Source organism: Peromyscus eremicus, chromosome 9 (assembly GCF_949786415.1).
Source record: "Peromyscus eremicus chromosome 9, PerEre_H2_v1, whole genome shotgun sequence".
Classification (NCBI taxonomy): domain Eukaryota; kingdom Metazoa; phylum Chordata; class Mammalia; order Rodentia; family Cricetidae; genus Peromyscus; species Peromyscus eremicus.
In genome coordinates, this window is record NC_081425.1 from 95491993 (window position 1) to 95636171 (window position 144179).

The 144179-nt window shown below is 42.8% G+C and overlaps 1 long non-coding RNA gene across 1 annotated transcript; it reads left to right on the top strand.

Moving 5' to 3' along the window:
• The first annotated feature begins 63151 nt into the window (after nt 1-63151).
• On the top strand, nt 63152-67361 carry LOC131920154 (uncharacterized). Its single transcript, XR_009381519.1, has 3 exons — nt 63152-63280; nt 63736-63975; nt 66889-67361. It is a non-coding gene; the product is annotated as an uncharacterized LOC131920154 (long non-coding RNA).
• Nucleotides 67362-144179: the final 76818 nt, after the last annotated feature.

Here is a 144179-nt window from a genome sequence, read left to right on the forward strand (position 1 = left end):
GGGAATGTAAGCCTTGATTCTGTTTATTGCTTTTGGTCACTACATTGAGAAAATTCTAGAAGACAGAATTTATAGTATATAATTTTACATCTTCCCTAGTGCTGGGAAATGCTGATTTGTGTGCTCTTCTCTGTTCCATAGGGAGCCTCACACTTTTCCACTACTGGAGACTAGTGAGATGCGTTGGTGGGTAATAGCATTGCCACCAAGCCTAACTGTTTGAGTTGGACCCCTGGGACCCATATGGTAGAAGGAGAGAACTGACTTCTACAAGTTTTCTGACTGCTTCAAATTATCCTCTGACCTCTACATTGTGGGTGTTCCTTCCCCGAAATAAATAATGTAATAATCACACACACAAAAAATCTCCATTATTGGGCTGTAACTCAGTGGTAGAGCACTTGCCTAGCATGTACAGGGTTCTGGGTTCAAATCTCAGGATTGCAAGAGGGGAAAAAAGAAGACAAAAGTCTGTGTGAAAGGTATGTGAATGAGAATATGTAGATATGTGGGTTGTGGCGTAGTAAACAACTCAGTGGATATAGAAGACTGAACAAAAGGGAAAAGTGTATTTTCAAGTCCCTTGGATCAATCAGTCCCTTATAAATAAGTTACATTTGTTTTGTTTTTGATGAGTTGCTGATATTATTATTTCATGGTAAACAGAATGTATGTGTTATTTATAACCTTTACAGTGGCAAATGGAAGATGAAAAAGGAGAAGACATACATATAATCTTGAACTCATTTATTTTTTTTTTGTTTTTAAACACTGACACAAAATTGTATCTCTTTAAGGGGATGCCATGAAACAGCAGTACATACGTGCAATGAGTAATGATCAGATTAAGATAGTTGGCATATACATCACTTTGAATTTTTATCATTTCTTTGTATCTCTCTTAGTATTTTGAAATAAACAATTTTTGTCAATCATAGCTGTATTTACTTAAAAATCTACCTAAAAATGCATTCTCTTTTTAGGGTCGGTTGTATAGGACTATCCTTTAAATTAAACTGCCACCATCTTTGTGAGTTCTGCTGTGCCTACTTACAAAAGATCACCCTATTGGGCTTATTGATGGTTGACTTTTCCTCCATGAAGGAGGTGCAGGGAGGGCCGTGGGACCCTCACCATAGTGTACAGCCACTGCTCTCAACAGATTACATGCAGTTCTGGCCTAATTGCACTTGGTCTTGGATCTCCCAGAGGAGTTAGAAGATATGAATATATTCCAAGAGAACAAAAACAAAGAGTAAAATGATATGAAAATAGAATTCAGTTAAGGGATAGAATTGCTGAAGAAAGCATAAACTTAAATGAAAAAGTCAATAAACCAAATAAAAACTCACCTATAGAATAGATGGTGTGGAAATCAGAATGTCAGGGCTGGAAGACAAAGTAAAGGAATTGAATCACTCATTAAAAAGTCAATGTGCTGAGGTCTTTGAGGATGAGAACATGAGCGATCAGGTTGGGGCGGGGAAGAGGGGGAGAGTGCTGAGGGGGCTGCTTAGGGGTACATTTTGGAGTCAGGTGGAAGCCTGGCAAAGGGGAATCCCCTAGGAGTCTATGAAGAGGACCCCAGCTTAGACTCCTAGCAATAATGGATAAGTAGCCTGAACTGGCCGTCTCCTGTGACCAGATTGGTGCTTGGCCCAATTATCATCAGAGAGGCATCATCCAGCAACTTGATGGAGGCAGATGCAGAGACTCACAGCCAGCATTAGGCGGAGTTCAGGAATTCTGCCACTACTGAGGAGGAGAAAGGAGTGTAGGAGACAGAGGAGTCAAGGACACTACTGGGAAGACTCACATAATCAACTAACCTGGGCTCATAGGGGCTCACAGAGGCTGAACTGACAACCAGGGAGCCTGCATGAGACTGACCTAGGCATTCTGCCTGTATGTTACAGTTGTGTAGCTTGGTCCTCTCATGGGACTCCTAACAGTGGGAACAGGGGCTGCCTCCAACTCTTTTGCTGACTTTTGGGACCCTACTCCTCATGCTGGGTCAACTTGCCCAGCCTTACATGGGGAGGTGCTTAGTCTTCCTACAACTTGATATGTCACATTTTGTTGATATCCATGGGAGGCCTGCCTGCCCTTTCCTGGATGGAGTCAGAAGAGGAGAGGATTGGGGGGTCTGGTGGGGGTAATGGGAAGAGGGACTGGGAGGGGAGGCTGTGGCTGGGATTTAAAAAAAAATAGATGAATTTAAAAAAAAAGAAAAGAAAAATAAAAAAAAGTCAATGAAACTTAAAAAAAAAGTTATTAGCAGAACATGGTAGAGCTTTGGTATACCATGAAAAGACCTAACCTTTGAATTATGGGCACAAAGGAAAGATAAAAATGTCATATCAACGGTGTAAAGAATATTTTCAACAAACTCATAGAAGAAAATTTCCCAAACCTAGAGAGATCCCCATCAGAGTAAAAGAGGCCTATAGAACACAAAACAGGACTAGAAAAGAAACTCCCCATGACATGTTACAGTTAAAACACTGAGAACACAGAATGAAGAAAGTCTACCGAAGACAGCAAGAGAGGAAGGTCAGGTCACTTCCAAAGTAACAACAGACCATTTGATAGAAACCTTTAAAGCTTGAAGTGCCTGGAAAGATGTAGTCTAAGTTCTGAAAAACCACAACTGCCAATCCCAACTATTACACCAAGCAAAACTACTAAAATAAAAAGAGAAGTGGAAACTTTCCACAATAATGGCAGATCATAGGAAGTTATGAACAGTAAGCCAGCTGCAGGATACTGGAAGGGATAATTTAGATTGATCAATGGGCCACAAGGGATAAATAAACCTGCCAAGCATGGAGAGGGAACGGGGAAAAGAGGAGGTGGCAAAAGGCGTAATCAAGTAAAAGATTTATGAAGAAGCTATATGGAAATTTATGATCTTCCAATACTTCCATTTTGTTTTGTTTTGTCTTTGTTTGTTTGTTTGTTTTTTGAGACAAAATTTCTCTGTGTAACAGCCTAGCAGTTTGGGAACTCGCTTTGTAGATCAGGCTGGCCTTGAACTCACAGCAGTTCACCTGCCTCTGACTCCTAAGTCTGGGGTTAAAGGCATGCACCACCATGCTGGCTCATTCCATTTTTTTTTTTTTTAATTAGAGAGGATGGTATTATAGGTGACAGGAGGAGAGTAGATGGGACTTCCCAGGATTAAAGGCTGAAGTTGAAATAGGGGGATTGGGGAGGAGAGAGGGAAGCAAGTGGGTTAACCAAAAGTAAGGCTATATTAAGGTGTTTCCACCAGTTTGTAAACTTGTTACAAAATACAATACATAAAAAGTAGTTTATAAGCTGGAGAGATGGCTCAGAGGTTAAGAGCACTGACTGCTCTTCCAGAGGTCCTGAGTTCAATTCCCAGCAACCACATGGTGGCTCACAACCATCTATAATGAGATCTGGTGCCCTCTTCTGGCCTGCAGTCATACATTCTATATACATAATAAAAAAGTAGTTATATATTATAAAACATAATATATAAAAATATAATGTATTAAAAGGTAGAAGCACAAAAAAAAGTAGAAGTACCTAGAATGGGTGGTGCTCCCATTTTATTATTAAGTGAAAATATCAGTGCCAGGCATGGCATACCATCCTACGAGTTACTGGTCAGTGAGGCCTTAGAGATACTGAAACAACATGGTCTATTGCCATTGCCCTTGGTTGCCCACCATAACTTTAGGGTAAGACCCTATTGCTGAAGTCACCACTCACTCTTGGTATAAGATATAGAGAAATCAATATTGACTGACCAGGAATCTCTCACTGATGGCTACTTTCACAGTGCCAGGAAGATGCTATCGAGGCTACTGGGGGAGAAAAGACATCAGTATCTTATGCTGCAGTACTGACCTGCTTGGCAGTGTATGCCCATTGGTGAAATAGCAGTATGGGGGGTAAACAACCACTTTCTGATTGACTATTAGGCCTGCTCCCCAGGAGGGATTTTATGCCTGGTCCTTTAAACCTGGTCATGGGTGAAGAGATCATATGCCCTGCAAGAGGAAATCTACAGTTGTTGTTTTGTTAAATAGTCATGCTCTGAAGTTGCCTTTTAAATAGGTAGGTATAATATCCATAGATTTACATTGTTCTCAACTTTGATCAGAAAAGTTTCATTTTGCAGGGGATTGTGGTTAATGCAGCCTGACAACTGATTGAAGTGTCCACTCTAAGCAGCTTCGAATGCTCAGCTGTGGATGAATCACCTGTGTTAGCCTCTCCCTATCCAAGGCTTGGGGCGCATCACAGAAGTGGGTGGACAGACAATACAAACTGGTAGACAAAAGGAGTGTTGTGAAATGCTAAAGCTGCTGGACAGATATGGCTGTTGTACCTCATAGCAGCTGTGGTTATCTGTGAAATACCTGCATAAGATCCAGACAGTAAAAATTCCAGCATGGATAGGAGGGGGGACTCTGAGACTCCACCCCTAGCAGAGGAGCTATTGGCAGGTGATAGCTGCTGAGGAAGGAAGATTCACTCTCCTTTGGGGATACAGCCACTGGTAGGTAGCCTGGCTAGCTCAGTCGGTAGAGCATGGAACTCTTAATCCCAGGGTTATGGATTTGAGCCCCATGTTGGGTGCCAGATATAACTGTATTTAACAACGCAATTCCATATAATTTTATCTGGTAATCAAGAGAGGTTTATTTCTGAGATAACTTACAGCCAATAGCGGTTGGTTACAGGATCCAGGAGAGATGAGGTACCATCCAATGGAGAACTCTGACTTGGTCTCCCATCCAAATTCCAGGACCATGAGGTATCCAGAAGGGGCCAAACAAGTACGCACCTCGAGTTTAAGAGGCTCCCTCTAAGCCTCGCCCCAGGGGCAGGTCTTTACCTGCTGTCACTCTAAGGGCAGTGTTTCAAGGTCAAAGCTGGAACAGCTACCCACTACAGCCCATGCTCCAGTGGATGGCCCCACATCTGTGGGCATATAGGCAGCATTAATGGGACTCAGGCTTATTAACAATAATAAAAAGGAAGACTTGAAGATGGGAGGGAGATGGGATAGCGAGTAGTAGGTAGAGTTGGAAGGAGATGGTGGTGGATGGAAGTGAAAAGATAAAGAAATGGAGAGCTGTTGAAAAACAACAGCCATCTACATCTGACCACATGCTCTCTCTCTCTCTCTCTCTCTCTCTCTCTCTCTCTCTCTCTCTCTCTCTCTCTCTCTCTGTTGTGTATATGTTTGTATGTGTATGCACATGTGTGATTTGCTTAGACTGGGAAGCCAGCAAACATCAGAGCTCTTCTTGTTCCCACACTTCTAGTATTGGAACTACTGGTGAGCACCACAGTGCCTGACTTTTAGATATAGGTGCTGGGAATCAAACTCACGCTTGTGTGGAAAGCACTTTATTGACTAACACAGTTCCCCAACCCCTCTATGTCATTTCTGTTATTTTTTGACAAAGGATCTCCCTGTGCAGCCCATGTTTGCCTTAAATTTGTTGGTGCTGATTTTGGACTTGTATTTCTTCTGCCCCAACCTCCAGAATGCTGCCATTACAGCTGCGTGGCTACCACACTCTAATCTCCATTTTTTTTTGTTGTTGTTATTGTTGCTTTCTCAGTGCCCAGCACCAAGGGAACTGCCACCACAAGGAAGCCAGGGAGTTGGAAGAGGAGAACTCTGTCCTTTTGATATATGTGATGGGGGCAGGACTTTACTGCCCTACTGTCTTGGAGTGATTTTCAAAATATGAAAGTTACATTTATCTGGGCAGACAAAACACGAGATAAAGCAAAAAAAATTTTTTCAATATGCTCACACAACCATCAAATGAGTAGCCGCTTGTCAAAAGTGCCATTTATAGTTCCTAATTGCTTTTGATTTATAGCCTGGCATTCGTCTATAGCTTTGTAAAAATATTTCGATAGTCATTAAGCTTTGATTTAAAGTGATATTATTTCCACCTGCATGGAGGCTATTTCCTTCTTGGGAGGCTTGTTAGCAATTACATATGTAAATCTATGCACACTTTCTTTTGATACATTCTCTTGGGAAAAATTACACCACAAAATTATTAATGTACATGGAAACAACAGTTAAAATTCCCAGAGGATAAATGAGGCAGAGAATATCTTTACATATTTTAAGACATCCACCAATATCACTGGAAGGTGGCAGGGATGGGGAAAGAATATTAAAATAATAATTTTCTCTATTAAGCTTTTAAAGAAACGTGACCAGTGAGTATCTTTACATTATGCCAGAAAAATAATAAGGAGATGTGTTATAGATTCCCCAACAGTATGCTGGAGACAAGACTCTGTTCTGTCTGCTATGATGCTTATTTCCTTGTGTGCAGTGGGATGCATAATTCTTTGTTTTGAATAAAATATTTACCCTTCATTTTAATCCCTTCTCCTCTTTCCTCCTGCTCCTTCCTCCTCCCTCTTCTTCCTCTTCTTCTGTTTTTTTGAGACAAGGTTTCTCTGTATAAGCCTGGCTGTCTTGGAACTTTCTCTGTAGACCAGGATGGCCTTGAACGCTGAGATCTGCTTGCTTCTCCTAAGTGCTGGGATTAAGGCATGTGCCACCACGAAGTTCCCCATTTTCTTCCACTATTTTAACTCTTCTCATCACCAGACATCATGAGTGACAACCACAATCTAATCCTGCCTTCCTCCTTTTACTCCTCCTCTTTTTTTTTTCTTGGCATAGGCTCTTGAATGTAGCCCAGGCTGGGTTCTCCATCCTCCTATCTTACCCTCCTGAGTTCTGAGATTATAGGTGTGGGCCATTGTATCTGGATTATAGTCAAACTTCAAAACACCAATCGTTGTTAGGATGCAATTTATAAAATTTAGTCAATTCATCAAGTATCTTTGACAGGAACTACTTGGTGAGGCACCCAGACTGGAGCTGATACAGGAGAAAGGGCTCAGGAAGGAGTTGAACAGACGATCTTAGAGTTTACAGAGGAGAGAAAATCCACAATAATTACTCTTTCTGGAGAGATCAAGGAAGACTTGCTGGGATGGGAAGCTCTGCAGATAGGGTTTCAACAGCAGAGAGGATCCTAATGTAGAACCAGACAGTTCAAACAACCTGTAAGTGGAGTTGCATAGGTAAGAAAGCAAGGCATTAAAACAATTAATGAAAAAACAAAACTTGATGCATGCTACTGCGTGTTTTGTATTTGTTAGGGTTTTTAGTCGGTAATGATGCTTGTCCAACTATGTTAGCTTAAGAAGCATTGGTCTAAGCTAAACACCATTGGCATAGAATTTAGTTCAGTTTGACTGAAGGTTCCCAGGATAGTTAATAGGTAGCAGAGGTGAGAGAAGGATCTGGGTCCTGTTTTTTCTACAGTATTATTTTTATTGCATTAAATGCAATCACGTCCTTTATTTTTCTAAGCTGTTTACATGTTGTAATTGCCTTAATTATTCTCGCCCCTTTATCTGTTTGGATAGCATGGAAACTGCAACTCTAATTCTGTACAAGCTCACATCACTTGGAAGGCTACTGTTCCAGAGAGAAATGGGAGATACCAGCAGCTTCCTTTTATGTTCTTGATATTTCCAAATGTCTCCAGTGGTGCACATTTGCTTGAAGGAGGAGGTTTAAAACAGAGCAGAGTATCTTCTTCAGCAGGAGTTTATGACAGCTCTCAGAATCTTAGTCTCTTGGCATTTCCTAGGGAGCTTTGCAAATCAGTCACAGTGACCAGACATGAAAGGACCTTTCACATTCTGAATGCTTGTGTTTTCTCAAGTGTGTTGCATAGAGCGGCGGCATGGAAGATGATTATAAATAGATAAAGACTGAACCCTTTATTTTAATAGTAGGAGATGCCTAGGATGCTTCATGCCTATAATTCTGGCACTTGAGAGGTAAGGCAAGAAAACCAGGGGTTGAAGGCCAGCTTGGCTACACGAGACCATGTCTCAAAAAGTAAAGAACAAATCTGTTCCTTAAGCCCTTTAGAAAACAGGCAGAAGAGCATTTCATTGATTAAGAAGACTTGGTTTTTCAAGACAAGGTTTCTCTGTGTAGCCCTGGATGTCCTGGAACTCACTATGCAGATCAGGATAGCCTCAAACTCAGAGGCTGCTTCTGCCTTCTGAATGCTGGGACTAAAGACCTACACTAAGACCCCTGCGAGACCACTTGCTCTAATAGAAGACCCCTTAGTTGGGTAACAGTGCTCACAAGGTGACTAACTGCCATCTTTAACTCCAGTTTCTAGGATCTGATGCTATCTTTTGGCCTCTGAGGGCACTGCATACATGGGTTGCACAGACCTCCATGCAGACAAAACACCTATATACATAAAAGCAAATCTTTAAAAATTATGAGAATTGGGCTGGTGAGATGGCTCAGCAGTTAAGAGCACTGACTGTTCTCTCAGAGGACCTGGGTTCAGGTCCCAGCACCCATGTGGCGGCTCACAACTGTCTGTGACTCCCGTTCCAGGGGATACATGCAAGCAAAACCTCAAGCATATAAAATAAGAATAAATAAATCATAAAAATTATGGAAATTGTTTATGTGTTTTATGTATTTATTTACTTATGTTTTTATTTTTGTGTGTATGTGTGCAGTCCACTGCCTGCATGTGGAGGTCAGAGAACAACTAGCGGCAGTTAGTGCAGGAGAAAAGCTCCCTCTTTTCCCCCAGGATACTCTTGAGGAAGGAGAAGTGAGAAATATGTATAGAGGAGAGAGACACTTAGAAACGCAGGATAGCTCGGGAGGGCCTGGGTCAAAACTCACTAGCCCCTTCTGTCTCTATTAAAGGGCTTTTAAAGGAATTCTAAGGAGTGGAGCAAAAGATGTCCCCCCAGCACAGCCAAATACAGGCCATCCTAGACACCTGGTAACCATGCATGTGGTCAAGCCATCCCCTAATGCAGCCCTGCTGTGTAAAGCAAGCTCAGATCTTACCAAGAAGCTTTTGTTAGTTCTCTTCTTTTCATCATGTGGGGCCTGGGGATTAAACTCAGGTCATTAGTCTTGGTAGCAATCCTATCTACACACTGTGCTGTCTCACCTGCCCCGAGAAAAATTTTAAGTAGCATGCACACAAAAAATATTTATTTTAATGTAAATAGTAAGCTACATGATATAATATGATTAGCACAATAAACATGTTATTGGTTAGAATAGAGCTATGTGAAAATACAAGTTGATATAGAGAAAAGCCTTAAATAAGTAATAGTGAAAGTGGTAATAGAAGTTGACAACATCTGTAACAGTGACATACAGCATTGTGCATATGTAACTGTGGCGTGAGCAGTTCCAGTGCACACAACCTGAGGGCACCACAAAGAGCCTGTAGGTGCTTTATAACTTAGTGAATTTGTCATGCCCAACTCTCCTACCTGTCCATGCTGAGACTGTAATCCTGGCCCTCCAGAGATAGAAAGCATGACCCAATCATTTTCTCAGAAGTCTTCAAGACTCTACTCTCAGTCTTGTGTGGCATCAGTGTGGCCGTTATCCTGTTGACCTCCTCATGAAAAGTCCCTTTTATGCTTGATCTCAGGTCATTGGGTAGAAGCTGGGGTTTCCTCCTGGTCTCTCATGCTCCTCTGAGTAGGCAGGACTGTTGCCTCTCTATTCAGCCTTGTCTACCATAGCTGATATTCTTGATCCAGCCTGAGTTGAGGTTCAGAGGGACTGAGCTGTTCAACTGCACCTCCTAGTAGTAGGGTGATTCCTAAAAGAGGTAAAGCTGCTCCTCTCTTACTCTGGTAGATGATTAGACCTACACCACACCTCCTCTGAGTATACACACAAACTTCATGCCTCACTACATCTTCAATCCAAGTTCTTTTCTCTTCTGAAAGGACCAAGGTGGATTTTTTTTCTAAGCTAATTTAACTCTCCTGGGTGCTGGGAGAGATGCTGGGTATCTTTGTCCTTCCCAGCTGCACTTTGCTGCTTCTTCCTTCTCTCCTCATGTTTTGGGGGACCAGATGAACCTGTAGGGCTGTGGCTCAGGAAAACATCCCACATTACTCAGCTTTCTGAAGATGTGAGCAAAATACCCAAGAGAACAACTCAGCGGGGAGGAATAATTTGGCTGATGTTTTCAGAAGTTCTATCCATAGTCATTTGGTTTTGTCGATTCTAGACACTTGGTGAAGCAGAACATGATGATGGCCAGGGCATGTTGGATACAAAGCAACTTTTTCCCCTAAATATTTTTGATGCATTGTTGGTTTAATCCATGGATGCAGAACCCATGGATACTGAAGGCTAATTGTACACTAACGGCACTTTCTTGTTGAAGGTCACTTTTGATCCTATTCTGCAAAGGCAGGTCATATCGTGGTGGCTACAGAAGCCCTTGATTCACCAGTCTGTGAGAAAAAGCCTTTTGCTCATACTGTATGGTGAGTGCCCTGGGGACATGGATGCCACACACATGGCATCTGTATCAGATACTTATTATTTCTTCTGTCTGTATCCCCACACTAGAGTGTAGGCTTTCTGAAGGCAATGCTCTGGCTTGGCTTATGGGTTGAAGCCTGGACAGTGTCTTACTCATTATGTTGACATACCCCCTTTTGGCAAGACAATGAATGGACGGACCTCGTGGACAGAGTGAGCATCAGAAGCTTTGGTGAGGCTGGGCTGTGGGGATCGTGTCCCTTAGCCTAAGTTGTAAATATAGATATTTAGGGCAGCTCAGCCTAAGTTGTAAATATAGATATTTAGGGCAGCCTATATATTCTCTTATAAAAAGGCCTCTTGCCAAGCATGCCAGCTTTGGAACTGCAGGGCAGAGTGGATTTTAATATGGCTGGACAGCAACACAAGCCTCACAATTGCTCATTTTTCAAGGGCAGTTGCAAAACTCAGCAGCTGCACTGGCTAGAATTCCATTTTATTGTAAGGGAAGATGCCTGTGACCGCTGTTGACAAGATACAGCAATCCCAGTATAGGCTTCCCTAGGAACCTTAGCTCATGAGCTCAAACCAACTGTTCTAACTGCTCAGCCAGAATGGTCAGGAGTCTTTACCCACTAGCTGCTTCAGGAACCAGACACACTCAGTCTGTGCTGTTGCTTCAGTGCAAGGAGAATGTGCTCACTTGGGGTGTTTTATTTATTTGTAATGTTTTTTGAGGGTCTATAATTTGGAATAATTTATTTTATTTTGGGATGAAAATCTGTGCAGGTATCAGTATTATCTACCACCAAATCATCTTAGATACATCATTTATCTGTTATTTTTATGCATCTAGAATTTTAAAAATGAGACCCAAGGATCCATGAGAAATTGGACTTTGGCATCTAGCCAAGGGTCCAAGAAACTCAAATGGAAACAAGTATAAATTCCTAAGTAAATAGGTGATAAATTTGCAGAAATTCATGGGCTTCATTCCTGAGCCTGCAATCAGGTCTTTAAACATGACAGAGGGCCTGAATACATGAATCTAACTCATCTCAGGGATCAGCACCATGTTCAGAAGCTGGAAGGATCGATGCTGTTTGAAATGAGATGTTATAAATCAAGCGTGATCCAATATTAATGCAATCTTGGCTTGGGCTAGAGAGGTCATTTGTGAGCAATGACAGCAAGAAGCCACAAGCAGAACACCTTTCTTGCTGTGCAAAGCAGCAGCTTTGTGTTCAGACTTGGGACCTGGCACTCAAGAAGCAAGTCTGCAAATGACCATGTCCCTGTCTACACTGTAGGACCAGGAAGAGGCTTTCAAGCAGGTAGGGCAATGGCAACATGGTACTGTCAGGTCCTGACTGAACAGTTAAGTCCATCAGCAGTGCTCTGTGTGGTAATTTGAATGTTATTGGCTCCCATAAGCTCATAGGAAGTGGTATTATTAGGAGGTGTGACTTTGTTGGAGTAGGTATGGTCTTGTTGGAGGAAGTGTGTCACTGAGGGGGGGCACTTTGCTGTCTCCTTTGCTTAAGCTTCCCTTAATGTACTTTCAGACCATTTTCTGTGGCCTGCAAGATGTAGGACTAAGTAGCTACTTCTCCAGCACCATGTCTGCCTGCACACCACCATGTCCCACCATGATGATGAGGAGCTAAACCTCTGAAACTGTAAGCCACCCAATTAAATGTTTTTCTTAATAAGAATGGCCATAGTCATGTTGTCACTTCACAGCTATAGAAACCCTAACTAAGTTACTCTGTCTTGGAAAGGAGCTAGCAGGGTGTCCACGAGCCTTGATTCTCTTACTCAAAGTTCAAGCAGGCTGAGTGTAGTAAATCATAAACTTGTTGGAAAGATTATATGCAGTACTCCTGTTCAAGTCCACAGCCCCAACACACAGCCAGCTTTGGAACACATCAGCCATTCTTTTCTTATTTGTGAATGAACATAATGTGGTCTGATCTGGCCAGTTGCTCAAAGTTGTATCTTTCCCTTTCCACTTGGCTTTTCCATTTAAAGGCTGTTGTGATTCTCGGCGTATTTTATGAAGAGTGAGACCCACAGGCTCCAGCACAAGCATGAATAAGGAATAAATCTTCTTGAAAAAACACATTCTAGAACATATATTGAGAGCTAATTTAACCACAAAGCATATTACCTTCTAGTACTAGTAAAGATCAAATTCAGCTATAGATAATAGAGAAGCTTCATTCAACTGTGGTTTAAAATGATTAAGTTTGGGTGTCTCATAATAGAGGAATGTGGCATGCCATCAGCTTGGTGATTATCAGCAACTCAAGCTGCTTCCACCTTGTGGCTCTGCTGTCCCATGGCTTGAGGGGGCTTCTTGGGCTCCAGTCTTTATGTTCACATTCCAGCAAGCAGAAATGAGGAAAAGACAGAAGGGCAGGCATCTTCCCAGAGGCTTGACGTCATACTTGGTCTTATATTCATGTCCCTGAACTTTGTCATGTGACTGCACTGAGAATTAGGTACAGCTGGAAAATATAGTATTTTAGATGGTTCAGTTACAAATGAGGATTAGCAACAACAACAACAACATCAACAAGAACAACAGCAGCAGCAACAACAACAACCAGAGACAAAATCCCTCCTTTCTTTGGAACCCACAGCTTTGCACTTGTGAGGCGAGTTCTTGCTCACTATGTTACATGCCCTGCCCTACAACAGGGGGCTCTTTGAGTAAGGAGAAGAGGAAGTAGCTACTGGTCTGTCATCTATCTCTCCCTTTATTCTGTAGCAGATACCGTCAGCTCCTTGGAGCCACACATCTCAGGAGTGTTGACAGACAGTGGCAAAGGATGGGTGCCTCTGTTTTACAACAGTCAAAGGGTGTTACTACTTTTCTTTTATAGATTAGAAGCTCGAAGTTTAGAGACATGAAGCATCTACTCTGACATCACACAGTAAGTGCTAGAGACAGGACTGGAGGGTGTCTCAGTCTGACTGACAGCAAAGCCAATTCTCCCCCCACCACCTCCACTCCTCCATCAACAAGCTGTTAATGTGGGCAGGTGGGAAGGATTGTCAGGGACGTCCCTTACTGGCCACACAGCTGTGAGGCCATCCAGTGTCTACATGTATGTGCCATGTGGATCGCTTTTATACAAGGAATGATGCTGATTTTCTGTGCAATGATATGATCTGGCTCCTGACAGGTCAGTCCCAATTCAGCCCATGGGCCAGGATCAGGAGTTAGACTTTCACCCATGCGAGCTTCTGTAGGATGCTGAGTACCAAAACAATAAGGGAGTTTTCAAATGCTATGACAGAGCAGTTGGTTTTTGTCCTGATGAAAAATGATTATTCTTCCAGGCCCTGGTCTTGATACCCACTGTATCTCTGCTTGCCCTCCAGTATATTTTTTTGTGAGACTCATCCCTTTTACTGTTTCCATAGAGAAGTGATGAAGAAAAGATGTCAGTTTTTATTCCACTAAAATCCAGGATTGAGTTATCAACAAAGAAACCAGAAAAATTCAAAACACATTCCCATTTCATAGCTGGTAAAACAGAGTTATAGACAGAAGTGCATGCTTCTGGATGATTCTTGAGCAAAGCAGTGCCTGGGCTTTGCAGCAAAACAGTAGGAAGACCCTGGGGAGGGCTTCTAAGGATGGGGAAGTGTGGTTGCTTGTTTGCTTGACAGTTCCCTTTGTCCAGAATGCTCAATTAATCTATGTGTTAGAAATGTATGAAGTCAAGAGGCTGGCTGCAGAGTGCCAGAGAACAGCATCACAGGTAAGGACAAGGTACATTTGAAGAAAAATGGCTTTTGGGTTATAGACTTGGGTTGTTCAATAGCTAAGTCTGTTGTATCCTGGAGTGTGACTCTAGATTGCTTTTTAAGCATCAGCCTCAAATAAGGGCACTTAGCCCTGTTTTGTAGAGGAGATTTCAGAAGGGATATGTATAGGTACATGTGTAAACATTTAAGTACACGTGTACCCCATTCATAAGGCACTTAAGATACTAAGTGTCAGAGTAGTGAATGCCATAGAATAGAGCACAATGATTCAGTTGAAGACACTCATTGGTTCTGTTAGGCATTTTCTATCAGCTGTCAATTGCCATGTAACAAAGAACCTCAAACTGAATCCTTAATACCAGGATTGTGCAATCTGGGCAGGGCAAACTAAGGGTGGCTCCTACTGCTCCTGGTTATGAGGACCTGGCTCACTTACGTGTTTGTGTGTGCCAGGAGCTTGGCTAGCTCAGACACTGAATGACATAATTCACACAGCAGCATTTCTTTTGTGATGACAGGAACTCAAAAGGCTGGTCAGGTGCCTTTCCCTGTGCACATGATCTCTTTCACAGAAAGGGCAACCTTATATAGGAAGAGCTTATACAGAAAGAGTTCACAAAGAACAAAATAAGATCCTGCCAGGTTCTTGAGTGTCTAGACCTGGTATCATATCTGCTGCCCTCTTCTGGCCAGAGAAAGTCATATCTAGCTTAGGTTCTAGAAGGACAAAGCTGTTGCCCCTTGGTGGGAGAAGAGTTTATGGTCATCATTTATCTGTGACAACCATGATCTGAAGTTAACTACTCCTCAAAGATGTGTCTTGAGCACCATCAATGAATGTAGGACATTGTAGGAAGATGTGGTACTGCACTCGCCGGCACAGAATCAGGGTCACTGACAGTTCAGAAGCAGATCTAGGGCACAGGGATGAAGTGGAACACTCCTGAAACACTTTTGCAGGTGTGATACTTCTGTGAAACACTTGAAGATACTGTGATAACATGACAATTGTTGAGGCTGACATGATGGACAGAGATCCTGGGAAGCAGTTTAAGAAGCAGCAGCTTGAGATACACAGATAATATACATATACTCCAACCGTGGACCTTTTCTGTACTTTCATACCTGCACACAGCAATGCACACCCCTCTCTCCATCTACCTCCTAGAGAGATCAGAGCTTTCTTTTTTTCATCATTTATTCTCCCAGAGTGTCGTGTATGCAGTCTCCTTTGGTGCTTCCTATGGCCATGGCTGTTAGGCACCCATGAGATCGAAAGTGTGGAGAATGAATGTATAGATTTGTATAAGCATGCTGTGTGCAGAGTTGCAAAGGAGGAGTGTGTGAGCTCATGTGACTGTGCAGGCGTGTGCTATGAGCATGTGAATGAAGGTAAGTGTGTGAGGACAGACACATAAAGCCTGCTGGGCAAAGGGAAAATGGCAATGGCCTCCTAATCAGAGTGGCATGGTGAAGATCCACCAGCTCTGGGAGTCCTCCTCACTCCAGAGCTTTAGCTCCTTCTACTGCTGTGGCTGGTGGTGCACCACACTCCTTTTGAGTCGCTGCAATAAAGAACAGAGTGTGGCCAAGTCAGAGCTGACCAAACCTGAAGAACCAGGGACCATGTTGCAGGGGATTGAGACACTGACAGATCAGGGATGGGGTCCTGATGAACTAAGCAGGAGGAAGGATCTCAGCCTTCACCCTCTTCCTCCTGGCAACAAGCAGTGGACATCTCTGAACATACACACTTGTGGTGCTCTGGGAATTGTCATTTTCCTTCTGGTACTTTCAAGAGTGTGTTCTTCCCAGGTTCAGATACCAACAACACCCTTCTGTTTTCTAAGCAACTAACTTACCCTCACAGATCTTAGAGCCCGAGTGAGTGCTAGTGTGATGGTTTGAAAGAAAATGGCCCCCAAAGGGAGTGGCACGATTATAAAATGTGGCTTTGTTGGAGTTGGTATGGCCTTGTTGAAGGAAGTGTGTCACTGTGGAGGTGGGCTTTGAGGTCTTATATATGCTCAAGCTGCACTCAGTGTTCAGACCACTTCCTGTTGCCTGTGAGTCAAGATATAAGAACTCTCAGCTCCTTCTCCAGCACCAAGTCTGCCTGCATGCTGCTTTGCTTCCTGCCATGATGATAATGGACTAAACCTCTGAATTGTAAGCGAGCTACCCCAATTAAATGTTTTCCTTTATAAGAGTTGCTGTGGTCGTGGTGTCTCTTCACAGCAATAGGAATCATAGGACAACAAGCGTCTGTATTTACTGCTATTTCCTGTTCCCTTCTTCTTTTCTTCCTCCCTTTCTGTCTTTGCCAACACTTTCATGAACAAGATGAGATTCTTGTCTCAGCTGCCTGCAAAATTAATTTTCTCTTCCCTCTACTTTTAAGGTCTATCTATATGGATTTGTTTTAAATTGGTGCTGATTAGTTGTCCTTCACCGAAGGAAATAGTGAAAAAAGGAATTCATGGGACACTTTTCCAATATGCACCTTGTTTATGGTGGGAGGTTAGGGAGGAGAGGTAATCTTTTAAATAGTTGGCTAATGGTAATATATATAATATATATATATAATATATATATTATATATATATAAAGTGTAATTGTGCCAACCATTCTTCCAAAGGCTATGTGCAGGTCAATCACATCTTATGGATGAGAAAAGCAGTCAAGGACTATGGGTGCTTTGCATGTTTACACCCATTGGAAGTAGTGGATCAAGGCTGAAACCCAGACTTTGCCATTGTGTGATATAAGTATGTCAGATGTCAGCATCCAGATGATAGTATGATTCTACTTTCACCGTCTCTTAGGTTCCGGCTTTTTGTGTGCATCAGCTCCTGAGGTGTTGGGCATCAACTTCAGTTCTATTTAGGAGCCTCTTGGATGTTGTCTGCCCGTCAGTGCTGCTGGGACAGTGGGAATGAAAGCCACCCACTTTTTAGTGCACATCTTGATGGTCTAATTTGCTACAGAAACATTTACATGGCAGAGTGAAGCCAAACTACTACTGGCAAAGTGTGGGTGTGCTCCTTTCTTTATGGTACCGTGATCATTCTGTGGGGTGGTAGCACAGTCATTGCTATCAGCAACCTGACTCTCAGACCCAGGTCGTATAAATGAGAAAACTCATCACTTTGGTGGGGATGATTTGCCTGGGAAACCACAGCCAGGAGAAAGAAAGAAGTGCAGTTGGATTGAAGAGAGCTGCAACCACAGTAGGGCACACACACTTCCTCTCTGATCCCTCAAAGTTCTCTTACATTTGATGCTGTAACTGTTTATAACCTTAGTACTTAGTTTTTGTCACTAAAATCACTACCATTGCCACTACTACCCAAGTGATCTGTAAGGTATGAAGAATCCATGATTTTCTAAATAATCTTTTATTTAAGGAGAAAAGTGTTAGAAAATGTTTACAAGTTGACATAAAAAGGACAAGCAAGAATATGTTGATTCAGCCAAATATTTTCCAAAAGGAAGATATGTGATTTTTCAGATGATTTATAAACTAAAAAATGGCTAGAAATGGCTAAGTTTCAATGCTGGAACAAAACATGAACACTAAAATAAGCTCAAGAAAAGTAAGAGGATCTTAAGTTTATGAAATAGAAAAAAATAACATAAGGGTTCAATCGAGCTAAAAAAGCAACCCTTAAAAGACTCAATAGAAAGTCCCCATCCCCCTGTCTCTCTCTGTATGTATGTTAGGAAGGGGCTAAAATTAAAGTCTAAAAACCAATTCCAAACACATAAGAATGTATTATACCACTGTGCTCTTGGAGGTCAGTTTCGCCTTCTGAAGATGCGTGGTGAGACTTGATTCCCCAGTGCCGAGGAGGGAGGTTCTTTAGGAGAAGTGACTAGTTCCTTAGGAGGGGTTAATGCTGTCTGTCAGTTCTACTTCACTGTGATGACTGGTTTGAATTGATAGCATAGCACAATCTAGAATCATCTAAGAAAATTCTCAGTGAAGAATTGTCTAGATTGGTCTGGCCTGTGGTTATGCCTGTGACAGATCTTAACTGGGCTAATTAGGGTGGGAAGAGCCACTTTGAATGTGAGCAGCATCGTTTCATCGGCTGGGCCCGGGACTGTATGAGTGGAGAGAGCCTTCCGGTTACTAGTATGCATGTGTTCTTTCTCTCTCTGTCATCACTGTGGACTCCTGCCGTTTCATTTAATCTCTTTGTGAGTTCTGTCCTTTCTAATTTTAAAGTTTATCATAAATATACTTCCACTGGAGACTAGAAAGTGGGACTATTATGGTTCAGACCTTTGTTTCCCCTAAAGGTCCTGTTCTGAAGGTGTGCATCCCACACAGCAGTGCTGAGAGGTGGGTGACTGGATCATGAAGACTCTTACCTCATGAATGGATTCATATATTTATAGACTTATATCGTACTGGAGGGTCTTAGTCACAAGCACTAACTCTTTCTTTTTCTGTTTCCTGGTGCCAGGATCTGGGCAGTTTTCCTGACTGCTTCTGCCACGTGACTGTCTTTCCTCTGCAACCTCAGCAACCTGGCAAGTATGTAGCACATACATCTTTTCTCCTCCAAGTTGATTCTTTCAGGCATTTTGTCAGACTGACAGAAAGCCGACTAACACAGGAGCACATTATAATCACTAAAGATAACCCTTAATGGAATGTCATATCCAGAATAATGCAACCTCAAAAGACCCAATCTCTAAAGTCCACAATGCAGAAAGATAGAAAACTTTAATGTTGATGTCTTAAAATCCACAATCTTGAAAGTCACAATTCCCATTTAAAAAAAGACACATGGCAGGTAGAAAACTGGATTTTAGGGAAGAGATCAGTTATTCTATATCATAACATGGAAGCTGATGGTGAGGTCTGGGAGGGAAGAGGGAGAGCAGCATGGCTAGAAATCTGGCCAAAGAAATGCTATCACCCAGGTGGAAGAAAAATTTTTTAGGAGGTATGGAGCCTCTGAGCTGTGTGGGCATGCAAGACCTTACAGAACTGCCAAAGCATACAAGGCTTGTTGAAAGAGGCTGTTTGGAATCTGCATTATTTATGAGGCTTTGTCACAGGCTTGTCCTGAGAAGTGTGGCTCAGGCAGCAATGGCATTTCCTAGGAAGGCAGCTCAGAATCTGCACCTTACTCATCCCTCTGGATGGTCTATGTGCACTGTAAAGTGAGTGTCTCAGGACTTAAGAAGATTAGTCATGGAATTATGTTCAGGAATAGTACCCCAGCCATAATACTGAGGAGAGACTATAGGGATCAGCAGTGGGGCTAGAAAAACTGAAGAAGCCATTGAATGGTCCTACTTAAGAGACCACAGCCATGGTCCCAGTGTGAGTGGGTGCCATGGTCCCAGTGTGAACGGGTTCCATGGTCCCAGTGTGAGTGGGTACCATGGTCCCAGTGTGAGTGGGTGCCATGGTCCCAGTGTGAATGGGTTCCATGGTCCCAGTGTGAGTGTGTACCATGGTCCCAGTGTGAGTGTGATAAACCAGGTTGATTCCATCTTAAGATCATTAGCTATCTTGTTACAAGGTCAAAATAAGTTTGTTTCTGTTTTCTGTGAAACTTAAGTTTCTATGTCTTAAAATTTGACCTGATCATACTTTGAAACTTCCTGGAATTTGACTTGGTCCATACCTGGGTGAATCTTGACTTACACCTACCCTCATAAGATAAGGTATACTGCCAAGTAATTTTCAGATGTTCTGCCAAGTTCCTACATAACCAAAATTCCTCTGGAAATCCCTCAACCCTTGGAAACCCCTAGTTTTGCAGTTTTTGAGCAATATAAACCATATTTTCTTGTGTGTTCAATAATGTCCTCTCAAATCCCTTATTTAGGGAGAGACAGTTGCCTGACCAGCTATATTGTACACATATAATAAAGATGGCTATAAATTTGGCTACACCTTCACTTCTGGAATCCAGAGTGCACTCAGGAGGTGCACACCCTGAGGATGAAGCTGCATCTTCACTCCTGGAATCCAGAGTGCACTCAGGAGGTGCACACCCTGAGGATGAAGCTGCATCTTCACTCCTGGAATCCAGAGTGCACTCAGGAGGTGCACACCTTGAGGATGTTCCAAGGCTCTGGGGATTGCTTTCAGTCTGGTGGATTATTGGAGTGAACTGCTACACTGAAAAGAAACCAGCAAGCATCTGTCTGAGGAACCTTCCATCAATAAGTCATAGAAAGTGTCTCCTTCTATTACATCTGGTACTGGTTCTGGTGGGATCTCATCTTGGGACAGCAAGGTATCTGAAGAGGTACATGAACTCCGTCCAGGGAACTAGCGAAACACTGCACTGTCGATCTTGTTTTTTGGTGCCTGGTTCTTGGTACCATGTGTTTTGCTCATTTCTTGCTCAGGGCACTAGTGAGAAGATGCACTGCCCATCTGGTTCTTGGATACTGAGGGCTGAGACAGAAATCAGTCAGGCCCAGTTAAATGTATGACTGAAGGTGGCCACCTCAAGTTTTGTTTTTTGACTGGTCTCTTCTGACTGTGTGACTGTTCTGTGTTCTATGCTTATTGGTTTTATTTTTGTTGTCTCTTTCCCTTTAAATCCTCAGCTTGCATTCCCCCTCAGCCCCATCTTGGTCTGTTCCAAGGTCGGATGCTAGGCATTAGCTGGGATGAGGCATAGGCAGTGGTCAGCCCAGGGCAAGTGAGCCCTCAAAGGTGTGTGTGTGGGACACCATGGGGGAAGATCAGCCTGTGAGGTGGCCACTTTGGCCACTTGCCATGGCTGCTTTAATAACCAGGGCTTGGAATTTCTATCTCTGAGCCTTCTCTATTCCAAGGTTGCTCTGGGCCCTCCTGCTGGCCGCTGGCTTGAATTTTTAGTTATGGATAATACTGAAATATTGCTTTATGCTGTTCTACTTATTGAAAGGCTGGCTCTGGAGTTGGATATGGCTTCTCCCACTCTAAACTCAAGGATATTTGTTTAAAAAACCTCTGTTCTATGTTAGGCGAGTCACCTAATCGTGTTACCTACCCTCTGTCAGGAGAATGTCTCCTAACTGAAAGTCTTAATTTGAATCAAAAGATACGGTTGGATTATCCAACAAAGATTTTCAAAAGTATGGGCAGAAAGCAAACCCCAGGGAATGGCCCAACTCCAAGTTCCTGTAATTGTTCAGCTAACCAGTTTAGTTACCTCTGTCCATACTCAACAATATTTAATAAAATACCAAAACTGCACCTCCATGTGTTTTTATACAAGAATGTACCTCATGCTGGCAGCTGAACTTTGAAATGTAAGAGTCACCCAGGTGGTACTGGTTTTAAAGGCATGAAGGGCTCATGGAGAACAGCTGAGACTTGGCACTGTATGGCAGGACTGGAGTTCCTGAAGGGAGCCCAGGAGAGGCTAGTGATTAAAATGCTGCCCCGTTGCAACAAGGGACCCTAGCAGTTTTTGAGATGCCAGTGCTGTATGATACCAGCGGTGACAATGAGGTGGAGCCAACTAGAGACCAGGGGACTGTTGTGGGGCTTTTACCAGAGAAACTGCTGGGACATGGGTTTAAGCCAATAGAAAGTCTTTATTAGCCGACTGGCGACTGCACTGGGTGTTCATACTGAGCCTTTCTCAGGGTGAGCTTTTAAGCACAAAAAACATATCCTGGGTTGACATACTTCAGTTAAGAAGAACACTTAGCCAGAATTAGAACTACAGAAGCCAAAAAGCAAGGTTATTACTTTCAGAGACTTTCCCAGAACTATGATCTTTGATGGATTAGGCTTTTGTTTTAGTTTTGGCAGGCAGTGCTATCTATGTGTTGAATTTTATGTCCTGAATGGTAGTTCCACCATGGAGTTAGTTGTGCTAAGTTCTCAGGGCTTACTAAGGTCTGGGGTCCTGTAACCTAGACAGGCTATATATGTTACAGAGGACAGAGCCAGAGAGGTGACCCAGGCCCCTTGGAGGAACCACAAAGGATCATGAATGAATTTCAGATAGTGAGCATTGAATTGTTTACCCTGTTGGTATTTTGTCTTCTCTTGACCAGATTATGATTGTGACATGTTTTTTTTTTTTTTTTTTCCTGTCTTGATAGATGTAACGGGGCCCCTAGACCTTAGCAGGCCCACAAACCTTAACACAATTGATTCCATGATGGAAGTACCATTCAGACTATAAAACTCAGCGCATAGCCAGCTAAAATGAAAACAAAAAGCTGAACAAAAAGCTATGAGCCCCAAACACTGAACACTAGAAGCTGGGAATTAACAAGTAGATACCATGGTCCTAGTGTGAGGGGTACCATGATCCAAGTGTGAGAAGCTGGCCACCACCCAGGGCCAGGCCTTTGGCAATATGCAATCTTGCTGTCAAGTAGAACTTGAACTTTAAGAACTGTCACCATTTGCCTTTTGATTTACTCAGAAAATTCACTTCCTTGAGTTTCCTAAGGATCAAATGAAACTATATATAAAGAGCCTAACACATAAAATGCCATAAAGCACTCACCAAATGCAGAGATTTTATTGTTGCTGTCAGAATCAACGAAGGTTTTTCTTTTCTTTTCTTTGTGTGGTTTATACATGAGGAGCCTCTTGAATCAGCATTTTCAGTGGTTATTAGGCAATAGATGCAGTAATTAAGAGAATACATGTTTTCAAGATCCACCCTGGATGGATTCACATGACTGCCTATGCAACTCAGTCTAGTCAAGCCAATTCAATCCATTGTGAAACCCTTTTATGGTATAACATGTCATAAAGTGTCCACAATTTGATTTAGTTTTTATTATTGCATGAACAGTTGGGCTGCTGACACCTCATTTTCTAGAACAGTAGGTGAAGACTGAGAAACATTTGGTTTTTTGCCTGAGATCATACCGTTAGTGGCATTTGATACTAGTGGCATTTGAGTCAGAGTAGGTGTGATTTCAAAGCTTGCATGTGATTCAGAACTCCACCCCACTAATTCTTCAACATGTTGCACTGACAAGTTATCTTTGTATCTGGCTTCAGTTTTCAAGCCTGTGATGCTGTGTGACTTCTTTCCAAAAGACTAGGGAAAGGATGAATGTAAACTGCTGACAGCTGGCGTTGTCTACTTTATTCTCTGTGTCTGGATTAGTATTAGAGTAGCTGAGTAGTGTTTAATGCATGTTTGCCAAAAGAATATGCAAATGTGCTATAAAGCATAATACCCCTGGTGTGTTTGGGGCATAGTTTCATTTAATATGGGGATAATAATTTTTCATGTTAGTTTGCAATTGTGGTTAATTTGTGGGTTGATTTTTGTTGTTGCTAGTAGGAATTAGTATTTTATTATAAAGCTTTTAACATTGGGTAAAATTGACTCCAGAATGAGAAAGCAATTATATTCATGGAGACAGTGCTTGTTAAACTGTTTATCTATAGATAAATACGAGGTGATATTTAATCATTACTGCTGTTTATCTACAGATAAATATGAGGCGATATTCGATCATTATTGCTGGTGAAGGGGATCAGAACATGCTACCCTAAACGTTGCCACTTTGGGGATACAAGCAGTTTTGAGCTAAAAGCTGACGAGAATCAACAGATGCAGAAAGGCTTTTGAGCATCCCTTTATCTACTAAGAGTAAAAACTTGTGAGAGATAAATACTGCTGTAAATCCCCTCTCTAGGGGAGAGTTTTATGGCTGTGAAGGCTATTATGGGTTGCCAACTTGACTACACCTGAAATTAACTATAACCCAAGCGGCCAAGTACACCTGTGAGGAATTTTCTTAATTATACCATTTGAAGTTTGACTACCAACCTTTAATCTGGGCCACAGTGTCTGGTGGCAGCGTATATAAACAATATGGAAGAAGAAAGGTTTTGTTCTTTGCCTGCTTGCCCTCATTCTTACTACTAAGTCCATTCCTTCACTGGCATTAGAATGTACTTCTGTAGGATTCCAGAGTATACTGAAGACCAGCGGAGACATCCAGCCTCGTGGACTGAACAGCTACTGGATTCTTGGACCTTCTGTTAGTAGACAGCCATTGTTGGACTAGCTGGACCACAGCTTGTAAGCCATTCTAATAAATCCCATATACATAACACAAACATAATATATTATATAAAATACATAATATAACATGTATCATATGTTATATATGAGATATATTAGAATATATAACACATAAGAAATATCTATATATGTGTTATATACCATGTGTCATATTATATAATAATTATATAATATAATATATATTATGAACACACACATATATTCACTCTATAAGTTCTGTTCTTTAGAGAACCCTGGCTAATACAATGGCTATACAGAAGATGAAAATTCAGCACCAAAACAGGCTTGCATAAGTAAGTTTACTTAATAATCTTTCTCTTCAACAACTCTCCCATTTTACTTACCTTCCCCACCCAGTCTACCACTTCTAGACATGCTGCCTTTGCTTCATTATTTCCCACAAATTTATTGTCTTTTGTTGAAATGGTATATAAACTTCCAGTTCTGCTTGCTCACTTTGAGTTTTCACTTTATTTCTGTGAGGCTCCTCATATGGGAATGAAAGACCATTTTCTCCTATTAATCTGCCTATTGTCATTTTAATTTGTGGGCCCTATATAAACATAAAAGGGTACAGAGTAGAGGAAACTTTTAAAGCAACATAGGTGTCCCTTACCATAATTGTTGGCATCATGAAACTGAATGAATTAAGATGAGAAAAATGCAGAAGATATTTAAAGGTATGTTTAATAGAACACAGTTCCTTTTATAATCTCATTTTAATTTATATTATTCATTATCAATTTGGATTGTCCTGATATCTAATTGCCTTCCTGAATTTCTTTTTTTTTTTGAAACAGAATCTTACTGTGTAGTTCCATCTAACTTTGAACTCACAATCCACCTGCCTCAGCCCCTTTCCTGATAAGCGTGTAACCACCATGTATAACTTGCCTCCTGTTTTCTGGTTTGAGTTATTCTCTCTCCCTCTTACCATGGTAACAGAGATCCTTTTGCTTTTGCTTTCTGTAAGTCCCTAAAGTGCCAGCTCTGGGGCGCTCAAGAGTATTTCTTCTTATCCTCATCTCCTTCCACCTTCTTTTGTTCTTCTAGTGAACAAAGAACCAGGGCTGGTGATCCTGCTTCATAGCAGTGTGCTTCTGCACCACAGAGCTTTTCTTATTGAAGGCTTTGTGATGCTTTAATCCAATGTGTCAATCAACCTTTCATTGCTTTGAAATATGTGAAAGAAACTATCTCTATCACCATTAATACTGATTGTCAACTTGATAGACTCTGGAATCAGGCTGAAGAGAAATCTCTGGCCATGTCTGTGAGGGAGCTTTTGAAACTGAGTTAACTGAGGTGGAAAGACCCACCCAAACTGTGCACAGCAACATTTCATGGATTGTAGTTCTGGACTAAATAGAAAAAGGAGAAAGCTAGCTAAGTACCAGCATGCACCGCTCTCTGCTTCCTGACTGTAGATGCCATGTGACCAGCTGCCCCAAGCTCCTGCTGCCATGGCTTCTCCACGATGGGTTATACTCATGAACTGTGATCCTAAATAAAGCCTTCCTTCTTTAGGTGGCTCTTGTCAAGTGTTTTGCCTGGCAGTGAGAAAGTGACTTTATACAAATTTAAAGAGGTAAAATTTATTTTGACTCATGGACCCAGAGGCTTCAGCCCATGGCTGTTGGTCTTATGGAAAGGCAGAATTATCTAGGCAGAAGGACATGACAGGGCCGAGCTGCTTATTTCATGGAGGCCAGAAAGCAGAGAGATAGAGGTAGTGACTGGGTAACAAGGCACACCCCACTATCTACTTCTTGTATCTAGGCCCCCTCTCATAATAACCAACTCATCTATGAACATTTGAGCAGTGCAATCAAGGAAGTGGCTAGCCCATTGCTTTTTTTATAGCCCATTGAAAGTCGCAGATTCAGCAGTTGCTATGGTGTAGGGATTATGCATGGTTATGTCAGCCCCAGTTTGCTCTCTGGTCTCCAGGGATTAGCATCTCTCCCAAATGTAAATGCCTGAGTTTTCCCTTTTTGTTGTTTTACTTTCTAGGGTTTCATTTACCTACGATCAACCACTGACATTAAATAGAAAATTCCAGGGACAAATAATTCATGGGCTCCAAATTGCATGATGTACTGAGAAGTGTGACAAAAATCCTAGGCCATCTGACCCCTTGCCAGCTGGGTTATGAATCATCATACGTTCCAAATGTTTCATATTTCAAGAGTTCTCTGCTTGCTAGTCACTTAGTGCCCATGTCTGTTGTCCCACTGATTGTTGTGATACCAGGTGCTTATATTCATGTGACCCTTCTTTTACTTAATAACGGCACCAAACCCAACAGTGGAGATGGCAACAATTTCATTAAGTTTATTGTTATAGTTATTGTGTTTTATTATTGGTTTATTAATTTCCTTTTGTGCTTAATTCATAAATTAAACTTTACTATAGGTCTGTATGTATAGAAAACACAGTATATATAGGGGTCATTATTATTTATGGTTTCAGATGACCACTGGAAATCTTCATTGTGTTACATATGAATAAAGGGGGACTGGTGTAAGTTGATTCCATCTCATGATCCCTAAAGTCCCATTACATATCCTCTTTGTGTCTCTCCCCATGTCTCCTCTTCAACAGAGTTGGTTTTATGCTTTATGCTGTGAGTGATGCTGTTATAGACAAATCTGTACAGACCTGGGTTTCCTTAGTCACTCATGAGGACAATTTAGGAATACCATGCATTCACCTCCAATCAAATGCACATTGAAGTGAATTCATAGATTATACAGGGGGCTTTGCAAGGAGTCTATTCAACTGTGCATGTGAAAAGTTATTCCTCTATTCTCTTTTGATTCCTCAGCTCCAGTCCAGATGTCTTATGCCTTGGAAACATCGATGATTGCTGTACTTTCTACTCCATCTCTTCTATCATTGACTTCTCTCTTCTCTCCTCTATTTCCAGCCCTTTCTTAGCCACACATACACAGTCTCCTCCTCACATCTGGGTCCTCCTTTCCAGGTCTCCTTTTCCCTATTTCAGTTTCTCCTTTCCTCTTGCATCATTTGCAACCCCACTTTTAATACTGATTCAGCAAAATCAAAGGTCCTTCTTGGTACTCACTGTTTTTGGAAGTCAGAGTTTTCAAATGCCTACCAAAAGACCATTTTCCCTTATCAGAATAATATCTTCCACATCTTTCTCCCTTACTGCCACATACTAGATTCACATATTATTGAATGACTTAATGAGTGTCACAACATTTTATGTGGACAATTTAAACCCCCTAAGTCTATACTTTGGCTTTACTTGCTTTGCCTTTATCCTGAACTGACAAATCTGTAGTGTAAATTGACCATTTGCCACAGTTAGCATCACGGTGTACCCTGGAATCTGACCGGGGAAGAACTTGTCAGAAGCATTCACTCTGATGCTTGAACCCCCCATTTCACCATCCTCATTTGTCTCTCCCTCTGTTACAGACAAGTCACTATTTCCCTCCAAATGGCTTTAGGCAGAGCATGTGAAAATATGGAAAGGACCACTGTGGTGGGAATAATGCTGTTCACTCTGGGCACGTAGTAGAAAAGTGCTTCCTTCCTGCCAGAGGTCATGTGGGGCCATTTGACCTGGACCAATGAGAAGCCAGTAGGAAGTGATGTATAACACCATCTGCAAGAGCTTGAGCAGTTGTGCATGACCTCCATGTCTGATTTTCCCTTTTTGAGAAGTATGTGTGGAGAGGAATTCATTTTCAGCCTGCACCCTGGGGAAACTCCAACTCTCCATGCTGCTCCTCTCCCACCCTCCATTAGACAAGTAGAGTGAGTGAGAAATGCATGCTTGCACTCTGCACTGAGCCAGGGGAATAGCACTCTTGTTATTCTGACTGATATAGTCACTAAAATTGGCTTTACCAGGGTGAATACCTTTCAACTCATCTGCTGAGTAATTTGATGGAATCACATTTTCAAATCTTCTGAGGCATATACAAATATGTTGGAGAGAGCATTTTCCAACACGTTCCCAGCTGACCTGAAAGCTTTTGTTTACAAAGAATAAATTTGCTTTTCGCTTTTTTTATTTTTTTCCTTCTTATGTGGTCTTTTCTCAGGAAGCAGTGACTCTGGAAGCCCAGGGAGTGTGGTCTCTGGACACAGGATGAGATTTGGAGAAAGACCCAGTCCTGCCCCCTCCTTCACACAGATGTGATTTCTATTTCTGTCTGTTCAACATCCCTTCAGATGAGAAGTCTCAACTCTCCTCTGCATATTCACCCAGGCTTCTCTGTAAATGTGATTGGAGGTTCTGCACCTGAGTACTGAACTATAACATCTTCCTTGTGAATAATGCCTTTCACCCATGTTTTGGGTAGTTACTTGTGTTGAGGTATGTGGTCAAAGACTTACCATCTATGGTGCCCACCAAGGCTTCCATTTGGAGAGCAGCAGAGCCCAATGCTGAAGTTGATAGAAGTGATGATAAACTCTGAAACCCTGTGCATTACCTACTTAGTAATGCCAGAGGCCAGAGGAGAAATAGCAGTTAATCTACCTGGTAATCTGGTTGTTAGTCTTTAAAACAAGATAGGAAGGAAGTCACAAATAACACCACTTCCACTGCCTAGGTATAAACTATAAGCACACTTGCAGACACCAGCAAGCAACTGTATTATTTATTTCTTTAAAAATATCCTGGAGAGATTAAGCTTACTGAAATAGAATTGCCATATTGAAAAGTTTAAAAACATATTATCATTATTATTTTAAAATAGGATCTTGCTTTGTAGCCCAGGCTGTTTCACAACTGAGATCCCCCTGCCTCATCTTCCTCAGTGCTGGGATTACAAATGTATGCCACCACAGCTGGCTTGAGACATCTTTTTAAAGTGGGTTTTAAAATGTTTTATAAACACCATTCATTCATTTAAATGAATATGTTAAATACCTGTTATGTAGTGAGTACTTTGGAAGAACTTGGAAAATAATGAGTGAATGAGTTGATTTAGCCTCATTAAGATATTTACTTAATCTGGGGGACCACACACAGACAAGTAAATCAGATGCCGTGACTGTGAGTTTGAGCAGCGTGTTTGCACAACATTCTGCTGGAAAGAACTGTAAGCACTTAACCCAGACTGATGCATCGGAGGTGGTGTTTCCTCACCTGAATTTTAAACAGAGCAATTAGGACTTATGTAAACAGGAAGGAGGGGGTGTGGAAAGGTCTAGAAGTAAGTGACAATGTGGTGGATTGTAAAACCAGGGCAGAGTGAACATTTGAGATAAAGAGTTATGGGAGGTCTGGTAGGAAGGGGCTATGAAAGGTCTGAGGGCTCTATTGGACACCCAAATAAAAACAGGGGGCATAAACTTATGCATCCATATTTAGATACACATACAACATACGTGCATGCACATATATTGAGTTCCAAAGAGAGTTTTCGTCTGTATAAATATGCATTTATACAATCATCATATAGAACCAGGATAAGATCATTTAAATAATGGGTGCAGATAAAAGCAAATAAAAGGAGAGTTTATTAAAGAGTGAGGAAGTGATTCCTTATATTCAGACTAACTCTTTGTTACTATATGTATATATGTATATAATATATTACTACATATTCATGTATCCCTCAAAAGTTCACGTTTTTAGAAACTTAATTCTTGAATTCATATGTTAATAGTGTTTAAATGTGGGGCCTTTGAGGGGAATTTAGGGTTATGTAGGGCAGTGAGGATAGGGCACCATGACTGCATCGGTGCTTTATAAGAAGACAAGGGAGATCTGAGCTAGTGCAGTTGCTCTTCCGACCTGGTGAGGCCCTCAGGCCAGATGCTAGGATGCAGCATGAGGCCCTTATCTGGGGCTGAGCAGCTCCTGGCCATTCTCTTGGATTTCTTAGTCTCCAGAATCACAAACAAAATAAACGTCTGTTCTTTATAAATTATCCAGTATATAGCATTCAGGTATAGCAACAGAAAACAACCATAGCACCATTCTACTGAAAACAATGTGAAATACTAGGTAAATTGCATAGTAAAACAGATCATTGTCAATTTGGTAGCATTGAAGCCTTTAAATGATGGTTCACCATGAGGAAGGAGGCTTGAAGTTAGAAAGATAGTTTATCATCATTTGGTCCTGATGCTTTGCACCTATGGTGGTATTACGTGTGAGTGCATGGTGGAAGAAGCCTGCTTACCTCACAGTAGCCAGGAAGCAGAAAGAAAGAATAGGAAGAGAAAGCCAGAGTTTCCCTGCTACCTTTAGGGAGCATGCCCATAATGTTTTCAGATCCTCCACTGATCTCATCTCTTAAGGGTTTCATTACTTCCCAATAATTGCATGATTGGGCAATATTCCAGATACAAACTGCACCCATAGGAATCTCCTCAGAGGACAGAGAAATGGGAAACCCTAGAAGGAGACACAGGATTTAAAAATATCTGTTTTTAAAAATGGGATAATTAAAAGCATTTGTAGGTTTTTTTAATTTTATAAATTTTATTATAAAAAACTTGCAAACATATACATATACCACACATCAAAATTAACTGGACTAAAAGTCAATACATCTCAATGAACTTCTATGTAGTTAGAATAGGCCCTTGGGACAGGAACAGCGGAGCTTCACAATGAATTTTATGCTTTCAGTGTTAAATACATTTTATGCACTTATCCACCACCAAATCTCAAAAGTCCATGCTAGAATTAGAACTAGAAAAACAATTAGCTATATATTATCTTCTATAATGCATGTATGTTAATAACAATCAAGAATAGAAAGGGAGAAACTGGCAACTCGGGATAGAGAAGGCTGTCCTTGAGTTAGCAAGAGGGTGAAAGATTAAGCAGAAGCAAGAGCTTGAGAGATAGGTGAGGACAATGTATCCATAGTAACAGGTGGAGTAGATTGTAAACACAGTGCTAGGATACTATGGGAATGTTATTATTATTATTTTTTTATGTTTTGTCAGAGAACAGAAACAAGCTGATAGAAGGTTTGCCAAGGTAAGAGGAGTTATAAAATGGCCTCATGGAATAATGGGGTAGAGAAATGTGGTAGGTTCACTTTAGCTAAGAATCTGAATTCAGGTCAGTTTGTGTGTTTGTCTCCAGCACTGGTTAGCTGTGTGGGTGCAAGTACAGAGTACATACAGAACCAGATTCCGTTCAGGATTGTTTCTGCTAGGCGAATAGTAGAGTGAGAATAGTAGAGTGAGAATGAACATAATTTCTACTAAGACCCTCACAAAGATGGACTGTGTGAAGGAGGAAGGAAAGGAATACAAATTTAAGTTGAAAAGTAAGGGAACTCATTTTGGGGCTAGGCATGGTGACCATGGGATGGGTCAGTGGACTGAAATTCTTTGCAGGATAAGGGATTCTGAGGCGTGAGGTACTGTGGCTTTCCTGGGTAGACGACAGCTCTTAGCATTGTTTGAGTATTTCCGGTGCTAATGCATCTGATAACAGGGATGGTGTTTGCCATGGCCTGCTAGAGTTCCCTACAAGACCTTCTTCTCCACATCTCCCCAAATCTCCAGTTCTCTTTTCCAATGCTTGCTCATCAGTCCTCTGTGCCCTGCTAGGTCACCTGCTTCCCTTGAACAGCCTAGACAAGCTTGAGTTTTTACATTAGATGCTTGCTCTTTCATGAACAATCTTCTGCCACACATCAGCCTGGCTCAATCTTGTCTCCTCAGGTGTTTGCTCAGGTACCTTCTGTGCCTGGCCACCATTATTAAATAAGATAACGGTCCCAATACTTCCTAACCCCCTTCATGACCTTATTTTTCCCTGAAGCACTTATCATACATTAATTACATGAAATATAAGCAGACCATATGCTCTAATTTATAGACTAGGAATGTAAAATAAAATCTTTTGTACACTGCTTAGAAGAAATATATCTCAGATCCCAAGATATTAAAAAGATAGGAAGACATTAAAGTAATCATATGACATTAACTGTAGGTGACATACAAATGAATATAATTTCTACTAAGACCCTCTTGTTAACATTGACTTTCGTTAAGTAGGTATATGAATAATTTTAATCCATTAACAAAATTCAGCATTTTGAAAACCATTTTAAGAACTCTTGAATGATGAGCAATGCCTGTCATGTAATGATCTATTTAAAGAGTGAGGATGTAGGCCATGTGAGCCTTTTGAAGTTTATACCTGGTCCCTGGGCAGAGCCCTTCCTTCCTCTCTACTTGTCTGATATGAGGCAAGCCACCTTGCTCTGTTACATGCTCGCTGCCATGAGACTCTGCCTCACCCCACTCAAGCCGAGAAACAGTGGAGTCAAGTGACCAAGGACTGAAATCCTTGGAACTTGGAGCTGGAAGAAGCCCTTCTCCTGTAAACTGCTACAAAAATTCTGAATGTAAGAGTAGGATTAGAGAGTGACAAGTGGTTGTTGCAGTTGACACAGATGAGCTCACTGGCGTCATGGTGGCTTGTCCAGTGCCGTGGGTCTTCTGGCTCTGGTGCGCAGGGACAAGATAGGAAATTAGTTTAGGACTGGCACCAGAGAGCAAGGAGGATCTTTATCCCATTGCCAGGCCCAGTGGTAGGAAGCATGGCTGTGAGAATCCCCAGCCTTAACAGTCACAGGAGAAGTGTGTTTTCAAGGAATAAAAGTTTTAATAAAGCTTTTATAAGTAAAAGGATTTTCAGGAAAATAAAAGGATATTGAGATAGAGGTATTTTTATTTTGTTTTTCCCCTGACAACACCTTATAGGTGTGAGTCTATAGGCCACAGAGAACAGCTTTCTGGAGCTGGGGCAAAATTAGGGCTCAGTAGAGCTTTGAGAAGGGAGAAACCTGGGCGTGAGGAATGAGGGAGATTTGGGGTTGCTAGAGGCACCTCTTCATTCTGTAATATTCACACAGCTTCCCAGGGGGATTACTTTGAGGTCACCATTGTTCTTAATTCCTGTTGGGGAGAAAAAAAATGAGACATAGGAGGTTTAGGAACTTCCCCCATTATGGGGAATATTCTAGAACTCAGGTTAAAGCACCAACCCACTTTGACAGCCCAGGCTCGTGCCTGGAGTACAGTGGGCTCAAGAAAGTGTGCTGTACCAGTGTTTATGATTGCCTCTCTGTGTCACCAAAATGAAATCTTATAGAAAAGAGAAGAAAGTTTATTTACTGAGCAAAGAATAGGACTCCAATATTTATTAATTACATATAACTGAAAATTTCGCCTCTCTCCGTCTCTGTCCGTCTCTCCATCTTTCTGTCTCTCTCTCCCCCTTCCTCTCCCTTCCCCCCCGTGTGTGTATGTGTGTGTGTGTGTGTGTGTGTGTGTGTGTGTGTGTGTGTCTGTGTGTCTGTGTGCTTGCCTTATTCTTTTGGAAGCATTTCAGCTAGACGAGCTGGTCAGCAAGCTCCTGGTATCCACCTGTGTCTGCTCCAACAGCGCTGGGATTACCGGTGCTAGCCTTACTTCATGCATTCTTTACATGGGTGCTGGGAAATCTGAATTCAGGAATTCATGCTTGTACAATAAGCATGTTACCACTGAATCATCTCTCCCAGTCCCTTCATGGCCTTAAAAAATTGCTCCCTGAACAAGTTTATGATGTGAGTATTCTTAATTCTGTTCACATGGATGAGGATGCAGACATTCAGAGAAGAGGACATGTGACTTAAAACCTACACTGTTTTTATCATACCAACTGATAACATTGTGGGTACTATTACCCTGGGATAGCTGTATTCACTATGTAGCATGTAGAGGCCAGGTGAATGTTAAGGGTATTTACTATGAGAAGGTGCATTAGTTCCAAAACAGAATCCTGGGACAGGATTGAGAATACATTCATTGCTTTCAAGATGGCGACATTGAATGGTGACTTGTTTTACTTTTTATACACTAAAAGAAACCATTTGTTTTTGTGGCTTCATTTCACATGGTTCTGTTTACATTGCTGTTCACAGGTTGCTATGTCTGGAAAGGCCATCTCTTAATGCTTCCCTTCCCACTAAGCAATTAGTTCAATGCTTTATGTTTGCAAAGTAATGGCATATGCCAGTTACTTTGAGTCAATCTGTTTGTTCTCCCTAAAACTCTTCTTACTCTCCACTTAGAGACCCAGAAGACTTTGTTGCAGTCCCTTCTTACACCATGCACTTTCACTTCTTCAGCATTGACATGCGTGGGCAAAGTCTTTATCATACTAGTGAATTATACGAGGACACACTTATTTGCTTTGAATTTTAAAACCATCCAAGGAGACAGGAAAGTGAGTGGTTATTTAGTATAGTCCTGATGTAGTTACTACTTCAGCATTCTGTCTTTGCTGGCTGCACCTTCACCTAGCTCTCAGCACAACTCCACAGAGGGCTGTTTGGCTTCTTGAACTATCTGCCCATCAAACCAGAAGCCAGGAGCCAGAGCCCAGGCCCAGTGCTGTCCAGAAGATGTCTCTGTTTAGTAATTCTCTAGCAGATGATTCATTCTGCCACGGGTAGCGGCTCCAATAGAGTGTTTACTTCAGATAGCGAAACAGCACCGACCCTTAACTCTGTGGAACTGAAAGCTGAATCTTTGGGCTGCTTCACTCTAGATGATATTATATTCACAAGTCACTGGTTCCATTACTGATGTAGGAAGTGATATTGCTCAGCATCGGGACACCAGGTCTATTGAGAGGCCAGCCCTGACTACAACTGTCAGGCTCCCTAGCGGCAGCCTGTTCCTACTGGAACATTTTGCTTATTGCTTAGCAAAGCTTAGTGAAAGCTAAGCAACCTCCAGGTTAGGATTAGGGTTGGGGGGGCTAAGGTTAGGGTTGGGGGCTTATGGTTATGGTTGGGGGGTTAGGGTTGTTAGGGTTAGGCTTGGGGAGTTAGTGTTAGTGTGAAGACAAGCCTTACTTTGAGCGCTGATTGGAGAAGCCTTTCTTTGCAGTGAATTATAGTGAATGCAGATTCTCATGGCTGCTCAAGTGTTAAGAGTGAATGGTGATATTAGTTGAGTATAGTTCTAAATAAGACATTAATACCACCCTTTCTAAGGCTCTCAAGACATCTCTAAAGTGGAGCGAAAGAATGTAAGAGCTGGAGGGTAGAGAGAAGGTCCATGAAATGCTGTCTTTTGGGCATTACAAGGATGTTGTAACCATGAACTCACAGCAGCTGTGGTTACCAGCACTGGGCCTGTTTGTCTGAGTCTGTCTGCAGTCACTCCTAGATGGGAAAGGGACTCACGAGGCTCTATATCTCCTTGTTGAACTATTGGATACTGGAAGAGCCAGGGAGTTGGAAAGTTATTGTCTTCACTTGTGTACCCTAGTAAGTCTACTAGACTGCAATGCATAGTACCAAACCCACAGACACACAGACAGCCCTGGTTAAACTAAGTGAATCCTAATACAATACAAGAAGACATGACTGTTGGAAAGGGATTAGTAGGGAGGTACAAGATTTCATACGGGTGGGAGGGAGGTAAGAGATGGTGGGGGTTGCAGTAATCAGAATGCATTATATATGTGTATTAAATTGTCAAAAAACAAATTTAATTTATAGGTGATCAACTGAGGTAAAAATTCACCTGTTATCAATTATATGCACTTAGATTGTACAGTACCACCCAAGGATGCTTTTCTTTTCTGACAAACACATACACCCATGAGACATTGCTTCAATGAGCACACACAACACTGTTTTCTACCCTAAAGATTTCTGCATGCCATGTTGCAGCCCAGCAGCTGTCTCCACCTCCCCAGTGAACTGGACTGCTGTCTTCACAGGTTAATTAGCATTTTCTAGACGGTTATATAAAGGGGACCCTGCAGTGTTCACTCCTCTGTATCTGGCTTATTTCATGTAGGAGAATGATGTTAGGATGGCTTATGTACTTTGTGATACATATTATATGTATTCCTTCTTCTCGTGTCTTATTCCTTTGTTCCTCCTCTACTTCTCTTTTGGGGTCATTTAAATGTGTTATTTAGAATTCTGTTTGTATCTATCTCCTGGTGTTTATGCACTGTATCTGTGTTATTTTTTGGTAATATCCCTAGGTGCTAGATTCTACCTTTGAGCACTTTATCATCTTACTGCCTCTCACTTCCAAACCTGCCCTTTCTTTCCCTCCTTCCTTCCTTCCTTCCTTCCTTCCTTCCTTCCTTCCTTCCTTCCTTCCTTCCTTCCTTCCTTCCTTCCTTCCTTCCTTCCTTCCTTCCTTCCTTTATTATCTATTTATTTATTGCTGTGATTTCTGTTATCCTTATTGGAGTTGGAACCAGTAAGCAGTCCTTTGGCTGGCTCATGTAGACTTGGCCAATAGAGGGCACTAGAGGGTTGCAGTCTGTGGCAAAGGCAAAGATTGCTTTTTCTGGCTCTTTTGAGTTCTTCCCTCTGTGTGGCTGCCAGCATAACAGCATGCAAAAGGTTCAGAGGCCCTCAGCCCCACAGAATGTTTCTGCCCAGGGCTTTCCCTGCTGCCTAGCTCAGGCCCTCTGGTGGCCTGGCAGGCCACATCCTGTGCACCAGCTGTAGCTAGCTTGCATACTTTGCTGAATTTCTTAGCCCTAGGGCGGCTTTCTCCACAGACCACCGCGCCAGCCAGTTTCCACACATGCCAGCCAGTTTCTTTGCTTCTGGAAGGCTATGTGTTCCTGCGGTGGCCATAGTGCCTCTAAGGAGGTCTTAATCTCAGCCTCAGAGGGAGAAGGGTTCTTCTGAGTTCTTACCAATTACTTGTGTGATCTCTCTCTGCTCTAGAGCTAATCGCCATCTCCTACGTTTGCTGTACCTTAAAGCCCACCTCTGGGCATTTACAAAGTTAAACACATTTTACTGATTAGTCACTTTTTTCTATTACATTTTCTCTGTTTAGATAACTAGTATCTACCGTTTGTCTAGACCTTGACTGACACAGTATCCTTACACTTTCTCTGTTTAGATAACTAGTATCTACCGTTTGTCTAGACCTTGACTGACACAGTATCCTTACATTTTCTCTGTTTAGATAACTAGTATCTACCGTTTGTCTAGACCTTGACTGACACAATATCCTTAGCTGTTTACAAGAAAATGTAGTATTCAGCAGAGTGTACAACCACCCCTCTTTATATTATTCTTGTCACATGTGTTGGGAAGAAGGTAACACTGTATCTACTTCATTGAAGGAGCACTTTCCATTGACTTACATATTTACTGAGTCTCTTCATTCCTCAGTTTTCCCTAGCCCCACTTCTTTTAAGCTAGGAGGTTGCTTAGCATTTGTCAGCGTGCAGGTGTGTTTCTGCCCCATGCCCCTAGATCTTTATTTGCTGTCTGTACTTGTCTTGACGCTGCCTTCATCCTAGAGGAATATTTTCGGTAGGTATAGAACTCGGTTGCTGTGGCCTGTGGTTTTGGACAAGAGGTTTAAAGTCATTTGAGGGTTGATGAGATGGCTCAGCAGGTAGAGGACCTTTCACCAATCATGACGACCTGTGTTCATTTCACGGGAACCATAGGGTGGAAGGAGAAAACTGACTCCCACAAGTTGTCTTCTGACTTCCATGCATGTGCACACACATGCACACAAAATAAATAAATAAATGAATAAATAATCTTTTTTTAGCAGTTTTATTATACACCACCCAAGTACATTTTTCTTATCATCTTTGATAGGGGTTTTCTCCCAAGGATTGTGTGCATTCATAGCTGTGTTTGAGTAAGAATTCTATATAAATACAATATGTATCTTATTGTCCTAATAAGGAAATGAAGGAAGAAATGTTTTATGATACACAGACCATTTAGGTGATTCAATCAAGTTACTCCTTTGGCCAAATATTTATGTTTATGACTATTAAAATATTGAAGTCAGTGCATATGCTAGCCACCACCCCAGTCTAACATTCAGTCATTTGACACACATCTGTTTGCAAGGGAAAATGTGACATAGCGTTAGGGTCACAGGAGCTGAAGTTATGGGTTTCCTGGCTCTTGCTTAAAGTCTCAGCTAACACTCCACTGTCTCATCAAAGCCAGTACCTTCGATGGCTGATGTTTGAATGTTTGCTATTTTGGGTTTATTATGGCTGATAACTGAATGCATTTGCCATTTCTGAGGACGCCATGGCCAACTCAATGTCCTGCTTATTTGTAAACATCACTAAAATGGCTTCTTTGTAGTCCTCTTTCTCCAAGGCATCTAACTCTGATTGGAAGTGCTAATTGTGTCTTGGCCATGGCTATCAGCTACACAGACAATTACATCTGTGTTTGAGTTGAAACATCTCCATTGTGGCCTGATGCTTGTCTGTCCTCCTAAGTACCAAACTTGGAATTAAGATTTTTATATGTCACCATCTTTATATTAAATCCAGTAGTAACAATAGTTGTAATGACTTCTGTAACATGTAAACCAGCATCCAACATGTAATCCCCATATCAAATCTTCATTTCTCTGTTTCTACAGAGACTGGAAAAAAAAAAAAAAACTTCAGGGAAAGCCACATACATGGTAAACCATTGGTCCTCCCAGGTGAATCCCAGAGACAGGCCAGGTACCACCACCTCCTGTCACCCTAGCCTCCAGTCTGAGGTGGTCTCCTTGAAAGTCTGGTCATCCAGTGGCTTCCATGTTATACTTGCTTGCTTAGTTTTGTTTGTATTTGTAATGCTTAGAGTTTGCTGAACTTCTTGAATGTGTAGATTTTTGTCTTCCAGGCTACTCTAGTCCCCAGTCCCCTCAGAAGTGGGACAGAAATGGGAAAAATGCTCATTGGATGATGCCAGTCACCAGGACTTAAATATTTTCATGCTGCCCCTTTGATCCTGTTTCTGAAGGTAAATTAGACTGCGCTTGTCTCACAAACTCATTGGCTCTTTTGATCTCCTTTCTTGATCTTTTATGTCATTGCTTTCCAAATCAGATACTTTTCTTCTTTATGGTAATTGACTCTTTTATTTGACTTATTTTGATAATAAGCTCATCCAAAAGATTAGCTGTTTTCACATACATATTAGTTTTGATTCTAACATTTCTATTTGGTTCTTTTTGTGTTTTCTGTTCTTTGGTGACACATTCCTTCACTGGAGACCATTTCCTTCACTTCATTGAGTATAGTTATAATAGCTGGGCTCAAGTCCCAGTCTCAGTCCCGTTTCCAGCCCTTCCTTTCAAAGTGAAATATTCATGGCTGGTCCTGCTACTTGTGGCCCCAAAGTATCAGTGACTGGGCAGAGCTCCACAGAAAGGCAGGTCCCTCCCTCTCTTTTCATTTCCATGTCTTTTGGAATGCCCTTTCAACCTCCACTAGATTTGAAGGCATTAGCTCCTTTTTCCCTCTGAACAAAGAAATGACAGGTTTTCTCTCAGTAGTCACCAGATGCTGAGGACACTCTTACAGCTCACCCCTGAACCAAAGCCACAAAGGTAGAGAGCGCACTTGGTATCAAACCCACCTCACAAGTTCTAGCTTCCTTGTGAGTTCTCGGACTTTCAAACCTCTCTACAGAGCTTTCAGTTAATGTTTTAATATTATGGGCAAGGTTTATAGTGGTCGTTTTCTAGAGGTTCAGTCTGAAAGGAGATTGTGCCTCCTGTCTCAGAGGAAAACTCTCTTATCCACTACTTGTCATTATCTGGCTAGAAGGCATGGCTCTCAGTCCATAAAAGCAGTTAGACAGGAACCTGAGCATCCTTCTTCTGTAATTTTTTTCTACATGACACTCCCAACCTCAGGCTTGTTTTGCAGTTCAGGGTCATGTGACACACCATAAACATTAATCCAGATGGACCACTGTGGAGTCATCTCTTGTCTCTGTGTATGTGGCCCTATCAAATCATTTGGCTCTCTGCTAGTCCTAACTGCACTGGTATGGCTACTTAACTTCCAGATGCTGAGACAGACAAGCTGCCATTTCCTCTCCAGGGTCTCCAGCTCCCTAGTGGTACCACAGAGAGGGACACCTGGGCCCTTCCTCTCTCCAGACTTCTTGATATCTTTCTTCCCATGTCTTTCTCTGAGTGGCACTTCCTTGGTTTAGGCTTGAACAAATTCTTCCTTCAAGTCTCTTAGTGACAGACTATTGTTTTCCTGCAATGTCTGAAGTTTTCTTAAGAAGTTATGGTTCTGGAGCATCATAGCCAGAAAGATATACGAGCTGCTTCTGTTTCTACTAGGTCAAATGTTTCCCCTGAGGTTATGAGTTCAGAGCTGGCCAATAGCTTGCATAAAGCAGAAGGAGAGAGGCCAGGCAAAGAGAAAACATGAGCAGAGAAAAAAAACCCCATAGTTTGATATCATAGACTATGATTCAGAGAAGAAAATATTTTATTCATCTCTAGGTTCCTAGTATGTATCCTAGTGTCTGGCATATGGTGATTTTCTAATAAATGTTTATTACATGAATGAGCTAGTTTCCCGTATAACATGGGGAAACCTCATGACATATAACCTCTGTCCTCTGAGCTAGAAAATAGGGATAATAATGCTGATGTGTTGTCTAAGGATTAAATGGCGGTATGCCCACTTTGTGCAGAGGTTTCTAATTGGAGTGTTTTATTGCTGGTGTTATGAATGTTTGCTGAGCTGAGCTACAGCCTGGCATCTTTGTCTAGACCCCTGTGAATCCTCAGGGTCAGTCAACCGGAAACATGTATTCGTCCCCGCCCTCCACCCCCACATCCAGAGAAAATGTACCAATTCAATGTATTTCTGATGCTCTCCGAATTATTTACCCTCCTGATGACAGCTTTTATGTCAGTTTGCTTGATGGTCACTGGATGCTGTGAATCGATTTTAGATTAGATTTCACTCTGTATAGAATGACTAGCAAGCCCTGGGCAAGTGATGGTAATATTGTACCTCCCCTTTAAAACATGCTTTGGCTATTTTCATATTTTACTTAGAATTGAAAGTGAGTTCTAGTTACACATGGTAAGTACTTTTTGAGTGTTCCTAGCAGGTTTTGTTTTTTGTTTTTGTTTGTTTGTTTTTGTAGAATGCCTGATGTAAAGTGAATGAGCTTATGTCTCTGTTGAAACTTTTACAAATGGTGTCTTAGTCAATGTTCTATTGCTGTGAAGAGACAACATGACCACAGCAGCTCTTATAAAAGAAAACATTTAAATGGGTGGGACTCATTGTGGCATGTAGGCAGACGTGGTTCTGGAGAAGGAGCTGAGAGTGCTATATCCAGTCAGCAGGCAGCAGGAAGAGCCAGCCGCTGGGCCTGGCGTCAGCATTTGGAACCTTAAAGCCCACCCCCAGTGACACATTTCCTCCATCAAGACCACACCTACTTCAACAAGGCCACACCTCCCTATGAGCCTATGGGACCACTTTCATTCAAACAACCACATTCTACTTCCTGTCTCCCGTGGGCTTGTATCCACATCATAATACAAAAAGCATTCAGCTCAACTTCAGCAGTCCCCATCCATCACATTCTCAACTCTGTCTAAAAGTCCAAATTTAGTCTCTTTTGAGATTCATGGGGATCTCTTTATTGTAACTTCCTGTAAAATCAAAATGAAAAGCAGACCACATACTTCCAATATACAATGGCACAGAATATCCATTACCATTCCAAAGGGGAGGAAAGGGAGCCTAGTGAGGAAATACTGGACCAATGTAAGACCAAAAACAAGCTGGTCAAATTCCAAACTCTACATCTCCATGTCTGATGTCAAAGTGCTCTTCAGATCTCCAACTACTTTCAGCTTTGTTGACCACAACACATTTATCTCTCTTGGGCTGGTTCCACTCCCTGTTAGCAGCTTTCCTCAGCAGGTATCCCACAGTTCTGGTGTCTCCAACATCTTGGGGTCTCCAAGGCAATCCAGGCTTCATCTTCACAGCTTCATACAATGGCCTCTCTAGGCCTTCATGCAGGGACACCCCTGACACATGTCTGGGCTCAGTGGCTTTCCTTAGTTGGAGAGGCAAATTCCATAGCCCCTTTCTTTTTTTTGGCTTTTTGAGACAGGGTTTCTCTGTGTAGCTTTGCGCCTTTCCTGGAACTCACTTGGTAGCCCAGGCTGGCCTCAAACTCACAGAGATCCGCCTGGCTCTGCCTCCTGAGTGCTGGGATTAAAGGCGTGCACCACCACCGCCCAGCTCCATAGCCCCTTCCTTGTATCTTTGACTCTAAAACCAGAACCACATGGCAGAAGCTGTCAAGTTCTGCTAGGTGGGGCTGCAACATGGCCTCCTCGTTCAAATACATTTTCACCAGCTTTCTGTTTTCCATGGTTTCTTTTGCAGCCTAAACTTGGCTGTCCTGGAACTTGCTCTGTAGACCTGGGTGGCCTTGAACTCAAAGATCTACCTGCCTCTGGCTTCCAGGTGCTAGGATTAAAGGTGTGCACCACCACACCCAGCTCTAAGCTTTTCTTTAATTCCTTTTCACAAGTTGGAAGCTAGCTGAGTTGAGTCTTGCTCTGATGTCATTACCCCCTTTATTCCATCTAGCATCAGGCTTTTTAATTTTTTTACTTTTTTATGCACTGGACTTCTTAGCTCCATTATAATTCCCAGTGCTCCTTCTCTCCTCAAACTACATTTCGTATTTTTCTATGCCCAGCTTGCTCCTTTTCATTATATAACTGCACAAGACTGGCCACTAACAACCAAGCAACACAGCTAATACTAGGCTGTTTTGAAATCTCCTTTACCAACACCATTAATCCAAAATTCTTCACTTTTAGCCTCAGGCAGACTTTTTGAACAAGGGCCAAAATATCAGAAGAACAAGCTCTAGGGAACGTCTTCTTCTCTGAAACCTCTTGAGCTGGACCCCCACAGTTTAAATCACTCTCAGCACCCTTGTCTTCCATGTTCCTCCTAGCATGGCTCATCAAACCCCATTTAAAGTGTCCAGTCACGTTTCTAGTTCAAAGTCCCGAAGTGTTCCATGTTCCTCCAAACAAAAGCATGGTCAGGCCTATCACAGCAACACCCCTTCTATATTGGTCAATGTTCTAGTGTGGTGAGGGGACACCATGACTATGGCAACTCTTATAAAGGAAAACATTTAACTGGGCCTGGCTCATAGGTTCAGAGGTTTAGTCTATTATCGCCATGGTGGGAAGCATAGCAGTGTGCAGGCAGGCATGGTGCTGGAGAGGTAGCTGAAGAGTTCTATATGTGGATAGTCAGGTGGCAGGAGGAGAGAGCCACTGGGCCTGGCTCGTGCATTTATAACCCCAAGGCTGACCCCCAGTGACACACTTCCTCAATCAAGGCCACACCTACTCCAATAAGGCCTCACCTCCTAATCCCTATCAAGTAGTGCCACTCCCTAATGATTAAGCATTCAAATATATGCACCTATGGGGACCATTCCTATTCAAATACCACAGTGGGCAAATTACTTATTAAGAATTTCTAATTTTTGATTTGTATAGGGAAAGAGCATTACTCATTTCTAGCAAACTTAGCTATAGGAAGGGCTAGCCTAAGCCTTAGTATCTCCCAGGAAGCTCCTCAAACATGACAGATTGCACATGAAGAATTTTGTATCATTTGCAAGCCACCTTTGGCAAATGGACGGACCTCGAAAAGAGTATATTGAGTGAGGTAACTCATACCGTGAAAGAAAAACACTGCATGTTCTCTCTTATTTGAGGTTCATAGGCCCGAATCTTCAGCTACATGTTTAGCTACCACCCCTCATCAGGGAACCTTCTCTTCACAACAAATAGAGATCATCACAGAAAACCACAGCTAAATGCAATGCAGAGATCAATGGATCATGGAGAGCCCAACCGCAACAGATACATCTATATCACAGCTCCTGCGTCTATGGCTCAGGGGACATTAGAAGAGGATGTGGAAAGATTGTAAGAGCTAGAATAACAGCAGTCTGCTGTGAAACAGTTTCTTCTAGAAATTGTTAATATAAGCAAGACTAGAACAGAGACAATATCAATAGGCATGCTAATACAAAGGAGGAAAATATCATAGGGTCCCATGCCTAGACAAAAGAACTATGGGCAATTAATAATTGCTGAGAGAGAGAGAGAGAGAGAGAGAGAGAGAGAGAGAGAGAGAGAGAGAGAGAGCGCCTCTTCCTAGGAATGAGTCTCTAATTGGTTTTCCAATACATGGTAGTTATCCTGAAACCATACACACACAACAAAAGCAGACCCAGAAGGTTGTATTATATATACATTCTGTGCATTCTTATACATTCACGTATATGTAACACTAATCATCAAAGAAAAAGAGACTATCAGTTTGAAAGTGGGGGCATTGAAGGAGTTGGAGGGAATGGATTTTAGAGGAGATGGGTGAGGAAAGGGTATGGGGAAAGCGATGTAATTATCTATTAATTAAAATGCATTAACGACTTGTACCATGGCACACACTATCTCAGACTTAAGATTGAGGTTCAACCAGGGAAGCAAGGCTGTGAGGAGGACTTCAGAGAAGGCTAATGGCTTGTGAACTTTATATAAGGTCTATCAAAGGGTTGACACAGGCTATGAGGGTTTGCAGGCAAGCTGCAAAGCAAGCCCCAGATCTCAGTGGTCTCTCCATGGAGAGATGGGGGTAAAGAGTGGTGGAAAGGAGAGTATGTTGGGGGGTTCCAAGTACATAGCATGGAGATCAAGATCTACAGGTCAGAGATGCTGAGGAGTTGAACCTTGACTTCATGAAGATGCCTAGCCTTTAGGCAAGAAGTTTTAGTCAATAAAGAACTTTTTGGTAACTTCTTTTATGTAAGACCTTGTACGAAATGCTAAGATTTCACATACACCTTCCAAAGTATTTTTAAATGTTCTCCCTCCACCTCTCTCTCTCTCTCTCTCTCTCTCTCTCTCTCTCTCTCTCTCTCTGTCACACACACACACACACACACACACACACACACACACACACACACACCAACTCAGACTTTTAAAAAAGGAGAGCCTTCCTGTAGATTATATAGAATGGATTTTGAAGGTACAGTTTGATGTTGAAAGCTGTGCTTTCTTTGGAAAATTATTTAACTTTTCTGTGCTTCAGTCACATTATCAGTAAAAATAAAATGATGTTATGGCAAGTCTGAGAATGAAAAACGAGTGCTTTTGTGCTCAGTTTTAGAATGGTAGTTATGTTCTCAGTAGCTGTTGTCTATTTACTGTTATTTTGTGGAATTGGAAATATTGGGAGCCAGCTGTTTGCAAGGCTAGTAATGGGTGCTTATGAGTAATTTTGCTGAGATAAATACACTCGAATTCAATGACAAGAGAAACAGAGGGGAGTGAGTCAGTGGGAAAGCTGGGTTTGGCTTTAAAAGGAGGCTCTGAACTAATGAGATGTCAAAGATCTCGATCTGGAGAGGAAGCACAGCTGGGCATCCCTGTGAGAAAGCCTACACAGGGCTTAAATATGGGATCCGAGTGCCTCATGGAGTCTAGCACCTGAAGATGGGTATCTGATACCTGAAGTAGATAGAGACCTGCTACTAAACAACTTGGTGTTGGGTCCTTGAAACAGCAGCTTATGTTTCTCTTGCCTGTCATCAAGCCTTAGGTATGTCCTGCAGTTTGGCTGTGCTAAGATTGGTCATTGAAACCTGAGTTTGACTAGTAACAGCAATCCTGCAGCTGCTCCTGTTCCTATTAATGATAGTATCTACTGAGTGTATGAGTCAAGTTTCAAACATGCTTTATTCACACAAATCCTACGAGGGAACCACCTTATTTCCATTTTCCAGATGAGAACTTTAAGCACCAAGGAATTGTTTTGAAAGATGACAGGTTAGAAAGAGATGGTTAAATCTCTGCTCTTCACAGGTCTTCTAAAATCTGGAACAACAGAGTTCTTAAGCAAGCCAGAGGAAAAAGAGAGAGAGAGAGAGAGAGAGAGAGAGAGAGAGAGAGACAGAGACAGAGACAGAGACAGAGAGACAGAGACAGACAGAGACAGACAGACAGACAGAGACAGAGAGACAGAGAGAGAGACAGAGACAGAGACACACACACAGAGTCAGAGACAGAAACAGACAGAGAGACAGAGAGAGACAAAGGCCAAAGTAGTTCAATTCTAGGAAACAAGTTGTTATCTAGCAGACAGAGGGCAGGAGGAAAGGGATGGAGAGAAAGAAAACTGAGAGCAGAACTGTATATCCAGCCCAATGTTCCACTCAGCAGATGTTGAATGTAAGTGACCATGAGGTGGAGAAGAGGAGCCAGGGTCAGTACCACAAACTCAGCTGCTGACTCTCTTGCACTGAGAACCATCCTGGCAATTAAACCCACAGTCTTCCCACTCTGTGGTCCTTCTGTGCAGCTACGTTGGCTCACCTTCATATTCAAGGAATGAAACCCATCTCCCGCAGGGCTGACTAAGTTAGCTTGCTTGGAACTACTGAGAAGTGGTCTGTAGATCTCCAACTCTAAACTTACCTAGGAAACTGACAAGAAAGCCCTGATCATAAATAATCCTTCCTTGATGAAGACACTGTCTGGTTAAAGGAAGCTACTTATTTCTTATCCCACTGAGGAGCAGGAAAGAGAGCCTGAATAACTGAACACACTCAAAGTTCAGAACATATAGTATGAGCCATTGTGGTTTCTTCCTTCATTATAGGTTAGCCCTTGATATCTGAGGTTCCTACTTCTTCAGATTTAACCAAACACAGACCATAGATATTCAAATGTACTGAAGATGTACATATATGTTCTCATTATTGTTCCCCAAACTATAGCTTAATGACCATTCATAAGTAATTTACATTGTATCTGGCGTTATAAATAATCTAGAGGGGGTTTAAAATCTACCAAAGGCTGGACACAAATGATCTGAAAATACTATGCCATGTTACATAAGCAACTTGTGCAACCCTGAATTTTGGTGTCCCAGGGGGTCCTGGAACCAACCCACCATGGATATTGAGGAACAGTTCTATTTGAGAGTGGAGCTGATCAGATTGCTGCTGAAATCTTTTACTGTTTGGATTGCAGATTTTCTGCTTGTATTTTGCTGTGCCTGTCACAAGCTTTATTTAATTTCAATGTGTTTTTTTTTTCAATGTGAATTTTCCCTACACACAAAAGAAACAGAAGGTGAAAAGCAGCTGAAATGCCCTCAGAACTCTCCCAGCATTGTTCAATGATTAGATAAGAGGAGAGGTCCCTGAGATTTCCATTTCAATCTAGTTTTCCATTAATGAAGAGATTGACTTATTCCCTAGTTTAAGCTCTTACAGACAGCAGCAGGTTGCTATGTTATGGGGAGCAATAAACAATTAGTCCTATGACAACAGACAACCCTCACCAATTTTAAAGTCAATGTCTTTGTAGAGGTCTAGTGACAGGAAGGTGAAGACCACCTCAGGTAGTAACTGGGCTCTGGTAGTCCGGGAGTCATGAGAGTTTTGTTGTAACCAGTTAAGACAATGTCCATCAGGAGTGGGACAGTTGTCCCTTTGGGCACTGGAATATTACTGCTGAAACTGTTTTGGGGAAGTCTTTCAGAGGACGATAGTTGAACCCAAACCTATGGTTCTGACTGCTTCTCAGGGTTTAGCTTTCCCCAAATTTTGTCAAACTGATTTCTGACTTTTTTGGCCTGAATTAGGATAGGATGGTCAGTCTGAATTTCAAGGGCTTGTTCTAAATGTCAGTAGATTTGAGAGAAACAAATTTGGATTGCTCTGTAATGTTAACTGGTGGAAGCAAGGAGATTAGACACAGGGAATTGGGGTGTGAATGTTGAGCAAGGTAGTGTGGTTCTTGTGACCTTCAGCTCTTAGCAGGTGTTATTCTAAAAGACCACGGGTCCTAGTGGCCTCTTCTGGTGCTTGGAATGGAAATATCCACACACATGCATGAAAAACTTTGCACCTCCTATTCCAAACATATAGAGTGGCACATCTTTCTGAATTCATTATGGACAACCATAACAAAGAAATAAAGCTATGTCCAAAGACAATTTGGACAGATGTCTCAGGGCAAGACAAGGGTCATGAAAAACTTGCCTCTGTTGTTTGAATCTTAGATGGTCTTTTAATAAAAAAAAAAACCCAGAGCCAGATATCAGGGTGAAAACTGAAAGATCAGAGAAGCAGAGCAGCCAGCCACTAGCCCTTACCTCTATGAAATCCTCAGCTTAAAGAGAGTGAGTTCCTGTTTCCTCATGCCTTATATACCTTCCTCTGTCTAGACATCACTTCCTGGGATTAAAGGCATGAGTGCTTCCCAGTACTGGGATTAAAGGCATGTGCCACCACTGCCTGGCTCTGTTTCTAGTGTGGCCTTGAATTCACAGAGATCCAGAGGATCTCTGCCTCCGAGTGATAGGATTAAAGGTGTGTTCCAGCACTGTCTGACCTCTATGTCTAGTCTAGTGTCTGGCTCTGTCCTCTGATGCTCAGGCAAGTTTATTAGGGTACACAATATATCACCACACAAGGGTCCTGGAAACTTGCCTCTGTGGTGTTGTAATTTCCCTGCTCATCCTCTGTAGTTTCAATACTTACCTCCTAGAATTTACAGGCTCAAATTTATAGCCCCATACATGGTTATGGTGTTTGAAGATGGGAAATTTTGGGGGGTAATTAGGGCTTGATAGAGTCATGAAAATGGGGTTTCTATGGTGGCATTTTATAAGAAGAGGTAAACATTTGAGCTCTTCTTATCTTGTGATGCCCTCTGCCATGTTATAATACAGCAAGAAGGCCCTCATTAAGTGCCTGCACCATAGCATCTAGACTTTTACGTGAAATAAACCTATGTTCTTTATAAGTTACTTGATCTCAGGTATTGTGTTAAAGGAACCAAAAATGGGCCAAGACAGTATTACAATCTCCTGTGTTGATTTACCAAGGCTACTGACCCATGCTATCCTTGCTGCCTAAAATCTAGACATTGGCGAACTTCCAACCCAAGTTCTTGATTAGGCCTGATTAGAAGATCATAGGACATTTGAGAAGAGAAGTGGCTGTTAGCTGTACCACTTCCTCTGCTGTCCATTGGATTCTCAAGAGGAAAAGGAGTTTGGGGATATTTGTACAGTGTGTGAAGGTGCATTGCTGTGATTGGTATCATAAAGAGCTGAATGGCCAATAGTTAGGCAGGAGTATAGGTGAGACTTCTGAGCAGAGAGAAAGGAAGAGGAGGAGGAATCTAGGTGCATGGGAGATTCCAGAGTAAACAGGTAGTACAAGATGGAAGAGAGGTAACACCATGTGATAGAACACAGATTAATATAAATGGGTTAATTTAAGGTATAAAAGCTAGTTAGGAACAAGCCTAAGTTATAGGCTGAGCTTTCATAATTAATAAGAAGTCTCCATGTCATTATTTGGTAGCTGGCTGGTGGTACAGACTCATTACAAGGTGTTTGACATTCTCATCAAGTTCCCATGGCCCAGTCCCACTGAACTGGCTCCACTGAACTCCTGCTTCTTAGATAAATAAAACTTTGTGCTCTGCGATAGAAATTTTATCAGAATCATCCAGGAATTAAGAGAGGAAGAGTCTTGACAGTGTTTTCAATGTTTCCTGGGCTACTTCTATGGGAAAATCCTGATAATATGCTCTGGGGTTGGGCTTCCTTTTGGGCTGAAGAGAAGCCCCCCAAAACCAGAGTCAGCACTGAAGATAGAGAGGCTCCCTCTCTCACTCCACATGGACTTAAAAAAAGACTTCTTTCATGTTATAGACACTATCCCCACACCCTTAGCGAAATGCAATGAGTGCAATTGAAAGATCCATTCCAGGAAAGTTAAAGAACACAATCCTCAAACTGTTAATCAAAGGGAAGAAATATAGAGAATCACTGCAAACCTTTTGGGGAGAAGAATGTGGGCGACAGAGATAAGGCCAAGAACAGAGCTAGCAAGAGGGAAGAGGAGCGTGATGCTGAGAAGGACTCAGCAGGAAAAGAGAAATCCAGAGGGCAGACCAAGTGATGGGTGCTCTGCAGCTCTGAGCAGTGCCTCTTTGAGCTGCTTCCTTTAGACACAGCTTTCTGTTCATTTAAATGGAGGGATTTGAGCTCTGGAATACTAACCAACTGATTAACCAGAGTCAATTCTGTAATTGCCATTTATTCTTAATCCTTTGATGGGAAAATGTTCACCTGGCCAGATGGGAAAATACTGACAGCTGGAGAGGCCACGGTGTGGCAACTTGCTCACCTTATTATGAGAGGGAGAGGAAGGGGTCATACTTCTTGAGTGTCTACTCGTTAGGGACAGTTACATTTGTTTGAATAATTTTTAATAATAACAGGCATTCTATGAGTTTGCAAGAAAGGTTCGAGGGAACATGTATTCATTAAGTGGCTGGGAAGGTCTTGTACAAATATCCAAATACTTCATGGTCTCATGTATTCTCTCTAAGATGACTGTGGACATAAACTCAAAGAATGCTTATTGCGGGAAACATATTAAACGCTGAAAATTGTGAGAGAGGAGATGAAATCTCAACTATCCAACCATCCTGATTCTTCACTAGTAGAATAATTTTTTTATTTTGTTAGATTTCCTTGGATGTTACTGTATTTAAAACAACTTTCTTCTTAGTATAGTATTATTAAAATTTGTGTTTATCTTAAAACATGGCAACAAGAAACATAAAGTATTTTAGTACATAATGAAAACCATAAAACAAACTCAGTTTGGAGCCAGAAGGCTCAACTGTGTGAATTTCACTTCAGAAACTATATGTGCAACACAGTTGACCCCAATACAAAACATGGCTTCATTTTTTGAAAAGATTTATTTATTTGTTATGTATACAGTGTTCTGTCTGCATGTATGCCTGCACACCAAAAGAGGGCATCAGATCTTATTACAGATGTTTGAGAGCCACCATGTGGTTGCTGGGTCTTGAACTTGGGATCTCTGGAAGAGCAGCCAGTGCTCTTAACTTCTGAGCGATCTCTTCAGCTCCCCCCCCTTTTTTTTTTTTTGATTTTTTGAGACAGGGTTTCTCTGTGTAGTTTTGGTGCCTGTCCTGGATCTCACTCCGTAGACCAGGCTGGCCTTGAACTCACAGAGATCCACCTGGCTCTGCCTCCCGAGTGCTGGGATTAAAGGCGTGTGCCACCACCGCCCGGCTTCAGCTCCCCTTTTAACATAACTTATTTATTGATTCTTTGAGAATTTCACATCATGAATCCCAATTCCACTCATTTCTCAGTCCCCCCATATCTGCCCTTCACCCTTGCAGTGTCTCACCAAAAGAAAATAAAAGTTTAAAATAAAAACAAGACATAACAAAACAAACAAAACAAAGTAAACAACCTTTTCCCTTCTCTGTCTTTCCCGTCTTTCCAACACCTCTTCATTTGTTCTGGTGGCATTGGGATCAGAGGTGAGTCACACAGTATACCCTTTCGTCCAATCATCTTTTCTTGCAAATGTTCATTGCAATTAGTCCTTGATCTGGCTCAAGGCCTCTGGCTCCTGGCACACCATCATCACTGGACCCTCACTGAAACTCCTCTGAGATATCCTGTGGCCACTCCGTGTCATGGAGATGCTTCTGGTATTGCGCCATAGGACCAATCACTTTACACATTCCAACAGGTCATAGATGGGGTAGATGTTAGGGTGGGCCAATCCAGGGCCCTGGATGTGGGCCTGGGTGGTAGTTGAACTGGTCAGTACAGGCCACTGGGGCCACCTCTATCAGGTGAGGGGTGATACCATCTCTCCTGAGTGCAGGGGGGTCAGCTGTCCTGTGAGGGTTGGGGCCAGTTCTCTTGCTGCAGTGTCCGGTGAGGATCAGGGCCAGCAAAGGGCAGGGATGGCTAAGCAAGGCCCTCTGATTTCATCACTCATGGTTCCTATGGACTCATTAGGTGATATGGGCCCCAGACATCAACACAGACCTCAGCTGCATCATGACTATGGACCCAGACATGATAATCAGCAGTAACTTGGGCCTGGACAAATCATGGCCCCACTCAGATCTATATGACCCTGGCTGCATCATGGCCCTCAGACTCCAACAAGGCCACAGGTTGTGGCCCAGACCTCGGGTTTCCATGTGGCCTTTGGTGGCAACATAGGCCACAGACTTTAACACAAACCCTGGATGTGGTAGGACCATAGACCCAGACATGGTCCTCAGCAGCAGCCTGGGCTTGGGTGTCACCACAGCCTTAGGTGACAGTGCAGGCCACTCAAATTGGCATGGCCCTAGTGGCAGTGTGGGCCCTTGGACACCAACATGCCCCTAGGTGGCAGCTCAGACCCCAGGCATCTGCATGGCCTTTGATGGCAATAGGAAACGTGGATATCAATGGGGATCCTGGCTGCTATAGGGCCACAGATCTAGACATGGCGTTTGGCAACAGCTTAGGCCTGGATGACACTAGGGCTCAGGCAGCAGCATAGGCCACTCAGATCAGTGTGGCTCTGGTGGTGGCATAGCCCTTGGACACCAACAAAGCCACAGGTTGTGGCCCAGACCTGGGGCTTCTATGTGGCCTTTGGTGGCCCACGGCTGTTAACACAGACCCTGGCCTTTGGCAGCATCCTCAGCATGGGGTAGGGTGGGGTGTCACTATGGCTCCAGGTTGCAGAGCAGGCCACTCAGATCAGTAAGACACACCTACAGCATAGCTCTTGGACACCAACATGGTCTCAGATGTCAGGCCAGATCCTGGGCATCTGCATGGCCTTTGATGGCAACAGGAACCTCAGATATCAACAGAGACTCTGGCTATGGCAGGGCCAAGGTCCCAGACATAGCTTCAGCTGCAGTCTGGGCCTGTATGATGCTATGGCCCCAGGTGTCAGCACATGTCACTCATGTCTGCATGGGTCCAGCAGTAGCACAGTCCTTGGGCACCCACATGGCCACAGGTGGTAGCCCAGATCCTGGGCCCCTGTGTGGCCTTTGGTGGCAACATGGGCCATGGATATCAAAATAAACCCTGGTTGTGGTAGGACCATAGACCCAGACATGACTCTTATCAGCAACCTAGGCCCAGACCTCACTCTGGCCCTGGATGGCAAGCAAGTCACCTACATCAACCTGTTTCTCACAACCTTCACTTCTTCAGTTCTGCCTCTTTCCACAGTATGTGAACTGTTCCACTTCTCTTTCTCTCCCATTTCTCCAACATATATTTACTCATCATAATGGCACCCACCCACTGGGCACCACAAGGTGCCATGCAGGCCATGGATGTCTTCAAGACCCAGGCTGGCCTGTGGTGGCTAGCTCCCACCTCATCCCACCACATGGGCATCAGTTGTGCCCATGTATATCTTCCTACCAGCCCAGGCCTTCATCTTCTTGATGTTGCAGATGTTTATATTTTGAGTAAGAGATTATGCAGTCACATGGCCTAGAAAAAATGGCTGAATATTGTTGGGGGAATTGCTTTGGGATAATGCTCTTGTACACTGGTTTAATAAAATGCTGACTGGCCAGTAGCCAGGCAGGAAGTATAGGCAGGGCAAGCAGACCAGGAGAATTCTGGGAAGAGGAAGGGCAGAGTCAGGAATCACCAGCCAAACACAGAGGAAGCAAGATGAAAAGGCAGAACTGAGAAAAGGTACCAAGCCACATGGCTAAACATAAATAAGAACTATGGGTTAATTTAAGTATAAGAGCTAGTCAGTAACAATCCTGAGCTAATGGCCAAGCAGTTATAATTAATATAAACTTCTGAGTGATTATTTTATAAGCAGCTGCTGGACCTCAGGTGAGATTTGTCTGGACTGCGTGGGACTGAGCCAGACACAGGAAAATTTCTGACTACTGGAATATTATTTTAAGGTGTGTTACTTTTGTTTATGTTTCATTTGTTTAACTCTGTGAAGCTGTGTTACTGTGCCTGTGTAAAACAACTGATGATTTAATAAAGAGTTGAATGGCCAATGGAGAGGTAGGAGAAAGGATAGGCGAGGCTGGCAAGCAGAGAGCAAATATAGAAGGAAGAAGAGGAGATGGGGTAGTGAAGAAGAAGCAGTCAGAGAAGGAGGAGGACTCCAGAGGCCAGCCACCCAGCTACACAGTAAGCCAGGGAGTAAGAGTAAGATTTATAGAAGTAAGAGAATGGAATAATTTAAGTTAAGGAAAGCTGGCTAGAAACTAAGTCAAGCTAAGGCTGGGCATTCATAATTAAGAATTAGCCTCCATGTGTGATTTATTTGGGAGCTGGGTGGCAGGCACCCCCCAAAGACCAAAGACCAAAGGCCAACCAGCAACAGAATATCCATCAGAAATTATGGTCCATAGCAGTTCTCATTGAGAGGTGAGGACCATGATTTTCTGGTAGAGAATGACTTGGAAAGTCAGAGTTTCATAGATGCTATGAGAGGGTCTTTCTATATGCTGTGAATATGTGTTGCTCTCATTAGTTGATAAATAAATCTCTTTGGCCAATGGTGAGGCAGAATAACATTAGGTGGTTACATTCAAACCAAAGACAGAGATGAAGAAGGGTGGAGTCAGAGGAGATGCCATCTAGCTGCCCAAGGAACAAGATGCCAGCAGTGCTGTGGGATGGTCTTTCTGTATGCTGTGAATACGTGTTGCTACCATTGGTTAATAAGGAAGTTGCTATGGCCTATGGCAAGGCAGAATAGAGCCAGGTAGGGAATCCAAGCAGTGAATCAAGGAGAAGAAGGTGGAGTCAGAGGAGATATTAAACACTGCCGGGGGGAATAAGATGTAATGGAACACAGGTAATGCCACAAAGCCACCTGGCAAAATATAAAAGATTTATATTTATATTAAGATAAAAGAGCTAGTTAGCAGTAAGCCTGAGCCATAGACCAAACAGTTTGTAATTAATATAAGCCTCTGTGTGTTTACTTGGGACCAAGTGGCTGTGGGACACAGGAAAACTTCCGACTATACATAAAAGCCATGAAAACAGTCAAATCACTTGACATAGAAATATAATTTTTGTGGTTTTTACCTAAGAATTAAGGAAATAACTCAGAGAAAAGTCATGTTATATGGCAAAAGTACTCATTTTTATGTTGTCTCCAATGATGATTAATTGGCAACAGACTTTAGTAAGTTAAGCAGACTGTTAAATAAAATAATGCTACTGTGCATTGTGGTACAATACATCCTTGATCTAAAAGCTGAAATCCATGTGCCCAGAATGTGAGACTTTCCGAGCACTCACAGGATGCTACAAGTAACACTTTCTGGTGGTTTGACATGCACAATCTTACTTTCATGTGTAACTATACGTGGTGATGTGTGTGCCTATAATCCCAGAACTTGGGACCTGTGGCAGAAGGATCTAGAGTTCCAGATGAGTCTGGGCTATACCACAAGACCTTGTTTTAGGAAAACAGAGCAAAACAAAGCTATGTTGAATAAGAGTGCCTTTCAGATATGTGTACATGAAACAAATAATTTTTTTTTGTTTAGACTTGTACCCCATCTCCCAAATGTCTCATTTTATGTAAAAAATGTCTCATTTTGTATATGCCAATATTCTAAAATTCCTGAAGTGTTTCAGATTGGAAACAATTCTGGTTCTAAGTATTTCAAATAAAATGGCACCCATCTATTGGAGACTGGTAGCCAAACATAAGTGTGGGAAAGGGACACATGGGGAAGAGGGATGTTGACAGAGGTGGGAGGGCTTGAAGCAACCCAAATGCATTGTGGGAGGGGTGAGAGCAATTGTAATGCATTGTATACATGTGTGAATTTGTCAAAAAACAAATTCAAGGAATACAAAACCCACCTGCTGCTTCTTGGCCTACTGGCTAGATCAAAGACAGGATAAAAAGGCACCTGACTCTGCGGAGTGCAGCCACTAACTATCTGGGCCAGTTGCAACTCAGTAACAGACCAAAGACAAACGGAGTGCTAACGATCATGCTGACTTTGATTTGCTTAGTGCTGACAGTCTGCTGTGCTCGGAACACGCATTATGTTCTTTCATCTCCCCTAAACCTTTGTATTACTATTATGAATATTTTTCTCATCCTAAAGAAACCCAGGCTCAGAAATGTTCCTTTGCCAAGGCTAAAAACTAGAAAGTGGAAGAAGGCCTTGTGCTGGATATCGTGACACTAGATTTTGACTGCCCAGCTATGACACGGCTGAAGATTGCTCATAGACTGTGATCCCGTGACTCCATAAATGATGGATTCTGGCGTGCATGGCTTGAAATGACCTTCGAGACTGAGGAATTTATTATCTTCATTGATCACCAAGAACGTTGGCTGTTTAAAGCTCACAGCTGAGTTCTTGGGTCATTGCCCTGGACAGAAAGGACCATCCTTATCTGAGATGGTGTACTTACCCGGAGGCAGCTGGAATTCCCTAACGTGTTGGGTTGGCGTATAAAGGTAGGTCCCTGTCTTAATCTGCATTAATTAAAGAGCTGTCCTGACTTCTGAACTGCCCCAGGGTGGACGAAGGTCTCTGTGACTATATGTTGCAGCCTTACTTTTTCCTCTGGCCAATTCTTCTTCCCCCTCTCTTCACAAATGGTGCTATCCAGACCCAAGACGTCTCTCTTAGACTTCCAGAATAGGGATGTGACTCAGACTTTGTTTTCCCAGGGAGCTAGAACTAAGAAACATATTTTGATAAGAGGTGTAGCCTTCGTAACCCAAGAGAGGGCCAGGGCTAGGAAGAAGGATGGAAAACGGAAGCTGTTATGCTAATTGGATGTAATTATGGGTGACGCACTGTCCTTTCAAATGTGTTTGTTTAAATGTACACATCTCACCAGAACCTGAGCCTTCCTGTTAAGGCTAGACCTGTTTCCGTCTCCCCGGGGCTGTGATTGCAGTAGTGTATGAACTTGTCCAGCTCTTTACCTGGGTGCTGGGGATCAAATTCAGGTCCTCATGCCTGTGCAGCAAGTACTTTCCTGCCGGAGCTACTTCCCCAGCCTCAGCCTTCCAAAACTGAAGACAAAGCAATCAGTTCAACTAAAAGATAAACGTTATACATAGTTACTGGAGTAAGGGAGAAGGAGGAGAGAGGTCATTGCACAGAACTGTGGCTACTGCAGAACATCTGTCTCTTTCTTAACTGCAGTGTTTCTGGAATCTTCAGTATCTATGCCTCCTGCTTGGAATCTGAAGTGTTCAGAAACCTAAAGCCCTTGTTCCAGAAGGTATAACTGGCTAGTCATTGTAACTTCCTTAGGTAGGGAAATTTCTTGATCAGTTGCCCTCAAGAGATGGAAGGTAGATGCGAGGATCCAGTGAAATATGGGACTCTGAGGAAATGAATAACCATGTCACCTTTCTGAGATTTATTGCATGCATATCCCAGAGTCACCTCTCCTCTTGCAGGAGGAAAGCTCTGGGCAATAGTCATAAAGTGAGATCTTTTTTCTCTCTGTATCCTGCCTGCTTCTGGAAAGTCATCAACATGAAGGTCAGCAGCATCTCCTGGGGTCTGCCTATGCTGGCTCTGTGCAAAGTGGCCCTGGGGAAATAGAGACCCTGGGATGCTAGCTGAATGCTTTCTAGGGGGAGTATTATCTTCCCTGGTAGGGAGACATAGGCATGAATGTGCTGTGTTTCTTCTTCCCTGATTAAATTAAAATCTCGGCAGAACCAACGAGCCTGCTCTGCCCCTCCTCAAGTCACTGCTTCATTGACTGGTCTTCTACCTCTCTCCTGCTGACTACAGCAACCTGCTGTAGTTCTCTGTGCCCTCTTCTCTGCCCTACCCTGCACTCAGATCTCCATCTGCTTCCGCAGAATCTTCCTAAACTGCAGATATGTTATGTACAAGCTCTTGCTTCAAGGCTTTCAATGGCTTTCTCTGTGTTCAGAACCAAACTGTCTGATCAGGGCACAGAAAAATCCTTCGTCTCTCTGGCTACTTGTTTTGCTGCCTTCACCATCTACTTTTTCCTATGCTCTTTGTATTTCAATCACATTCATCTTCAGTTCCTGAACAGAGCCTGCTCTCCTGCTTCTAGGCTTTTGTGGAGGTTAGAAAGTCCTTCTGGGAGCATTTAACTTACATCATTGCCACTGAGGAACTTTAATTTTTTTCTTCATGTAACCCCGGATAGTCTTTACATGCCAGAGTTAATTTACACACGAGTTATTGGAAGGGGTGGAGGAAGAGATCTCAAATTCGCTTCTCAGCATCTATTCCTGGCACCACACTACGGTCTGTCTTGGCAAAAAAGCTACTTTCTTTTGGTCCCAGAATCATGCCACCTCTGCTGACATCCATCTCTGCTGAGTGGGTACCAGTACCCTCTCCTTACATGTGACTCACTTGTTAATCTAGTTTCATATGATTGTGTCTGATTGGTAGAAACAAAGTCATGTGCCTACGTTCTAAAAGCAGGGGTGGGGAATGGGAACCTTTCCCATTTTGATTCTGTGTTGAGACAGCAGAATTCAAAATGTGGACATCTATCAAAACACGAGGCATCATGAATGACAGCTCCACTATGCTTCTCTGTCTGAAAATTACTGTGTCTTTCTTTCGTTATCTTTCTACAGATCTCTTACGATGGTGCTCATCCTGATAAACTTAGGTACTAGGTTGAAAATGTAGCTCATGTACCTCAAGCTGCTGTGTACCTTCCGTTAGCAGCAGTATGGCACGGCATGACAGGGCATGGCAGGGCATGGCATGGCAGGGCATGGCACGGCATGACAGGGCATGGCAGGGCACGTCATGGCACCATCATTCGTCTTTCTTGTTGCCTGCTGGCTAGCTGCTACCCAACTTCATGATACTATACTAATATCTACCACACAGGGATGATTCGCAGCATGGTGTCTGCAGAGTTCCTGCACCAACAATATAACTCAAAATATTTTAAGTCAAAGCCTCAAGAGTTGGGAACAGTCTGCACATGTATGCTTTTTTTTTTTTTCCTAAATCATGAATTCCTGTTCAAATGATATCATCCTCATTCTATATCCAGGGTGTTCTGGCCCAGTGTCTGGCAGGTCAGTCTTTTTTTGACGATCACGAAAAGGATAGAGCTGTGAGGATTTCCTCCATAAAAGTTGGCTTTGTCACTTGTAGAAGGTGGTAATCCAGTCTTAAAAATTGCATCCAGTCAGTTTGCTCTGGAAAGCATTAAGCCAAACTTTAAAGTGTAAGTTGCAGGAAACCAGACATTAAATGCCATTTCAAGTTTAGCTGCCATGAGCGAGAATACAGATTATTTGCTTGTGTTCAATGGTTCTTTATACGCCATGGGCTACAATAAACGAAAGTGGGGCTTCAGCAAATGATGAGACTGGGGGAGTTTACCTTTAGTGCTCTTCACTCTCTCACCATGCCTGTCTTCTTCCTGTAGCACCTTCTTGCTGAAAGGACCACTATAGCTTTATGCATTTAATGCCCAGCGCTACCCTGTGTGGTCTATTATCTCTAAGTAATAGTGAAGGTGACTGGTTGGCAACAGCAGCCCCAGGGTCCAAACTGCTGCAGCCTGCATTTGTAGATAAAGTTTTATTTGCAGTGTAGACATACCCATTCATTTACATATTGCCTATGGTGTTTTCTGTGTGTTGTCTTATGGGTATGAGGGCAGAGTTTTGTATTCACTGACCTGCAAAGTCTAAGGTATTTATTATCTGCCCTTTATAGAAAAATTTATTGGGTCCTCGTCTAAGCCTCTAGGGCATAGGCATTCTGTGAAATTCTTCGTGTGTGTCAGGACTTGTAATCAGGTCTTCTGATACAGGATGCACTCCAATAAACGTGTGGAACTTCTGGGAAGTGAGTGTTTCTGACCACAGTGTCCTTTGTCTCTGTTAATCCATCTTGTTGATGAAGGGGATCAGATGTGAAGTTTATAGCACACAGGGACATGGGTCTTTAGCTCTGGGGTCTGGAAGTGTAGATCACAGAGTATTAAAAGAAAGGGCATTGGGTAACTTGGGCACTTAATACATATTTGCTGGTCACAGGTGCCATGCATGGCCTGCAGTTACTAATAGTCTTGTGTTTCCACTTACAATCTTTCAGGGTAAAAAGGTATTCTGGCTATTTATTATTGCAAACATAGTAGCTTAAAAAATGCTGCCTAAGTACATATTGCTTTTTTAATTTTTAAAATTTTATTTTATTTTGTGTGAGTGTTTTGCTCAAATGGATGTCTGTGTACCACATGTGTACATGGTGTCCATGGAGGTCAGGAGAAGACGCCAAATCCTCTTGAACCTGAGCTATGGACAGTGGTAAGCAGCCATATGGGTGCTGAGAATCACACCTGGACCCCTCTGTAAGAACAAGTGACCTTGATCACTGAGCCAGTTCTCCAGTTTCCTTTTCTTGCTTTTTAAGTTAATAATTTGGTAGAACAATTCTTGTGCTCTATGTAGTGTTCTCAAAGAAACTTCTTGGTCATTGTTTTGTGAACAGTTTAGATGGTAAAAGGTTGTTTCAACAGTTTCAAGCTGTTGCCTTGGTGGACATGGCTAGAAAGCTAGGCTGACTAGAGAGGCTGTCAGCCAGAGCATCTACACAGAGTTTCTGCATTAGGGAAACCTCAGAGTAGTCAGGACTGTTATATGGTTCCGCAAGACATTCAGAATTCCAAGAGGGCATAAAGTGAAAACTTAGATGTAGGATCTGTACTGTAGATGTGCCAATTGGAGTTGGGCATCCCATGGTTACCTACTCTGCATTTTGACTAGGTATAGATCTCTGTAACAGTCTCTCTGCTGAAGAAAGAAGCTTCTTTGATGAAGGGAGAATGCTACCTTTATCTGTGGGTATAAGGATAGATATTTTGAATACAGTTAGAAATTGTATTGCCTTAGGAAGAAGGCAGTAATAGGTTCTCCTCTAGGGTCAATGGCCTCTCTAGCCATGAGTAGTTGGTTAGACTTATAGTACCAGGCATGAGTTCCCTTCCACTGAGTAGTTCCCAAGTCCAATTAGACAGCTCTTGGTTACCCATAGGATAAAAGTGCCACTATTAGGCCATTGGGAATATCTTGTCTCGTCAGTCATGATTGCTGTCACAGGCTTCACAGCTGGATCAGACTGCTGATTGTTTTTCTCCCTTGGCAGCTTACACAGCACCTGACCCACTACTGTGAAAACTAGTTCTCAGGGAGGAGACTTCCAGGTCAGTTCCAGCTTGCTCAAAGTCTTATGTCTGAAGTGTGTGGTGGCTCAGGAAACATTGCCGAAGAGGGGTTGGAAAGATTGTAAGAGCCAGAGGATCAAGGTCCCTGCTTCACGATAGTGTCCTGTAGAAAGTTGATTCCATGAAAACTCAACAATATGGTTGCCTAAGCAAGACTTTCATAAAGACATCAGCTGTTATACTGATGTGAATGGGAGAAATATCGTAGGGCCTCATCCCTAGATGGAGAGATACATACAATAAGTGGTTGCTGAGAGAGGAAGAATCACTTTTCTGCAGAGACAAGGCCTCTGATAGGTTATCCAATCCCAAATGATCAGGTCTAAACATTGTACATATAAGCAGCACTAAATGAACTCAGTAGGTTTGGGTTATCTATCTATCTATCTATCTATCTATCTATCTATCTATCTATCTATCTTCTATCTATCTATCTCCTATCTATCTATCTATCTATCTATCTATCTATCTATCTATCTATCTATCTATCATCTATCATCTACCTATCATGTGTGTAACAATAATAGATAAGAAGAGGTCATGAATTTGAAAGGAGTCAGAGGGACACAGGAGGAGCTGGATGAGGAGGAGGGGGTAGAGATGATGCAAATACAGGATACATGTACAAAATCCTCAAAACCAAACCAAACCAAAACAAAAACCAAGAACAAAACCCTCTGCACTTTTAAAGAAAAAGAAAGTAAAAACTGCCAACATTTTACTCTTAATATATCTGTATTTTTTGATCAATGTGGTCATAAAACTATTTAGATTCTAGGGAAGAGATATAGACTCTACTTTTTTTAAACTTTAAAAAATCTAATTAACATTTTTCATTTATTTTACATACCGATGGCAGTTTCCCCTCCCTCCTCTCTTTCTGCCCCCTCCCCCCAGCTACCACCCTCCCCATCCACTCCTCTTCAGTTTCCATTAAGAAAGGGGGAGACCTCCCATGGGCTTGAACAGAGCATGGCACATCAAGTTGAGGCAGGACTGAGCTCCTCTCCCTGCATAAAGGCTGGGCAAGGTAATCCAGCACTGGGAACAAGTTCCTAAAAGCCACCTAAGCACCAGGAACAGGTCCTGATCTCACTGCTAGGAGCCTTACAAAGAGACCAAGCTGCACAACTGTAACACACATGCAGAGGGCCTAGGTTAGTTCCATGCAGGCTCCCTAACTGTTGGTCCAGAGTCCATGAGGTCCCACGAGCTCAGGTAAGCTGTCTCTGTGGGTTCCTCCAACATGACCCCCCTTGCTCGTACAATCCCTCCCCCCTCTCTTCAGTGGGACTCCTGGAGCTTAGCCCAGTGCTTGGTTGTGGCTATCTGCTTCTGTCAGTTACTGGGTAAAGGCTCTCTCGTGACAGTTAGGGTAGTCACCAATCTGATCACAGTAGATGGCCAGTTCAGGCACCCTCTCCACTATTGCTAGGAGTCTTAGTTGGGGTCATCCTTGTGGATTCCTGGGAGTTTCCCTGGAACCAGCTTTATTCTAATCCCAAAATGTCCCCCGTCCCCATCAAGACATTTCTTTTGTTACTTTCTCCCTATGTCCTATCCCCAACCTGCTCCCTCAAGTTCCCAGTAGACTCTACTTCTTAGTGGGAGGCATCATAATGAATTTGTGGTCATTCTTATCTCACCACAGATGTGGATTAAAAGTGTTTAAAACTTCCAGAAATATTTATATGGAGAGTGTACTGTTGAAGCCCAGGGAAGGCAAGAACCAACTCTACCTGGAGTAATAGCTGGGGAGAGAGGGAGGAGTTTGTCAGGCATCTCAGAAGGAAGAACATAAAGTCCAGGAGCCACAGAGAGTTGGGCATATTCAGTGGATCAGCAGTGGGATATGCTAGAGAGGGGAAAGCATGAGAGGAGAGGAAGGGAGGATGAGGGACGGTGGTGTTGCTGTGGTGAGGGCCCGATGAAGGCAAAGACAATGACAGTAGAACCACTCACATGTTCTGAAGTTCCTGTCTCAGACTTCTCAACAGTGAAGGCCACACGAGGGAGGTGGTCTTCTAGACGCCATCCTGAAAACACACCATACAGTTTACTCTAAAACAAGGAGTAGAGCTGTGGGAAGAACAAGGTCCCAGGAAGGTAGGTCTGGTCCATATGGGATCACCCAGGAGTTTTAGCCAAGAAAGTTTAGGAACCATTGAGAAAAAGAATAAGGATGGATGGATGGGTTACTGTGGTACAGAGTCTGTGGGGCTTTCAAGAAAGGTTAGGATCTGGGTAAATGGTTTGGGTTCTGAGAAAGAAGGGGGAAGACAGGATAAATGATGGAACATATAGATCATGGTCTAATGGGTGATAGATACAGGATAGGAGAGAGGAGGGGATGCCTAATCACTTGATGTCAGGGCTCCTTTTCTAGAAGCTAGATCTGTAGTTGGTACAGAAACAAAGGGGAGAGCGGTAGTGGGGGGGTGTGTGGTTCATCGCAGCTCAGCAAAGGTTCTAGGGAGAGGGCGGGCGGGCAAATCTTCCTCAGCACCGGATGGGAGAGGGAATGTAAATTAAGTCCCCCCCCCCCTTTTTCCCTCTCAAAGTCATCTCAAGTTATCATGAGGACAACAATGCTGTGAGAAGGACATCTTCAAAGAAAACCCTGAACAACAGTTTTTAAAAGAAGATAAAGCAAATCCAATTTGTCGAGATGTTTCTGCTGTTCTCAGAGATAAATCACATTATTGTGTTTTATCAGCAGATTGGTGGACAGTTTTAACAGCTTAAAACTGAAAACAAAATGGAAAGGGCCTCTAGAGTCTCCGAAGAATCCGCTATTTCAGGTGGGTTGCTGGACAGTGTCTGTCATGTCTGTGTGAGAAACACAAAGCGATGATGTAAACTGGGGCAGCCTGAGAGGGAGGGCTTTCAGAGGGATGGAAGGAGAGTAGGTACACTGACAGCAGTTGGTATGGGGGTGATTCTGAGTTTGAGTGGATGCTGTGTAGGATGTAAGTGCTGAGTACAAAGGGACCCAAAGCTACTATGGAGTCCAATGTGACAGTGGTGCCTCTCACTGAGGGTCCATTTCCGGTTTCACAGTGGTTCAGAGTGTAGGTCTACTACTATGACACTAGGGTGATTTTGGTTCACCCATGGGCCAAATGGGGATAATAATTACCTGTCTCAACTGATTATTATGAATACAAAGTAAGGTAATTTATACAAAGAACAGGAGGATTGCTGTGAGTTTGAGTCTAGTCTGGGTTACATATAATATGTTCTTGTTTCAAAATCAAACAACACAGAACCCAAACAAACCAACCATATAAGTACTCAGAAAAGTTTCTGATGTAGCTCACAGACAACATTCTATCACAGCTATCGGTATTTTATGGTTTTTTTTTTTTATAGCAGACACACACATGCATGAACTCTTACAGCCATGCTCCACTCTGATTGCTGTAATGAGACAGAGTTAAGCCATGGATCTCTTCACTGCTAAGTTTCAGTCATACAGATACCAGCAGTGTGCCCGTGGGAAAGACATCCTGAATTCCTAAACAGAAAACCTTGTTATTGAGATAACCTTGGGGCCACCTGGGTCTTCACTATTCCTGCGGATGTGAAGGTCAGGTCCAGCAAAGTCACTGGTGCAGTGAAGCCCTCATGATGGAGTTACAGCAGTATCTCTGCAACAGAAGGACTAGTTGTCCTTGTCCTAATTACAGTGTAAAAGGACTAGTAGTCCCTTGGCATGGGACACACAGATCCTTTTGATGAACCCACAAAGCTTTTGTTGCCACTACTTTGATGTCCTGTATACTCTCCAAGGCTGCACACATATTTTTATGTTGTTTATCTCCTCTACTAGGTGATTAATTCCTCAAATATTAACCAAAGTATTATAAATGGCATTTAATCAGCATTTATATTTCTCTAGTTACAGTATTAATATTGGTGTCTTTTAGCTCTCATAGTAGCCAGCACATGATAGCACTTAAAAATATGCTCTCAGCATGAATAGATAAACCCTATTTGAATTAGATATGTACTTATCTTGGGAAATTGGAACCATTTTCCTGGCTTCTCCAAATCTTAACTTGTCAATTATTCCTAGAATACAATTGACCATATTCACTAGCTTGAGGGACAAAAATATATGAGACATGATTATTATAATTCTGATTATTCCCAGATCTGTGTGCTGGCCTCCATGTAGCTGTATGGATTTAGGTATATCATTTCTGCTTAGATATACAGTGGGCATCCAGTCACTATCTAATGTTCAGACATGGCAGTTGTTTCATCTCATAGTTTCTTCCTAGCTTCCCCATCTACTCAAATGGTAGTGCCACCTACCCAGTTGCTTAAAACAAAAACGCAGGCGTTCCTCAAAAATGTGAGTTCCCTGATGTGGATGCTGGGAACCAAACCCAGTTTCCCTACAAGAGCAACAAGTGCTCTTAAATGCTTTCACTCTTGGCTTTTTTTGGCCTTCAGGATCTCAACCACTTTCAGATCCTTCCAGAGAAATGATGGGTGCACTGGACATGGTAACTCTTCCTGAAATCCTGGGGGAAAGGAAAGGCAGTATACGAGGAGTGTGTGTATATATGTGTGATGGTTAATCTCAGTTGTCAACTTGATGGAAACTAGAATCATCTTGGGAGACTGCTCTCTAGGCATGCTTGTGGGAGGAGCTTGACTAGATTGGTTGAGCTGGGAAGACCTGCTCACTGTGAGTGCCATCATTCCTTGAGCTGGGAACCTGGACTGTGTAAGAAGGAGAAAGTGAGAATTCATCACTTTCTGATTTCAGATGCAAAGTGATCAGCACTTAGTTGGTAGGAAGGAGCTCATCCTGGAGGTGAACTGCGTAGGCTGGTGGCCATGACTGCCTGCCCTGAATCAGCCAGAAAGGCTGTTGAAACAGCTTGTCCATTCATTAGGCCTATAGTGTTTTACTGAGCAACAGACCCTGAACATTTTCTTCATATAAGTTCAACAATCCTACCCTTTCAGTGCTGTTAAATATATGTAATAGGTAAAACCACCAGACCTCAAAAAGCAATGGGTTTAGGTATTTGACCTATCCTTTCACTTTGCCCACCTTCCAGAAAACCCCAAATTTCTGGCTGTGGAGGCTGGGTAGTGTGTTTGTTGAATGAAAATCATATTCTTGATTCTTATAAGGACTGATAATAGACCATCCAAGGGAAGGACTCTAGTGAGCATTCACAGAGGCTGAAACATACCAGAGATGACTAGCTCTTCTTATACCCACCACGGACCGGCTTTGAGACCTTGAGGAGCATCATATCATCTCTTTATTTGTAGCACCAAAGCTGCATGATGACGACAACTGAATTTCTATAACTTCTCATTGTACTCCTGTGTACACAGATCCCCAAACTCTTCCAATTGGAGATAATGTGACAGTCTGATCCTCTCATAGTGAAGATAAAATGCAGACAGCCTTAGATTTCTTGGCTGCAGACCTTAGCTTAATGTGGATAAACCCCAGGCCAAACATGAACTTCCTGTTTTCACAGTATATTTAATTGAGAACTGTGGCTTATTTTGTTCCCTGAGCTAAATTGGCATTGGTACAAGTAAAAATTGTGCAAAACCATAGCTGCAGGCTTAGGTGAGTGCTGAAAGGAGAGAGTGAAATTGTGTTATAAAACCCCAGGATTGAGCTGTTTTTCTTTCTTATGATTATTCTCCCATTTCTTGGTCTTTCCTGGTTGCAGAGCCACAGCCAATGAATACCATTTCTCAACCATCTGCATGGAGCTGTGAGACCAGGAACTCATCCTTTCTTGGTACCATTACCAGCTGTAAGTCAAGGCACACAATGTGTCCTGAACTATAAGAAAGGTGGTCACTCATCCTCTCTCCTTGAGGCGAAGGTTACATCTGCTCTTTCTTTCCTTCAGACCCTTGCTAGAACCTGCAGCTAAATGTATAATACCTTTTGAATACATGTGTAATATGGACCAGGCCAAGCTGCTTAGGTGAAAGACTTAAATAACCACAAATAATTGTAGGCATTAAGTAAAAAATCTAGAATTTTGTGGAGTTGCATCTTGTCTAAAAGATGATGATGATGATGATTTTTTAAAATATTTCTGGAAAACCAGATTGCTGGAAAGTTTGTGTCTCAGAAATGAGAGGTCATCTTAGTTGAGTATATGTTTAATAAATGAGTATCATTTCCTCCAGCGTTTATTTATGTATTTGTGTGTTTGTTGATTGGTTATACAATACTGAGGCTCACATCCAGGGCCTTGTACATGCTAGGCAAGAGCTCTACCCCACATCTTTTCACCAGCTTTTTGGCTTGAAAAGCCAAACCCACAACAAGGAAGTCTTGTTGAAAAAGAAAATTCTTAGCACCATAGTAGAGACGGTAAGGGAGATCTGTGCACCGGCTTCGATCTGGGCTGCTTATGATTGCCAGGGAAATCCCCTGGACCCACCCCAGCCATGCTGCTTTACGCTTTTCAAGCTCATCAATGTCTCTGCAGCATTCAGCCTCAAAGGCCAACTGGAAGTCCAGGAGATGAGACCACACGGTGACCGTCCACCTGCGGAGAGAGGACTCTTTGATATTCATGTGCTGGGGCCCTTCCTTGCTGCAGAGACCACTGACAGCCCTTCCCAGAGGGGCTCTGGGATGCTTGGATGTGCTGCACGCTTTTGTTCTGTAAACAGGCAGGAGGCAGGAGCAAACCGCTTGCCTGCATCTGAATGAAGCCTCTTGGATAGTGGACAAGGCTCTGTGACCTTGTTGTACCTTTTCTGACCAGCAGAGATAAACCTCAGAGGAAGCCAAGCCAAGGCATGGGGTGGAGGGGTGCTGGGGGGAAGCCTGTAGGTCTTGAATACATGATCTAGTGCTCTTCTTATTCCTCTCCCTCTCCCACCTACCTCATTCCTCTTCCTAAACTACAGCAAGAGTACTTGAAAAAACGGTGCAGAGAGAAACAGCCAAGCTAGACATCTTTAAAGCTTGCCCTTTGTAAATCATCACCATCTGTAGTCACAATACAGGGAGGACACAGGGCACAAGCTTCTGCCTTCTCTCAGTGCTCAGTCCCAGGAGGCTGTAGGCAGAGGAGAGAAGAGGCTCTCTTGAGTGCTGGCAAAGGCAGACAAATGGCTGATGAATTTGCTGAGATGTGGGCTGATCCCAGCAGCTGCTCAGGCCTTCAGAGGGCTGTTCAGAATGTGCTGGACTTTCCGATCAAGCTGTTCTGCTACTGATGCTGGCATTCTAAAAGCTGCCTGTCTGACTTGTGGTCCTGTGGCATTTTAACAGTTACGAAGGCCTTCTGTACCCATGCTTGTGCTTCATGCTCATCAGAGCCCATGTAAGGTATGGACTATCATTAATCACTGCTATGTAGGCTGGCAAAAAAAGCCACAAGAAGGATAAATGACATGCCCCGAAGCACACCCCGTAAGTGACAAGAAACCCCACAGCTCCATGAGCTTGCCTGACTTTTCTATTAATTCATGCAGCTCATTGTTTGATACTTTTCTAGTGCATGAATCAGTGGTTCTCAAACTTGAGTGTGCATCAGAATCACTGGGAACTCTCGGTGCAGCACAGGCAACTGTTTACTACCCACAAGCTTTCTGAGGTATTGGGTGAGCTTGAGAATTTTCATTTCTAACAATGACTTCCAAGACTGATGCTGGCCAGCATCATCCTGGCATACAGGTACACATACATCATTTATCTATTCTCCTAGTCTCTGTAAGTTGTTGAAAGCCAAAGTGTTATTTAGTATTCAGCTTAAAAGAGGGAAGGAACACATCCCAAACCTCATGAGTACATGGAAGAATGTGAGGGAGTAGAGAGCCATGACATTGGTGGGATTTAAAGAAGGCACAGGTGGAGCAGATTTATAGAAACAAGGACTCATGGTTGGGAAAAAGTCCTGGGGAGGCAAAATAAACAGCTGCCTTCCAACCTGCCTCATCATTCAGACTAGGTAGGATTGAGGGAGAGAGCTGTTGGTGTCAAGAAGGTTGGCGCTGGTGGAACCTGAAGAGACTAATGGGAAGTTTGTGCTATATATGGCCCTGGAATGGTGGACAGACTCCAGAGGAGAAATGGCAGCAAGTCCCACTAGCAGTGGGTTATTAGAGCTAGTGAGTAGTAGAAACAAGCCTTGAGCCTGACTGAAGACCATGGGGCAAGGGCGACCCAAGGCCCACGCATACGAACCAGTCGGGGTTGGGCATCTCCACTTACATGGATGACATCGAGAATCTGGGATTCTCCCTTTGTTGCTGCTTTGATACCACACAAGCCCCTTGGAGATTATCTTATGTATGCTCAGCTAAAACTGAATCATAAAAAGTTAAAATATTTTAGTTAAATACTGCCTTCCTCCCACAGGCTCATGGAACTTCCTAACTGGTAGTACTGCTTTGGAAACTTGTGCAGCCTTTGTGATAGGGGCTTAGCAGATAGAAGCAGGTTTCCAGGGGAGGCATTTGAAGGCCACACCTGCCTCTGGTTCTGGCTGTACACCCTGGTTCCTGGTTGTGTCAGTGAACAAGTGCTAGCAAGTGCTCCAGCCCCTACGTGGTCCTCCTCCTGCAGAAGAAGTCTCTACTGTGATGGACTCCTGCCATCTAAAACCATGAGCTGGAACCAATCCTTCCTCCCGTAAGCTGTTTCTGACAGGTATATCAGACAATGCGAAAAATAACTAATATAGATAGTTGTATTTGTTTTGACACGTAAGTTTTGGATTGAGACTCAAGTTTAGTACACTGATAAATTTCACTCTAGGGTGAGAGCCATGTGGAAATGAAAACACGGCAGGCAGAGACTAATTCTCAGTCAAGGTTACCTTTCAGAGGTGTAAGGCTTGAGCTAGAAGATGATAGATAAATGTATGTGTAACATGTTTTAGATAAAGACATATGATTAATGACATTTCCATTTTAACACATGATCTTGCAACCCCCTTTTTCCAATTATAGGATTTTCCGGGACTGTAAGCCGATGCTTACTGAGAAATTACAAGAGATTCATTTTGCATGTAACACCATTCTCCTCTTTCAAACAATTTTACGCATTGTTAGTGCCAAGATCAAGTCCTCCTTCTTGAATACTTGGCTGGCAGGCCCAGTCCAAGCTATTCCTTCCCTCCCTTTGTGTTGTTCAGAAAGATTGTCAGTCTTGCATATTTTCAGTCATACATCATGTGGGATGATCCTTTGACTGATGTGTTTCAGTTTTGTATATCCCCCTGGATTGATGGTTACTCTGAAGGTTTCACTGAGCAGATGCTCTGGATAGACCAGGAGCAGGCAGGGTTCCAGTACTTTTAAAAATTTATGCACATGAGTGTTTTTATCACATGTATGTCTGTGTGCCACATGTGTGCAGTGATGCCCACATAAGACCGAGATGGCATTTTATCCCCTTGAACTGGAGTCAGAGGTGGTGGTGAGCTGCCATGTGGGTGCTGGAATCGAGCTCAGGTCCTCTGAAAGGGCAGCAAGTGCTCTTAACCACTGAACCACCTTTCTAGCCCCAGACTACTTCCTTATTTTAAATTTACTCTATGCTTTTAAAGAACTTTGTACACACTGAAACTGCTCCAAGTCTCCTGCAGACATTACTGTAAGCACATATGATAGATATTAGTATTATTCCCATTTTACAGATGAATGCTCAAGTCAGGAGCCCATTGGAGAGGGTCACCAGAACTTGGGAAGTGACAAAAGAAGAAAGACATATTGCAGCAGTTGGAATAGAGTCAATAGTCCTGGGTTCATTTGGCTAAACACTCTTCTTTTTATTCATTTATTTTGTGTGGGTGTGCATGTATGTATGTGTGTGGGTGCACATGTGCTGTAGCATGAATGTTGAGGTCAGAGGATGTCTTGCAGGCATCAACTGTTCTCCCTTTCTACCATGGATTCTGGAGACTGAACTTGGCTCCTCAGGCTTGATGGCAAGCACATTTACCCCTGCTGCCAGCTGAGCTATCTCACCTCAAACTCCCATTTAAAGATTCTCTCTCAGGTATAGGTGTAGGTGTAGGTGTAGGTGTAGGTGTAGGTGTAGGTATATGTGTGAAACAAGGTCTCCTGTAGCCCAGCGTGCTGGCTAGTTTTACGTCAAATTGACACAGGCTAGAGTCATCTGAAAGGAGAAAAATCTCAATTGAGAAAATGTCTCCAAAAGATCCAGCTGTAAGCTTTTCTTAACTAGGGATTGATAGGGGAGGGCTCAGTCCATTGTGGCTGGTGCTACTCCTGGGCAGGTTGTTCTGGGTTCTGTAAGGAAGCAGCCTGAGCAAGCCACGATGAGCAAGCCAGTAAGCACCCCTCCATAGCCTCTGCATCAGTTACTGCCTCCAGGTTCCTTCCCTGATGGAGTTCCTGTCCTGATTTCCTTCAGTGGTGTATTATGATGTGGGAGTGTAAGCCAAATCAACCTTTTCCTACCCAACTTACTTTTGGTCATGATGTTTCATCACAGCAATAGCAATCCTAACTAATACTCCAAGACTGAGTCCACATTCACTACAGAGGCAAGAATGATGCTGAACTCCTTATCCTCTTGCTCCTGCCTCCTAAGCAGTGGGATTATAGCATGCATCACCAGGCTCAGCCTTGAAGAATTGTTTTGAATAAAGATTGAAAGTTAACATTAGAATCTCAGTGTGGGTTTGTTTTCCTTTCTTCTATGTGGGTTATTTTGAAGTTAATGGTCTATAAACAATTTGCTGGTTAGACCCTGTCATTCTCAGTGAATCATTTTGAACATAGCCCCAGCAGTGGGTGTAAAAACGGGGAAGCAGGTTCAACAATGCCTTGTTGCTCTTCCAGTGAAATTTCACTGGGCCCCACAGGGACCTGGAATGAGCAGTCCCTTACTGAGAAGGATCTTAGGGGACTCTATTCCCATCTGCATAGGTACAACATTGGTGAGCACTGTTCCTGCTGGCAGATATCTCTACACTGTGTTTGATCTGCTTCCTGTTTACTCCAGGGGAATTAAGGGAATGGGTAAACACATGATACCAAGCACTAGAGATGTGATGCAAAGGCCATGTTTTATTAATCACACATTCTGAGAGCCTGAGGGAGGAAGACACAGTGGCACACAGGGGCAAAACAGGGTTGAACTTGGGAGCAGAGGGAACATCTGGGATGGTGGGATGATACTACACACCAGACTCTGTAGTATCAAGAGAATAGAGTAGTCCCTGGTTTCCTTGGGGAGACACGTTTGAGTTAGTTAAATGAGTCCATGGATTGCTACAGAACTGAGACTTTGAGTAGAAATTAAAAGGGACTCAACATGATCTTCTTGGTAAGGAAGGCTAGTTTGGCCATGGTTCAAAACCCATGAGGAGAGGAGGAGGGCCTTGTGGCTAGGCCTTCAAAGCTCTCCCAGTTTTAGTGAATTTTACTATTAGGTCTTCAACTCATGCTGAGGGATGTCCTCACATGATGGCTCTTGCTATGTCAGACTACCTTTAATCACCACATCGAAAACATGATCTCCATCCTTTTCATGACTGGCAGCTCCAGGGCGTAAATATTCTTCAGCCAGAATACACGACCCTGACTGTGTCAGTCAGGCCTTCTCTGTCTGGGACAAAAATGGGAGAAAACCCACTAAAGGTAGGAACTGACTCTTTTCAGCCAGTGGTTTGGATTCTTTAATCCACAATCTTTTGTTGTGTTGACGCTGGGCCTATGGTGAAGTGGAACACCCTAGTGTCGGGAGCACACGGCAGAGGCTATATGCTTCATGTGGGACTGGAAGTCGGGGAATGGACCACAGATTAGGGGTAACCTTCAAAGGCATGCTCCTAGTAGGTGCCTCCTCCACCTAGGCCTGCCTCTTTAAGTTTCCACCATCTTGAAAACAGCCCGTGAAGTGGGATCACATATTCAGTGCATGAGCATGTAGGGGACGTCTCATGATCAAACCATAATGCTAGGCTCCAGAGTTTTGCCAACGATTTAGTTTACAGCAGTATTCTAGTTTCTTGCCGGCTTGGAGTCAGGTATTACTGAAGCTGGGGAGGGGACAAGGAGGGCTGTGCTCATCATTCTGCCTTCAGTGGTTGCAGGTTCATGTCGTATTTCTCACGCTAGACCGCTAGGGGGCTCTGCTTGCTTTACGCAGATTTCCATGAGCAGCTAGGCTTATTTTGGTTCCATGGAGAAGGAATCGGCAGAATTCTCCAAGAGCACAAAAAAAGATTTCTGAAAAGCACACGGATTGGTTTCAGAGAGCACAGGACAGAGAGAGATGTGGCCTTCAGGAGTGAATGGGGAAGCACAAGCTGATAGTCACGGGCTTTCTAGATCTCACCCTCCTCCCTCTTTCCCAAGGCACCTCATTTCATTGCCTTTGTAGACTGGCTTTATCTGTTCCAGGCCACATGGTGAAAAGCGTGATAAGTCCACAGCCTGCACCTGAATTTTACTCTCTTCTTTTCCATAGATTGGGCTAAACTGGCTTCCTTTAATCTCAGTTTGAAATTTCCTGGGCAGGAATGTGTGATTTGTTTATCTTGGATCACTTAAGGACCAACAGTTTGCATGTATTGGCCTTCTCCAGAGAAGCAGAACAAAAAGGCACTTTGATTACAGAAACTGGGAAGTCCCGTTACTGTACCCAAGCAGGAGCTCCTGGCAGCAGCGTTTTAGTCCATGCCTAAAACCTGGAGACCCACAAGAGCTGTTGGCACAAAGTCCAGCCCACAGGCCAGAGATCAATGTTCCAGATCAGGCAGTGAGAGACAGTCTGAGAGAGCTAATTCACCAGCCATGCCATGCTGTTTTGTTCAAGTCCTCAGTTAATCAGGTCAGCCATTAAGAAGGCCACGTTAACCGAGCTGACAGCTCTGTAGACAACTTCACTGACACACCTATGAGTCGTGTTTAATCGGATACGGGGCATCCCGTGACCCAGCCACACTGACGAATAAAATGGGGAGTCGCTCACCTCAGACAACACAGGTCAGGAGTCTTGCTATGTTCATGTGAGTTGAATGGGTCTTATAAGAACGTGTCTCATAGAATGTTCTTATAGACGAACTGTCTTATGTACTATTTTGCCTTTGTGTTTTAAAACACTTGAATTTAATTTCTTGTTCTGCTCTTTCTACTCTACTTTATTTAATGTGGATGAGTGTTTTGCCTGCATGCTTGCCTGTGCACTGTATAAGTGCCTGGTGCCCACAGGAGCCATTGGAGAGTGTCAGATCCCCTGGAACTGGAGTTACAGATAATTGTTGGTGCTGGGAAGTACACTCAGGTCCTCTGAAAGATTGCCAGTGCTCTTAACCACCGAGCCACCTTTCTAGCCCCTGCTCTTGCTTGAAAACAATATTTTTACTAGTTCTTTGAGAATTTCATACAGTTTATTTTGATTATGTTCTTTCCCTTCCTTCAACTTTCAGGAATAAGTTTTAGAAAACAAGGGTTCGTTGTCAGGGCACTGGTGAAACAGTTTCCACTGCTGTATTGTGTGCCGATCTTTGCGGTGGTAACGTTTCTCCTGAAGACACCATTTGTTATGTTCTAATGCTCTACATAGACATTCGTGTAGCTTTGAATTTTGTCTGGCAAGGAGCTTGAATTAGTGAAGTAATTTAGCCTCCTTCAACTTTGTTCTCATTAATAAAACAGAGATCAGATACAGGATTTTCCTAAGTATTAAATAACATATTGTATGCAAAGTGCTTGTCCTTCAAAGGCTAACTGTTATTATCACTAATTTACTACTAGTCATTATGTCGTGTTGCCATGTTCTCAGACCAACACTGACAAAGGCCATTCACATAAATTGAAGCTTTCCTTTTGACTGACAGTGACAAGGCTATGAACCAATAGGTGTTCTGAAAGGCACGATCTCTGCTTCCCAAACACATAAAACACATAATTATGTTTTCATGCTAACAAGGACTGAGAAGCAATAATCTTTAATTTTTTCATTTGTTTGCGGTGACATCAACTAACCCAGACCAGTGTTCTGTGGTGAGGAGACCACATAGTGATTGTCCAGTCTTACATTAGCTGTAAATCTGTGGGCCAACTGAAGCCTGTCATTTCTGTCACAGAAATATAATGAGGAAAAACACCTGTCTGAATCTCTGTGTGCTTTTTGTTTTTAAAATCCAATTTAAGGAAGATGTGTGGTTAGGACAAAGATTGTGTTACAGTTTGTGATTCAATCAAGATAGCAAAGGGCGGTGTTTTACAATGTACTAAGATGGAGATCTGAGCATGCTAGTTTTCTTTCATTATAAGAACAGTTCTATGAAGCCAGCAAGATGACGTGGTGGGTAATGAAAGGCACTTGCCTGAGGAGGCGAACCTGAGGACCGGAGTTCAATCCCAGAATCATCTGAGGTGAAGGTGAGAATCGACTTCACAAAGTTATCCCTTGAGCTCCACCTAGTAGCACTATAGGCTGGCATGGCTTTACTGGGACTTTCAGGGGTATTTATTTAGGCCTTTGGTTAAATTTAACAGTATGTTTTATTTACTTTTGAATGTTCTTTCATAGTCTAATGGTGATCCGTTTCCTGAGTGTTTGTCTGGCAACAACGTTTTGAAAATTTCTGGTTCTGCTGTGAAGGGCAGCTTTCCCTGGGACAGGATTTTTTTTCTTGAGGGGGAGTATTTTTCCCTCAGTGTTTTGAGTCTATCGTTTCACTCCTTCTGGACTTGCAGTGTTTGTGCTGAGAATCTTAGGACAGGCTCCTGGGGATTCCCTTGCATAGGAAATGTCACCTTTCACCTGGATGCTTTTGAAGTCTGCCGTCTGTGACTTCTGACAATTTGATTATGTCTTGGTGAAAACGTCACTATGATATTTTTTGGTAATATTTTAGATTTTATGAATCTGGGTTTTTAGTCATTCTGCAGGATCACTTTCCTCTTTCATTCTTTTCCCTTTTTGATCTTCTAAGTGGACAGCTTCAAAGGGTCTGGCCTCTCGTTTGCTGACTTTTTTCCAATTTGATTGAGATCGCCCCTGAAGCCTCCTAGTTTTTAGTTTAGACACTATTTTATTCAGCCTTGGAATTTGTTTCTGTCTGTGTTAAAATTCTCACTTTATTCTTACACCTTTTTGCTGATTTTGTTTAATTGATCACATACATTTCTTTGTAACCTCCTCAGCTTCTTTAATAAAACCATGATGATTTTTTTTTTTCAGACAGTTATTCCATTTCTATTTCTTTGGGGCCAACATCCCTCAGAAATCGTGTGAAATGGATTTGTGTTTGTCAGAAAAAGCTGTTCCTTCCCTTATCCACCCCCAATGGTCAACTACCTTGGGCAAAGGGCACCTAGCTCCTGATTAACCCAAGCATCCTACAACCTATCCAGACCCCCATACTAACCCCTGGGCTGTTCTGACCTGTACCTCTCCTCCCATTACTACCTGTCCCTATAAAACTGACAAGGTTTTCCCCAATGTCGGCTGTTCTGGCATTTTGATCCCCAAATAAACTCTCTTCTACTCACAGAGTAATCCAGTTCAGGGGTTTCACTATGTCTTTGCTCATGGAGGCAACTGCAGGGTTCTTAAAAACAATCTATTGTGTGTTCTGTGGGCAGAAACCTTGGAGTCAGAGAGTTGGTTAGCAAAAACTGTGCTTGGATGCTGCAAACTATGTACTTGTTCTGTGCACGGCTATCTCTACAAATCCTCAGAAGATCCATCTGTGCAGATTTCCTCATGTTTCTAGGTTGGGAAACACAGAGTAGGCCCCTGGGTCAGTGTCACACAAGATGGGGATACAGACGATCTCTTCATCCTCACCACCTTTCCTTAGGAGAGAGGCTATTGCACAGGGCTCTGCTGCTCCAGGAGTGATGTGAGGAGGAAAGCGAAGCGATTTTTGCCTTTCTCACTGCATACACTTTAGACTTTGAAGTTTTGTTGGACACTGGAATCTCTTCAGTAGAATCCAGGGCTCAATGATGTATTCTCATGTGTCAATGGCCATCAAGATGGGGATTTCTCTGAGTGGCAAGGAATGAAAGATGGAACCTTCCAGTCTCCATCATCTTATTGGACATTGAGGTGATACTTGGTAGCAGAAAATCTGGAGCATGGAGGAGATTAGAGAGGTGTGTAGGGGAGGGGGAGATGTGAAAAAGGAGCAAGGAAAAGACATATTTCACGAGGATTTAAAACTGTGTTTTATATTTAGTGCTTGAGTTCATTTTGTCTGTCTCCCAAAATCTTAAGTGAAAATCAATGCTCACTGGTATGCACACACAGGTGTATCTACTAGGCTAGAGGCATAGGCATTTAGTATAGCCATAAAAGTAACAGCAGAGGTCCTTTGTAGTGGGCTCTCCATCTCTGGAGGACACCAGGAGTCAAGGTCTATCTTTCAATTTTAACTCCTGAGAAGTTCTCTGAGAGTCCCAGAGAACTGTTAATCTTTATTTTATTTTATTGAAACAAATTCTCACGATTGTAGGCCTGGTTCTTCCAGAACTCACAATAAAGACTAGGTTGACCTCAGACTCACAGAGATCTGCCTCCCAGGTACTGGGATTAAAGTCATATGCTGAGCCTGGTGATCATTTTTTTGAGCACTTAGCTCATTAGATAGCAGTAAACAAAACTTGTATCTGGCTTTGTTAGAGCATCCATCTGTTAGACCCTGAGTTAGTCTTAAGCTTTTTTTGTGTTCTAAGCCTCAGTATTGACAAATGCTAGGCTTAGAATGGGTACCCAATAAATAGCGATCAGGATTAGTTAGCTTGACTTCCACAGGCATCATCTTTAGGTGCACTTATTGTTGGTACTGGTGTGATGAATAAACACTTACAGTGCAGAGCATTTAATGGAACCATACTACGCAGCTGTCAGGTCTTCTTGCCTAAGCCATCTAATGCCAGGATGCTGTTGCTAAGGCTTTCCATGGCTTTGCAGTTTGCTTATTATTCTAATAAGAATGTTTACTTCTCTTGGTAGCAGCTGGGAAGCTGTATTTTTCCTGGCTGCAGCTGACCTTTTAACCTCATTTGGGAATTAGGCCTGAGGATGTGCAGCCTGAAGAGCTGGGTTATAACCAGGTCAGCCTTTGTCTTGAAATAGCCATGAAAAAGAACTCCTAAGTAAGCTAACTGTGGAGAACATTTCAGGGCCCAGTGGAATAAACAAAGGAGAGAAATGAATTCATAGCTATAAACAGAGGAAAAGGAAGGGCAGAGCTGTGTACTCAGTGGAATGACACTTGTAACTTGATTGAAAAGGAGAAGGTTCAGAGTGTGTCAGCGTGTAATCACTGATAGCCTTTCTGGTGTTCTTCTTGGCAAAATTGAGGTCAATGCATCTCTGTCTACGGTGAGGCTTTGAGGGAGGCATAGTTAGTTCATACTTCAGTATACTAGGAAGTTTTTTGTTGGCCTAGTTGAAGGCTTCCCTGAGTCAGTTATTTCTCTGCCATTATTTAGTAAGTGAAATTACCATGAGGAAGTAAAGGTATAATACAGAGGTTAAAATCCAGGATAAAGGAGCCAGAGAGGAGGATGAGTGATATGATGTCTGAATATAGTTGCCTTCATGTTAAAGAGATATTAACATGCCACATGAGACATTTTTATCAGGTGGAAACTTAAGAGTTTGATGTAATGACAAACATTATTCATAGCAATCTATTCTCTAGGGTCACATCTCAGTTTTGTAATTTTTTTGTAAGTTTCTTAGATTTTGTGTGTTCCCACTTCCCGGACCATAAAATAAATAAACCAACACTCTTCTTCGGTTATTGTGGCATCAATTGAGTAAAAGAGTATTTCATATTAGGACCCCAACACAGAGTTGTGGGAATAAGTGTCTCATAGGTCTTCTAACTATATTTTTATTTTTATCTTTTTACTTTAGGAACATTACTCTGGTACAGATTATGGTGACAAGATGTTTAGACAACACTAGTAGACAAAGTTTCCAGCCTCTTTTGCATCTAGCTTGAATATGTTAGTATCTGTGGCTACATGGTGAGCTGAAGGAGATGGGTAGACAATTTAGAAATGCTTTTTTTTTATTTGCATTTTTTCATACAATAAAGGAAATATATCTCACAAATCCTGTTTTGCCTCTTCCTGTTGCTTGGCACTCAGAGGTAATGGTAAGTGTACTGGCAGCCATTTTAGCTGTGATATGACTTTGCAAATGCAAGACACAATTTCAGGACTACAGAACAGAGGTAGCTGGGCATGGTGGTGCACACCTTTAGTGTCAACACTCAGGAGGTAGAGGCAGGTAGATATCCGTGAGTTCAAGGCCAGTCTAATCTACATAGCAAGTTCCAGGATAGCCAGGGCTACATAGGAAACCCTGTGTCAAAAAACAAAACAAAACAAACATTCCAAATAGAACAAAACAAAAAACCCAACCCAAACAAACAAAAATAAGAGAAAGACAGAGTAGGATCATAGGTAGCTAGATAAAGATTGGAAGCTCAATCTTCATGCTACAATGTTGTTCAAATCTTAGATGGTCTTTTAATAAAAAACCCAGAGCCAGATGTCAGGGTGAAAGCTGAAAGCAGAGTAGCCAGCCACTAGTTCTTACCTCTACGAAATTCTTAGCCTAAAGAGAGTGAGTTCCTATCTCCTCACGTCTTATACACCTTTCTCTGCCCAGACATCACTTCCTGGGCATGTGTGCTTCCTAGTACTGGGATTAAAGGTGTGTGCCACCACTGCCTGGCTGTGTTTCCAGTGTGGCCTTGAACTCACAGAGATCCAGATGATCTCTGCCTTCTGAGTGATAGGATTAAGGGTGTATGCCACCACTGTCTGGCCTCTATGTCTAATCTAGTGTCTGGCTCTGTCCTCTGATCCTCAGGCAAGTTTATTAGGGTACACAATATATCACCACACTACAATGCTTTACCAGCATCTCTTTGAGGTGAGAGAATTATCTTTTTAACTCATAGGCTGATTTCCTTTTCCTTTTTGAGTGGGAGGAACTCACTCTGTTGCCTAGGCTGGCATTAAACTAATCTCAGCTTCTGGAATAATTGGAACTATATTCGTGTCTTATTTCATCTGGCTATAGGATTAAAAAATGAGTTTTAAATAAATTATTAGTTCATTGGTTTGCATATGTGTATAGTGTGAGCACATGTATATTTATGTTCCCATGTATGTGACCATGTGCATGCACGTCTATGTGAAGGTCAGAGGTTGATGTCAACTGTTTCCTTTTATTGCTTTCTGCTGCATTTCACTGAGGCAGGGTTGCTTTCTGAACCCTGTGTTTTCAGATTTTGCTTGTCTGTCTAGTGAGCTTGTCCTGGGCAGTCCTCGTCTCTTCCTCGGTGTTAAGATGACAGGCATGCTGCCATTGTCATTCATCTTTTACATGGGTGGTGGGTGGTGGGTCTCTCGGCTTCATTTCTCATGCTTATGCTGCAAACATTTTATCCACTGATCATCTCCCCAGCCCCGGGCTTTTTTTTTTTTTTTTTTTTTTTACACACACAAACAATGTTTTTTAATGGGAAACAATGTGAGGATTTTGCAAGAGGCATGTATTAATTTGTTGAAAATTTCCAAGAGTTACCTTGCAGTGGGTTGATTCCCGCCTGGGCCAATCAACTAGACCAGTGTGCTGAGGGAGCAGGCTGTAACACAAAGACCTAAGGGTTGTGTTTGTAACCTAAGGGTTGTGTTTGTAACGATGATGGCTCTGGAAGCGGTCAAGGAAAAGCATCTTTAGGCCAGTATTTATCAGCTGGGCCACCTTGAGCCTGTGGAATAGCAGGCAGTTCTGAGTTCGGGCTTTGTATCCCCTGAGGGCTGCAGCAGAGATAAGTGAGATAATTATTACTTGAGCTGGCTCATTGTAATTATCTAAATGCTGTTTATTTCTACTGATTTATTAAAATAGGTCCCTAGTAATCCAAAAGTACATGGGCATTTTGTTTTTCTTGTATAGGTTTGCATAGTTTGACAAGTACAAGATCCACTGTTTCTTAACTAGAATTGTTCCCACACTCTGATGTGGTTGTGTGGTCCCTGACAGGCCCTGGCTTGCCTGAGCTTATTGTGAAGGAGGCAGCAAGAGAGGGTGGACACCAGACCTCAGCCCTCTCTGCTGAGCCCTTGCCTGTCTTGGTCCATTGCAGACTGGATGACTTTTCTTTTTCCCCAGGGATGTTTTGCTGAACACAATTACATGCAGCATTTGACAACAGAGCTGGTAATTTATGTGCTGCTGGAATGGAGAAGGAAGAGAATCGGGATGAATATCAATGTGCTCTGAGAGGATGGCGCATTTTTTCCCTCACTTTTAGGAACTGGGGCTGGTTATAGAAGGGAGGATGCTAATTGGTCACTTGGTGAGTTGACCGAGAACACATCTCCCTTTAGAATGATGTGTAAGGGAGATGCTGTACCCCTCCACAACTCTGTGGTGGTTGGAGGGGGAGGAGGGAAGTCCGGGTCCAATTGCCTCATTGCAAGCATTTGATGAAATTTCTGACTTGCTCCTAAAGATCCTTATTACACCTTTTCCACATATCTGTTTGTTATTAGTGAGTGAGAGATAATACTGTCTGGTTGGGCTGTTCTGAGGGCTAAGTGAGATAAATTATATATAGCACCTGATAGGTGGTTAAAAAATGTCCCCTTTGTGGAACACCGAGATGGCTCAGTGAGATACATGCTGTCAAGCTGAGACCTGAGTTCGTTCCTGAAATCTATACAGTGGAAGGAACTGATTCCTTCAAGTTGTCCTCTGCTCTCCACATATAAGCAATGGTACACACACACGCGCGCACACACACACACACACACACACACACACACACTAAAAGTAAAAAGTTTTTAAAAACTATGTTCCTGTTGTCTCTTATTATCCAAAGATGAAATTTATTCCTTTTGTGAAAAAAAAAAAACTTTCTTTGAAAAGTTTTAACAAGCAAAGGGGGATCCTTTGATTGCATTACTGAATGTAATATAGTTTTATCACAAAAATTCACTTCGAGGAATGTATGTTTAGATGTACATATTCAAACATCTTACAAAAATTGTTTCCTTTTTTTTACTTTAGTAATTAAAAATACTATTATCATGTAATTATTTCTTTCAATGAGGTTCCTTCTTCATTTAAAGCCAAGTTTCTTCCTCTCCGTGTTACCTTAATATAAATTGAGGAAGAAAATATATATTTGAGTACATATAAGGCCTTGGGTTCAATCTTTAACACTAGGGGAAAAAATCTTTAGATGGTTGAGAAGTAGAGAGCCCAAATTGTCTTCTCCCTAGAAGAAAAAGCATGTTATCACAGGATTCGTAGAAACTGACCTAGGATGTGGTTCATGTTTGGGCTCATTAATGCCTTTTTCTGTGACTGACATGTAAGCACTCCCTGGCCAGACCGGAAACTATTCAAACTCCCCTGGGAATGTGAGGACAGCTTTGGTATCACCAGGAGAAACTGAGACCCCTAGGAAAAGATAACCTTCCCTGTTTTGAAGAAAATCTGTGATGCCCAGTGTTATCACATTGCCGTCACCTGACCATGGAGAGGGGCTTCCGAGACTGCGCAGTTAGGGGACTGTTTTGATTAAGTTGACTGATGTGGGAGGACCTGTCTCGACGATGGGATGGACTATTCCTAGGGTACCCCAACTGTATAAAATGGAGAAAGTGAACTGAGTGCTAGCTTGCACTTGTCACCCTGCTTCCTGGCTCCTGCTACTGTGGCTTTCCTGCCATGGCAGATTGTAGCCTAGAACCGGAAGACAAAGAAACCCTTTCTCTCCTGAGTCGCTTTTGTGGGATATTTTACCATCGCAACAGGCAAAGTAGCTGAGAGATTCCCCTAAGAGAGAAGCCTTTTCCTCCCGGCTCTGGTTTCTTTTTTTTCTTTTTTTTTGGTTTTTCGAGACAGGCTTTCTCTGTGTAGCTTTGCGCCTTTCCTGGAACTCACTTGGTAGCCCAGGCTGGCCTCGAACTCACAGAGATCCGCCTGGCTCTGCCTCCCGAGTGCTGGGATTAAAGGCGTGCGCCACCACCGCCCGGCCCAGCTCTGGTTTCTTACCTGCTGCTTAGGCCCTGGAGCCCCCTCTTGCCATGGCCTTGGGCTCGGCTCTCCTTTGCTTTCTTTTCTCTCCTTACTCTCGGTTGAGTTCATACTCAGATCTGCAGCTGATTTCTCCCTGCTGCCCAAAGTCTAGGGCTCCCAGTTTGTCCTAGTGAGACAATAGCTCTTTGAATTCCAGAAGAATTTGAGCAGATCCAGACCCACCAAAAGCCCAGAAGACCTTCATTGCATACAGTGATGGAGGGTTTGTCTTCTCAGACCCTGGGCAGGCCCTGCCTGAAGGAGGTCCCCGGCAGACACAGGCGATTGATTGTTCCTTGGCTTGCCTTTTTGTTTTTTAAAAGGAGATGCTGGTGTCAAATGCTTTCCTCCACCCAGAGTGAAGTCAATGCTCTGTTATGGTTTGTGTGTGTGTGTGTGTGTGTGTGTGTGTGTGTGTGTGTGTGTGTGTGTGTTTGATGGTTCACACACAGCAGTTGCCTAGTCTCTTTGTTGCAAAAATTCGAATTGAAAATCCCTGTACTCTATTCCAGTGGCTCCTGTCCATGCTTTATCACTGGAACTGAAGCCTGCCCACATTTCTGCTCCAGGAGTTTGGGTTCTAGCCATGGCATTTGGACCCAATGATGTTGCTGGCTGGAAGTGCTTTTTCTGACTTATCTGGTGTGGCTCTCGTGCCCCTGTCAGTGCTGGTTTTAGTTTTGACAGTGTCTGGATCCAGGTCTTAGCCTATCCCACTTGTGTGAGAGGAAGGACATCCTACATCGTGCTCTTCTTTGCTCTGGAGGCTGTTCTTGCTGGCTCCATTTTCCCAGCCATTCTGTATCTTAGTCCCATTCCCTCCCCAGGCTCAGCATGATTATTGTTCCAATGTGTGCTATGCTATACCTAGGCAATCACGAAGTAAGCCTTTAATATAAGACTTCAGTATCCTTTCTCCCCGCTTTGGTCATACTCACTTTAAAAGTGTCTTATTTGATTTCTGGATATTTCTGGGGTAGGTGGACAGAATGAGAACGTCTCTCCAGAGTTCATGAAAATCTTTAAGAAGCTGCAGAGATTTCCAGACATAGGACATTGTGCAATTGCAGTGTGTATGCCCAGTGCTTAGCTTGCACTTCTTCCAGTCAGCCAGGACCTAATCAATCAACAGGCTCACTAGTCAATCACTTGAGAACCAGACTCCTTGAGCTTTTGTTGTGAGCTCAGCCATGTACTGAGGACCTCAAGGAACAGGTAACAAGAGAAATGTGGGGCTCCTGCTTTGAGGCAGTTTGTAAACTGGTTAAGGAAAAAGATGAATGTTCATCCCTCCAGAAAACTACTCGGTCGATTAGTTGCTATGTACTCGCCATTTTTCTGTCTCTCTCTCTCTCTCTCTCTCTCTCTCTCTCTCTCTCTCTCTCTCTCTCTCTCTGTGTGTGTGTGTGTGCACATGTATGTGTTTAATGAGATGGGTATAAACATCTACCCTGAGGAGAGGTGGTGCAGTAACAATAATACCAGTTGGATTTTGGGGTGGAAGGGATCAGATGTGAGTCCCAGCTCCCCTCACACTGGTTGTGTGGCTGTGAATTCTGAATCCCTAGCAGGAATCATTTGTCGAGAGGCTTTTTGGTGTATATCCTCAACAGCAGTGGGATTGCAGGGGAAGGCAAGGCTAGCGACCTACTCTGAAGTTGAGACCAAACAGCAGATGACATCATCCTTATGGCCTTGGAATGGATGAAGGGGAATCTATGACTGTGAAGGCATGCCCCGCCAGATTGATATAGGGATAAGACTTACGGTACTTTGTGTACAATTTGAATTAAAAACTCTCCCCTGCCATATGTCAGGAAGCAGGCCAGAGCCTGTTCTACAGTGTCTACTCCAAGTTAGCACTTTAACCTCCAATGCCTTGGTAGTCTTCTCCATGAGCAGACATGGCTACATATTGCTTTTTCCTGATGAGAAGAATCTCTGTTCAAATAAGAAAAATTGCGCAAGAGAAAATGGCAGTAAGTCCATGAAGCTCAGATGCCGGCTCCTGCTGCGCAGGCATCGTCTGTCATGTTGCGTAGTCGGTCTCTATATGTTCTTCCCATTTGCAGATTAGACAGGTGAGGCCCAGCAAAGCTATTTAAGTGGCCCTGCCTAATGCTGGAACCCAAATCTGACCCGCTAATCCTGAAGTCTGAGACCCTTTCCTGTCCACAGTCTCTAAGGGCGAATGTTGAAGGTTAAAAGAAATGGTTGCTGTGAAAATCCCACTCTCAGTGAAGATGGGTGGGGCCTCCCCTTGTACAAGGAAGCCTTGGTAGAATCTGAACTAGTACTCTTTAATGTGTAAGGATCAACTTGGGATCTTGTGAAACTGCAGGTTTGGATCCCCTGGGTCTGGAGGAGGAGCCCGAGGCTCTTCGATTCTAACGGGCCGATGCTGGGGGTATCACGTACTTCAGTCAGGCTTCCCTACTTGTACCACACAGTTTTGAGCCAGGTAGTCCTTTGTCGGAAGGATGCTCAGCAGCTTCCCGGCTTCTTCCCACTAGATGTCAGTAGCACCATCCCTCTTTTAACACCAAAAATGTTTTCTAATATTGCCAAATGCTTCCTAGGGGGACAAAAATCAACCCCTGCTAAGAACCACGGCTTCAAATCAGGGATTTTCAAATTTGCTTGCACATGGTAATCACCCAGGGAGTTTAAACCCCTGGTACATATGTCCCACTGGGAAGACTGTGGTTTACTTGACCCAGAAGACAGATGGGTTTGGCATGCTTAAAAGCTTCCCCAGGAGGTCCTACTGGGCAGGCAACTTTGGCAATGAACAGGCTAAGTTCAAATTCTGGAGAGAGCTTTGTCTCTCCCTCAGTTTCCTAGAAGCTGCCAAATCTAATATTAAGGGCTGCCCATGACTGACCAGACACCTGGTTCTGAGAAGGGAAGGGAGGCACCAGCCTTCACTCATCATGCAGAGAGATCAGCTCTGAGTTGGCTCAGATCCTCCAACGAGAAAGAGCAGAAAGAATTTCAGGGCTGGAATATATTCAGTCCTCATCCATCATGCAGTCCAGGGCTGCTTTGCATGCAGAAGCACTGTTGGTTTTAATCTCTTAGAATCCCACTTTGTGCTGCTGGTCTCTGATGGGAAGCTTCTGTCTTGTTTTGGCTCCCTTTCCTCCTCCAAACACTTGCTAAGAGCATCCTTTATTCTTTTCACACTTAAGCTACTAGGATAGCAGTGCAATGATTGTCTGAAGTTCAGACTGAATGGTACTTGGAGGTAGAGAATCCTTGATAGGTTGCAACTTACCCAGTGAATGCTGCAGAGAGTGTCCATTCTTAGCCTTCATCTTAGCTGAGAGAGAGAGAGAGAGAGAGAGAGAGAGAGAGAGAGAGAGAGAGAGAGAGAGAGAGAGAGAGAGAGAGAGAAGAGAGTGCAGAAGAAGGTGAACACAGCAGGCAAAATGGTACACACACACACACACACACACACACACACACACACACACACACACACGAATTGAACCCTGGTCCTCTGCAGTTACAGCTCTTAAGGGCTGAACCATCTCTCCAACCCATAGATAGTGTACATTCCTGTTTCATCCATGGTTCATCCATGGTTCTAACCTTTGCAGCTCAATTCTTGCTTTCTTACAATACCAGGTAAAAGAAAACAAAATAGGTATCAAACAATAAGTAACAGAAATAAATGTCCTATGTGTTGACCATTTTTCTGCTTGCTGGGCCATGTTGTCAATGTGAACCAAACAACTTGGAACCTTGGGTAGGAACTGCCCCAAATGATTTGATTTTGTCAGATAAGGCTCTGCCTTTTGGAAAATGAAGATACCAGAAAAGTGGTCAACTCTTAGGACATTTATTTCCATTACTTATTGTCTGATACTTATTTTGTTTTCTTTTACCTGGTATTATAAGAAAGCAGGAATTGAATTGTCAAGGTTGGAACCATGGATGAAATAGGAATGTACACTATCCAGGGGATGGAGAGGTGGTTCAGCCCTTAAGAGCTTTAACTGCTCTCGCAGGCGATCTGGCTTCAATTCCAAGCACCCACATGGTGACTCACAATCATCTGTAATTGCAGTTCTAGGGGGTTTAATGACATCTTCTAGCCTCCGTGAGCATGTGGTATGCAGATGTACATGCAGGGAAAAGATTCATACACATAAAAAATAAATATAAAAAAGTACACACTCTCCAGAAAGCAGACTCTGCAGGAAGCGCACTGGTACCACAGTGCAGAGTCGTTATGACTGGCTATCTGGACTATGTTCCTAAGTCTACTTTGCTTCACAGTGACTCCTTGTTACCAATACCCTAAGCCTCAAGCTGTTTGTTTTTGTCTGAAACAAGAAGAAACACATGCAGGATTTTGCATTAGGTAGTAATAAGTTCTGTTTACCATGCATGATGAAGTGTCTGGAATGTGCATCAGCTCACTTAATACCCTAGCACAACCCTGGATGTGGGTCTCATCACATCCTTCACATTTTACTGATGGAAAAAAAATGAAGGTTCAGAGAGACTGAACAGTTTCTGAGTTGGGAAAACAGTGTAAGAACTCGAGCTCAGACTTGGGAGATGGCTCAGTGGTTCACACGCTTACTGCATGAGTGTAAGGCAGTACTTTAGGTCCCCAGAGCCCATGTCAAATACCATGTAGGTATGGAGGCCCACCTGTAATTCCAGCCTCCAAAGACAGATACAGCAGATCCCTAGAGTAAGCTCGTTATTGGGACTAGCCATACTGGCATGCTCTAGGTTTGACGGAGAGGCCTTGCCTCTGTGAATAAGGTGGAAGAGAAATACAGGATGACTCTCAATATTCACAGACCTCTACATGCGTGAGCATACATGTGTACTCACATACATATGATTGCATACGTGCAGACATGAACTCACACATGCATACCATATATACATTAATATGAAAAATGAACAGAAAAAAATTTAAACTCCACTGCTTGCTAATAAATGTAACACGTGGATAGTTAAATTACCCTGAAATTTTTTTTGGTTCCCATTTCTTACTCTGGGCCACATGTTACATTCTCAATATAGTCAGTGACTTGGATAAAGATGAAAGAGGAAGATTTAGTGGAAGAAGTAATGTTTTGTATGGCAGAACCAAACACCTACAGGTCTGGGAGGCTGAAGTAAAGGGCTGACTCGGGTTGATGTAAGGAGAGATCAATGGTCAGCTCTTAAAACAATGAGGTAAGGTTTTGTTTTACTTCCCTCTTAAAGATGAAGAAATAGAGTGTAGAGAGTTTATGTAATTTAACAAAGATAGCCTGCTTAGTAGAAAGATTTAGGATCTAAAACCAGTCCAACCCAGGAGGCAGTACATGAAGAAGTGGCTGACTGAGGGCCTTGAATATCTCTTGCAGAGTTGTTAATGGGTTGCCTGCCACCCATGGCCAAGACCCTGGGGACTGCTTTACAAAGTGGTTCTGACTGGGTCTCAGCACATCCTGGCATGTTCATCATTGCTGGCAGATAGATTTTTCCAACCCCATATATGACAGCTTCCCCCAAGTGTAACTGTTGCTGGCCCCATGATGAAAAGTACAGTTTCCAAAGTTTTCCCAGCATGTAGAAGATGAACTGATGTCACATGTCATAAAGCTCAGAAAGACCATAATACTCCAAGGTTCTGCCTCATCATTCTTCAGCTCATCTAAGCAAGTCCAGATCTGCTTCCATTTTGCATCGATCACAACATGATGTGGAGGTGAAAATTCAGCAGCTACAGTTCAGCAGGCAGTTTTACATCTTGTAAATAGCATTTGAGGGCACCGGAGAATCTCAGCATCCGAGTCTTTACCTGTTTACTCACATCTTGAAGTCATTTTTTTTTTCTCTGATCAAACCATAAAAGTAGTATGTTCTTCACTCAGCTCAATGACACCTGCCTGTGATCCCAATACTGGGAGGTTTAGGAAGTAGTCGCACACTTTTGAGATTAGCCTGGGCTGCATAGTGAGATGCTATCATTCCCGGTTCCCCAATACGTTCTTCATCCTGAGTCCTGAGGAATTTGTATAGTTTTCTTTTTCAATGTGAATTTTAGGTAGCAGGAACACTCACTCTCCTGTTCTAGAGGAACTTGGGGGTCCACTCTGCCCCTGCTTGTTTGATGAGAGGGCAAGTAGGAATTCATTCGCACCAACCCTTGATTATGCAGGGTCCTGCCTCACCAGGGCTGAGTGAAGGGCTGTGTGGGCTGCTTTGTTGAAAGTAGAGAGAGGAAAAGGTCTCAGGTATGGCACAGGCTTGGGTTTTCCATCTGTTGCAGGAAACATTTGCCCGTTAATTATTTTCCTACAGAGCAGGTTTTATCGTCTTCCACCATTTGCCATTCCACCCCTACGTGCAAACTCCTAGTTTAAGAGAAAAATAATGCTAAGAGCCTGGAACAAGGCTGCATATAAAAGGAATGGGCTGTGCTCTGAATGTACAGATGCTAGACTCTCAGTTTGTCAGACCACAAGGCTTTGCTGAGCATCACAGCTGCTAGCAGACATGGCCAAGCATTTGTTTCATTTAATTGTGCAGTCCAGGTTCTTACTGCCCATTGACAGCCCATTAAAGGAAGCTGCACCTGCACTTATTGAAAGAGACAGAAGGAAAATTCCAGGTCTCAGTGCCTTAACAGCCAGGTGGAGGGACTAGACTCTTAGCAGCAGATGAAGACAGGCTGACAGACAGAGAAGAGCTCACAGGCTCATGGGGGAGGGCTGCAAGAAGGGAAGGATTTCACTGAATTTCTCTATCAGATGCAGAAATTGTAGTAGTTCTATACTTCCTTCCTTTGGCTGTTAGAATCATCTCAGACCCAACTGAAGGTGGATGTAGCCAGTAATGTTTTCAGATCTCAAATCAAGATCCAAACTATAGGGCAAGCTGCCTTTGGAAACACCACTTAAGTGCCTGCATTCCAAGGTCAATGTGGTAGTTAAACTTTATATCACCATGCCAGCGTACCTCACAGAAACATGGAAGGGAAGATTTGCCATAGTTCAAGATTTCAGGGATTTCAATCCACAGCGCATGGCTATGTTGAGTCTGGTTCTACAGTAAGATGGGACATCTTAGCAGTAGGAGTATGTGGAGAAGGAGGCTGTTTCCCCATGGTGGACAGGAAGCAGTGAATAAAGAAAGGATGTGGGGACCAGGCCAGTATCAGTCCAGGTTCTCTAGAATAATAGAACTCATTGAATGAATCTCTCTATACATATAGAAAGGGGATTTATTAGAATGACTACAGGCTGTAGTTCAGCTAATCCAACAATGGCTGGCTGTGAATAGAAAGGCCAAGAATCCAAAAGTTGCTTAATAAACAAGGCTGGATGTCTCTTCCATGTCCTTATAAAGCAGTGGTTCTCAACCTTACTAATACCCTTCAATATAGTTCCTCATGTTGTAGTGACCCCCAACCATGAAATTATTTTTGTTGCTACTTCATAACTGTTAATTTTGCTACTGTTATGACTCATAATATATCTTTGTTTTCTAATGGTCTTTAATGACCCCTGTATAAAGGTCATTGGACCCCCAAAGGGATCATGACCCATAGGTTGAAAACCATTGTTACAAAAGCTTCCAGCACAAGGTATGGTCCAGATTAAAGGTGTGCCTTGCCACCTCAATATCCGGATTAAAGGTATCTGTCTTCCTACCTCAAAGATCTTGGTTGGAAGTTTATCTACCTACTTCAAATTAAACAAAAATCTCTCACAGGTGTGCACTCTAATTTTGAATTTTAGTTAATTCCAGATGTAGTTAAGTTGACAATCAAGAATAACCATCATAAGGCCTAAATTTGAAATTCTTGTCCTCTGGGACCCACTTACTCCAGCTAGACCGAATCTCCTAAAGTTTCTAAAACATTCTAAGATAGCGCATGAGCTGGGGACAAAGTATTGAACACATGGGCCTATGGGGACATTTCATCTTCAGACTACCTCAGCTGGCTCATACAATTCCAAGCCCAGTGTTCACATCTCCTGTATGTAGCTACATACTGGGTGTGGGTATAAGAAGATAAGAGAAGCATCCCTGGTTTCAGGGGTTTCCAGACTAGAGAAAAAACAATTCCAAGATTCAGAGGGGCATTGTGTTGTGGAGGTTGGGTTTGTAGGGAGCTGAAACTTTAAAGACCCATGGGTGTCTGCCAGGTAGACACGTGTCTGTTAATGTTAATCACCAGAAAGGTACTGGAAGTTTCAGAAACAAATCTACAGGCAAGGTTACAGAGGCATGGAACTTAAAGTGTGGGTTTGGTGGGGGATGGTGTTCAGAGTTCATGGAGCATAGAAAGAGCTAACATACACTCAGTACTTCTAATTCCAGGTTCTTCTTTTCCCAGAGTGGTTCCCTGAAGCCTCAGAGGTACCATTTCTCCTTTGTACTCACGGTGACACGCAGCAAGGGAGATGATCATATTATTTTAGGTTACTCTGTTAGGAAGAGGGGAGACATACTTGGTGGCCAATGGTGTGCTGGCTGCTAAGTATCCTTCCCCCTGTGCAGGGTGGAAGAACAGAGCCAGGGAGGGCCAGCACGCACTGGCATAGGAAGCTGACCTGGGCTGGCCATGGGCTTTACTTCTGCTGTCAGCCACCCACCATTAACTCACCGATCCTTGTCCAATCTCATGAGATAAGTTTGTACAAAGGAAAGCGAGTTAAAAATCAGTAGAGAAAAATGATTTTCTAGAGCAGTGATAACATGAGGAAGCATCTCAGAGTCTCATTCATAGCCTGAGAGGGCTGGAGGAAGCATTTGTTTAGCTCTTCACATACATGAGAGTTCTCTTTCTTTCTGTCTTTCAGTGGGGCACAGGGATAAGGCAGGGTTTTACTGGGTGCTGAAGACTGGCTTCAAACTCCTGATTCTCCGGCCCCAGCTTCCTGAATGCTGGATCACCACTGGTTTCTTGACCCCCAACTCCTGTTACTTTCTATTTATAACTCCTTGCCTCTCCAGCAGAATTCTATACTTCTTCAACGCTTGATGAAATGCCTGATGCCAGGAACAGTTCTTTTTACGGGCACCTCTTTTTCGTGATAGTTATTTTATTTTATAAAACTCACAAGAAGGGGAAACCAACTTCTATATGACCCCTGTCCTAATTTGTATTGCCCTATCTGCAGAGCCAAACCAACTAGCCAGCTCCCTTTCACTTGGCACTTCTTCAGAAATGGGAAGAAACACATCCTGTCTGGCTACTCTGTTGCCAAAAGAGCTTTCTTCTCTTGCCGTGTGATTTGAACTCATCTGTGGAGCCCAATCCCCTTTCCAAATTGTTCTCTTCCTTGGCCACTCCATCTCATCTCTTCCACTGAGTTGTTTGCCTCTAGTCAGCCCCAGAATGGTAGGTTTCAACAAGATGAGGTGTGACACTACCTCTGATACTTATTCTATTTTTGGCCTGGGAGATTTTATTCAGGTCTGTGGTTCTAGTGACATTGCTGAATGTATGGCATCTCCATTTATGTCTCTAGCTGGAATCTTTCCATTTAACAGTGTGTGTGCACGTGTGAGTGCGTGCACACATTTTTTCAAAACCAATTTCTTATACTTATTTTTATTGTGTGTGCATATGTATTGTTTTAAACATTTCGTGTGCTTGTGCATATGCATGTGCCTGCAAGTGCACAGAAGATGTGTGGAGGTTAGAGGACAACTTTTGGGAATTGGTCCCCTCCTTCTACCATGTGGGTTGAGGAGACAGAACTCAGGTCGTCAGGCTCAGTGGCAGGTAAATTTACTTGCTGAGTCCTCTTGCCAGTACTATATGCATCTTCTTTAGAACACTTTTCTTTTTCCTGTTTTGGCTTTATGTCCATTTAACAACAACAACAAACAAACAAATGAAAACAGTAGTAGATTTCCGACCAGTGCCTGAAACTTCCCTAGCTTTTGACTGGGTTTATAGTACCAGTACTTCCTTGTTGAGTGGGCCTCACATCCAATCATAATGTGATAGATTAACCACAAAGCATTCATGCCACAGTTGCACCATTAGGTGTATTTTGCCTGGCAGGTTGTACTGTGCACACTGGGCCCACAGCTGGTTGGGACCATTGATGATTTCTCTCCTGTAGCAGATTGCATAGCATCTTCCAACCCCATGAACGCGAGCCAGTGTGGAAGGAGCTTCCAGCTCAGTTATAGGTTGATTTCTCTGTGTCCTGCATCCAAAGTGTATGATGTCTTTCATCTGGCAGAACATTTTTTTTCCTTTATGGACAGTTTTAAACACAGAAAGCAGGAGCGTAATTTAACTAAACACCACTACTTATTTTCTAGTTTTAGTAAACATTAACTTTAAGCCGTTATTTTTTTGTGTTGTCTATTTCCGTGCTCCACCCCCACCCCAGGAATTACCTATTTTACAGTAAATCCAAGACATCATATCTCTTCATGTGCAAATACTCCATAATACAAATGCCTTTTAGATAGTTTTCTTTGACTTTCATAAAAGTATCTCAAGGTCCATTTATTCAAAACAAATGCAAGACTTTTTAAAATTTTTATTTTATTTTTTTAATTTTTAGAATCCATTCTCTTCTAGAATTCTCTGGCTCAGTAAACATTACTACCACCTCTCCCAAGAGCATTCCCCAAACAGCCCCTTCCAGGTCTGCTTCCTGTATCTTACCAAGTTCTCCTTCCCACTCCAAAATGTGATCTCCCCATAGCCATCCCACAAACCATTTTTTTTCTCTTCTAGGACTAGTGTAACATTCTTCTAACCACATTCCCCTTTACCCCATTGGTTCTACTGCAATTCTTTTTCCTTCCATATTATAGCCAAACAATGTCACCTATGCCTGCTTAACAGAAATCTACAGAATGTCTGCTGTGTCATAGGTATAAGAGACAGGGCATATATTGGTAAATGAAATAATTTCCTGTGAGTAAAACATACACACAGATGTAAGTATTATTAGAGACAAACTGTATTTTGCAGTATGAGATGGAGAAAATTAAGCCAGGGCCAGATAGTGACATGGTGCTATCCTTATATAGTGTGATTAGAAAGGCCTTCCTAATAAGTATTTGAGCAAAAATTGATAGATAAGAGGACCTGAACCACAAAGATGTCCAGAGATAGATCATACTGAAGTAGCAAGCATAGTGGCACTCTCTGTAGATCTCATCTATCAACTTAGTTTTTATTTTGAGGAGGATATAATTAATCGTTTATCTTAGGGTTTTCTATTGCTGTGAAGAGACACCATGACCATAGCAACTCTTATAAAGAAAACGTTTAATTGGGGTGGCTTGTTTATAGTTTCAGAGGTTTGGTCCATTATCATCATGGTGAGGAGCATGGCATGCAGGCAGACGTGGTGCTGGAGCTGAGAGTGCTGTATCTTGCAGGCAACAGGAAGTCAACTGGCTATCACACAGAGGAAAGCTTGAGCAAAGAGACCTCAAAGCCCATCCCCACAGGGACACACTTCCTCCAACAAGGCCACACCTCCTAATAGTGCCACTCCCTTTGGGAGCCATTTTCTTTCAAATCACCATATTGTTTAAGATATTTTCCTCATGACTTAAGGTTCACAGAAAAAATGTATAGAATGTATAGATTATCCATGTACTTCTTGCCCTTATTTATGCACAACTTCCTCAATAATGAATACGTTTACCAGAATGGTGGGTGCATTTGTTACAGCTGGTGAACCTCCATTGATACATCAGTACCATCCAGAACCTGTAGGTTCTATGAGGGTACACCCATAGTTCTGTATGTTATGTGGTGTGGATAGATGTATAATGAGAAGTTTTCATCATCACAGTATCACACACAGTATTTTTACTGCCCAACTAATTCCATGTAAACTTTATACTTAAGAATATATCATTTGAAAAGTCATCATGCATTAAGTACACAATAAAAAGCTTGATATTTTCCTTAGAATTACATTTTCTTGTATGCCCTCCCAAGATGACCACACATTATTCAGCACATGCACAGATAGTGTATGACTCTCAGTTAAAAAAATATGAATGCTCCTCTTCTAAAAATACACTGTTTTAGGTTTCTATTGCTATGACAAACTCCATGACCACAGGAACCTGGGGAAGAAAGAATTTCTTTCAGCCTACACTTGTCTCCGAAGGGAAGTCAGGGCAGAAACCCAAGGCAGGAACCTTGAAGCACAAATTCTGAGACAGGAATTAAAGCAAAAGCCACAGCTTCTACTTATTGGCTTGCTCTCCATGGCATGCTGAGCCTGTTTTCCTATACAACACAGGATCACCAGCCCAGGGGATGCACAGCCCACAAGGAGCTGGGCCATCCCACATCAATCATTAATCAGGCCAGTCTAGTGGTAGCATTTTCTCAATCGATGCTCCATCTTCCTAGATGGCCCTAACTTGTTTCAAATTGATAAGAACTATCGGGCACACACTTCTACGTATTATTTAATTTTACAGTGGATTGAATATAGAATCTTAGGCATGCTGGGTAAGTGTTCTACTACTGAGTGAGCTACAACTTCAGTTCTAAGAATACTTCAAATGTATCTCTACTGGCTGGAGATACAACTCATTGGAAGTACTTGTATAGCATGTGCAAGGTTCTGGGTTCAAACACCACCAAACAAATAAAACAAGCAAGCAAACAAACAAACAAACAAACAAACAAACAATAACCCACAAAGCACTTTTACCTTTGAATCATTAAGCATAGGATAATGCCCACATGCTTTATAAGCATCACGCTGCCCTCTGTCCCCTGTTTTTCTTAGAGTACAGTGCCTGTTATATACTATGTCCTAGGCACATGACCCTTTTTCTAATTATTAGGACACTCTCTACCACTGTAGTAACTTTGTACATAGTTTTCCCTCTGTCTGGAATGTTCCTTTCATTGTCCCATCTTTTGTTATGTAGTTGAGGCAGAGAATGTTTGACTTCCTCTGTCTAAATCTGCTTGAGTTGCTTGTAATAAAACTCCATAGGCTTCATGGCCTCAAAACAGAGCAGTTATTTCTGAGAGTTTTGAGGCTGGAAGTCTGAAATGAAGGTGCTGGCATGGTTAGTAGTTAATGACTATAGATTTGATTAGAATGAAAGACATCTAGGCAATTAACAAATTCCAGCCAGGGTGTGTTTGTGGGGGTATTTGCTGAGATAATTAGATCAGGAGGGCTCTGACCTAATTAGAAGTTTAACCCATTGATGAGTCCAAATTTTGAATACCCTTTTAGACAGTGCTGGAAGCAGTGGCTTGGGTAGAGCAGGTAGAGCAAGTGAGCCACATGTGGCATCTCTTTGAAGGACATATTTTGCCTTGGCTTCTTTATGGCTCTTCTCTACTTTCAGTCAAACATGATGTGAGCTTTTCTTCTCTACAATGCTTCCCTTAGCAGGTGAATGAAACCCTTTGAAACTACAAGCAAAATAAATCATTCATCCTTTGAAGTTGTCCTGTCAGTCACAAGAAGGCTCACATCAGCAGTTCTGGTGGATACCTTTTTCCATGTTGCAGATTGTCAACTTCTTGTCCTATCAGGTGTAGGAAGAAGGCCAGAGAGCTCAGTGGGGTCCTTTTAATTTTCATTGAGTATCTATATCATTCATGAAGACTTTACCTTCATGATCTAATCACCTCATAGTTCACCTCTGTATTGCACCACATTGAGGGTAGATACTTCAATACACAATTCTTGGGAAGGGTCAGTCATTCAAGCCATAGCACCTCCTTTGTAAGTACGTTCCTAGGGAAGCTTCAACTCTTCTCTTATTCCTTGATCCTGGTTGACTTTCCTAGACTTCTGTTACCATGGTGCCTTTTGGCTCCTCAAATGCACCTGCTATTTTTACTGTTAGTGGATTTTGTTTGCTGTTTTACCTGATTTGGGGGCTCCATTCTGTGCACTCTTGGCTGGTGTCACTGAAACTTCAATTGAGCTGTCTCAGAGAGGCCTTCTAATGGGATCTCATCCAAAGTGGCCACACAATCTTTTTCTCATAGCTCTCTGCTAACATTTCCTCTGACTGACTGATTGGTCTCTCTCACTCTACTCCAGAGATAAGTGCTGAGCAGGAGGAAAATCATCTCCTTCTTCCAACATGCCTCGTGCTCCTGGCATGTGTGTGGTAATGTCTGTAAGTGAGTGAAAGTATTATGTATCTGTAAGCAGGGAAGGATAAGATGAGAGGGGTGCTTATGAAGGACTCTCAGAACAATAACATTCAAGGATCAAGGGCAGCCTAGATGTGGATATGATAGCAAAAGGAAGCAAAGGAGAGAGCAGTTTGTGATGCTTCTGCTAGCTAGATCCTTTTAGCAGCTGAGTCAGACCTCATACACGTGCGCTTTACAAGTGCTGCAGGAGCTTTTGAGACTCAGGGCAGCAGAACTAGACAAACTGTAAGGCTACATCAACTCAACTGGAATACCAGCCACAATGTAATTTTACATTCTATTGTTTTCAATAAAAACATAAAAACAACAGCAGAAATCAGTTTCACTGTTTATTTCCTGTAACCTGCTAGTAAAAATATTAATCTAGTATATTATAAATACAAAATTAGAAACAACAACAACAACATGTTTTGTTATTGTTTGTTTGTGATTGTTTTTGTGAGATAAGGTCTTACTACATATCCTAGGTCAGCCTCAAGGTCCTATCTCTGCCTCCCAAGTGCTGGGATTACAGGCATATGCCACCATGCCAGGCTTCAAATTAATGCCTTCAAAATCACTGTGGAGCTTAAATTTGTGAACCCTGGAATCTTGGCTAGCTCCACTCTGGGAACTCAGAATCCATGTGTGGCTAGGGACCTACACCACATGACACAAACCATATCCCCCTCTGGCCTGGTCTTCAGACAGCTGCACACCAAGAGGAGACCACAGCCATTCTGAAACCCAGGCCAACCTGTGCTGGGGATTGCATTTCTTTCCTGTCTGATTAACATCTGTGCCCTGCCTTTTCTTGGCTCTGGATTCCTTTCTTCCAGCTGTTTGCTAGAGATGGAGAATTCCCTGCCTGGATCAAAGCTATGGTGTGAACCTTCTTTTCTTTAGCAGGACTGGCACAGCATCTGAGCTGTAGCCAGTGGATGTCACTGTTCGCTCAAGGAGGGTCCTTGCAGGAGGCAGTGGGCTCTCAGGAAGAAGGCAAAGACAGCGCTTGGTGTTACCCCTCCCTGCATTAGTATTTCTCGTACAATTTGGAGGAATGACAGGCTTTTAAGAAGTGGACTGCCAGAGATCAGTGAGATGATTGACAAGTGCCATCTACAGATTTCATTGGTCTTGGAGAACTGAAGTTCTACTAATAAAAGGCATCATCTAAAATTATAAGACAATCAACAAAAAATTTGGCTGTGGCAAAAAATATGCCCAAATTTCTGTTTTTAAAAGAGGCCTTCTGGCTCAGTGTAGCTCAGTAGTACAGTGCTTCTGTAGCATACACAAGACCCTGGGTTCAAGTTCAAGCAACATACACACTGTATAAAGCAGAGCTCGTGAACAGTCTACATCTGGGTCCATCCCATGGCTGTGCTTAAGCAGTAATTGAAATAACATTTGCTTTGTAGGCGATTTAATGTAAACATTTGGACCTCTGGTTTCACCTGTAATATGAGAACATGGCAGACTTCTATTCACCAAAACCCATGGATGATGCTTGGGACTCTGAGGAGCTGTCTTCTCATCTAACAGCTCATGTCACCTACTCATGGTGGCAGACTAATCTCTGTGGACATTTATACTTTTGACCTCCATTTCTTGGAGTCCAAGTGTGCACTGAAGCACAGACCGCTTTGCTTGGAAAGACACTCAGCAGGAAACTGCTTCTGGAAGGGAGTTCTCCAGCTTTGGCTGGGGACCTTTTAACTCTAGGCAGGAAAAAGGTGGCCTGTGAACTCTCCAAGGTAGCAGTAGTGGGGGATATGGAAAGAGAACAGTTAGGGAAATAGAATCTTTGATAGCATTGTTAGGGGATAGGATGGAGTGTTGTTTGAATCTTAGATGGTCTTTTAATAATAATAAAAAAAAAACAACAACCCAGAGCCAGATATCAGGGTGAAAGCTGAAAGATCAGAGAAGCAGAGCAGCCAGCCACTAGTTTTTGCCTCTACAAAATCCTCAGCCTAAAGAGAGTGAGTTCCTGTTTCCTCATGCCTTATATACCTGTCTCTTTGCTGCCACATTACTTCCTGGGACTAACGGTGTGTGCACTTCCCAAGCAAGGCATGAGATCTCAAGTGCTGGGATTAAAGGTATGCGCCACCACTGCCTGGCTGTGTGTCTAATCTAGTGGCTGACTCTGTCCTCTGATCCTCAGGCAAGTTTATTAGGGTACACAATATATCACCACAATGGAAACTCACCCCAGTGACCCTTCTGACTGTCACTTCAGTGAGCTCATCATAAGTTACGGCTCTATCTTCACCTCTATCTAAGGTGGCTATCTTAGGATTGCTATTGCTATGAAGAGACACCATGACCACGGCAACTCTTATAAAGGAAAAAATTTAATTGGGGTGACTTATAGTTTCAGAAGTTTAGTCCATTATCATTCATCATGGAAGGACATGGTGGCATGCAGGCAGACATGGTGCTGGAGAAGGGGCTGAGAACTCTACATCTTGACCTGCATGCAACAGGAAGTGGTCTGAGCATCACACTGAACAAAGCCTGAGTAGAAGAGACCTCAAGGCCCACCCCTACAGTGACACACTCCCTCCAACAACACCACACCTACTCCAACAAAGCCACACCTCCTAATACTGCCTCTCTGTTTAGGGGCCATTTTCTTTTAAACCACCATAGTGGTGTTATAGCTTGGATATTAAGTGGCCCAAAAGACCCATGTGTTGGAGTGTTAGCCTCTGTTGGTGGTGCTATGGAGAGGTGACTGGATCATGAGATGTGAATGACTTAGAGATTAAAGAGCTGTTAGTATGCAGAACCAGGGTGGAGGAACTGGGTTATTGGAGGCATATCTTTAAAGGATGTACCTCATTTGTGGCCCCTTCCTGCCTCTCTCTTTTCTTCCCAGCTTCTCTGAGGCTAGAAGCTTTTTTGGCCATCATCCTACCATCATACCTTTGCTCACCATGGCCCAGAAACATTGGAGCCCAATGACCATGTACCCTGATGAGCCATGACAGATTTCTCCTCTTTAATTATTTGAGAATTCATTTTGTTCCAAGAAAAATCTCAGGTTTTCGGATACAGTTGATTCTGTGACCACTCTGAGATCCTCTGTCTAAGGCTTCAAGGCCAAAGTGAAATTGTTTCAAAGGACTTTGTGTGTGCATAATGACATACTGAAAATCAGCTCATGAATTCTGTTCCAGAGAAAGAGCATGGTAGAAGAGGCAACACATTTCCCACGTTGTGGAGAAGGTCTTGGCTTTTTCCTTATCACCATGTAAGACACTTCTCAAGAAAAAGGACAAAATACCATGGGCTGACCTGCACCTCCAGAGCTGGTCTTCTGTCAGTGGAGAAATGACCTTTTCCTTCGCTGCCTCTTACAGCACGGTGCAGAGAGGCAGGAGAGGAGCTTGGCAGCAGTGGGCGTTGACATTTACCGAGCTCCGACTGTCTACCAGGAGCTGAATTGCACGACTGTCTATAACACCCCCAATCCATTCTCAAGTCACTCTAGGAGACATTGCCATGCATGTTTGTATTTTATAGTTGAAGGAACTGCACAGAGCTGGTAAATCGCTTTCCTAAAGCCACACAAGTAGTGCACACTGGCCAGGATCCCAATGGGTTTCATACGAGTCTACATCTAGAGCTCTTAACCATTGCTTCTTAAACTAAGAGGAGTGTGAAGTGTACAATTGTCACTAAGAAGTTGTGAAACAAAAGAAGTCACCTTGCTTGTGTCTGGAGCTCCTGCCACAAAGTGGGAACAAGAATATCACTTACTGTATCATCCTAAGAATTAACATGATGAAGTCATCAAGGCATGAATCAGTAGATACATCAGCTGATCCGTATTTGTCTCTGTAAATGTTAACAAACTTCTTTCTTACCACCAAGAACATCTTAGGTGACTTTCCTTATGTCCCAAAACATTAATTTATGGGGTATTTATAGGGTGCTTATTGTGTGAACAATGATGTGGTCCTTGTAGTGTGTGGTATGAAGGGGCTATAGATGATTGATAAGCCAGGTACCAACTCTATATCTTCAAATGCAACCCTGAATCCAGCATGCCCCAGCAACTGTGACTTTTCTGGTATGCTTTTACTCTCTGTTATTCACCATCTTCATGTGCTTTGGAGTCAACAGTGTGACTGATTTCCTACACAGACTTCTTCTAGATACCAAAGTCCTTATTAAGCATGCTCTAGATTCAAGGGATTCTGTATGCAAAATGCTTTGTGTCCCCATGAAGCTTGTTTAATTTAGTTTGGTATCACCTCTATGTTGGACTCTATCTTACAAAGGAGTTTCCTTTTTTTGCTAGTCTTGAGTTTTTTCAACAACATCTCTACCTGGCTTCTTTCTGGATTGAGTATTTGAATACTCTCTGAGTCTACAGCCACCTCCTCCAGGTTCTGTGGTGGCTTTTTCCTGCCTTCAGGCACATGCCTTGCCTTCAGGATGTTCAGCCTCTAAAGAGAGAAATCCATGGGAGTCTGCTTAAGAAATATTAGAAAATCTATTAGGATATAAATTGAGGAAATACACTCCCGAACTGAGTAGACAGCTGAATCCGTCGTCTTCTGATCTGACTAGGAGCAAATCTACCTGGCAGTTTGATCACACCAGGAAGCTGGAAGCAGGGAGAAGGGACCTTGTGACCTTTCTCCCTTTCTTTTCAAGAGGTCATGTATAATGGCAAGAAGCTCCACCTTCTTCAGGACCTTTAGCCCAAGGTCATGGGCAGAGCAAATACCATCACAAGCCTCTAGGACACTTAGAATATTGCCCTCTTTGATGTTGTCATCCTATCATCATTTCCCAGCAGCCTTAGCTTCTCAGCCTCCATCTGTTCACTCTGATGACTCACATCTCCAGGAAAGTGTTCAGGAAACCATGTTCTTCTTTTTTTTGGGGGGGGAGGGTTTAGAAACATCTACCACCCTCCATTTGGTTGGCTCCTACTCATCCTTCCCCACTCAGCTCAGAAAAGAGCCTTGGCAGAAAGCTTTTTCTGCTCTCCAGTGTGGGCCAAGGCCATCTTCTATGATCTGCCTGCTTTTTATCACTACATCAGATTTGAGAGCAAGCATTTGTGGCCCAGGCCCCTCTAAGCTAGTTATATTAGACGGGATAGGGAGGGAGTGGCTGGGTGGAGGCCTCTGGGCTCTGAGGAGGTCCAGGGCTTCCAGAGATACTGTCTCATGTGAGCACAAAGCCCAGTAGGAAAAGTCTCTGTGTAATCTTTGGAGCCTTAGGGCTTGAGGCCTTCAACAGCTAGAACATGTCAGTGTCTTTTCAAGACCTTTCCCTCTGACATTTCTCCCCCAGAATGCCACTTCTACTGAGTCACAAGTAGAGACATGTCCAAAGGGGCTTGACCTATTCAAAAGCCTGATGATCCATCAGAAAGTGTTGAGCTCATGAATCCCAGTTGAGGGCTTCTGGACAGACAACAGCAAATGTCACCACCTGCCCCAGCCTGATCCACCCTGCCTCTTCCTGTCTGTTTGCTGGCCTTTCCATTGTCCCAGAATTCTGTGCAGATACAAGCTGTTAATTAAACCAGGTCTATGTGTGAGGCTCTTGATTTAAATCTCAGAAGGAGAAAAAAAGAAAGGAAGGAAGAAAGGAATAAAGAAAGGAAGAAAGAAAGAAAAGCAAACAGGCCCTAAGTTTCCTGAGCCCTTCCTTCCCACTCCTCTACCAGGCATGTGAGCCATCCTTCTAGAGCTCCAAGAGGGCTCCAGTGATGGCACCAGATAGAGCTGGCACCAAGGATGGCATGTGATGTAATGGGTCTTCAGCAGGAACTCTTAGGTCCTTATTGCTGTTGTGGATTCCAGGTGAGGGAAGGAGGGAGGGCGGGAGAGACAGAGACACAGAGAGAGAGACAGAGAGACAGAGACACAGAGACACACAGAGCAAGCTAAGTGCTTTCTTACTTGTGGATACCTAGGAACTATTGGTAAATTTGTTAGTGAGTGTTATACATTCCATAGTTCGGTTAAAGTGGCTCTAGAATTATTAGGAGGAAGCCAGAGATGAGCACGGAAGTAAGTGCCTTGAAAGTCTGAAAAGTTCTCCCCTCAAAGCAGTTCCCCACTGGTTTGTATCCTGCTAATAGAAGCAAAAATGATGCCTCTGGTGGAGTGAAGCCGCTCCCAACCGGTTTTCAGTCTTTCCCTTAATCTGATTCAGTACCAACCCTGGGAAGATAAGCAATATGGTTCCTGTTTCATAGATGAGGAAACAGGCATAGAGCAGCACTTGCATGTAAGTGATTACATTTGATTGCTTTTTGTTTCTTTGCTTTTTTTTTTTTTTTCAGTCCAGGAAACAAAAGCCAGGGTCTGAACTGCTAGCCAAAGCTCTGCCACAAAGCAACATCTCTAGTCTCTGGTTGACAAAGTCCAGCTGCATCGTCTCAGCTGGCTCCAAAGCCACATTTTTTTTCTGTCTCAGCTTCCTAGTACAGGGGTTCACTTCTGTGCCACTATATTGAGAGCTGATTTTTATAACACAAATAAAATTTAAATGAGGGATATGTAAATAAAACTTGTTTTAAACCCTCTTTTATTGTGTATTTGTATGAGCTGCACTACGGTGATAACGCAATTATCTTGGGCAATGACCTGTTGCAGGAAGCATTCTCCCAGATGATTCTAGACTCGAATCTTAAATAAGAAAAAGGAAACATTACTATATCTGTGACACGTGGGTCAACATCAGAAGAGGGACAAGGGTGGTCTTCAGCATAGAACTCTACACTGCTGCTACCAGGCTGTGTGTCTAGACCCTGTTACCAACCCTCTCTGGAGTGTTCTCGGCCTCTGAACATGTGCTTGGCCATTGGTTACTGAAGCAGATGGATCCTCATACCTGTGGCAGGCAGGGAAGGCAGGTTGATGAGCTCGGGACTTTGTGTCCACTCCTGTGTGGGAAGACAAGTCCTGGGCACACTTCAAAAGCAGCAGCTGATTGTTTACTGCCAGCTATTTTGTTCTGGGAGTTTATTTTTTCTCTCAGAACTTTTTTTTGCTTCCTGATCTATTCCTAGGGATTAATAATCTGCTAAGCACCTAAGTCCATCCTGTTTACAGAGGCAATTTCACTTAATTTTAGCTCAAGTTTCAGAATTTCCCACGGAGACCTATAATATTATTCCAAATTTATAAACAAAGACTTTTGTAGTGGAGATGAACAATTTGCTCCAGACACACGTTTTAAGTCTATAAGCGGCAGAGCAGGAATCTGAGGCGCCACCTGGTTGACCCCGAAGCTCTCCGAATTGTCTACTGTAGTATCTCATGGAGAAGTCGAAAACCCCAAAGGCTTGTCCCATATGGTGTCTTTGAGTAAACTGGGGGAGCAGAGAGGGGATAATACCATCCTTGGGCAAGAAATTAGAAAAAGGTGCAAATTCCAGGCTCAGTCCAGGGACCTATGGATCAGTGGACCAAGCCTGGTAAGAGCAGATCAGGCCTGCCCTGGACAAGAGAATGGAGAGTCACTTAGGCATGTGCCTCTGTGCATTGTACAGCCTGTGTACTTGGGATCCATCTGGAGCCCCAGCTTGTGATGGCCAGATAAACACTGCCTTTGAGTTGGGCTGTCCTCACATCCAAGTGACCACGGTTGCTGATCAAGCAAAAAAGCATGTGCTATGTCACTAGACTGCCTGGTTTTGAACTCTGGCTCTTCTCCCTTAAAGCCTTGCCATTGGAATAAGTTACTAGCATTAGTCAGTTTCACTTTACTGTAGCAAAAGACCTAAAGCAATTAACCATGAAAGATAAAAAGTTTATATCTTGGCTACTGGTTCTGGAGGTTCCAGTTCAAGACAAGGTGGTCACAGTGGTTTGAACCCCCGAATGGAGATCAGGAATGAGGGCCAGAGGAATCCATTTACATCACAAGGTAGAAGGCAGAGTGAAAGGGGAAGATGCCAGCTTCCTGTAACCCAACCCTTTCAGTGGCGTACCCCCCATGACCCAAAGACCTTCCAATAGTCACTGCCTCCCAAAGGTTCCCAGTGCCTCCTGATAATGCCTCCCCCGAAACCAAGCTTTCACGCCATGGGCCTTGGGAGATCAGCTGCCCAAACGTGGAATTACCTGACCCTCCATGCCCATTTCTTTCCAAAACTGTTACAAGGATTCAACGAACAAGCCCTTGTCACATGAAGACGGAGCGTTGGTCTGTGCGGCTCTCAGGATTGTGCTATTATAGAGAGCGTTGCTTGGGGCTTCTCTTTAGAGCAGTCACCAATGGACGCAGGAGAGCCCTGCTTTCCACTCTTTTCATCAGCTGCTTTGTCATGGTAATAAGAGGCCCATGAGGATCCAATTAGAGGTGGATAAACAGCAGGAAGAGAGCAAGATATTCCTCATTGCTGAGTGCATGCAAGGAAAAGTCATCATAAATTTCACTTCCTCTCTACAGGCACAACAAATAGGTAGACATGTAGACAAAGTGAGTTTTGTTGCCTCCTATGCCCATAGGAAGCTCCTATTCATCTTTCAAAGCCCTAGCTTAGATGTTTTATCCTCAGACATCAAGGCCAATCCTGGCTATGGTGGGGCCACCGGACACAGATGTGGCCCTCGAGAGCAGTTCAGGCCCCAATGACACCATGGCCACAGGTAGCAGTGCAGGCCACTGAGGTTAGCATGCTCCCAGCAGCGACATGTCACTCAGACTCCAACATAGCCAGAGGTGGTGGCCGAGAGGCTGGGGGTTCCTATGGACTTTGATGGCAATGTGGGCCATGGACATCATCGCAGAGCCAGGCTGCAGTAGGACCATGGACCCAGACATGGTCCTTGGTGGCATTCTGGGCCTAGATGTCACCATGGTCCCAGGTGGCTGCACAGGCCACTCAGATTGGCATTGCTCTTGGACAACAGCTTGACCTCAGGTGGTAGCTCAGATCTCAGGCATTTGCTAGGCCTTGCATGGCACCTGGAGCCACGAATATCAACACAGACCATGGCTGCTGGTCAAGGCTATGGACCCAGACATGGCCCCACGCTGCAGCTTGCATGGTAATTGCCCTGCGCTGCTGTGCAGGGTACTCAAATCCATATGGCCATGGGGGTCACATGACCTTTAGACACCAACATGACCTTGGATTTTGGTCCAGACCCCGGGTTTCTGAGCTGCCTTTGATGGTAACAGGAACTACAGACATCAACATAGTCCCTGGCTGTGGTAGCACCATGGACCCTGACATGGCCTTTGGCTGCAGCCCAGGCTGGATGTCTCCAGGGCCCGAGGTGGCAGCTCAATCTACCCCATTTCATCCTCTCTTATTCTTAGACACATTACATTTCTACTTCATTTGGTCATTCACTTGCTGCTTAACTGAATTCTTCATGCAACCAGTATTAAATGAGCACCCGTTACATGCAAACCATGGTAAGAGAACATTTGTGACAGAGGACTTGGCTCTCCTTTATTTTCTTATCATTTTTGGTCCTTGCCAGACTTAGAAGGAACATTCAATTTCTACACCATCTCAAACCTGAGCACTCGCTCCACAGCCCCGTGTTTCTCCCCACAGAAGCTTCTGTGACCTCACTGAGGATGGCTAAAAGGAACCCTGCAATCAGAATGACCATTCACCCGCTGAATTCACATGTAGGAAGCAGCCGAGGCCTCAAGGTAAGATCAGGTGGGAGGCAGTCACTGAGCTGTGATCAGAGGGCTGGCAGAGCAAGGAATGGCCTCTGAGCTGAGTCCTTCAGGACTGATAGGTGTGAGCAGGAAGCACATGGATGAGTACCTGCCTCCCAGTCCCACCCCAAGCATACTGGATGCTCATGCTTTGCCTGGCTGGGGGAGGCTTTAGTGAAACTGCTAGTCAGTTCTGCATGCACGTTTCTGTGTGAGGAGAAAAGGGCAAAGACCCTTACAAAATATCGAAGCGGCTAGCTCAGCAGTAGGGCATCTTGGAATGATGCCAATAGATTTGACCTATAAGCAGCATTAAGCCATCTTGACAGTGACCATTTTGTACTATAAACTACAGAGATTCCTTAAAGCAGTGGTTCTCAACCTAAGGGTTGAGACCCCTTTTGGGGGGCAAATGACTCTTCCAACGGGGTCACATATCAGATATTCTGCATATCAGATATTTGCTTTATGATTCATAACACTAGCAAAATTACAGTTATGAAGTAGGAATGAAATAATTTTATGGTTGGGGATCACCACAACATGAGGAATTGCATTAAAGGGTTGCAGCATTAGGAAGGTTGAGAACCACTGAGCTAGATGGTGGAGATTGTATGCAAACCATCAGGGTTTTTTGAGCTCAAGTACCAAAGACAGAAGCAGGTAGAGAAAAGCCTTCCAAAGCAGCAGTAGGATATAGGAATATGAACCCCCACTTTTTTGCATACAAGGCACCTGAAATTTTCTCTTGTTCATTGGAAAGCACAGCTACACTTATTCAGTTGGGATCCCAAGTTCATGGCCAGGGAGGAGGGATTAGTTCTGGGACTTCAGGGGATGCCCAATCTATGGATACTCCAGTCAGCCAAATGACATGGTATTAACATATAATCGATCCACATCTTTCCACGTACTTTAACTAATCTCATGATTATTTAAAATCCCCAAAGCAATCTGAAGGCTATAACAATGGCTGTTACAGTATAGTGTTTAGGTAATAATGATAAGAAGTCTATATGTATTCAGTACAGATACAACTTTTGAAATATTTACATCTGTCGCTGGTTAAATCTGTGGTGTGCTGAATCTGAGGATGTGGCCATCACTGCTACGGATGGCTGAATATATTTAATCTTCCTGGGCTTTTAGTTTCTACATCTGCATAATGAGGGTCTTGATAGCTGTGGGAGTTTAGAAACAATGCATACAAAATAGTTTGCACAGTACCCGGCAAGGAGTAGCTGTGGCTAACTAAAATGTAGTTATTATAATTTTAGGGAGACTGTAGTGCTTGTGCTGGAATTGAGTAATGTAACCAATTGTAGGTATCAGAGCAATGAAATCCCAGAGTTTCACTTGCATAGGAGTCTGTTCTTGCACATGTAATCATCCAATGTAGGGTGGGAGGTCTCAGGGTGATTTTCTCCCATATGCTGCATCAGAAACCCACGTTCTTTCCATCTGTTCTGCCATCCGCTGGGATCTTGAAGTCCTCAGGCAGCAAAGGGAAGAGTGAAGATGCCCTGCTTCCAAAAAGTCCTGATCTGGATGTGTGCCCACATAGATGAGGACCAGTTTCACGACCACTCCAGGAGATGAATGAGGGGCAGGTAGCTGGGTAGGATTCTTCCGTGGTGCCTGAAGGGGAGCTCTTTCCCTGAAATAACTGCAGAAGGTTAAAGGACGTGAGCACATATTTGGTGGGCAGTTGGCAGGCTCTGTTCCAGTGTTCTCTGGAACTGAGCTCATTCAGCCAGGCTGGTCCTCTGGGTGGGCAGGCAGAGGTGCTAACCCGTGAAGCAGAGCCTGGCTGCTAAAAGTCTTCTCTCTGGTCCAGCTGCAGCAGCGTCACCCAGGAGCTTATTGAAAATGCTGCATTCCAGACCCAGGCCTGACATGAAGAATCTTTGTGCAGATTCTGATGGTGAAGGGCTGAAATGGACTTGGGATTTTCTGTAGTTTCTGGCAACTCCTAAAGCTGTTCGAATGGTGCTGGTCCACAAACCACACTTTAAATAGCAAGCATGAAAAAGTTAGAGTTAAAAACTCAACTTTCGCCTGCACGACATTAGATTCTGCAGTGTGTATGAGGAGCTGGGGTGGGGTCTTTGTTCTTGTTTCCTTTATTTTTGTGGCAATCGTGGGCAACATTTCATTTGGAAGAGGATCTCAAGCCATACTTTTGTCTGGGGAAGGCTGGACGGTGGAAAGTACTCACAGATGCCGCCGGATACGTCTTCCCTGATAGCAGGTGGCTGAGCACAAACATTTTGCACAGATGTGGTAAGAATCTATCTCCAGACTCTGTCCAGCTGAGATTTACATGCAATTGTCTGCAGCAGGCAATGTTAAGGAAGCCTGTGGTAGAGTCACATAGGAACTCATCCTGGTTCATGGTCTCACTCTCCCTTCTCCCACTGTACCTCATTCTTTTGTGACCTACAGCAAACTTTCAAGGTATGGCGATTCCAAACCAAAGCAAACTGGTATTTCTTGCTTTTTCGCAGAAAATTCTCCCAGCTTCTGTGAACTACTCACATTTTAGGAAAACAAAACAAAATAACAAAATACACCTTGACTTGGGAACAGTGGCCCCCATCTAAAAGCTACTGAAAAGTGATCTCATCCAAGTTAACAAGGTGACTGCTAGAATTCTTAGAAGTTAAAGTATGTGGACTAGGCAGGGACTCTGTACATTTACAACAGACTGTGTCCTTTTTCTGTAGTTGGAGCCTACCACTCCTTTATTTTCTACCCCATTTTGATAAGAAGAGGTGTGGACCCAATTTGGTTGAAATTGGCTAGTTGACCTGCTGTGAGCTATTCTGTCTTCATCACCTTGGCTGTGAACTTGCTTGAAACCTTGAGGACTGTCACTCTTGCATGCATGCATTGACATTTTATAGTTGAAGAAGGGGAGGATTGTATGAAGCATAAGAAAACTGTGCAGGCATAGTTTAACCCAAAATCTGAATTCACTGATGCTCACATTATCCCCAGCTTCATTACGATGTCACTATAAATGAGAACCAATCAGTTGACTTTAGTCTGAGTGAGGTGATAGTCCATCATTTGCAGATCTATGAGACAGGGTCAAGGAGAAGTCTAACATGGCAGCTCAGAACACAGACTCTGGGGTAACACGTTTGTGCATTACTGCTGCTTCAGCTGGGAGTTCAGAGCCTCAATTTCCTTGACAGAAAAGTGTGGATCACAGTGTTGCTATCATCATGGGAATAATCCAAGGAATAAAGAGACCTCAATGTGAGAGTTTTAGTGTTAATGCCAGACACAAAATTAAGTTTGGTCAGTATTAATCATTACTGTTAATGCTAATACAGTTGACTCAAAGGCCATTTTGGCTGGATGGACAGACACCAGTCAACTTAGATCATGTGCGTAGGTCAGGGTTGTTGCAAAGTAGTGAGGAACAGCCTGAATGCACAGCCAAGCACTGAGTTCCTCTTCTTGTCTCCCCGGGTACCACATGCCATCCTCACATCTGCTTCTCTTGCTGGATCTTTGACATGCTGCTGCTCCTGATTAGTGTCCTAGGTTTACTTCCAATAAGATCACCTCCTGCATGAGTTCCACACCATTGTGTCCCCAGGGTTTAATTTGACATTAATGAAAAGGCATCTGGTTAGTTTGGTTAGCCAATGAAAGGACCCTTTTGGTTTGGGGTTCTGGATGCTTCTGGATGAGGGCTACTCTGGGTTGTAGGAATCAGCTATGGATGGAAGAGTTAAGGGCGAGCCAAGCAATAAAGTGTCTGTACTAAGGATATAAACTCCTCCTTTCAGAGTGTTTCTGAATCTCCTGTTTCTGTCTTACTGCCTTCAGTCTATTCTTCAATTGGGCACAAGTAATTAATCACGCCATCGAGGGATAAGGATTTGAGATAGTGTCTGAATTGATGAAAATTAGTTCCCAGAAATGGTAGATCTGTGAAAACAAGAAGTGTTTGGCCCCTTGCTAGAGCGGCTGCACTTTAAGCCTTAATCAACCTCTTAGGGACTTTCAACTCCATGCCTCTGTCTAGGCAGACCTTGATAGGCGTTTCTCTGTATCTGCCGGTCTCTCTTGCCTTTAGACATAATTGCTGCTATTTTTCATTAAAGAAGAACTTTCTTGGAGAAAATTACTTTCTCAACCTTTTGCCTTTTCATGGCCTGAAAGTTCCTGGCAACTTCTGTGGCAAAGGCTTTATAGTTTTGTTTCTGGGTCTAATTCTGTGATTGGATTTCCATGGCAGGATATCAGAGAACAGACTGGGGAAGTTAGCTGGTGTCTCCAAACTCCGGGGGTGGCTGATTGAGAAGTTCCGGTTCTGGTTCAAGGAGAGGAGCCAGTCACTCATTAATGATGGATCTTAAAATCAGGGTTCCTAGTTCTTCTCACAGTAGGACACTAGGATATTGTAAAATGACTATAAAAATCCAGATCTTTAGAATTCTGGTCTTTCAGGACATTCAGCTCTCCCAGTCATCCTAATTTGTTTAGCTTATTCCACATGATGATTAAGGGACTGGGCTTTGCAGCCTGGGGTTTGGAGATTGCTTCTTTACTGTAATTGCCAGCTCTGTGACTTGGGGTAGCACTGTATCTTCTGTGTGTCTTGTTTTTCTTATTTGTAGCAGCAGAGTGGTGATAAGCCTTTGGTAATGGATATCATACGTATGACACATGCTCAATGCATAACTCCTGCCTGGCATGAAGGAAGTGGTCAGCCATTAACTACTATTCATTGTTCTAAGTATTGCTGACTACCGATCCAGGGAGTTCGCACTTCTGTTGAAAATTGTCTGTTATTTTACTCACTCTTACATCTGTGGCTTTGAATAAGAGAGAGTGTCATCCACCCTCCTGCCCCCACTTCATCCTAGCATCGGAGCTCAGAGTGCTGTAGTCTCTGAGGAACTTCCTTCAGAGTTAAGGAAAGCATCCTCTAGTGGCCCTTTCCAGTATTTGTTACTCCCTGAAAATAGGAGGTTAAAATGTATTCCCTCCCATGTGGCTGTGATTGCTGATTTCAAACTCCGTTACAGCAACCTAATTAGTACATCGAGCTAATTTGCTTTGTCCTTTCTTTCTTCCATTTGGATGTTCCTTGTTTATTTTTCATTAAGCTTTATTTAAGAAAAACAGGCATAAGAGTAGCTAACATTTACTGAACATTTGCTATGAATCATTCACTGGGGTGAGTGTGTGTGGGGTCTTATCTCATTTAATTATCACCAGAACATTGCGCCAGGAATTAGGATCATCCTGCTTCAGAAGTGCAGGAACTAAAGCTTGGAGTGATTAAGTATCGGTTGATTTGGATCTTGGTCAAAGTAAGCAATGCACATTCTGGCTGCAGTCAGTATCCCATCTTAATGGTATACGGGCCCTTCCGTACATTTGCCCTTTGCGGAAAATGGTGACTTTAAAAACCTTTTCACCATAATTACTGAATACATTCATTGACTGTACTATCTCTTCTGCTCTCAGCGTCTCTGCTCTTTCTCTCTCTCTTTTTAATTTACTTTCTCCTCCTCTTTCTTTATGGTTTTTCCTGCTCCAGGTGGCTTGGAAGGAAGTTTCCAATGTCACAGCCATGGGAGAAAGAAAGCCCATTGTTTCCATCCTTTATGCCCTCCCCTCTCCCCACTGCTCTCTGACAACTTGGAGACTTGTGTTGTCCCACCCTAGCCTCTTCACAGAAGTCCTGGGACAGTGTGTCCCAATAGGTCACGGTTGCCTGGAGAAGTGTAAGCCATAGTATCTAGGCAGTGCTATAAGGGGAAGTGTGGAAAGACTTAAAAGCCAAGGAGAGATGAGAAACCAGAATTAAGGTTAGCCATGTTTGAAGGCCAAACTGACTGTCACATCCCTGAGTTTAACCCAGGGAGCTCCCAGCTTCCTTGTCATGGACGAAGATCTGTCCGTTGAGCAATGGGGATGAATGAAGCCTAATTGAAGTCTTGGGGAATTGCAATTACATGATAGCTTGCCGAGCACATGACAGGGCCTGGTTGTTAGTAACTACATATGTCCAATAGTAGTTATCATACCCTTGTACAATAATTTTATTACTGTACAATTACAGTAAGTGATACTGCACCCTTGATGTGTGGAGGCACTTGCTTTCTGGGCAGCAAGATTCAACTCTCTCTTTGTTGTAGGAATTCGGATATTAAATGAAAGGTGCTTGGTCAAGCACAGCACCAGCATTGCCAACTGCACGAACCGGGTCAAATTACTTTGTGTATTGAGCTTTTGTTTCTTCATTTATTATGTCTGGGATAAAATACTGCACAGCTTGCTTGGACGAGGCATTTTGAAAAAGTCTTTTTGACTTGGTCAAAATGTAATATTTCTCTTTGGTGTTACCAAGAATGTTCTTCTATCACTTCCTCTCATCATTCATCCTGTCTTAGATTTGTATGTGTATTGCTGTGGAGGGAGTTGGAAAATGTAAGTACTAACCTATGCGATAAGACAGAGGAACACAGAGAAAATGCCTATTTCACACAGTTTTATAATTAAACAAAACTTTGCAGCAAAGAGCTTTTCAGTTTTTGTGGTCCCATTTATTGAATTTTCTGATTTTACTTCCCATATTTGTACTTTTGGCATCGTAACCAAGAAGTCGTTGCCAAGGCTAATGCAAAGTAAGTCATCAACAGAGTAAAACAAAATTACAGAATGAACAAAATCTTTGCACACCATATGTCTGATAAGGGATTAGTATCTGAAATACAAAAGGAACAAACTCCTACAACTCACTGTCAAAATCCCAAATAATCCAACTTAAAAATTCACCAAGAACATGAATAGATACTTCTCTTAAACGGATATACAAAGTGGCTAATATACATATGAGAATGTACACCAGCTATAAGAGGAATGCAAATGAGAGGCACGTTGAGGTGTCATCTCATATCTGTTGGGATGGTTATTATGATTGAAATGTAAGTGTTGAGGAGAAAAGGGGACCACTGTGCACAGATGAGGGGGATGTAAGTTTGGATAGCCAATAAAAAATAATATGGATACCCTTCAAAAAATTTAACTATGATATGTTCTAGGTATCCTACTTCTGACTATTGCAAAGGAAATAAAATCAGGATCTCACAGAGGGAGTTGCACTTCTGTTACTGCAGCATATTCATAATAGCCAAGCCATTGAAGTAACTCAAGTGCCCACTGGTACATGGGTGGAGAAAGAAAATGTGGTGTGTACATGCAATGGAATACTACAAATCCTTAAGAATATGGAAGTCTTGTCATTTGCATCCACATGGATGCATCTGAAGAGTATTACATTAGATTAAGTACATCATAAGTATGAGGGCAAGTACTGTATGCTTCCACTTACACAACGAATCTACAATAGCCTGCTGTCACAGGCTACTGAGATGACTCAGCAGTTAAGAGTTAATATTGCTCTTACTGAGTTTGGTTCTCAGCACCACATTCAGGTGTTCTCAACTGCCTATAATTCTAGCTTCAATGCCTCCTTCTGACCTCCACAACCCCCCCCCCCCACCGCCAATTTTCTCCATTCATATGCACACACAGAGTTTTTTAATATCTTTGAAAAGGAATGTACAGTACTTTAACTCATAGAAACAGAATAGAATGATGGTTGCCAGATTCTGGAAGGGAGTTAAACATACAGTTATTCAATTAATGTGAAGTTGTACATATGTAAGATGAATAAATCTTGTATCACACAGTGCTCATAGCTAACAACAGAGTATTGTGTACTTAGAAGTTTGTTGAGAGGGTAGATCATATGTTAAATGCTTTTGCCACAATAAAAAAGAATGAAAACATCTGGATACTAGTAATTTATGTATAAAACATTTATCCATATTTCCCTACTAAAACAGTCATTGAAGATGCTGCCATTCACCTTGATAATATGTGTTATAGCCACACAGTCATCTCATAGAGTTACATGAGGATAAGGATGAAGGACAAAACTTTGTAAAGGATGCTGATGAATATGTGCCGAGTGATTTTGATGGAAAAAATGTCATGTGAGACTACTATGCAATATCCCAACCTTTCTAACTTGCCCAGCAAATTGATTCTGTAAAGAAGGAGTGATAAGATACTGAGAAAGTTATTAACAAGGGTTGAATGCACAGTTACTATGAGGATGGTTTTGGCCAGGTCTCCAGTTAGTAATCCCTATGCACTTGCAGACCTGAACATGCAAAATGCTTAGTGAGCTGGAGGTGGGACTTGGCAAGCTGGTGCCAGGGCCCAGGAATCAGATCCATGGACTCTTCTGGGCTGACAGGGATGCTTCTTGCTTTTTATGAGACAATATGAATGAGCTCTATTAGTTCAGCTATGCAGGAAGAGCCCTTCTTGAATGATCAATTCAATGCTGTCAGCAGGCAACTGAGATGTTTCGAGTGAGGTGCAGCCAGCCTCACTTCCTCTCCCCGCCTCAGCCTTCTTAGTCAAGAGTGGAAGGAGACTCAACTCCATAAATCACCAGCCTGGCCACACCCACTTGGAGGGAGAAGGCAGCCTTTTCTCCTTCTGTTATTTTTCAAGCTACTCACACGATCACGCTTTGTAAGCACCCTTAGATTTCAGTGTGTAAGTCATTAATATCCAATTTGAGGAAGTCAGTGGTATGTAACTGCAGCATTGGCAAAGTAAATAGAAAGTAGAAGGCTTATAAACTTGGTATTAATTATCCTGTGCTGCAGACAGAGCATGGGCAGGTGTTTATAGGTTCCATTTAGCTGGCTGACCTGGCTGTGATCAGGGAGAGTCATACCCTGGGGCACATCTTCCTGTTCCATGATGAGCAGCCCTATAGCTTAAACAATATTCTTCCTTTGAATTAAAAATATAATATCTATCAATAATGTTATATGAGATAGATAGTGTTATAAGTTGTATAAGGTGAGGTAGATAGCCTCATATACCCCCCAGGCAAGTTTTGTTAGAATAATAATTTTGAACACTCTCAAACACACACTTAAGGGAAAATGAGAACAGATCTTACCTTATGGAATTAAAGCGCATGGCTCTGGGATATATCTTTCACTTATGTGAGGATTGAAAAATGTACCCTTGAGATAAGTATTAACCTGTATATGAAATATGTTAAAAAATCAACCACAAAGTAGTTGATATTCTCTTACTCTTCCTCCTTCCTTCCTTCCTTCCTTCCTTTCTTTCTTCCTTCGTTCCTTCCTTTTTTCCTTTCTTCCTTCCTTCCTTTCTTCCTTTCTTTCTTTCTTTCTTTCTTTCTTTCTTTCTTTCTTTCTTTCTTTCTTTCTTTCTTTCTTTCTTTCTTTCTTTCTTACATCTTTTATCTACTTGGGACCACATTACCATCTATCTGCTTTCCTTCTTTCCTTTAGTTCCCCAGAAATTTCCATTATCACTTCAAACAGCTGCCATTGTTTTAAGGGTGCTGGGTGTAGTATTACTGTGCTACTATCTGAAAGGCCTCATTATTGAAAAGCCTCTTCCGCCATGATGGAGTGAGAGCAGACTGGACCCAGGGCAACTGAGATGAGCTTGCCATTCTGTGTGTGAGTCTTGGGCTCAGGAAGGGGAAACCATGAAAAACTTCTCCGGGCTGGTGCTGAGGCTGGTGCTGTGCTTCTTCTGGGTGACTTGAATCTGAGCAGATTCTGTTTAAGATATGCCATGTCTGCTTGTCCTGACTCTTATCTTGCTTGATGTCTTACCTTGCCTTGTGGGAAGGACTTATGGGCTTGGGGTGTGGTGACCGGCTCTCATTTTAAGGGGGTCTGCTCTGTTTTTGGATAAGTGTTCTAGGATTACAAAGCCAATTCCTATTTGCTGTGTCAGTGGGTAGCCATATAGACATGCATGCTTCATTGTGTCACTGCATGGTGGCCCCATGTAGGTGGAAAAACAAATCAAACAAAACACGAATTTCTTGGGTGAATAGAATGTAACACTGTGTTGTCGTTTGAATCGTGGTGGTGCTACTGTGCCAGGTTCTCAGAACTCTAAGCAACTGGACCCAGCTGGAATCCGGAGATCACTCAGGGTGAGTTCTTGGGGCTACCTTGTTAACCTCCTCTCTTGCTCCTGGTTAGTTGTATGATTTGTAGTAAAGAAACTCCTCTGCCACATGCCACTGTGATGATCTACCAAGTGTGTGCAGCCAAGCAACCATAGATTCGACTGCTTAAAACGTGAATCAAAATAACTCTTTCCTTTTTTAGGTTTTTCAGTTATTTGTTGCATCAAGCTACGTCTAACTAGTACATACTTCTAGACTAGGGACCAGAGCCTTAAATGAAACACGATATACATATGTGCATACCTGGCATATTCATTACTGTAGTTGTGGCAGAATACTGAGTAACCTGAACCTGCAAGAACAAGGGTCTTAAAAGGCAAGGTGTTGAGTGAAAGGACCAGGGATGAGAAATAGAGAAGACAAGAAGAAGATCTGGGTCCAGGGGACTTGCATAAGCTGATGACTTATGCCAAGCAAGTTTATTAAGAAGTACAGCATCACGTATACTATTCACAGGGGAAAATGGTTAAGGACAGCAGAGAGTATAAGTCAGACAAATTGGCAAAGAGATACCTGAGACATAGCTGCCTAAGGACTGATAACCACAGCTCAGGAGGAAGAAGTCACAACCTCGACTCCTATAAGGCACCAGCTCTAGCTCTGAACCAGCCTTGCCAAATCAACTCCTAGGTAGGGACACAGAACAAAAGTATCCCTTGTTGTTTTCTCAGGGCCACAGAGAAAGTCATGGGTCAGTCTGGATCCCCACAGCTGAGAGAAGCAACTTAAAGGGAAGATGACTTATTTAGGCTCATAGTGTAGGAGTACACAGTCCACCATGGCAATAATCATGGAGGATTTCATGGCTGAAGGAGCATGTGGCTAGGACACACATTTTGGAGGACTAGGAGTCAAAGAGTCCAGGCTGGAAGTAGAGCAGGACTATAACCTCTCCACCATGCCAACTGGAGACCAAGTGATCAATCACATGAGTCTGTGGGGGCTATTTCACGTTCGAATCACATGCACACAAATGTATCTATTGTCAACTTCAAGAATGAAGAGGTATTTTTCTTACTCTGGTATAGGCTAAAGTTTTAATAAGATTTGAATTTATTTCTTCCTATATTTTCTATTCCTTTCCTCTATTGTATACCACATTTACTTAAATTTGTTCACAAATTTAAGGTGTGGTGGTTTTCATGAACATGGCCCCCATAGGCTCATATATTTGACTGCTTGATTCCGCAGGCAGTGGAACTGTTTGGGAAAGATTAGGAGGTGTGGCCTTGTTGCAGTGTCAGTTTTGAGGTTTCAAAAGACTCTGCCTTCCCAGTTAGCTCTCTCTGCCTTATGCTTGTGGGTCAAGACATGAGCTCTCAGCTAATGCTCCAGCTTCAGCCTGTTACATTCTCCCTGCTATGATGGTCAGACTCTAACTGTTTGGAATCATGAGCCCCAAATTAAACACTTTCTTTAATAAGTTGCCTTGGACACAGTATTTTGTCACAGCAATTGAAAGGTAACTAAGACACATGGTTTGGGACTTTATATGTGAACTTTAACACAACGCTTATTGTTAACAGTTACATAAATTTCATAACAATGGTGACAATAATTCTTTGGAAAATGTGTTTTACTGATTTTAGTTTTCCTGTATGCTATGATTTCCTAATTCAGATTTTTTCTTCATCTTTTGCAATGTGGAATGTGTATATTTTCAGGAAGCACCATACACCTGGCAGACAGAGTTGGAACAATACTGAGATTCTCATATATGAGCTGAAATTTGTTGGGATGAGTTCTAAGGTCACAATATTTACCCTAAAAAACCTTGTAGAACTAATTACTTGCTGTCAGATTTTAAGAAATCATCCATTCTGGTTTTTGTTAATTTGAGTATATTTACTCTTGCAGGATGGTCACAATTTCTTTTCATTCACATTGAATTATAAAGCCATTAGAGTAGGTGGCTAAGGGCATTGTTTGATACTCAGGGATCTCTTTTGATTTTCTAATTTAGGTTGTCAAAAATACATCAGGTACTAGGGATTCCCCAAAGCCGTTCACAAAGAGAAAGAAAGAACATGTGTTCTCTGATGAGGAGTAACAATAATGACCAAATATAGAATATAAATGGACTCAGCAGAAAGCCCTAACATAGGGGAAAACAGGGGTAATAGGCAATAATTAACAGATCTGATTTATTTATTTATTTAGACAAAATTTTACTGTGTAGCCAAGTCTTACCTAGAACTCATGAGCTCCTTCTTCTGTCTTTTTTAAAATGTCATTTGTTAATTTTAATGTGGCTGTTACGTCTGTAGAGATCCCATCACTTTCAGAACCACTTTACTTTAATTGCAAATAATTTGTCTTTATGTGAAGTAGAAGGGTTATAATTGCCTCAACTGCTTAGAATGGAAAATGTCAACTTCATTTTCATCCCCAAACCAAAGATTTGTTTCATCTCCTCAGAGGTGATGCTTGCTGTCCACGGATCGATCAATAACCCAAAGCCAGCCCAATTGTTATCTGCCTGATCATCTGATCTGTAACAATAATTTTCTGGGATGGCTGTGCAATTACATGTAACGTGGTCACTATGAGTGGATCAGTAGACCCCAAGTTTGAGAGGGATGGACAGCTCTGTAGGCCGGCCTCTCAGTGGGATGTGGGAGGGACTGTTTGGAAGCACACTGGGTAGGTCAAGGAGGTCTCTTGATCCATTCCCATCTCAGTGGGGAAGGTCATTGGAACAGGCAGCACTTGGTAAGGCTTTGTGGGAGTTAGTGGCTCACAGAAGAGCAAGGTTAAAGAAGAAGAGGATAAGAGGGTGAGGAGATGGGAAGGTTTCCTGCCTATGGGTCATGTTCTTCAGAGGAAGGCAGAATGAAACAGAAAGAGGATTCAAGTTTCAATGTGAGGTTCTAGTTTGCCTTTCTGTTGCTGTGATAAATACCATGACCAAAAGAAACCTGGGGAGAAAGGGCTTATTGTCTTCTACTTCCAGGTCATAGGTCCATCATTGAAGTTAGGGCGGAAACAACACCGATTACTGGCTTGCTCACTGCTTCATGTTCAGCTACATTCCACACGTAGCCTAGGCTCACCTGCCTAGGGCCGGTGTCCCCCACAGTGGCCTGGGCCCTCCACATCAATCATCTATCATGAAAATCTCTCACAGACATGGCCACAGGCCAATCTAATCTGGATAATTCCTCGACGGAAGTTATTTTTTTCCCAGGTGACTCAAGATTATGACAAGCTGAAAATAAAAATAAACCCATATAGGGGTGATGAGCAGTTTGTCTTTAGGTGCTGAAGAAATTGTGACCCCGAGTAGTCCCTGATATAAATAGATGTGAAGACAAAGGGCTGCTTTTATCCATGCTTGATTATGTACTTACACAGGACTCCAAGTTCAAGAGGGCTCTAGCATTGCTTTAATACTTGGCTGTTGCCATCTTGAATGCTTAGTACTGTTTTAACAAGGATCTTTCTATTTTTGTTTTCTTTTGAATCCCAGGATCTCTGTAGTTTGTTTCTTTTTTTAAAGGGGGTCTGATGTAATCATGTCTAGGAGGACAATGCTGTCTCTGCCCTGGCCAATACTTGGACTTTACCGGATGTCTGTTTGCTTCTCCATGGCACCCATGCAAACTTCGTGGGTCAATTGGTTGTTCTGAGACTTAGCCTAATTTTCCTCCCACACATCTTTCAGGCATGATATTGACAGATTCTGTTCAGGCTTCTTGTCTCAACTTTGTCCGTAGTTGACAGGAAGGAAGAGACCACAACAGTATTGTGGAGGAAAGGGTTATTAAATAGGATGTAATTAAAAAGTTGCTTAGGTAGGCTATGAACAGTGGGGGAAGGGCAGTTAAATTGGTTGAGGGGATGGTGGAGTAGAGATATGGGAAGGGGAATATAGGGGCAAGATAAATACAAAAATGTTTTGAAACTCATTAATTTGTATACTAACTTTAAAAACAAAATTTTCCTATATTTCTGACATGGGAGTACTATTATTTCTTTATTTCACCACTGATAATAGGTTCTTCTCCAATTTTATGGAATTTTGGACACTTAGTGATAATTAGGGCGTAAAAAAGGAGAAATATTGTCATATATGTTCAAATTGCTATTATAAGAGAATACATTTTATTTCTTTTTCTTAACATATTTTCTCCAGACTCTTTAAGGGATTGGGACACAAATCTTTGTTTTCTAAATCCTTTGTGCTTTAAGAGCTGTTTGTGTCATTAGACATAGCTCATGGCTAGGTATATAATGTAATTGTGGGAAGCTGCCAGTATTTGCTGCTGACAACTATTAATGCAAAGAAAAAGAACAATTGGTTACAGGAAAATCAGATCAGGGTTGACCATCTAGAAACTGATCTAGTGATACCAAGTCACTCTGTCTGAAAAGAAATTAGTTCTTCTTTCCTTAATTTAATTGTAACCTGTTGCCTCTATTGACCATGAATACTTTCAGATATCAACAACATCAATGTAATGTTGTGTTTAGTGTGTGTGTGTGTGGGGGGGGACTCAACATAACAGAGATTAGTTTCCATGCATTCAAAATGAGATCTTAATAAGCAGAACCTGCCAGGGAAATGACCCATTTATCTTGTTCGTTCTTCACATTTTATCTCACTTAAGAAGGATGAAAATCGAATCTTTTTGCCTTCCGACACACAATGTAGCCTGCATTGCCCATGACAGTTATATATGGGAAGAGGAGGATGTGTGGGGGCTTCTGAATGTCATCAGCTCAGCCAAATACCAGAGCTTTCCGTTCATTTAATCAGAGAGTAGATATGCTTAATAACTAAGCTAACACAATATTAAACAAATGAGCCTCCTATCAGAAGAGAGTGTGTGTCTGGGTCACCGCAATTTATTACCCATTTGCTGCGCTGGAGCTGTCAGCTTGCTCCGTTCATTTGTCATCTGAGCAGATGGAAGGACAACCCCATGTGAGTCATTTCCCATTTCTTATACAACAAAACTGAGACAGAGAGATTAAAGATATTGGTCTGGTGTTATAAGTCATGGACAGAGCTGAAGCAGCCCAAGAAATAAAGCACAGGCTAGTTTTTTTCCCTTCCAGCTCAAGTCTATTGTATTCTGGATTCTGATATGTAGGGCTATAAAAATCTAATTGCACAGTGAAAATGGACACGGAAACAAGTTGTTAGTAGAAAGACATCTTGCTGTTTAGGACAAGGGGCGTGTGTGGGGAGACTTGGTGTGCTGAAAGGCATCATGTTGTATAGCCCACATGGTTAGGCTTTTCTCATATGTTTCTCAGTTCAGTTCCTGTATAGTTCTGATGCTTTAAGCTATGCCTTCACTTTTGGAATGATGGATGTACATGTGAGTGTGTGCATGTGTATGTGTTTATGTATGTGCATGTTGGGAAAATCCCAAACTGGTGTGGTGGCACACACCTTTCATCCCAGCACTTGGAGGCAGAGGCAGGTGGATCTCTAAATTTGAGGCCAGCCTGGTCTATAGAATGAGTTCCAGGAGAGCCAGGGCTACACAGAGAATTCTTGTTTCAAAAAACCAAACAAACAAACAAAACAATAACAAAGGAAATAAAAGATCTCTACCCTTTGAATGGATCTAAGGCACAAGCTCAGTGCCTTTCCTCTGCCCTGCCTTTTAAAAGTATACAGTGACTTACTTCCTTTCCTCCCTAAATATTAGCGAGAAAAGACTCTACACATGGACTAGAAATGTTGACTAAGGGAACCAAATAGGACTTTAGGTAATTGGCATGAAAAACACTGAGTATCAAAACATTGCCTGTAGAAGGTATTCCTAAGAGTCTTGTAAGTGATTTCTTTGAGTAGACATAGAAGGGCTTGGGATGAATTGTTCATTCTGAGGATGATAAAGCGTGTGTCAGGTAGAATGGTGACATGAGTGGGCTCAGTGTGATTGGCCAATATTACCCAAGGGCGTAGAACTGCAGATAATGAGAGGGCAACACTGACATGGGCTACTAACCCCACATACCCCAAATAGCACTGAAAGGAGTCCAAGGTTGTGTTGCAGAGATGAGAGACAGTGAAAGACCAGAGGACTAACATGATAGATTAATTAACGTTTTAGATTAGATTTTTGTTGTCTTAATTTACATTGTGGTGCTAACAGTGAAATACTGAAGCCTGAGTAATTTATAAAGAAAAAAAAGATTATTATATCTAATGGTCCTATTCAAGATTAGGGGATTATCTCTGGTCAGCCCCTTGTGAGATCTTTGTGCTAAATCCTGTCATGAAAGAGAAGCAGAAAGGGGAGGCCAGTCTTTTGGAAGGAGCACATGGTCAAGAGAGACCAAGAAGCAGGGGTCAGGCTCACTTTACAACAATTACAAGAGTGGCGCCCTATGTCCGAAACACCTTTTTAAGGGTCTCACACTTTGATATTGATATTTTGAGGGATTAAGCAGTTACATGCATTTTAGTTGGAACGAGGTGTACATATCTAAACCGTAGCACGTATAATGAATGGATTTGGCTGGATGAGTTGGGTGGATGCGGCAGGGGTAGAGGCTGGGAGACCACAGCTCAGGCTACTTTACTAGTTTAGTTAAGTAGTTAGATAACTGGGTGAGAATAATCTTGGTGTCACTGTGAGACCTAGAGGACTTGTTAGACTGGGGTTTGGGGTAATGAGAGTGAAGGAAAGGCTAAGAATGCACAAGTCAGCTTGCACAACTGGATGGATGGTGGGATCCCTTACCACAATGAAGCATGGAGGGGATAGAGCGTAGGTTTTGAGGGGTTGGTGGGAAGCGTCATTTGGCTTTCAGACACTGACTTTTTAAATTTCTGCTAATGTTTTATGAAGAACCAAATTGTTCCAGGATGATGATGTTTACAGAATTCTTGCTCAGATGCCACTGACCTTGAAGGTTCATCTGTACATGGCCACGTGGAAAACCATGGTGTCCTGTCTTCTTCATCTCAGTGAAAGCAGTCTCGTAGATCTCTGCAAAGCAGCAAGGAGGTGTTTGAAGCTCAGGCTGAATGGTCAAAGAAAGCCAGAGTGTTCCCTAATGCAGTGATACTGGTCACAGGCCCAAGCCTACTGTTAATACATTTCAGCATTGTCCTTAAGTCCCAATCATTCAGTATTCAAAAAAGGTACCTACAACAACACATATGTCCATGCCAAATGCCCAGAGTCATTATGTAGACTCTCCCCTGATACCAATCTGCATTCTTCAGTGTCTGGCATTGCCACTGGTGATTACAACACTGACAATGTTCAGGTTAAAATGTTCTCTTAGACAGTCACTCTGTATCTGTATGTGTGAATAGACAGGTGAGCATGGCAGACATATACATACTTCCCAGCCAAGTACTGGCCAATAGAAGGGAAACTATAAACCTTTGTTGAACCAGAGCATGACATGAAGAGAAAGTCATTTCCTACTAATGACTAACTCTTGTTTCATTAATTCATCTCAACACAACTTATTCTTGTCAGGCAGTATTTCTAAGATTATTTGTGGCATACATAGAAGGCAAAGACTTAGGGCTGGTGAAATTCCCTGATGGTATCTCCAGCTGTTTGTTGGGGGTCAGGGAATAATATAATAGGAAGTAGTTATCTTGTTCCCTCATCAGGGAACTTCCAGAGAAGCATCCTCTATTTGGGAGGCCCTACAGACCCTGCCAACAAAATCCACTGAAGAAGCTAAAAGGAAAGCATAAATGATAAATTAGGCAAGTGTCATTACCACTCTTTGGAATAGGGAGCCCAAGTAGCTCCCCTGGTTTGTGATATCCTTTATGCTCATCGTCATCAAGGCAAAGGGTTTCGCAGTTGTCCGGCCCAGGGCCAGCACGGCCCATCAAATTTTATCTGTATTCTCTGTGTAAGGAGAAAATTACCAAGCACAAATCCAATCGAATGCAGAAGCAATTAATGTGGAACATGCACAGCTAAATAAGCTATTTAAATGTATGTCTACAAATTCCCAGGTTTGCCCATTTGGAGGGGGGCCAGCAGCAGAGCCCCCAACAAACATTTTAGTTGTGGCTGCTAAGCAGATATCTAAGTACAGAACTCCAGAGGGTCTGTCAGGAGATGTTTACGGAATATCTTTGTGAAGATAGTGGTAGTGGCCTTCATAAAATACGCTGGGCGGCTATCCAATGACTGAGGGAACTGGATGCAGAGATCCACGGCTAGGCCTGGGGTGGAGCTCTGGGAGTCCAATTGGCAAGAAAGAGGAGGGTTTATATGAGTGAGAATTGTTGAGACCAAGGTTGCATAAAGCACAGGGACAAATAGCCGAACGAATGGAAACACATGAACTATGAACCAATGGCTGAGGGGTCACCAACTGGATCAGGCCCTCTGAATGGGTGAGACCGTTGATTGCCTTGATCTGTTTGGAAGGCATCCAGGCAGTGGGACCGGGTCCTGTGCTCATTGCATGAGTTGGCTGTTTGAAACCTGGGGCTCAGCCTGGGAGGAGGGGACTAGACCTGCCTGGACTGAGTCCACCAGGTTGATCTCAGTCCTCAGGGGAGGCTTTGCCCTGGAGGAGATGGGAAGTGGGGGTGGGCTGGGGGGAAGAGAAGGGGGGCGGGAGAGGGGAGAACAAGGGAATCTGTGGCTGATATGTAGAATTAAATTATATTGTAAAATAAAATATAATAAAATAAAATAAATACGCTGGGTGGAGAGACAGAACTCTGGAACATAGGGTAAAACATTTATCATGCACTTAAGATGCAGTTAAATTTGGCCAGAAAAACACTACAGTAAACATGAGCATCACCTGAGCCTGGGGATCTTGCTGTTTTAATTGCGTGGGTAGTTTCTGAAAGGTTCAATTGTCCTTCATCTTGAATGCCATGGGAAGGTAGGACACAGTGAACTTAGAAATGCAGCACCCCTCTTTTTCAAAACCTTTTAAGACCATTTTCTGGTGCAGGACTCACATAGGGATGTTCAACACCAATCCAAAGCTGGAAGTAGACTAGGCCATCAGATTGACGCGTCTAGCTGAGATCACAGTTAGAATTGTTGACTTGGAGATATACCTAGATACACAGAGATGAAGTAGATCATGTTACTATTTTCTTTCAGGGAACTCTGTGAGGTCCGCACATTTTGTTCCTTTTCTTCCAGACTAAGAACTTCCACTTGTTTGAGAACATGGTCCTTCAGCTGTGGCCTTCTAGAGAATTCAGTGTATTAAAAATTGTTGAAAATACCGGAAATTTGTTGATCTGCTGAGTTCACCTCTACTGCTTCCTGGCAAAGTCCAAGACTCAGTAGGGATGCATTATGAGATTACTGTGAAATTATCATTAACATGAAAGAAAGGATCCTGACTTGGGAATGTCATGCCACAATTGGAATTCATAAAGATTCTGTCTCTGCCCTTCCCTACATTCTCCCAAATGAAAACTAACCAAACAAAAGCCTCTCTCCAGCTATCAATTATTTTTTAAATAAAATCTACACAGAGAGATAAAGTATGCTGGAAAGAGTCAGGTTTAATCACTAACACAACCTTGCAAACACCCTTCCCAGCCTCCCTTATGTCATCTGGCATGGCAGAGTTGGAGGGAATTCTGGATAGAGCCTAGTTTCCGTGCTGAACCCATTACTACCCAATTGTAATGACTAAGGACACAGAACCTTGATATTCAGATGTTCATCTGTGACCAATAGCAAGTGTCTCTGTTCCTCAGGTAAGTGTGGGAAGTGCAGTATCTTAGCGTGCATTGCAGACTCTTGAATTGGAATCTTCATGTAAACAAGACCCCAGGTGATGCACACACACATCAACATTTGCCTGCTGCAACTTGACAACTCCTCTGTTTTGTCCCCAATGCTCTTGTTAGCTCCATCAGCTTCCACATTCCTTGTTGGACTGCTTAGCTTGCTTGTTGTCTGCATCCCTTCACATTTCTTCCTCGTTCTGCTATGCACATTTTGAGCTCTTGTTTTAAATAGACTGAGCTCCTGGAAGAAGGTACGACCGTGTGACTCTTATGCCATTCTGCTCATGTCCACAGTATGCTATTCAATTCTTAGGCAACTGTGTTGTCTCAAAAGTCCTCTTAGAATTTTACACATGAATAATTATAGAGCTGAGTCCTGTACAGTTGCCATCCTGCCATACTTCTGAGAATGATTCTAGGACTCCCTCTGCCCCGAAGATACCGAAATTGTTGCCCCTCAAGTCTCTCAAATAAATGACATTAGACTTCCATATAAACTATGTTCATCCTTCCTAGGCAACCCAGAATAGCCAATACAGCATAAATTCCACATAAATAATGGTTGTATATTGCTTCGGGGACACAGATAAGGAAATTCAGTGGGTATTTTAGTACAGGTGCATTTTTACCTAAGTATCTTTGGTTTATGACTGATTGATTTTGTGGATGTATGGAGGATTTATATTACTTAATTAGATGAATTAATTTAGTGTCTAGACTTGAAAAACAGAGTCCCCTTCTAAATTCTACCTTAGCAGTCTTAATGCTTGTCAGGAAATATTGCACGTGACAGATGCATCTAATGCACATTTTTGCTTTCCTTCACTGTAAAACTTCTTCGGCTCAAAAACATCAGATACCTTGGTAATGTACAATATATTTATTCCAAATTGACTAAGGAACATAGATTTGCTGTGTTGAGCCTTTTCACGAGGCTAAGACTAATTACTATGTGAATCCCAGCTCAGAACTGATTCCAGTGTTCTAGTTTCAAGGATGGGCTTTACCAGGCAATTATGCTCTGATTATATGGTAGTTGATTTTCAGTTTTCAAGGTCAGAATTAATAGAATAAACATAGTGCAAACATAACATTGGTGTTTTTAAACTCTTTCTACCAAAAGAGAAAATAATTTTCTCCAGAGCTTGCTAAGCCAGCTCTCTTTGTGTGGAGGAAAGTTCCCTCTTATTACCTGTCATTGCTGGAAATGGTAGAAGTGCCAATAGACCATAATCCGCTTGGCTTCCGACAGAACGGAACCTATTAGCCACGCAACAGCTCTCGTTTGCTTGATGAATTCAGATTACTAGCATGAAGAGTTTATCTAGCATGGGAAAGAAGTGGACTAAGAGTCTGTAGACAGCGGTTGTTGGGGATGACACACATCACCACATTCTCAGTCAGGAGTGCGGAATTCTAATTCTCTTTGAGGGCAACTCGGAGATTTCTGAGGCTTCTCATTCACCTTATACCATAGGCCTACAAATCACTGTCTGTGGGCTAAATCCCCCCAACTACATGTTTTTATCAATGAAGTCTTATTGGGCTATAGCCATCTCTTGAGCATCTGTTGTCTTATCAATGGCCACACTGGTCTAACAAAGACCAGGTGTTGTTCAATGCCTAAGATACTTACCATCTTTGACAGAGAAACCTATCTGGCTCCTCATATTCATTTTTATTCCTCAGTTTTAAGTATTCTAGGGAATGATGTTGATGGTTTCAATTATGATGGGCCTTGCTGATGAAACCAAGTCCTACCATAATGTAGACTTTGTCCCAGAACAGGAGCTAAAATTTACACCCCTTGGAATTCATCATAAAATGGCCTGGCTACACCCATGATACACCAAGAGATTTATCCTTCTAACAAATTAACTTCCTCCGTCAAACACCAAACCCCCTCAGAACTTCATTCTCTGATATTCATGCAGCCTAGAGCCATTTCCCCTGCTCAGCATCCCCTTCCATACCCAATTACTGCTCAGTACCATCTCATCATCTTGCTGAGTCTCCAACTCCCACTTTTGTCTGGGACACCATATTCATAAGGTAAATGTCATTGTTGGGGCTTTGGGGCACCACATTCACAGGGTAAATGTTCCATAGTGGGGACCCAGAAAAATCTACCCAAGATCATTAGTTGCTATGGTATTAGTGTTTCTTTCTCCCCCAAACTCATATGTTTAAACTAAAATTCTAATCTCTAAAAAGGTGTGGCTCTTTTGAAGTGAAGTAGGTTGTTGTTCATATATAAGAGGCCTGTGGGAGATACGGCTCTGCTCCTCTACCATCTGAGGGAGAAATAAGAAGATATCATCTCTAAGAAACAAGCACATCCTGGATCTCATATTGGCCAGAACTTTGAGTTTAGACTTGAGAGTTGTAGGCAACAAATTTCATTTGTTTTTGCATGACTTACTTCATGGTATCTTCTTCTACCAGCCCAATGGACTAAAGGACTCGAGAGTTCTGGAAAGGGGTGTTGCGGGGAAGGAGGGGGCAGGGTTTGCAACTTTTCTGAATTATTCTGTGGTCACTCTGGCCCTAAGCCCAGGAGTCAGCTGTTTTATGGATGTAGGCTCTAACTGCAGATAGTTTATATCAATAGGTCACCCAGTCTTTGGGAAACACTGAATATTTTTAGTAGAGAAGGAGCATCAAGATATAGCAATAGGCTGGGTGACGATGGCTCACACCTTCAATCCCAGCCCTCAGAAGGTAGAAGCAGGCAGATCTCTGTGAGTTCAAGGCCAGCCTGGTCAACAGAGTGAGTCCCAGGATAGGTTCCAAAGCAACACAGAGAAACCCTGTCTTGAAAAACCAACAAACAAATAAACAAAAAAAGATGTAACAATGGGAACTACAAAGCTCCTTTAAAAAATTGTTTTGTTTAATATAGAAGATGAAATTTACAAAGAATCTTTGAAATTTTAATGCCCCAAATTCAGGGTTGTTACCCCATTATGGTTTTATTTGTTGCAATTCAACGAAGATATTAGAAATTCTCTAATGTTTCCAGATTTCTCAGATGTTTCCACCTTTTTGGCCAGAGCATTTTCAGTCAAGCCCTGGAAGAGATGCAGTGAGGTCTCGTCTTCCCCCTTCATGGAGCTGTAGCTTAGGGAGACCAGGAGACAGTGTGAAGATTTCCCAAATGAAGTCATGGCTGTTGGAAATTATGTTCAATATTTCACCCAGATGACTCCCGAGTCTCCAAAGCCTTCAGTATGTCATTGCCACACTGTGAGGCAATTAAGAGTGGAGATCAAGCTTTCAATCATGGCTTGTGGGATTCCAGATTGTGCTTCAGCACTGGGTGGTTAAAAGTCAGTAATTACATTATGATAAAGCTCAGATCCGGAGTCCCCAGTGTAACAACAGAACTCTGGGAAGTGCTAGGGACAAAGTCAAAGCAAAGTCAACCCAGCTAAATACAGTTTTGGCTAACTTAAAAAATAATGTAAGTAATTCATTTGTTTCCTCTGCAAAGTCTAGATTGCATAATAATATAGTAATAAATTAATCAAATGATTGTATTGAATTGGGAAAGAAGAGTTTTTTGAGTAAAAATAATTTTGGTTCCTGTTTCCATGGCTGGTATAGTAACCTAGCCATCTGTAGATAAGTTTGTTGGTTTGAATCCCTCTTTTGTCATTTGTAAATCAAGTTTAGCAATAGTAACTTCCTATGTTAATGTATGTGGAATGAACGATTGTGGTAGTCCCCCCTTATCCCAACTTTGTTCTCCATAAAACCTTTTACAGAAAAGCTAAGTAATGCCTATGTTTAAATTTCGTGCTATTGTAAGGGGATAAAACCTTGAACAAGTTTTCTCTATCACTCCTTTTATGTGACTCATTCCTATGTATATCAGATCTACACTGTATATGCTGTAATTAATTAATTAATTAATATGCGTGCAGTATATTTTTTTGCCAGTATCCATATCTGTGTATCAAGTGCATACCTGATGTTATTACGCTCAGAAGAGGGAACTGGATCCCCTGGGACTGGAGCCATAGATAGCTGTTACCTGCCATGTGGGTGCTGGGGATGAAACCCCAGTTCTCTGCAAGAGCAGCCAGTGTGCTTAACTGCTGCACCATCTTTCCAGCCTCAAGCCTCTTATTTTATTTAATAATAGCCCCAAATTCAAGAGTAATGATGCTGGCAGTGTGTTATAGTATGCCATTATAACTATTCCATCTTTGTTTTATTTACTGTTCTAAGGCTGCTAAGGTACATCATGGCCAAGGCAACTTATAAAAGAGAGCACATAGTTGGGAGCTTGTTTAGCGTTTCAGAATATTAGTCCATGACCACAATGGTGGGAAGCATAGTGGCAGTCAGGTAGCTGAGAGCTTACTTTTTATCCACTGGCAGCAGGTAGAAAAAGAGAGAAGGAGGGGAGAGAGAGAACTTACATGGGCTTTTGAAACCTCCTAATCCTTGCCAAGCAGTTCCACCAACTGGGAACCAAACATTCAAATATATTTCCCTATGGGAGCCATTCTCATTTAAACCACTACAATCTTAATAATTATTTTGGTGATTGTATTGATCAGAGTTCTCTAAGGAACAAAATTTATAAAATGAACCTATTATATATATATGTATATATGTACATATATATATATAATATGTTAAAAGAGAATTTATTGGAGTGGCTTGCAGGCTACGGTCTGACTAGTTCAACAGTGGTTATCTCTCAATAGGATAGAAGTTAGAAAAGTCAGTAATTGTTCAGTCCATGAGACTGGATGTCTCAGCTCGTCTTTGGCCTAAGTTGGAGTACTAAAGGAGAGGGTTCTAATACAATAAAAGGAATGATTCAGCAGCAGAAGACATGAACTTACCAGTAACAGTAAGGGCAATTGGGTAAAAAGCTTCCTTCATTTTATATGGGCTGCCTCTGGAAGGTGTAGTCCAGATTTACGGTGGGTCTTTCTATCTCATATGATCCAATCAAGAGAAAACCCCTCGTAGGCATGCCCAGACGCTTTGGTTTTAGTTCTTTCCAGATGTGGTCAAGATGACAACCAAGATTAGCCACCAGAGTGATCTTGTATTATGTGTAATGTATGAATTAAACCTTATGGGAGTTACTGTGAAACATGTCCTCCTGCCATGACATTGGCTCCTTAAACTATCAACATCTCTGATCAGTTAAAGGAGACCTATACAAGATTTTGTCCATTAACTTTCCATCATGGTGGGTGGCTCACAAGGCCACTCCCTTCTCTCCCCAAGATGTAAAGGCAGTTAACAGTTGCTGGGGTGAGATTTTTGTTCTTTCTGTGGTTCAGCCGTCTATAGGTTACCTATATTCCTCTAAGTCACCCTTCACCCATGCTTCTGTAAATAACCTTGATTAAAGTCATTGATCCACCAAGCTAGGTTTGAATGCAGTTGTTTTTTGGTCCATCATTAGTACCCTAAGTGGAGTGAATATACATTTGTTGGTTTCCCTGGGAAATTTTTAACACATGTATATATGTATGGGAAAAACATATGCACAGAAGATCTATGGTTACAGGCATCCATTGGTAGTGGTGGTGAGGGTATACCTTAGAATACATCCGTCACAGATAATGGGAACTACTGTAATGCCTACAACGCTTCAAACACTATCCTTCACATTAATATGTTGTTAGGAAATTACTAATAAGTGAGTATATTAATTGGTTAGTGAATAGGTTAGTAAAATTCAAAACCCTTTTCACTCTAATACTTAGAGGAGAATTATATCAAACATTTTATTTTGTTTTGAGTGTGAGTAGCAGAATTAGCTGTCATCTTCATCTGAGGGACTTATTTTTAAAGCTGGATGGATGTTTCTAAAGCTAAACTACTAGTGGATAGGGATAATGAGAAGCTAAATCACAACTTAATTACTCCTTGCTGGATGCAGTTTATAGCCCTCCCTGATCCAGGCAAGCCTGCCTGCCTCCTGAGCCCAGGCTGATATCCTGGAAAGCCTGTTTTCTGATACCCTTTGTTGTTTCAGCTTCTCCTGGAGGCCGAGCTGGCCGTCAGCATTTCTCCATTGCTCTAGATGCTCCAATGCCCAGTCCAACTTGACCAGAGCAGAGATTTTCAGTTCCCTAGGATCCACTCCCTCAGCTGTACATGGGTATCAGGAGATGGACACGGGAATTGTGGTAATTGTGGTGTCAGCACCCCTAGTGGTAGCTTTGACGTGTGCGATAGTTGCGCAGGAGATGGCAAGGAGCAGAGGATGAATGGTTTATTATTCTCCTGTAATAGGAAGGATGTTTGAAGGTGCAGTGAGCCAAGGCAGGCTCCCTAGAGAGGGGTGCATGATGACTGGCGCTCTGGCATTTCTTACACAGCTGTATCAAGGTCTGTATCTGCTTCATGGCTTCACTTCCTCACCTTCCATTCTCCTTACTCCTGCTTCCCAGAGGTGGCTGGTCCTGGAAGAGAAGAGGCGCAGAAACTTCATCAGGGACAGTGTTCTGGGACCACAACCAGTGGTACCCATAGTGGCAGATCACCCACACATGATTTTGAGGCTGGATTTTCTTGTTGTCTGAAGTCTGTAGGAGACATATTGCTGCATGCTAAGAATGCCTGGATTGTGGTGGTTCTCAGTGACATGAGGTGGTACTCAGTGACATGAAGTAGTACTCAGTGACATGAGATGGTACTCAGTGACGTGAGAAGCAGTGAGGAGAAAAGAGTGGTCAAGGGGCTTGATCAGTGTGGGCAATGTTGATGATGGGTATCTGGGTGTCACTTCTCTGGTTATAGTAGAATTAGAGGCCTTAACAAAAGAAAATGAAGAAAAACTTAAAATTTAATTTAACAGGACAGTTAGCTGCTCTCTACAGTGTGAAAGCTAATGGGTCTTCATGGGGTTTCACAGGAGGAGACACACTTATCGGGAAGCTGAGGTGCAGACAATACCGGGCACCCAGTTATAGCAGCAGAGGGGCTGCAAGGGACATTGTGCATCTGTGATAAAGTCAGTGGTTTGACAGAGAAAGATGGGGCGCTTGAAGATGAGGCTTACTTGTTTGAATGAACCTATGCTGTTAATATTCTAGAACCATCTTGGTTGGCAGGAGCAGCCTCTTCTCCTTTGCTAGAGAAGAGCAGTCTCCCTTTGGCTGATGACATGCCATCATTCCTCAGCTGAGGCAGGAATCTCATACGTCTTCTTTGCTCTAAGTCTGCCTTCTCCTCCTCTTCCTCCTCCTCACAGTGTCTATGGAATGGCAGCAAGTGTCATGCCTTGACATGCTTTAAATAAAGAAGTGTAGGCTCTTACAACAAGCCAAAGAGCTATACCACAAGGGAGCTGTCTGACTTTGCTAATTGTCATGAGTGCACTGTGGCGAAACATAGACGGACACACTTGTGTCTTTCCACAATGTCAGAATTTATTGCATAACAATAAATTCACAAGGTTTACAGTTTTAATAACAGCAATTTGTCATTTACTCAGCTACCTTGGTAGCCTGGCTGAGGCGCGGTGAAAGCAGGCTCTTATATTCTAATCTTAATTACTGATATTAGCTCTCAAATCACAAAGTAAATATTTCTGCACATCTACATTCATAAATATGAGTTACAGAGTAAATATAAGATAAAGAGGTTGCAGGTGTGGGCCAAGAAAGAGTCTCTATTGATACGATAATGAACTTGACCCTGGTGGGAGGATCTGCTGTTAGAGTTTCTGTCCTTAGTTTAGAGAAAGAAGCTGGAGAGTTCAGCAGCTACGTAAAAGGCTGAACCAGGGTCAGACAGCATGACATGTGGGGGCGGGCAGAGAACAGTAGGTCCTGTCCAGGGCCAAATGAACAAACAGGTGGACAGATAGGCAGGCAAACAAGTGAACTGTAACAACAGTGGGGGAATTTAGCTGTCCCAAAACTCCGAAAGCAGTCAGGGGATCCTGGTGCTTGATGAATCTACCAGACAGTAGGTGATGTTGGTGTGGAATCATGCCATTGCTCTTGGTCCATCTGTAATAGTGTCTATCATGGTATAGGGTCTAGGTGAGGGAATTATACCCTTGCTTTCATCTGGCATGCCTGATAAATTCTTCAGTCTGGTTTCTCTGATATGATTGTAATACACTCATGAGTCCCTACAGTCTCATTTAACCCCAATAAACTAGCATGGTGCTTTCCTCTCATTCCCAAGTATTAGTATTTATCAATGTGTGCAGGATAGTTGGTACCAGACAGATACAGTTTATTTTCTGCATCTATCCAGGGGCTGTAGTCATCCTGTTCTCTCAAGATGGAGTTAAAACGCTGCTTAGAAAATGGAGTCTCCCAGGGGAAGATACAACCTGAAAAACCACTGCTGAAACGATATGGAATAATTTAAAATAGGATATAGCTTGAACTCAACACCAACTATATGGAGAGAAAGCAGACTTTAAGGAAAGCAGATTTTACATGCAAAGAGGCACAGAAGGGAGTATGGACTGTGTTAAGCAGGGGAGAGTGAGTTGGCATGAGGTCCTCATCAGTTCTGTGAAAGACATTGTTTTTCAAAGATATTGTCTTAGGCTTTCTTCTATCCCTATGAAGAGACACCATAAACATGGCAACTCTTATAAAGGAAAACATTTAACTGGAGTGGCTTAGAGTATCAGAGGTTTAGTCCATTGTTGTCATTTTGAGAAGCATGGTGGCATGCAGGAAGTCATGTTGCTGGAGAAGGAGCTGAGAGTTCTACATTTTGATCTGCAGGCAGCAGAAGGAGACTGTGTTCTACACTGGGCACAGCTTGAGCATATGAGACCCCAAAGCCCACCTCCACAGTGACACACTTCCTCTAACAAAGCCACACCTACTCCAACAAGGCCTTTCCTCTTAATAGTGCTACTCCCTATGGGCCAAACATTCAAACACATGAGTCCATGGGGGCCATACCTATTCAAACGACCACAGATGTCTTGCTGAAGTTTGAATGTAATATGGTTTATGGAGAATGAGGCCTAAAAGCAAGAACTTCCTTAGCCTATTAAGGAAGGAGCCAGAAGGCTCAGGGAGTTAAAACCCGAGGGCAGACCATTTGATGGTGTTCTCAGGAGACCCCAGGAAGCAAGAGAATGGTGAACATCTCTGAGATGCTTCATGGTGGCTGGCAGCCAATGCTGATAACAAATTCTGCCATGCAACTGGGGCACTTGCTGGTGACAGGGATATTTATATAGTGTGAAATTATAAAACAGGAAGTGGGACTGATAATATATTTCAGGCAATTCTTGGCATCTGTGAGAGGAAATCAAGAAAAAGAATTCCACAATTCCACAACCTTCTTTAGGAGCATGACCAATGACCTATGGGCATCTTACCAGTCCCCACCTTCTAAGGGTTCTACTTCCTTAGCATAGAACCACCTTGAGGAACAAGCACTAGGCCTTTGTCAGACATTTCAGATCCAAACTATAGCACTCGCATAGAGAAGGGGGGCTGTACTATTGAGGACAGTATTTTAACTTTCTTCATAATATTTTGTTTTTCACACTTAAGTAACACATTCACAAGTTCACATGGTCACAAGATTAAACATCAACATATTTCCACCAAGTCTTTTGTTCTTTTGTAGGTATAGACTCATGGAATACACAAAGAGTTGTGAAGGTGTGTTAATGCAAGTTAGTATGCATGCTGGTTAGCTTTTGTCGCTAACTTGACACAACCTAGAGTCACCTGGGAGGAACTGCTCCAATCAGACTGGCCTGTGGCCATGCCTGTGAAGGACTGTCTTGACTGACACTTGATACGGGAGGTCTCAGCCCCTCATGGTGACAATGTCCCTAGGGAGGTGGGTCTGGGATGTATAAGAAAGCTAGCTACGCATGAGCCAGACAGTGAGCTAATCAATAATCAGCCTGCTTCCATGGTTTCTGCCTTGAGTTCCTTCCCTGACTTCCATCACTAACGGATTGTGACTTGGAAGTATTTGCTGAAATAAGCCCTTCCCTCCCGCAAGTCGCTTTTGGTGAGAGAGTCTCATCACAACAACAGAGTTCAAACTAGAAGAGTAAGGCAGGATAAACTTAAAAGATACAATTTATATAACTTATGTGTATGTGTGTGTATGGATTTGTGCATGGGAATACAGTCACTACAGAAGCTAGGGGAGAGCGTCAGGTTTCCTGGAGCTTGAGTTACAGGTGGCTGTGGCCTGCCCTACATGGGTGCTGGGAACTAAATTCAGATCTTCAGGAAGGGTAGTAAACTCTCCTAACCACTGAGCCATCTTTCTAACCCCAAGACAGGACAAACCTTGATATGGTAATGAAGAGGTTTCAGGTGATAAATAAGGTGACATAGGACTGATAAACTGACACGTGCAGAGCAGAGCTTGCAGGAGGACTAAGCCTAAGTCCATAGTCTCCTTTGTAGGACAGTAGTACTCTCCACCTTCCTTCTGGACAAAGTGAACATCAGCACGTCAACAGTTTCATAAGCGTGAGGCTGGCCTTCTCTTTTCCTGTAAAGGGCTAGTTAGTAAACACTTTTAGCTTTGCAGACCGCATAGTCTGTCACTAATACACAGCTCTGACACCTCCGTGTGGGAGCAGTCATATACACACATAAATGAACAGGTATAGTGTGGTCAAGAATGACTAAATGATAGGAGGGTGGAGAGAGCGCAAAATGAAAACATGGGCCCTCTTTAATTATTAGGAATTTAAAATTGGCTTGGTAGCTCAGGTTTGTAATCCCAACTACTCAAGAGATTGTCAGGGAGATTGCAAGTTCAAGGACTGTCTGGTTTACAGAGTGTGGTGGTTTGAAGAAAATGGTCCCCATAGGCCAATAGGGTATGGCGCTGTTAGGAGATGTGGACTTGCTGGAGTAGGTGTGATTTTGTTAGAGGAGGTGTGCAATAGGGGGTGGGCTTTGAAGTCTCAGAAGCTCAAGTCAGTTCACTTCCTGCTGCCTGCAGATCAAGAGGTAGAACTTTCAGCTCCTTCTCCAGCACCATGTCTGCCTGCATGACGCCATGATGATAATAGATAGACTAAGCCTCTGAAACTGTCAGCTAGTCCCAATTAAATGTTTTCTTTATAAGAGTTGCTGTGGTTATGGTGTCTATGCTTCACAGCAATAGAAACCCTAAACTAAGACACAGAACAAGTTCAAGGCCAGTCTGGACAATTTAGTGAGAGGTTGTCTAAAATTTATAAGTGAAAACAAACAAACAAACAAACAAACAAACAAAGGCAGAGCATATAGCTCAGAGGCAGAAGCTCCAAATTCAATGCCTGGTACTGAAAAAAAAATGCACATTAGTCCAGTTGACCAATTGCAGGCCTTTCTCAGTCTGGGCCCTCTGTGACACATGAGCTGTGTGTTCTTAAAGCCAGTCCTGACTGTGTTCCATCAGAACTGTTTTATTCTCAAAAGGTGAAAGGATGGATGTGGCCCAGAGGCGTGTTGGCTGACCCCTGCTGCAGAGGATCAAAGCCAGAGTGTGTGTGCCTTTGATTAAGTAAGAGGAGCCTGAGCAGGTGCACTTTGGGATTCCACTGCTCAGCCATCTCTCAGTTTTTCCTCACATTTAGAAGTCATGGAGCAAAGTCCATTGGCTCAACCTTGACCTAGAATTGTTCCTCAGGGAAAGGCAGCCCATGCCCCGGAGGTTAACAGGATGACAGGGTGGCTTCTTCCCTCAGCACGTCTCTTGCAGCTTCCGCTGCTTACCTCTGGGAAGGCCAAAGAGGCCTTTTTGTTGCTGTTCTTTTTTTCACTCTGAGTAACTTTGCAGTTGACTTCCACTGGAAGTGTCCTTGACTTCTAAAACACCTTCAAAGACGGCTTTTGAAACAAGCTCACGGTGATCTTTTCAGAAGCCCACTGGCCTTTGATTAGTTCTTGTGGGCTGTCCAAGAACATGCCTTGTTGCTTCTCGTGAGTTTCCAGGGAGCCCTTTGTAGTGGCTGATTTTTATTTTTATTTTTATTTTTTTATGTGTTTCATTTCCCCGAGTCAGAACACCCCCTGAAGCCCTGACCTTAGCCTGGGGCCTCCAGGTCAGCACGCTTTGATCTTTCTTACTCTCCTCATGACTCAGGAGCCTCAAGCCTTACAAGATGCCGCCTTTTCCCAGGTAGCTGCAAAATATAAAGATCTGTGGTGGCACTGATCAGATTGCACCAGGGAAAAGCCCTTGTCTGTATTGGCTCTTATTCCCCATGGCCTGTCTTTGGAATTCCAGGCAAGAAGGGGCTCATGTGATAGATTCAATGGGATTTGAAAACATTAAACAAAACCTGTATTTATATGAAGCTCTAGGGCATGCCTGCCGGATGTATGCTTATAAGCAGTTTGTCTTCTTCCAGCCTGATTCTCTTAGAGACTACAGAGTGAGGGCACATGTTGGATGCTGTTTCTGCTTGCTCTGCCATGGGGTATGTGCTCTGGCTGGGAGCTGGATCAGCATTCAGTCCTCAGGCCCATGTGACTGGAGCTGGTGAGACACTGAACCTGTAGTTTTTCTGCATGAAGCTGTTTCTCACATAGCTTGGTGCTGGTCTAGGTAGTGGTACCTGTGTCATTTAAGTGACAAGGGAAGGTGGGCTTTCAGGTAAGCTGAGATGAGCATCTGCTATGTGTCTTGTCCAGAGTCTTTTATTGTATGTCACCTTTGCCTCTGGAATCTTATTGCCACCTTGAACCCATAGCAACCATGGGGGCAGGGAATACAAGTTTCCTCGGAATCAAGCTTAGAATGGTGAATAAATGCTTGGACTTCTAGTCTGATGACCTCCATTATCTCAAGTCTTTTGTTACAGTAACAAAGAGCTGACTAACACACTAGCTACACGCTCTTTCATATAACAAGTGACTTGTTTTAATCTTAACTCTTGATGAGACATCTGTTTGGGTGTTAGATTCATCTCAGAACATGTCTCACCTCGTTTGATCTCAGTTGTTTCAAAACAGAACTTTTGGATTGTGTAGTCTTCTTGTTTACTTGTGTTTCTTGGTAGTAATTGTGCACATTATCAGAACAGGGGTAAAAGAAGCATTAGTTTCAAGGGCTGGTCCCTGGGCTTGGACAGACACCAGCATATTCGAGTGAGACTCTGGACAGGTTTGTCTGGACTGGAGGCTCACAGATGCACTTTTGGAAAGGGGTCCTACAGTTAGCAACACTTACCCAAACCCCTCATTGGAAGTGCTTCTTTCTATGTAGAGTTAATCAGCAAAGGAATTCACTTCTGTCCCACCTTAGCCATGTAGGCCCTGGTGAGGGGAGCCATTGGCCGATATTGGGGCATCTCACTCAGGCAGGGGTTACAAAGAGGCTCTCAGGTTGTAAGATGAATGCAAAGCAGCTGCAGGCCTGTTGGCCTGTTTTTCTTTCTGTTGAGGCAGTAATACTTCCTAGCAGGCCTCTGGGTCTGAATGGGAATCTGGGAGAATAGAGAGAATATCTGAGCTAGCTTTCATCAAGAGTGAAAAATAAGAAGACTCGAGATTCCAAGGGGAGCCTGCAGTGCCTTGACAAGGCACATTTGCACGTCAATCTGTGAGCTGGTTAGAGATGGCACTGCATTTGTATACCCTAGATCAGTGGTTCTCAACCTCTGGGTTGTGGCCCCCTTGGGGTTTGAAAGACCCTTTCACAGGGGTCTCCTAAGACCATTGGAAAACACAGACATTTACATTATGATTCATCACAGTAGCAAAATTACAGTTATGAAGTAGCAATGAAAATAATTTATGGTTGGGGGTCACCATAACATGAGGAACTGTTGCAGCATTTGGAAGGTTGAGAACTACTGCTCTAGATGACCTGGATGCAGAGGAGGCAGATGTTTGGTAGTTCTGGCTATTCCAGGGCTGTTGCTTGCTGTCTTTGAGGTTTGGTACATTTGAGCACAGACTAGGCAGAGAGTGGAGAGATAGTCATGATACTAGAAAGTGTTGACAGAGTTCACTTGACTGACTGCATTTGTAGGCCTGTGTTGAAGATAATAGGCCAGATCATACTGTAAATACTTGACTGACTGCATTTGTAGGACTGTGTCATGAAGGTAACAGGACAGGTCATACTGTAAATATTTGCCTATCTATCCAAGGTGTGTAAAGATGGAGGGCATTGGAGTCCCAAGGAAGAAATATGTTCATTAGAATGATGACAGGTAAGTTTGCTGAGTAGGGTTTCCAGTCTTTGGCTGGGGACTGCCTTCAATTGTTTTATCTATGTGCCATTGCAAAACAGTAAGCACCAGGTATATCAGAGATCTGGAGGGTGAGTGCCTTAGAGTTGTCTGGAATCTTATTCTACCAACAGCAGGTTGGCTGGTAGGGCAGTAGGAATGTCAAGGGAAAATTTCAGTATGGCATCAGTACCTCAGGGTCTATAGGAGGGAGATAAAATGCTGTAGGAATTTTGTGGCCATCAGTGCTTAAGCTTGTCTTTGAGAAGAAGGGCTAAGTTTGTCCAGGAAGGATGTTAAATCCTTACTGGCATACATGGAAGAGAAATCAGGCCAGATTAACTTGGGAGGCAATGTCCTGAGGACCAGGAAGCAGTAGAGAAGGGAAGAGTAGCAATGAGGTTACTAAAGAGATGTGCACATGGACCAGAAAGGCCCCTCTTCTTAGTATTCTGAGCTGAAGGTTCCAAAGAATGTCACTACCATCATCATGTGAATCACATCAGTGTTCCAGTGTCCTACAAAGTCCTTTAATACTCAAGTTTGAGGTATGGAAATAAGATTTCAAGCAGACATAACAAAACAGTTTTGCTTTCTTTGTAGGTCTGCTTCATATGACAAAGAAAGCTCAAGACAAACAGTACTAGAAAGATGGCTATTGATCCCAACAATGGAATCAGTAATTAGAATCAATACACACATTAATATGTGTTATTGTGGGAAATGTAATTTGGAGATGGAAGATGTAATAATCAACAAAACTTGTTTGTTGATGGCTCAGCTTTTGGGGCAGGAAGTGCTCTCTCTGGATGGGCAGTGGGACAGGAAGTGCTCTTTCTGGATGGACAGTGGGACAGGAAGTGCTCTTTCTGGATGGGCAGTGGGACAGGAAGTGCTCTTTCTGCATGGACAATGGAACAGGAAGCGCTCTCTCTGGATGGGCAGTGGTGATGGGGAGACGCGTCCTTCTTCTTCGCTCTCTGGAGTTGAACTTTCCAGTTAGTCTTGTCCAGGGTTTCACAGACACCTTGCTCATCTTACCTTTGTTTCTCACCCCACATGTTCCAGGCTTTGCTTGCATTATTTTAGGCAGTGACACTCTTCTTTAGCTTTGCAATTCCCCTCTGTATCCTCTCCTGTCCTCTTCTCTTTCATTGGAGATCCGATATTGTCCTTTGAGAAACATAAAGTACGTTTTCTACCTTTATCTTTCCTTCCCAAGAGGTATTTTGCTAAGTCTTTGTGATTTAAATAATTACATTTTAATTATATTTAGCAAATATTTGTTGACTGGCTCAATTAACATGCTAGAGTTTATTGGCTGGGCTTAATGAAATCTGTTATTGCAAGCATCTGTGTTGAGAATACTCTGGGAGGTCATCCAGATTAGTGTTTTTTAAACTGCTCAAAATCCATCCAGAGTTTCCTCACAGTGTCCCCGACAAAGCCTTGATTTCTAAGTATTTTCCTGATGACCTTCTGAACTGCGTATGTCTGTGGTCCCATCCCTATCTGTGGTTGTTTCCTCATGAGTGTTTGGAACAACCATCAGTCAGCTCTTCAGAGTGCCCATCACTCATAATTCTGGCCCTGTATTTGTGGAGATGTCTGCTGTGAAGACTCTACTCTCTTCAACAGTAACTTACCTCTAATTCATCCTCGTGGTGACATTTTGGGACTCTCAACCACAATTCTCCACTTTGTCAAAGCTGGGATAAAACCTTTGATGTGTTGAAAGTCTATCATGCTGTACTGTCATTGTATGTGATGATTGTAATTTATAGGAAGCCTCAATACCTAGGTCACAGTTATTGTTGGACATTCCTGCCTACTACCATGCCTGGTCCAGAGCAGTCACACTTGGATTATACTTCTATTAAGTGACACAATAATGTGCTTGAGGGGTCTTTCATAAAATAGAGGGTGAGTTGTTCTATTAACACTATAGTAGTATGTTGAAGAAGGCCAAACTCCAGTAGGTTCTAACGACATTTCTTTGCATATATCATAATTTTGTTATCACATTTTATAGGAAATTAAACTGACAGTGATGGGAAATGTTCAAAGTAGGACCTAGGAAGTAACAGGTGGAGTGAGGAAAAGCAAAGACACCTCACTTACACTCTTGGGAGGCACTAGAGCTAGCAGAGCAGCTTAACCAGCACCCAACCTCATGCTGGCAAGAAACAAACCACAACACAAAACTGTAATGCAAAGCAAATGTGCTCACTTCTGGAGGAGGGTGTTAAGTAGGCCTTTCCTGACTTCTGATACTCAGGAAGGTACTGTGCACCCTGTGATTTCTCCGCAGAACAAAACTGAGTTTCCTAGCTGTTGAAGTCCTGGTTACTGTTGGTACCTGGCACGGTTCTTTCTAGGCACCTTCCTTTGCAGGTGGGGCATCCATGTTCCTTCCTGGGTTGGCCTGAATCCAGGGCTGGCCTCTCTCTGGAAAGGGACAACCCAGCCCGAGAATTCTATGGCCTCTCCATCAGTGGAGGGATGCTGCCACCACCGCTGCTGTATGGAAACCCCACTCCATCGTCCACCCCAATCCTGTTTTCTCCTTTCTTTCCAGGAGTTCCTTTGGGTTGATCCCTCTAACAAGTTTCCTTTTTCAAAGCTCTGTTTCAGAGCCTCCTTCTAGGAAGCTCAACCCACATAAAGTTAGTGAGCTGAGCATTGTCTGTTCTCTGTGGCTGAGCAGAGTGCTTCCTCGCTACTCATTGAGAGGGAAGGGCTCCCTGTGCAAAGAGGGCATGGACTTTGCTGACAAGGATCAGAATGGAGGGTGGGACTTCATTAACTTGCCTAACAGAACCTGTAATGGGTGGCATCTTGGGTTTGCCCCAGGTGGTTATATAGGTCAATTGGTGTGGGGCCCTTAGAAATGACATAAACCCTGGGCTTCCTGGGAGATTCTTCACCCAAGACACTGGCCCGGAGAGGTGAGAGGTCCCCAGCCCAAGATGGACTGCCAGGTACCGGGGGCTTATGGTACAATCATGTTGACCAGCTAAAAGAGGCAATGTCATCTTTGACACTAGGGGTCTTGGAAGAAGCCCTAAATGTATTTCTACATCAAATGACTCCGTGTTTGGATGGCTGCCACAACCGGGGACATTAAATGAAGAGAAGTCCAGAGACAACAGAAAGCAGCTAAGACA